At 48.5% G+C, this 142,957-nt stretch overlaps 6 protein-coding genes across 12 annotated transcripts in view; 3 read left to right on the top strand and 3 right to left on the bottom strand.

The window, feature by feature from the left end:
- LOC144947323 (transmembrane reductase CYB561D2-like) overlaps positions 1 to 8,234 on the top strand; it is a 9,798-nt gene extending 1,564 nt beyond the window's left edge. Inside the window, exons 3-5 of the mRNA XM_078876579.1 lie at positions 3,377 to 3,414; positions 5,772 to 6,008; positions 6,941 to 8,234. Coding sequence (XP_078732705.1) covers positions 3,377 to 3,414; positions 5,772 to 6,008; positions 6,941 to 7,210 — 545 coding nt within the window. The 3' untranslated portion in view covers positions 7,211 to 8,234. The remainder of the gene's footprint in view (positions 1 to 3,376; positions 3,415 to 5,771; positions 6,009 to 6,940) is intronic.
- Positions 8,235 to 11,974: 3,740 nt separating this feature from the next.
- Positions 11,975 to 19,596, bottom strand: LOC144947322 (transmembrane protein 115-like). 3 transcript variants are annotated; one of them, XM_078876577.1, is made up of 3 exons: positions 19,411 to 19,596; positions 16,670 to 18,021; positions 11,975 to 15,331 (listed from the first exon to the last, which is right to left on the bottom strand). In XM_078876577.1, exons 2-3 carry the CDS (start codon positions 17,542 to 17,544, stop codon positions 15,112 to 15,114), a joined length of 1,095 nt encoding a protein of 364 aa, XP_078732703.1. In that variant the 5' UTR covers positions 17,545 to 18,021; positions 19,411 to 19,596; the 3' UTR covers positions 11,975 to 15,111. The 3 variants fall into 3 exon arrangements, with proteins under 3 accessions (XP_078732703.1, XP_078732702.1, XP_078732704.1); XM_078876576.1 differs by having other exon boundaries at positions 19,484 to 19,596; XM_078876578.1 differs by having other exon boundaries at positions 15,181 to 15,331; positions 16,653 to 18,021; positions 19,484 to 19,596.
- Positions 19,597 to 32,838: 13,242 nt separating this feature from the next.
- On the top strand, positions 32,839 to 47,829 carry LOC144947320 (ubiquitin-conjugating enzyme E2 N). Its single transcript, XM_078876575.1, has 4 exons — positions 32,839 to 32,981; positions 43,177 to 43,423; positions 44,286 to 44,426; positions 44,898 to 47,829. Exons 1-4 carry the CDS (start codon positions 32,952 to 32,954, stop codon positions 44,936 to 44,938), a joined length of 459 nt encoding a protein of 152 aa, XP_078732701.1. The 5' UTR covers positions 32,839 to 32,951; the 3' UTR covers positions 44,939 to 47,829.
- A 1,025-nt stretch (positions 47,830 to 48,854) lies between these two features.
- On the bottom strand, positions 48,855 to 55,398 carry LOC144947319 (lamina-associated polypeptide 2, isoforms beta/gamma-like). 3 transcript variants are annotated; one of them, XM_078876574.1, is made up of 4 exons: positions 55,080 to 55,398; positions 53,907 to 54,018; positions 51,658 to 51,780; positions 48,855 to 51,178 (listed from the first exon to the last, which is right to left on the bottom strand). In XM_078876574.1, exons 2-4 carry the CDS (start codon positions 53,986 to 53,988, stop codon positions 50,904 to 50,906), a joined length of 480 nt encoding a protein of 159 aa, XP_078732700.1. In that variant the 5' UTR covers positions 53,989 to 54,018; positions 55,080 to 55,398; the 3' UTR covers positions 48,855 to 50,903. The 3 variants fall into 3 exon arrangements, with proteins under 3 accessions (XP_078732700.1, XP_078732699.1, XP_078732698.1); XM_078876573.1 differs by having other exon boundaries at positions 53,907 to 54,015; positions 55,072 to 55,392; XM_078876572.1 differs by having other exon boundaries at positions 55,072 to 55,391.
- A 4,853-nt stretch (positions 55,399 to 60,251) lies between these two features.
- Positions 60,252 to 136,300, top strand: LOC144947317 (transmembrane and coiled-coil domains protein 2-like). 2 transcript variants are annotated; one of them, XM_078876568.1, is made up of 8 exons: positions 60,252 to 60,269; positions 62,806 to 63,122; positions 126,215 to 126,514; positions 127,585 to 127,911; positions 128,886 to 129,024; positions 129,577 to 129,964; positions 130,556 to 130,691; positions 130,811 to 136,300. In XM_078876568.1, the coding sequence occupies exons 2-8, from the start codon at positions 62,889 to 62,891 to the stop codon at positions 131,135 to 131,137; spliced, it is 1,851 nt and encodes a 616-aa protein (XP_078732694.1). In that variant the 5' UTR covers positions 60,252 to 60,269; positions 62,806 to 62,888; the 3' UTR covers positions 131,138 to 136,300. The 2 variants fall into 2 exon arrangements, with proteins under 2 accessions (XP_078732694.1, XP_078732695.1); XM_078876569.1 differs by lacking the exons at positions 60,252 to 60,269; positions 62,806 to 63,122 and adding an exon at positions 113,141 to 113,961.
- A 54-nt stretch (positions 136,301 to 136,354) lies between these two features.
- Positions 136,355 to 142,621, bottom strand: HMCES (5-hydroxymethylcytosine binding, ES cell specific). Of its 2 annotated transcripts, XM_078876571.1 has the most exons (7): positions 142,403 to 142,621; positions 141,404 to 141,538; positions 140,853 to 140,981; positions 140,159 to 140,487; positions 138,736 to 138,949; positions 137,614 to 137,812; positions 136,355 to 136,888 (listed from the first exon to the last, which is right to left on the bottom strand). In XM_078876571.1, the coding sequence occupies exons 1-6, from the start codon at positions 142,589 to 142,591 to the stop codon at positions 137,654 to 137,656; spliced, it is 1,155 nt and encodes a 384-aa protein (XP_078732697.1). In that variant the 5' UTR covers positions 142,592 to 142,621; the 3' UTR covers positions 136,355 to 136,888; positions 137,614 to 137,653. The 2 variants fall into 2 exon arrangements, with proteins under 2 accessions (XP_078732697.1, XP_078732696.1); XM_078876570.1 differs by lacking the exon at positions 136,355 to 136,888 and having other exon boundaries at positions 137,456 to 137,812.
- Positions 142,622 to 142,957: the final 336 nt, after the last annotated feature.

Here is a 142,957-nt window from a genome sequence, read left to right as displayed (position 1 = left end):
TGGGAAGCAAGCTTCGTGTCTGACATCAAACGAAGACCAGCGTATAAAGGAACCCTCAGTGCGATTGATCGGCCCTGACTGATGCTCAAGGAGAGATGATTTTATTTATTTCACCTTAACTTAACCAGGTTAAAACTTCCTTGAGGTTAAAATCTCTTTCGCGAAGGGGGCCTGGCAAGAAGTCGGCAAAAATAAAATGATGTGAGCAGACGGAGACTGGCAGGATCACGGCTTCAATTAAGTGGTGCCTCACCACACCATTCCAGGCCAACTTACGTCTGTACCAAAAGCCCCAGAGTCTGCCTTAACTTTAGATTCGTGTGTTCATCATGAGACTCACTATAAATAACTTATCATCAAACTACAGTAGACTCTCGATTATTCGCGCTAATGACGTGGAGGACGGCCGCAGATCATTTACGTTCGCGGATAATCCAAAATTCTAACCATTTTCCGCGGATCTCCGTGTGAAAAACCATGAATATTGGTATAAATTACCGATCGATGCGTGTGCTCACTGATAACGCTTTCCTGCTCCCACGCAGTAGACTCTGCCCACGAAGTGGATGATAGCAGAGCCACGCCAATCAAAATCACTCGAACTCCGCCCCCTGTATGGCAACTACTGTACTGTAGAGGCAATCACGTGGATTTCGGATTAACCAAGACACATATTTGTTCGGGTTAAGCATGTGACTTCCAAGAATAACAATGTATAGCTGTTTTTAGATTATTAATTTGGGCTTAAAAGAACATCCATGAGTTATTAATTTATGTCAAACCTCAGGTGCGCGGTTAATCCGCAAATCGGATAAACCACACGCGGATAATGAAGAGTCGAGTGTTTTTTTTTTAATTTTACCAGGTAAGGGTACCTGAGCTATATAGCTCTTTTTCAGAACCGACCTGGCTATCACAAATTAAATTTGATAGCCACATACTCTAAATGCGTGATGTTGATTCTAAATCTGGAGCGAAAAAACCAGAGGACCCGGAGAAAATTCCACGCGACCACGGGGAGAGAGACGCAAACTCCAAATATACAGCAGGCATCAGTGTCGGGTTCGAACCCACGACCTCCTTCAAACCAGGCGAGGTAATTAACATCTCCTAGCCACCGTGATGATGATGAGAGAGAGACACGCAAACTCCAAATATACAGCAGCAGGGGTCGGGATCGAACCTACGACCCCCTGTATACCAGGCGAGGCAGTTAACATCTCCTAGCCTACGTGGTGATGATGAGTGAGACACGCAAACTCCACATATACGGCAGCAGGCATCAGGGTCGGGATCGAACCCACGACCTCCTGTATACTAGGCGAGGCAGTTAACATCTCCTAGCCTACGTGGTGATGATGAGTGAGAGACACGCAAACTCCAAATATACAGCAGCAGGCGTCAGGGTCGGGATCGAACCCACGACCTCCTTCATACCAGCCGAGGTAGTTAACATCTCGCCACCGGTGTGACCTGACGTGCAAGCAGTGGGAATGTGATAGAATTACCCACAAGCCAGGCAAGCGGTAGGCCATAACCAATTTGCCGAATGACCTTAAGTAAACCTCCAAACCTTACTGGTAACTTTATCTCTCCGGCATCTCTGTTTGTGTGCTCTGAAGAAGGGTTATTACCTGAAACGTCGCTGATTACATATTGTTTAAGGCCACTCAATGTTGTTATTGACAAACGTTTTGGGTGTTTTGTTTGTGCTTGTGTACCACTGCCAACGCCACCGCATCACCAAATAATTAACGTAAACCAACCGACCCCGTTTTTGGTGGTGGGATGACCGATTGACCTAATGACCTGTCCAGTGTTATTCCGTTAACTCTCTGGCAGCAATGATAACCTGTTCCGAATTCTATTTTTGCTTTTGGCAATACGTTCAATATCTATATGCCAATGTCGAGGTCTGCTAGCCACTGCGGAGAGTTCTTGTAGTTTTACTGTTCCTCCTCTGTCGAAGGAGTGCAGACCACAATGGTTTGAGATACAGTCCATATTTTTCGATTTAAAGCTTTCGTGACTGCAGGGATTCATCTTCTTGGTTCTTTCGGTAAAGTCACGTAGAAGGGAAATAATAAAATAATAAAAATGAAACATAATACAATATTTCATCATGGGATCTCCTTTGCCAGTACCAAAATATACTAATAGGGTTTTTCCCCTTTTTTCTGGCAACAAAACTGACACTTTGGTATTGCGTTGTCTTTGAACTGTGCGCCTTTTGGCGTCATCTGGTCGAACACCATATGAGACTAGGCTCCAAAGAAAGCTGTCTCTGGTGTGGACCAATCAGTTTCAAAGACAATGCATAAATTATCAGAGTATTGTTTTTTGTTTGCATTTGACTGCAAGTATTGTGGTTAATGTAAGCATGATTCCTTGCAAAAGGTGTCAGTTTTGTTGCCAGAAAAAAGGGGAAAAACCTTATTAGTAATAATACAATATTATTATTTTATAATGTTTTATTTTTATTATAATAAAAATAAAACATAATAAAATAATATAATAATATTATTTTATTATGTTAGATTTTATTATTTCCCTTCTACGTGACTTTACCGAAGGAACCAAGAAGATACAGTCCATAGTTTCATCATTATCATCATCACAATCCATGGGCAGATAGCCCGTAGGTGTCCACTGGCAATTTCATCATTAGTTTACCGGTCCTAATTACCCAGTGACAAGCCCGTCACCTTATGACCCTGACGCAAAATATTCGGCAGTAGATGGGGATACTTGACACAATGGCATAGTCAGACATAGCGACCTAGTGATCTCATAAGCAGCAGATCAGCCACGTGTTCCGCCCTAGCTCACGTTCTTGAGCAGCCTGTGTAACGTGCCTCGTGTGAGTTCATTTCCTTGTCCCTCTTCCTGTCGCTTAAGTGTCACGGTGGATACGCTTACAGCATAAGTAGTGAAGTTGTATGTACTGTATGTATGTTGCACTTGTTTCTCAGCGTACGTAGCCAACCCTGCTCATCGGAGGTGCGGAGGAAAGACGACAAACTAAACACAAACATAATTATAATTTTATGATGTTTTAATTTTATTATTTTATTATTTACATTCTACGTGACTTTACCGAAAGAACCAAGAAGATGAATCCCTGCAGTCACGAAAGCTTTAAATCGAAATTTAAACACAAACAGCAGTGTTTAAAGAAATTCGTTTTCAATGTTGATTTTAAAGTTGCATAGCTCCCGTTGGCTTCCTAATATCGAAAGCAAGAGCGTTCCAGACGGCCGCAAAAGCGCATCCGAAAGCGCCGCACGATGCGGTGGCCGTCTTTGTTTGATGGCTAGCCAAAAGCTGCTCCCGCAAGGATGACCGGAGTTCACGTGATGATGTCTCCCCCTTGTAGGTGTGTTCTCCTGGCACCCGTTCCTCATGTCACTCGGGGTAAGACGCTTCTACTGCCAAGCCATCATGAGAATCTCACCCGCGATTTCACAAAATCCAGCACTTGTGACTCAGAAGCATCTATTATTGTCAGCCTCGTATACATATTTCCGTTGCCTGATGATTGTTAAACATGATACGTAGAGAACTCTGATTCAAACTAAGATGTAGATGTTGCGTGCCCCACGTGACTCACAGAGTGCTGATTCTCATTAAGATGGACTTGTTGTCTGTGTGCAGCTGTCGGAATGTAATTGTAGAAGTGCCGCTATGAAACGGATACGTCGCTGACGTATAAATCCTCCATGTAGCCTATGCGGCACTTGTGAATGCTGAAATGGCACACACTCACACTCGCAGTCTTAACATACTTTTGGGGCAAGTGCTGTTCGCGAGCACCTATGAAGGCCAGAATGGCATACGAGGGGGTGGGTGGTCAGTGGCGATGATCACACATCACACCTGGGTAACTCATCTGAGGCATGTAACAACTTGATTTGTAGTATTTGAATGGAGAAGACCGGTAAACGTGGATAGTTGTATTGTGGTGGGTTGGGAGGACTGGAGTTTGGGACACTCAACTTTAAACCACACTCCCCACCGCATTTTGATACGTGCACTCTCACCCTAAACACTCTCACCCACTCAGTCTCGACACGGTGCCATCACTCTCTCACCGCATGTTTTCACCAATCTCACCCACTCTAACACCCTCACCCTCTCACCGCCTTGGCCCCTCGTCACAGTCGCACCATTTTCTTCTCTCCCACTCACTGGACATCTGTGAAAAAGAGCTGCGTAGCTCATCGGATTCCTCCAGTATAAATACATTTTCTGATTCTCATCTCACTCTCACACCCACTCATCCTTCCCACCCTCTCGCCCATCTCGGCCGCTGGTCCTGCCCACCCTCGTTCATTCCCGCCCCCCTTCTCCCTCTCACCCCCGCGCACTCTCTCACCCGCTCTCTCACCCGCTCACCGTTCTCTCTCTCACCCGCTCACCATTCTCTCTCTCACCCGCTCACCCCCGCCCGCCCTCTCACCCGCTCATCCCCACGCGCTCTCTCACCCGCTCACCGTTCTCTCTCTATCACCCGCTCACCCCCACGCACTCTCTCTCCCGCTCACCGTTCTCTCTCTCTCACCCGCTCATCCCCGCGCACTCTCTCACCCGCTCACCGTTCTCTCTCTCACCCGCTCACCGTTCTCTCTCTCACCCGCTCACCCCCGCGCACTCTCTCACCCGCTCACCGTTCTCTCTCTCTCACCCGCTCATCCCCGCGCACTCTCTCACCCGCTCTCTCACCCGCTCTCACCCGCTCACCGTTCTCTCTCTCTCACCCGCTCACCATTCTCTCTCTCTCACCCGCTCACCATTCTCTCCCTCACCCGCTCACCATTCTCTCCCTCACCCGCTCACCCCCGCCCGCCCTCTCACCCGCTCATCCCCGCGCACTCTCTCACCCGCTCACCGTTCTCTCTCTCTCACCCGCTCACCCCCGCGCGCTCTCTCACCCGCTCACTCACCCGCTCTCTCACCCGCTCACCGTTCTCTCTCTCTCACCCGCTCACCCCCGCGCGCTCTCTCACCCGCGCTCTCACCCGCTCTCTCACCCGCTCTCCGTTCTCTCACCCGCTCTCTCACCCGCTCACCGTTCTGTCTCTCTCACCCTGTCACCCCCGCGCGCTCTCTCACCTGCTCACCGTTCTCTCTCTCACCCGCTCACCCCCACGCACTCTCTCACCCGCTCTCTCACCCGCTCACCATTCTCTCTCTCACCCGCTCACCCCCACGCACTCTCTCACCCACTCTCTCACCCGCTCACCATTCTCTCTCTCTCACCCGCTCACCCCCACGCACTCTCTCACCCGCTCTCTCACCCGCTCATCCCCGCGCTCTCTCACCCGCTCACCGTTCTCTCTCTCACCCTGTCACCCCCGCGCGCTCTCTCACCCGTGCTCTCACCCGCTCTCTCACCCGCTCACCGTTCTCTCTCTCTCACCCGCTCACCCCCGCGCGTTCTCTCACCCGCTCTCCGTTCTCTCACCCGCTCTCACCCGCTCACCGTTCTCTCTCTCTCACCCGCTCACCCCCGCGCGTTCTCTCACCCGCTCACCGTTCTCTCTCTCACCCGCTCTCTCACCCGCTCTCTCACCCGCTCTCTCACCCGCTCACCATTCTCTCTCTCTCACCCGCTCATCCCCGCGCTCTCTCACCCGCTCACCGTTCTCTCTCTCACCCGCCCTCTCACCCGCTCACCGTTCTCTCTCTCACCCGCTCTCTCACCCGCTCACCCCCGCGCGCTCTCTCACCCGCTCACCGTTCTCTCTCTCTCACCCGCTCACCCCCTGCAGTTCTGCCTGTTCATGACGGAGGCGGTGCTGCTGTTCTCCCCGGACTGCTCGCCGCTGCGCTCGTGGCCGCGTGCCGCGCGGGTGCGCTGGCACTGGGTGCTGCAGGCGCTCGCCGTGACCTGCGCCGCCGCCGGCCTCGGCGCCATCTGCTGGGAGAAGCAGCGCAATGGGCGGCCGCATTTCTCATCGTGGCACGGCCTCCTCGGCCTCATCACCTGCATCTACGTGTTCGTGCAGGTCGGAGGTCACGCACGCGCGCCAGAGATCGACCGCTCGCTCGAACACTCACCTGCTCACTCGCTCACTCGCTCGCACGCACTCCCTATTGCCAGCTGATGCACCTACACCCCCCCCCCTCGCACACTCACTTATTCTGTCACTCTCGTGCCAACTCGTTCAGCCACTTGCCCATTCATCTGCTCACCAACACGCCTTCTTATACCCACCCTGATCACTCACCCATCCACCCACTCGTTCAATAATTCCACCGCTTGCACACTCATTCAACAATTTGCCAACTTACTCAACCACTTGCCCACTTACCCACTCGCCCATTCATCTGTTGACCCGCTCACCCACGCACCTACAGGTTCACTCGCCTACCCGCTCACCAATTCATTCGCAATTCACTTGCCCACTAAAATACCCATCTGATCGCCCGCTTCTTTATCACTCTCTTGACCGCTAATCAATCCCTCCACCTGCCTTGCCTACTGCCCACTTGCTCATTTAACTAGGTGAGAACGCCAGAGACGAATAGAGGCTCAGATTTTCTGGTTTGACCTGCGTCACCACAATAACAAAAGCAATAATAGAAAACAAAGTACAGCGATAATGAAAATATCAATCGGAGCAAAAGCAACCGAATAGAAATCTGAGCGAACAAAAAACTGCGTTGCAAAAGATATTGCAAACGGTGCACAAACATTCATCGATATTTATACGTACGTGATGAAATGAGCGATTTGTTTCGTACATAATTCGTCGTAACAGTAATTTACAGATGAAGTTACTTAATATGCGTCGGGTCACTCCCGCGAATGAGACTCCTCCCGGTCCCCGTAGTTGTCACACGGTGACAAAGCCAAACGCGTGGCTGCGTAAGTTCCTCGTGGAAACCCGCGTGCCCTGTGCCCCACGCTCCCCCGCACCGTGCGACCGCACGCCAGGCTTGCTGCGGCCCGGCTCTGCTCTACCCGAAGCTGCTGTTCAAGAAGGTGTCTCTGGCCAAGGTGAAGCTGTACCACGCCACCTACGGCCTGCTGGGCTACGTGCTCGCCTGCACCAGCGTGTTGCTCGGGCTGTGCTCGGCGTGGTTCGCGGCCCGCGTCGCCGGCCCCGCGTGGCTCGCCTGCGCCGCCTGCCCGGTGCTCGCCGCGCTGGTCGCCATGAACCAGGTCACCAACGCCTACCTCTTCCAGAAGCGCGTGCAGCTGTGACGGCGCCGGACGATGCCGCCGGTCGCTCGCTGGCGCGGTCGTCATCTTCGGCGAGACCGTCAAGACCGTCCGTCGGTCGGCGGTGGCGTCGTCGTCATCGGCGTCATTGCGACCGGGATTTTAATTGGCTGAGATTAAATTTGGGGGGGGGGGGTGGTAAAATCGTCATCGAGGTCATCGTTGGGTGCCGTTGTCGCAATCGGTGGCAGTGTCGTCGTCGTCGTCATCGTCTTCCTTTTCAGAGTTTTTATTCAAAGGAAATTAAGAGACTGTTGGCAGTGTCGCGTGCACAAGATGTGGCCGCCAGCTCGTGACATCATCATCTTCGTCGTCGTCATTGAACGGCGGCGGCTTCTATTGCCCCCGCTGCCTTCGCCGCCCCACACTGACTAGCGTGGTGAAGTACGCTCAGATAACGTATGGTATCTGGAGGTCCTCATCCAAAGGACTGTCCATGTACATTACTATTATAACCAGGTGAGAGCCTCATGAGATTACTTAGCTCTTGCAATGAAGGGTTTTTACAGGTGCAGTTAGGTCATGATTTGGCCTTTTTGCGATTCAGTTATGGTTTATGATTGCAAATGGATTCAATAATTAATTCTTTATTTTATTCACGTAAGTCCTTAACGTACGATATTTATGATTTGACCGAACGTGCGCGTGCACGTGGTTTGGTATGGTGTACCCTGTGCTTACGAATCTCTGTTAATTATATTACTTAAGTAATAACCGGTTGCTCTACCGGTTATCGGTTCTATTACTCGACCGACAAGATGGCACGCAAATAGTTGGGGAAAAGAGTCTCGCCTCCGTTGCAGCGTGTGCCGCTGTACTGGAGGTGATGGGAGCAATTTGGCGGCCTTCGTTGCAGCGTGTGCCGCTGTACTGGAGGTGATGGGAGCAATTTGGCGGCCTTCGTTGCAGCGTGTGCCGCTGTACTGGAGGTGATGGGAGCAATTTGGTGGCATCTTCGGCTGCGTCGCGCTGGCCGCGGCTTGGTGGGGGGGGGGGGGGTTTCCCACCTTCGGGCGGCAGGATGTAGGGGCGGCCGCCATTTTTAAAGGGGGGGGGCCCACAGCGATCGACCATAAAAAAGTAGTGGATGAATCAACGTAATTGGCTCACCGTCACAGCTTTACAATTAAAACGAACGTCGATTACCGCGCTTAAAATCGCCCACCCCAAGCTTTAAAATATCAATCGGTGCATCGTTACTTTCCACGGTTATCGCCACTGCACCGGCCTCCTTTATTTAACCGTCTTGGAGAGCGTCGACAGAGATTCGTCATCACTTGCAGAAGCGGGGGCGAAACAGTCGGGTGTCTTGATGTCGGAGCCACGCGTCCATCGTTCCTTTGTTTCACTGTCTTGAGAGCTCGTTGAGATTTATTTTCTGTCGCATGCGGCGCAATGTGATGTCCACGGGCAGCGGTAACGGATGGCGATGATAACAACAATGTCATCGATAAAGAATGGATGTGGTCGGTGGTGTGGACTAAGAGTTCACCAAATCTAAACTAACACTATTTTTTTTATTTTAGCAGGTAAGGCCCACTGAGCTCTATAGCTGTTTTTCAGAAGTGACCTGGCCACAAACGATAGCTCAACAAAGTGGCTCGTGATGTGGAAAGTTCACAGCCAAATCCGCACTTTGATTCAACAAAATCTACACGACCTTGGGTAGAACATGCAAACTCCAAATATATATATGGCCTCAGGGTCGGGCTCAAACCCACGACCTGTATAGCAGGTGAGGTAGTTCACATCTCACCACCGCAGCAGTGCAAGATCACAAAATCACCTGCTACACACCCCGATCTCATCAGGATCTCAGAAGCCAAGCAAGCTTGAGCCTCAATAGTACCTGCTCAAACAGGTTGGTACCAGGCTGCTTCGGGACCACGAGCAGGGCAGTACAGCAACAGCCCGTTGTTGTACCGTACTTATATGATGCCGCTCGTGTGCTTCCCACCTTAGCCAATCCACACCGACCGGCGTGAAGTTCCGAGTGACCATGGCTTCCCCAGCCAGCGTGGGGAGGCCGTCATCCAGCAGTGGATTGGCAAAAGGGCTGTACGCGCAAGACGTGTGGAATGAGAACAATCGAATGATTTGATACATCTTCTTGGTTCTTTCGGTAAAGTCACGTAGAATGGAAATAATAAAATAATAAAATAAAAACATAATAAAATGATTCTCACGACGCTTCGGCCACAACGCAAGCAGCCGTCCTCAGGTGGAGAACAGGTCTGTTTCAGACTGTCTTCTCGACAGACCTGTTCTCCACCTGAGGACGGCTGCTGGCGTTGTGGCCGAAACATCGTGAGAATCATTTTATTATGTTTTATTTTTATTATTTCCATTCTACGTGACTTTACCGAAAGAACCAAGAAGATGAATCCCTGCAGTCACGAAAGCTTTAAATCGTGATTTGATACAGCCGGGATGTATCGTTAGTGGGAGATGTTGATTATGGTTATTTAACTGGCTCCTTTGGAGCACGTGAAGACAGAGAAATGTGACTGTTTTTTCGCGGTTGTGCTGCTGTGGAGCTCTCTGGCGCGTTTTATGGTTATGCTTATTACCGCGTGTCGTTCCGCACCATGTCCGACGTTTCACTCCACAACCCTAAAGAAGCGGCTCCCAGCATGTAGAGCAAAACGTTGATTGATGATCCAGCGCTCACTGATTCACTTCAGTCATTCGTTCACCCGGTTTGGCAGTCGCCCCCCTTTGTCACTCATCTATCGATCGCTTCGACCATTTTGAGTGTTCCCGTTCATTTCACTCATTGACGACTCTGCCCATGTTGAGGACTCTGTCTATGACGAGGCGCGGCTTGTTTCATGTCATCTCGTCCACACTCTTCAACCACCACGCTGCAAGTCACAACCGCTCGCTCAGCCGCTTGCTCAACCGCTCGCTCAGCCGCCCGCTCAGCCGCCCGCTCAACCGCCCGCTCAACCGCCCGCTCAACCGCCCGCTCAACCGCCCGCTCAACCGCCCGCTCAACCGCCCGCTCAACCGCCCGCTCAACCGCCCGCTCAACCGCTCGCTCAACCGCTCGCTCATTCACGCACACGACGCATCCACTCATTCGCTCACAAACTCACCAACTCACCCACTCTCCACATTGCAGGTCACAATGCTTTCTACTGCTTTCCTCGCAACTTCTCTGCTATGCAATCCCATCCCATCACCCCCCCCCCCGCCTTGTTCCATTCAAGAAGAATTTGAACTTTAAAAAAATCTATGTTCTAATCACATCAGCAAGTTTGTTGCTGGCCATTTGGCGTTTTTGGGCCTGTACCCGGCACCATGCAGTACAACTCTAAAGCACGCGGGAGAGCTACACAGGATGCGTCGGTGTCGTGTCGTGTGATTTTGAAGTCTCTTATTGTTTAGTTTTCTTGTGTACCTTGTGTTGTCACCAGGGCTTAATTTCAGCCGGGGTCTGGCCAGGTCTGCGACAGAGGAGAAAATTATATTCTTGGTTCTTTCGGTAAAGTCACGTAGAAGGGAAACAATAAAATAATAAAAATATAAAACAATAAACTTCTCACGACGTTTCGACTGCAACACAATCATCATCAGGTGTGAAAAACAGCAAGAAATGTGCATTTTCTTGCTGTTTTTAAAAAAACAATTATTTTCTTTCTGTTTTTCACACCTGGTGATGATTGCTTGTGTTGCAGTCGAAACATCGTGAGAAGTTGATTGTTTTATTTTTATTGTTTCCCTTCTACGTGACTTTACCGAAAGAACCAAAAATATTAATCCCTGCAGTCACGAAACCTTTAAATCGAGAGGAGAAAATGTTTTGTGCATCGCACACCACATCCGGTGTACCTCATGCTGGCGGGCTGTGGCTAATTAGTCGCATGCCAACTTATCGACCAGCGACCTGCAAACATATTCTGAGAGAAATGAAGCCCTGGACATTGTGTTTGGGTTTTTCTATCCGTAACGACGGTTGCAAGAAACCCCGGAGGGCAGTTTTCTACATTCCAGAGTTTTATACATCTGGGTGGGCAGATGAAGTCAACATTGAATGGTTGTTGGAACTGATACGTGTGATTTGTGATTGATTTTCGTTATGGAGGTGGGAGACTTGATCGGTTTTGGTATTGAACCCAAGAATTCTGGTTACGACCAGGATATTCTGCTGCCTTTCAACTCGCCCTCCATGTTTGCTCAGCTCCTTACCTTCCCACTAACCCAGAAACTTTTACCCATGGACGAGCCTACTCACCCCCCAGAGCTATTCCCAACTCGCTGAACCAAGTGCTCCCTCACACACCCACTCATCTGCGCAGGCACTCGCCTGCATGCTCAAACTCGCCCATCCACTCATTCAACAGATCTATTTATCCATTCACCCACTCGCATATTTCTTTACCCCACTGCTCTCCCATAATGGGCCATCATCCATCAACCTGCTCTCCATCCCACGAACATATTTAAAGCGCTCACATCTACTCACTTTCCAAATATCCCACTAGCACAGTCATCCAGCGGTCTGCTCTCTCATTCAGGCACCTTATCAACCATCTGCTCACTAAGTCACCCGCCCAAACCAGTCACTCATCCACCAACTATCCCAACTACCCACCCATGAACGGACTCACTTCCTCACTCACTGACTTACCGCCCACCCATTCTGTTCTCTCACCTACCGAATTTCCTGCTCACGCATTGACGGACGGGCCGCTCCCCTACAGCTCCACTCGCTCACAACCCAGGCACAAAAAGTGACACCTATAGCTGTTTATTTAAATCCATGTTAAACGATGCCCATCGCTCTTCACGCACACGCAAACACAACTGACTGTAATTTGTAGCTTAACAAAAACCGAGTACACGCACCGTTTCGGCACGCAGTGATCTGGTATCCACGCTAAATTCTTCCACTTCACCCACTCCACATGGCCGGCTACTGGTGGTCAGCTATTGGCAATTATCTGCCATTCCGATGTGCAGCAGGGGGACAGTATTTGTCAAACTCCACCGACGCACATCACCACAAGCCACAAGTACTATCACCAGATTCCGCACAGCTGTGGTTTGAATGAAGGTCAGCACATGTGGGAAGGGCGGCTGGAGTGGGGTTTAAGAACCCCCTTTACTGCAGACCAGACTGGTGTGTCGGTTCGGTAGAATGGTGTGGGTAGAATGCCACGAAAGCGAATTTAAAGTCTTTCCGTTTTTTTGCATGTGCGGTGGTTAAACTTACAGTCGCAGCAATTGTCCTGGTTGGGCTGGTCTCGGGAGTAGATGCATATGCACAAATAGTTATCTATTTTACCTTCACGTTCGGTGACACTTTTGACTCACAACCTGGTTTAGTCTTGCAGTGGGGCCACTGTCAAGAGTTAAAGCTAGTGCCCGAACTGAATTCATCATCAGTGTTGGGCTGGTGTTCACCGAGGGCTCGATTAATACCTAGCTCAACCCACCCAGACAGCCCTAACCTGGTTTAACAGGCTGGTGTCATAGTAAGGGTATGTACCAGCCTCGCATGTCGCCGAACCTAGTTTATCGTGCTGGGATGATTGTCAGCGTTAGGGCTGGACCAAGACATAGCCCACACCCAACCGTGTATAGCCCTAACCTCATTTGGCTCGGTTGGGGCTGTTGCAATTCGGGTATGTGTCAGACAAGGCTCAACCCAGTTTATTATCAGGTTTGAACGGATCATCAGGGTTGGGGTCAGGGACCAAACCAGACAGACCTAACCCAGTTTGTGCTAAATAGGCTAAAGCTAAATCTGGTTTAAGGGCTATACCCCAAACATGGCCCAAGCCTGGTTTAGCATTCATGCCTGCGTTGGACTGGTCGACAGACAGCCCCAGCCTCATGTTTTTGTGTTGGGCAGGTATCGGTGTCAAAGCCAGGGTCGACAGCAGAGGTCGCAACCGGGTACCCGATACCCGGCTACCCGTACCCGGCCGGGTACGGGTAGCCGTTTGCGACCCTGGTGCGGCCGGGTACGGGTAGGCCGTGAGTCACTGGTGAGCAGCCATTTGTCACTCATTTCGGTTAGGGTACGGGTAGGGAACGGCTACCCGGCCGGGTACGGGTACCCGGCCGGGTACGGGGTAAGGAATCAAAACCCGTTTGCGACCTCTGGTCGACAGTGCCACTCTGCTCCACTTGGTCACCACAAGAAGCCTTCCTCGGTGCCTCTGATCACAGAATGAGAATCGTGGTGAACGTTGGCTGGCCGAATTCAATGTCGTCAGCACCCACCCCACTTCACCAAGCCCCAGCTGGTTTGCTAATCACCGCGAGATCCTTCAACGCCAGTCCAGGGTCTCTCGCATGGGCGGACGCCACCATGTTTGGCGGTGAACAATCGTCGACTTGGACCACCTTGCCATGGTGCACTCTCACACACCGGCTTCCCGAATCGGCTGAAACGGGATGTGGTTTATTTTCAGCGTGAGATTTACCAGTAAAGGATGCAGCAGTTGCAGTGATCGCATGATTAACAAAAACCAAGTGCCGCCCCCACCTGCCACCCCTTGTGCGGCATCGCCAGCTCAAGAACGGCTGTGTGAACGCCACTCGCCCGGTCAGTGCCAGACGTGAAAACCTGGTTTAACCACGTTCGGGCAGCTGATGCTCGAGATTCGAACCCAGGATATCTCAGAGGTGCAGGCTCACCGCCGCATCACCACGAAACTATGTCAGGATTCTGTCCCGGCCCGCAAGGGGCTGGAATGTTCGCCGTGGCGAGTGGCTGGGTGAGATTTTCACGACGACAATATTTTAGTTCTTGCACCATTCATTTAAGCTTCACACATTGTCTGATTCCTCCTGTCTAAAGCTTCTGAAGCTCCCAAGCCGATAGCCCTCCGCCACGTCAGCCATGACCAAATGCGGCACAACGGCCAACAACGAGTGCTCGTGCGGTCTCCTCGCGAGCAAAGATGAACGCTTTAAACCCGCGACTGTGCTGGCGCGTGTGGAGAGACCAAATTTAAGATGCAAGCCAAAAATCAAACAAACCGTCCGTTTAGATACACACCTCGCCTGTGTGTGTGTCTGTGCACCCAAGGGCTGCCCGACACGTCTGAAGCTTCAATAATAATAATGGCCTTTGCCTATGAAAGCTCAAGGTGTCTGACCAAAATAGAAAAGTAGGCCAAAATACCCTCCAGAGGGGCTGTCTAGAGCACCCTCTAGTGGAGGCCCTTCCGGCCTGCAGTGTCGCGCGCGCAAACAATTGCAGGGTTCCACCTTTACTCAGGAAGGCCCGTGTCTCAAGACACATTTTCTGAACGGTCCAGCTACATTGGCATAATTTCTGCCAATGCCAAAAGGAATTGATGTTTGAGAAAGTGAATGTTAAAGTTGTGAATGGGCGTGACATTATGGCACTCCGGCGATGTCACTCCCCTCGATTTCAATACGTCAGTGTCATGAAACATTGCTAGTGCTACGACAGACCACGTGAATGTGACTTTAAAATATATTTTTCTCACCTAAACAAAGTGCCAAGTTTGTGTCAGACAGCCTGGGACACAGCCTAAGCTTCGTTATCTTAAATCCATTTTGTATGCGTGCGACGTCCTTTAATTTTCAGTTTCATTTCCATTCTTGTGGCGGTTTTTCTTCATATTTCGGAACGTTCTTCCGAAACCGCCTCCAATCCGCATGGGGCCAGTGTCGTCACTGTCTCACCGGCGCCAGCGCTACCACTACGACCGCCGACAAATCTTTCACACGACGAACATGGCTGGACACGCAGGGTCGAGTTTTTACGGGTCGTCTCTTCTCTAAATAAAATTCTCCCGCTAATCAACGCCGGCGCTGCAAACCGCAGCTTTCGCGATCTTCCGCTGGCGCTGCTGGCGCTACTGGCGCTGCCGGTGCCGCTTCTGCCACTGCGGCTTTTACGCCTTCACGGTGAGCGCAGGTTGCCCGGCCTGCCCGACGATGTCGGGGGAGTCGGAGAAACCGGCTCCCGTGCCGCCAGCGCCACCACCACCCGATGCCGGCGCCATCGTCCGCTCGTCGTCACTGCTCTGGTCGCCATCGTCGTCCATGTCGGGCCAGTTGGCGTGCTCGTCTCCGCGTTTCAGCCGCTCGTTCAGGGCCTTGAGCGCCAGCTGCCTGTGGTGGGGGTTGGGGGATGTAGGTAAAGGTGCAGCCCTGCAAATGCCTGCTCACACCACTGCTGGCACGAAAGGCCTGCGAGGGCTCTAGAGAGCCCCTTTATTAGCGGATATTTTTGGCCTACTCTTCCATGCTGGCCAGACATCTCGCGAGAGACACGGACAGAGGCGCATAGTGGTTAAATATTGGTTGAATTAAATGAGCAGCTGGTGCAGGGGGTCGGATACGATGAGGTCGCACTACTGAGATGCTATAGGTTGGAAGCCGAGGTTTGCTCAACCACGTTTAAATTGGGTTGTCAAGTAAAGCGAGCCGATGGTCGCGGCCCACTCATCACAATGTACATAAGACACTCACAGACTCGCGCGGAGACCCACAGACTCGCGAGGAGACCCACAGACTCGCGAGGAGACCCACAGACTCGCGAGGAGACCCACAGACTCGCGCGGAGACCCACAGACTCGCGCGGAGACCCACAGACTCGCGCGGAGACCCACAGACTCGCGCGGAGACCCACAGACTCGCGCGGAGACCCACAGACTCGCGCGGAGACCCACAGACTCGCGCGGAGACCCAGACTCGCGAGGAGACCCACAGACTCGCGAGGAGACCCACAGACTCGCGCGGAGACCCACAGACTCGCGCGGAGACCCACAGACTCGCGCGGAGACCCACAGACTCGCGCGGAGACCCACAGACTCGCGCGGAGACCCACAGACTCGCGCGGAGACCCACAGACTCGCGCGGAGACCCACAGACTCGCGCGGAGACCCACAGACTCGCGCGGAGACCCACAGACTCGCGCGGAGACCCAGACTCGCGAGGAGACCCACAGACTCGCGAGGAGACCCACAGACTCGCGAGGAGACCCACAGACTCGCGCGGACACCCACAGACTCGCGAGGAGACCCACAGACTCGCGCGGACACCCACAGACTCGCGAGGAGACCCACAGACTCGCGAGGAGACCCACAGACTCGAGCGGAGACCCACAGACTCGCGCGGAGACCCACAGACTCGCGCGGAGACCCACAGACTCGCGCGGAGACCCACAGACTCGCGCGGAGACCCACAGACTCGCGAGGAGACCCACAGACTCGCGAGGAGACCCACAGACTCGCGAGGAGACCCACAGACTCGCGAGGAGACCCACAGACTCGCGAGGAGACCCACAGACTCGCGAGGAGACCCACAGACTCGCGAGGAGACCCACAGACTCGCGCGGAGACCCACAGACTCGCGAGGAGACCCACAGACTCGCGCGGAGACCCACAGACTCGAGCGGAGACCCACAGACTCGCGCGGAGACCCATATTACATAGAGCGTGGCCTGACCTCCTCCTCTCGGCGTCGTGCGGGTCGGCACCGTGCAGGCTGATGGTGATGGCGGACGGCGCCCCCACGTCGTACCTCTTGACGGCGCGGCCGCACAGCCCCAGTCGCACCATGGCACCATGCGCCAACCGCGCCAGCAGCGCCACGGCGGGCCGTGCCGGGCCCGGGAAGAAAACCGCCAGCTCAAAGTGCTCCGACATGTCACCCCGCCCACGCGCGTGGCTCTGGCAAAAGCGCAGGTAAGCCCAGCCAGAGAGCAGGCCGCAGGCAAAACACAGCGCCGGCCGGCCGCTCACCAGCGAAGGCGCCAGCAGCGCCGCCAACCCCAGCGCCGCGAGCACCGCGGCCGGGGCGTGACGCAGGCGGAGGAGCAGACGTGGCGGCGAGCGCAGCGGCAGCAGCGCCGCCGCGTCGGGCCGCGTCTGCACGAGCGCCGCCAGCACGCCGCCGGCCAAACCGGCGCAGCCGCGCACCTGCACGCTGAAGAGGTAGTCGAGGTTGAAGGTGGCGACGTACAGGGCCAGGTAGGCGGCGCAGGCCAGCACGCCGGTCCCGGTGCCCACCACGGCGAGGAACGTGAGCAGCTCGAGCGCGCCCCACAGCGGCTCCAGCAGCCGGCCCGCAAGCGCCACGGTGGCCACGCTGGCGGCCGCCTCCCACGCGTGCAGCTCGACGAGGGAGCAGGTGAGCGGCGTCCACACCCATAGCATCGGTGGGATGAGGTAGCCGGGCGTGACGGCCAGCGCGTACGCCGTGTGCGTGGCGTACGACAGCAGGTAGAGCAGCACGACGGTGGCGCACAGCGCCTTCACCACCACGCTGCTGCCCGCCGCCAGCTCCAGGCAGTGCTGGCGTGCGCTTGGCACGTGTCGCATGGTGGCGCCGGTGGGTGACGGTGAAGGTTGTGACAGTGGAGGGTGTGTTGGGGGTGGCAGTGATTATTTTAGCGGAGGCAACGGTAGGTGCTATGGCGAAGGTTCTTGTGATGATGACGGTTGTGCCTGTGGTGGTAATGCCTCCCTAATGAAGTGTTCACCGGCACCGCCCTTCCAGCGACCGGCACTCAACCACACCCCTCGGTTACGGCTGCCAGTCGCGTTCTGATTGCAGTGCGACACCGGTGCAGCGCCGCAGCGTTCGGTGTCGGGTATCGGCCGGTGGGGTCGACTCAAAAAGAGCAAGTGGGAGCGAGTGCGGGACGAGCATAGAGGGGGCGAGTAAATGGTGAGCAGCAGTCGATTTCCCACCGGCACCGATCCGACCCGTAGCTTCACCACAACCGGTGTCGAACTTGACCTGAAGAAGCTTCGGTGGCGGCGGCAGTCGCAGAGCAAAAGTTGAATCCTGGTTGCCTGAAACGGAGAGACACTCATTCAATGTCTGGATCCCACTCTCGCACCAGCCCAACGGGAGGCTTAACTGGGTTAAAAAGACTGTGGCTAATCCTAACTCTGGGCCCCCGAAGCAAAGCCGAGTTCGGACTGTGCCTGGCTCTGGCCCCTAACACCATTGTCTCCATGAGCCACAGATGTCACGTCCGTGGGAGGAAGCAGGGGTGAAAACTCAAGTCGATCCGAGCTTGACTGCGCATGCAAACGATGGAAATCATTTTGAGTGTGGCAGCCAAGATAAAAGCCAATTTGGGTATAGCTCTGCAACACAAAACGCTTGCAAACCTATTAAATATGTACGACTCCCTGTAGTTGAGTGTAAATACTCGTGATTTTTTTTTTAATAAACTACGACTATTACCACTCGTAGTTCATTTATATTTGCGGCCTCATCCAAAGCTGGATGATAGCCCTCCTGCCCCTCCCCCCCAAGGCCGTGAGGGTTGTTTGACCATACTTCACCACGCTGGTCACTGCGGGTTGGTGGTGAAGCCGTTATATGTCGTAATCATCAACGTTATTATAAACATTATTACTTTGGCAAGACACCCGAGGTCACAAGCGTAAAGTAAAAATGTCGCTTCAGGGGTCAACTAAACCCAATGATCACGGAACGGTCGTTAAAGCAAAGTACCACTTTGTAAAGTCCCAACGCTGGCTTCTTCTAAGTTTAAGCCGGACTCGTTGGCGCCATGGTAACGTCCAATTTCCACATCGGGCTAAACAACACAGAGGCATGTTGACGGTCGTTAAAGCAAAGTACCACTTTGTAAAACTCCAAAGCTGGCTTCTTCAAAGTTAAGCCGGACGCGTTGGGGCCATGGTAACGCCCAATTTCCACATCGGGCTAAACAACACAGAGGCATGTTGACGGTCGTTAAAGCAAAGTACCACTTTGTAAAACTCCAAAGCTGGCTTCTTCTAAGTTTAAGCGGGCGCGTTGGGGCCATGGTAACGTCCAATTTCCACATCGGGCTAAACAACACAGAGGCATGTTGACCAAGACAAAACATCCGTTGTTCTGTACCCCTATCCTCCCACGTCTACACCGTGCCCCCCCCAGCCCCCCAAACCAAGATTAACCAGCGTGGTGAAGTATGGTCAAATCAACCCCCCCACATTCTCACGACCCGCACGGAGGCCTTCATCCAGCAGTGGATTAACAATTAAATTGTACAGTGCGACCGGATAAGCCTCTCCCGATGCTAATCAGCAGCAATTCGCGTCCTTACATATCATCACGTCGTTACGAATATCGCGAAGAATCATAAACATCGTGATACAATTTACATTAATTAATGAAACGAGCTCCAATCTTTCGCCATCATCGCCGCCGCCGTCGCCACCGACCTCTGGACCTCTCTCCCGGGGCGAGTTCGCGTCTCGGCGAAGGCGACGAGAAGCCACGGGAAGGAAAACAAACCTCGGCGCCTTCTCCTCAGCAGCCTCCGCCTCGTCAGCCGCCTCCTCGGCCGCCGCCTTCTTCTTCGCGGGACCGACTCAGGGCCGCGGCCATCGAACGACGTCCTGCTGACGTCTACCGCGCTGACGTCATTTTACTTGTTAGTTTGCCACGGGCGTGACGTCATCACGCCTCAGAATTGTCACTTGCCTCCTGCGGGTGACGTCATTCCGCGGCCAACGACGTAATTAGCCTTGTATTTTGCCACGGGCGTGACGTCAACACGCCTCAGAATTGTTGCTTGCCTCCTGCGGGTGACGTCATTCCGCGGTCAACGACGTAATTTTGACTTGTATTTTGCCACGGGCGTGACGTCATCACGCCTCAGAAATTTCGCTAGCCTGCTGGTGACGTCATTCCGCGGTCAACGACGTCAATTTTACTTGTTATTTTGCCATGAGCGTGACTTCTTCACGCCCCCGAATTTATCGCTCGCATCCTGTGAGTGACGTCATTCCGCGGCCAACAACGTCATTTGCCTTGTATTTTGCCACGGGCGTGACATCATCACGCCCCCGAATTTATCGCTCGCATCCTGTGAGTGACGTCTTTCCGCGGCCATCGACGTAATTTTTTTACGCAATGTGTGTGCGTTTGTGGCTTTAAAATATAAAATACACTTACAGTAAAACTATAATAAAAATGTTTTTGTCTTACGAAGTAAGGCCCGCTGAGCTATGTAGCTCTGTTTCAAAAGCGACCTGAACACAAATGATATCTCAACCAATGTGGCTTATCACGTGTAAATGTATAGCAGCCAAATACAGCACTGCTCTCTGAACGCGTGATGTTGATTCTAAATGTGGAGGGGAAACTCGGAGGACCAGGAGATTTAAAAAAAATCCACGCAACCACGGGAAGAGAGAGAGACACGCAAACTCCAATTATACAGCAGGAAGGCGTCAGGGTCGGGATCGATCCCACGACCTCATGTATACCAGGCGAGGTAGTTAACATCTTATGCACCGTGGTGGCTTTATAATAGGTGACGTTTCGGACAATGGTCCTCCTTCATAGAACATACATATATTTCCTCTTAGGAACTCACCCTCCTGAAACACTCCGTCGTGGCCAGCAGCCGTCGTTCGACATTGGCATCTGCGTGTAGGGCTGTTACGGGAGGGCTGTAAGTGCATACGATCCAATGGGTAACAAACACAGTGGGCGGAGTTACGGGAGTACACGGGGGGGGTGCCCGCAGCGACGTCCGCATCAGGCAGCCTGGGGGGTTGTGATCCTGATGGGGGGTATAAAGGGGGAGGACAAAGAGAGCTCGGGGCTCAGTCTGGGAACGAAGGAGGAAGAGTGAAGATCCTCTAGCTAGAGCCCTGGACTCCCCTCGACGCCGCCCTTGTCAGGGCTGCAGAGGAGCGAGCCAGAGGCGTGGTTCCGTGAACCAGGGTTAGACCCTGGGACTCCGGAGACCGTAGCCCGACTCACCAGTGTCGGGCCAGTTAGCCTCCCCTAGCTCGTTAGAGGAGGACTTGGGGATAGGTGAGATTAGCTAGGGGGTATCCCCAGTTATCCGGGTGAGGGGGCCGCTACCCCCTCTAGTGTTGTCCTGTACCGATAAGCTGAAATAAATATACGTGTGCCTCAACCTGGGTGTCCAGCGTCTTCACCGGTACTTCATCTGGTGTCAGAAGTACTACGGACATGGAAACACGTCAGACAGCTCGAGCCAGAGTACCGGAGGAGGACACTGCTGAAGTCGTTGAGCCCGAGGCGGCTCACCAAGACATGGCGCAGCCGGGGGCCGACGCGTTCCTACCGGGGCATCGGCATGAAGAGGGGCCGCAGCCAGACGCGCTACGGCTGGCTCACGAGAGACTGGCGGAGCTACTGTACGCCGCTGCCGCCACGCTGGAAAACATCACGCGGCTGGGGGCTGGTGGTCCACCACGGGGCGAGGGGAGTCGTCAACCTGAGCGCCTTCCCGCCATTTCTGAAAACTCAAACTTTGAATTTCCCGCCATCGTCACGGCAGCTGCGGAGGGCGTGGCCGGGCTCAACCTTGGGTCCGACACCGCTCTCGCTGGGACAGCTGCGTCATCTCCAGCGGAGGGAGCGTCATCACATCCGCGACAGGCGATTCCATCTGCCATTCGCGCCGACGCACAGCCGAGTCCCGGGGATAGCAGCCTACAGACGTCCAAGGCGAACGCTGCGCTACAACAACGGCTGCCTCCGCTGAAAGAATTTGTTGGTGCAGAGGGCGACTGGGGCGGCTTCCAGCGACGCTTCATCGCCCACCAAGAAATGGCAAGGTGGTCCGACGATGAAGCCCTCTGCGCGCTGCCGGCGCTCCTCGACGCAGACGCGCTCGCCGCCCTCACATCGGCGCCGAAAGAGAAGCGGTCTACTCTGCCGAAGGCACTACAGCTGCTGGCCGGGGTCTATGGACCTTCAGCGGAATGCAGAGAGCGGTTCTACGAGCGCAAGCGGGGTGAGAAGGAGTCGCCCCTGGCATACAGGACGAGCCTCCTAGCGCTGGCTAAGACGGCTTTTCCCCGTATGGACGACGATGGCGTGGACGCGATGGTCACGGAGAAAATACTCCTCCTGGCAGACGACCTGGACATCGCTGTCGTCGCACAGGAGGACGCCGAGATGACCTCTCTTCAGGCGGCGCGCCTCCTTCACGCCAACCTTCTGTCCCTGCGGCGGAAAGCCAGCAGGGCATCGGCAGGGCGTGCGGTGGCTGCAGCCACCCTTCCGACGGAGGAGCTCTTCGCCGTCGACCATCGACGGCAACAGGCGCAAGAAGTACGGTCGGCCCGGGACGGGTCAAGCCGTTTCAACCGCCCGTCGTCTCCACCGGGGCTCCCGCGGTGTTTCAACTGCGGCGTCCGGGGCCACGTCGCCTCGGGGTGCCGCTCTCCTCGACAGCGCGGGACGACGGCTCGACGGGACGCCGGGCCTCCTCCTCCCAAGCTCCAGCAACATGACCCGGCGAGTCGCGGCACCACACATGTTTGGCCAAAGCACCTACCCGTTGCACGCTCTCGCACCACAACAAACGGGGGGCCGATGTCGCGTTGCGAGGGGCCAACGCGGATCACTGCGGGGACTCAAATCGAGCCCAAACAGTGGTCCGTGTTGGCCCATCGCGTGGTAGCCGCGTCGTCAGGGTCGTCGGCCGTAGTCGGACACATTGACGGGGTAGAAGTACGCATCTTGGTCGATACGGGGGCATCGGCGACAATCATTTCGGAATTAATTTACAATATTCTGCCCGTACAAAGCCGGCCTTTACTGCCGGTTAACGTCCCATTCTATGCCGCTAACGGGGGCTCTCTCGGCATCATGGGACAGATTCGAGCGCAAATTTCTATTGGGGACATCAAATTGTCGGGGCCGATTTTCGTTTCCTCCTCGCTGGCGGTTCCGTGCCTGCTGGGGACGGATTTCTTAGGTAAAATGCCCATTCGTATTTTGATCGACCAAGGATGCATTGAGCTTCCATCGGGGCGGCGCATGGCGTTCCTGCCATCCCCTGCGGCGGCTCGGTCGGCGTTCGCGACGGTACCGGCGTTCGTCGTTGAAACTGTTCGTGTGCCGCCGGGAGCTCAAATGCTAGTGCCTCTGAAACTTCGTAAGCCCTTCGCTAAGGGCATAGGGGATCAGGGTGTTTTGCTGGGACCGTCTAGGGCCGGGGTTAATGGGCCTCATTTGATTCCGGCCCAGACCGTCGTAAGAGGGGACGGGGACCCTTTCATCGCGGTCCTAAATGTGGGATCGCAGACGGTGGTGGTTCCTCAAGGGACGGTGCTCGCTCACGCGACGCCAATGCCCTGCGAGGAACCTGTCGCGAACCACGTTGGCACTGCTTCCCGGATGCTCCCACATTCGGACAGCGATGAAGGGTGGATCGACGCGCTTTGTGCGGGATCGACGGACCTGACAAATTCAGAGCGCCAACAGCTTAGAACGCTACTGAGGGAATTTTCCGACGTTTTCAGTCGTGATAAATATGATTTGGGTTGCACTCACCTGCTGCGTCACCATATTGACACGGGTGACAGCGCGCCAATTCGCCAAAATCCGTTTCGGTTAAGTCCCGCCGAAAAGGACCATGTCAAATCGGCTGTTGATGACATGTTAGCCGCCGACATCATTTCTCCCTCCACCAGCCCGTGGGGAGCGCCGATCGTCCTGGTTAAAAAGCAGGACGGCTCGTTGCGGTTTTGCGTGGATTTTCGGCGCCTTAATAAAATTTCGGTTGCCGACGCATACCCGCTCCCACGGATGGACGAATCGCTGGACGCTTTGGCGGGAGCGCGATTCTTCTCCACACTAGATTTACTTTCGGGATTCTGGCAGCTTCCTCTGGACGATGATTCTAAGCCTAAAACTGCTTTCCGTACACCGCACGGCCTGTTCCAATTCAACCGGTTGCCGATGGGCTTACACTCAGCGCCGGCAACTTTCCAGCGATTGATGGAATTGGTTTTGGCTGGATTGCAATGGGAATCGTGCCTGATTTATTTGGATGACGTTATTGTCTTTGGTAAAACTTTTGATGAACATCTCCAGAGGTTGCGGGCGGTTTTCCTAAAGATGCGGGCTGCTAATTTGAAATTTAAGCCCCAAAAATGCCATTTGTTACGCGAGTCGGTGCGTTATTTGGGGCACATCGTAGGGCGCTCGGGTATTGCTACCGATCCCGCCAAAACGCAGTGTGTCAGCTCCTGGCCGACTCCCACCTCGGTGGGAGAGGTCAGGAGTTTTATTGGCTTCGCATCATATTACCGACGCTTCGTCGCTAATTTTGCAACAATTGCCAAACCCCTACACGCGTTAACATCTAAAGGGGTTCGGTTCCACTGGGGTCAGGATGAGGAAGCTGCTTTCTGCTCCCTTCGGGACGCGCTGGTGAAGGCTCCTCCCTTGATTTACCCAGATTTTTCGAGGCCGTTTTTGCTCGATACCGACGCGAGCAACACGGGTATTGGAGGCGTGCTTTCCCAGGTGGTTGACGGCGTGGAACGGGTGGTCGCGTACGGCAGTCGGGTGTTGTCTCCAACGGAGCAAAGATATTGTGTCACCCGTAGGGAACTGTTGGCAATTGTCTATTTCATCCAACAGTATCGCCCATATCTGTACGGTCGGCATTTCACCGTCCGCACAGATCATGCGGCACTGCAGTACGCCCTGAAGGTTCAACAGCCATCGGGACAATTGTCCCGATGGCTGGAGGTCCTCCAGGATTTCAGTTTTGAAACCACTTATCGTAAGGGCGTTCGCCACACCAACGCTGACGCTCTGTCACGGATGCCAACCGCCTCCGAATGCGCATGTCTCCTGGGGTCGGGGCGTTGCAAGCCAGTGGGGGACGTGATGGTTCCGGTCCTGGCGGCGGCCGCCGACGATGAAACGGTAGTCCCCATTGATATCGCCGAACAGGGGAGAGATTCCCTGCTTGGATTGCCCGTTGATGAATGGGGGCGCCTCCAGTTGGAGGATGCCTCCCTCCTCGCGTTGCGTCGTCGCGCCGGGGAGAGGGGGCGTGTGACGGGTCATGCCGACGCATGGGAAACCCATGCGGGCTTGCTTATGCATTGGGACGGGAAATCCCAGCGTCACCGGCTGGTGGTCCCTTCTGGCCTACGAGGTAAGGTGGTGTGGGCTGCTCATGAGCGCCTCCTCCACCTAGGTACCCAGAAAACACTCGCCTTGCTTCAGCTGAATTTTTTTTGGCCGGGTATGACAAGGGATGTTGCTGATCTGTTGGCGGCATGCCCTCAGTGTGCGCAGCGCAAACCACCGGCACGGGAGTCGAACCCGCCCTTACAATCCATCCAGGTCTCCAGAATAAATGAACTGGTCGCACTGGATATTCTGGGGCCATTCCCCGCCACCTCCAGGGGAAATAAATATTTGCTTACTGGGGTCGAATATTTTACGCGCTGGCCTATGGCCTGGCCCCTGGCGAATCAGTCGGCAGCAGCCATCGTCGACGCCTTTGTCCAAGGTTATGTCATGGACAAAGGTGCCCCGGAGCGGTTGTTGACCGACCAGGGTAGAAATTTTTCGGGGAAACTCCTAAAACAAGTCTGTGATCTCCTGGGAACGAAAAAAATTCGAACCTCCCCCTATCACCCGCAAACGGACGGGATGGTCGAGCGTCTGCATCGCACCATCACGTCTATGTTGTCGCAGCAAGTTTCGGACTCACAGGCTGATTGGGACTTACAAATTCAAGGGGTTCTAGCGGCATACAGATTGGCTCCCCATGCTGCGACGGGGTTTTCACCTTTCTTTCTTATGTATGGCCGCGAACCCGACCCACCTGTTCGGGCACAGTTGCAGATCCACGTGCCGCTGGGCAAATCTAAATTGGACGATCACGTTAAATTTAACCTTGACAAACTGACTGAGGCGCGGGATGCGGCGAGGCTAAATTCTGACAGGCGTCAGAAGGCGAACGAGCGCCTCAGACTGGCTCGCGCGCACGTGCTGCAGTGGAAGCCGGGGGACAGGGCATGGCTGCACTGTCCCCAGGTACCACTCGCGACCTCCTCTAAACTCGTACGCCCGTGGCGGGGCCCCGTCGAGGTTATTGAGGTTTTGAGGCCTCAGTGCGTTCGAATCCAATGGGGGAGGCGCCGGTGGTTTGTACACCCCTCTAGGCTGAAGCCGTTTGTTGCGGTGCGGGGGCCCACGCCACGCACGCGAGGCCAAGCATGTGGGGGGTCGACCGACTCGGAGGGTCCGTCGCTGCTCTCGCCTGATGTGTTGCCGGCTGTCCCACCCACAGGTGTACCGGGAATGACGGGCTCACGCCCTGGAACCCCCACAGGTGATGCCGACAGTCGCGCGACTTCAATCGCGACCTCACCTCGAATGGGACAGCCGCCACCGGATGGTCCGCCGTCCGGGGTTGCCCCGTGTGACGGGCCTGCGGCAAGGACGCGCGCTAAAATGCGCAGACTCTTATAATATACAGCAGGAAGAAAAAGAAAAAAAAAACTTTTCTTATTTATTTTCCTTCACGTGTCATGGTTACTGTATGCTGCGTCGGTGGTGTGCTCCTTGCACACTGAGTGTGTTGTGTTGTGTGGGCGCGGTGTGTGTGTTGTGGGTGCGTTGTGTGGCGTGGGTGTGCTGTGTGTGATGGGGGAGTTCCTGGCTAGTTGTACATACGTGCTTACGGATTTCGTATTTATGCGGGGGGGGGGGGTGCGTCGGACATTCCCTTCGGGGGTATGGTTGTTGTTCTTGTTGTTGTTCTGCTATTTGCATTTTGTTGAAAAAAATGAGGCACACACGGGGTCGAGGGGTAATTGTTCCTTTATTTGGAATTGTTGCAGCCGGGACGGCTGCGAGCTGTAATGGGGGGGGTGATGTAGGGCTGTTACGGGAGGGCTGTAAGTGCATACGATCCAATGGGTAACAAACACAGTGGGCGGAGTTACGGGAGTACACGGGGGGGGTGCCCGCAGCGACGTCCGCATCAGGCAGCCTGGGGGGTTGTGATCCTGATGGGGGGTATAAAGGGGGAGGACAAAGAGAGCTCGGGGCTCAGTCTGGGAACGAAGGAGGAAGAGTGAAGATCCTCTAGCTAGAGCCCTGGACTCCCCTCGACGCCGCCCTTGTCAGGGCTGCAGAGGAGCGAGCCAGAGGCGTGGTTCCGTGAACCAGGGTTAGACCCTGGGACTCCGGAGACCGTAGCCCGACTCACCAGTGTCGGGCCAGTTAGCCTCCCCTAGCTCGTTAGAGGAGGACTTGGGGATAGGTGAGATTAGCTAGGGGGTATCCCCAGTTATCCGGGTGAGGGGGCCGCTACCCCCTCTAGTGTTGTCCTGTACCGATAAGCTGAAATAAATATACGTGTGCCTCAACCTGGGTGTCCAGCGTCTTCACCGGTACTTCATGCGTAACAAATACAAATAATTATATTCTCAGGTTTTTTCGGTAAAGTCACGTAGGTAAAACATTAAAAGTAATGAAAGTAAAATAAAACAAAACAAAAATAAAAATAAAATTCACGACGTTTCGGAGGCAACACAAGTCTCCGTCATCAGGTGGGACCGTCACAGCCAGATTAGCTGCATCAAGTGAAGCAATGATTCAAAATGTAATCCCTTATAAGCAAGTTGAAGGGGGGGAGGAGAGGGGGGGGGGAGTTCATCAGAATGTGGTAGCCAATGAATGGAACGTATCGGGAGGGAGGGGGGTGGGAGGGGGAGGGAGCCAACAAAACATTTGGCGACGGCTTGGACGCGGCTGCTGCGCACGCCAACACAATGGGCAGAAAGGGGGGAGGGGAGGTCTGATACACATGATAGAACAAAGGAACGAAAATGCCCATGTTTATACCAATGCAGGCTGAAAAATGAAGAGAGTACTGTTAAAAATAACTGGGGATGTTAACACTCGGTGAAGTAAATTAAAATAGTGCCTGTCAGATAAGATGGTCCAAAAAGTGTAATTAAGTCTTTTTTGCGTGGTTAATAACATCTTTCCAGTGATTACTGAGTTTGTACCCATCATCACGGTTGAAATTATGTCTGTGTTTGTATATTTGTATGGCTTCGTGTACAAACCTTTGATGGTAGCCAGGAGGCTTGCAGAGAACCTTGGTCTCGGAAAAGACAATATCATGAGAGCCCGCCGAGTTGTAGCAATGATCGGCAACGGCCGAAGAATCAGTTCTGCCGTGTTTCAGATCTGACTTGTGCTCGCGGACACGATCAGCAACATGACGTTTTGTTTCTCCAATGTAGCAATCACCACAAATGCAACTCAATTTGTAGACTCCAGGATACTGTAAGTCAGGAACGACATCCTTCACAGATGGAATCAGATCACGGATTTTATGCACTGTGCTGAATCGGACTTGGATCTTATGTTTGTTTAGAATTTTGGAGATCTTTTTGGTCACGCCTGCTATGTATGGTAACGTGATAGTTTTGGTCGGAGTTTCATGTGGTTGTTTCTGTGTGGTGGGAGAGACAGCTTGGCGGATAGTACGGTCAGAGTATCCGTTCATCCTGAGGGCCCGATGTACATGTCTTAATTCATCAGTCAGGTGGTGTTGGTCAGAAATGCCATGGGCTCTGTGGTATAGCGTTTTGATGAGAGAATTCTTTTGAGATGGGTGGTGGTGGGAATCCGGTTTCAGGTAGGAATCTGTGTGGGTGGCTTTCCTGTAGACAGAATGTCCCAAGGATCCGTCAAGCCTCCTCTTAAACAGAATATCCAAGAATGGTAGTTTACCGTCTTTCTCCACTTCCATGGTGAATCTGATAGATGGGTGTCTAGAATTGATGTGGTCCAAGAAGTGGTTCAATGCTGGGAGGCCATGTGGCCAGATGACGAAAGTGTCATCCACATATCTCTTCCACAGGGAAGGACGCAGGGTGGATGTCTGGATGGCGTCTGATTCAAACTTTTCCATGAAAATGTTGGCTATAACTGGTGACAAGGGGGAGCCCATAGGGGTACCCTCATTCTGTTTGTAGAAGGTGCCATTCCAGGTAAAATAGGTGTTGGTGAGGCAATGCCTAACCAGCGCAGGTACATCAGAATTCAATCCCTGTTGGACTAAGTCCTCAATTATTGTTAGAGTGTCCGGTACTGGGACTTTGGTAAACAAAGATACTACATCAAAGCTGACGAGAATGTCATCAGGAGATAGTACCATGTCCTTAACCATAGAGACTAATTGGGTTGAGTTGAGTACTGCCGAAGAGGTCTTGCCTGTGAAGGGGAGCAGAGTATCTGATAGAAAACGGGCTAGTTTGTACGTCGGAGAGTTTATCGTCGACACGATGGGTCGTAGCGGGGTGCCTTCTTTATGGATTTTAGGAAGACCATAGAGTCTGGGAGGTCTTGCCGCCGATGGTTTTAGAGAGGGACGTTTGCTTGGTTCGATTAGGGAAGTCGAACTCATGATGATACTGTTGGTTTTTGTCGTTAGGCTTTTAGTGGGATCGTTTTTAATTTTGGAGTAACTCCCATCATTAAGAAGGTCCAGGATTTTGTTGTTGTATGAATCTTTATCCATGATGACCGTGGCATTGCCCTTGTCTGCCGAGAGGATGACTATATCATCTCTCTTTTTTAAATTCGCGAGTTCAGAGCGTTCGTTTTTGCTGATGTTACTAGTGGGTTTCTTAGCATTCTTGAGAATAGTAGCTATTTCAGCTCTTGCTACATCAGCATGGATGTGTCCTATGCCTCTGAGGGCTACATCAATCTGAGAAATCATATCCTCTACTGGTATATATTTAGGGGTGACGGCGAAATTTAGTCCTTTGGCCAGTACCGTTTTTAGATTGTCAGAGATTGGAATGTTACTCTGATTAATCACGGTCTTGTTAACATCCAGCTTTGCGATGTGTGGCTCTGGTTTCTTTTTAGATAGGAGGTTGAATTTAGAAATCAGGTTAGCTTTGCATTTGGCTGACATTGAGTCAGCAGAAGCAGAAGTCATGTTATCAACGTGGTTCCAATCAGAAGGTGACATTTTTTGTGTTAACATTAGATGTGTTTGTAAGAGAGTCTTGTCTAAATTATCGAGTTCAGATCGGAGTAACCTTATTCTCTCCGAGATTAGTGATAGGCTAGCTTTAAATAAGATCTGTTTGGAGTTCGGTGAGGACACAGCAGCGGATGTGAGTGTGAAAGCGATGGGTATTACCTTGTTATCGCGGCATCTCTTGAGGAAGGCCAGCGTCTCGAGAAGCTGTGACTTCTTGTCTCGTTGTCTGTTAAAAACTCTAACAGATAGGTGGAATTCCTCCCCGTAGAGGGCATTAATTCTAGATTTGAAGCTTTCGTGACTGCAATGATTCATATTCTCAGGTTTTTTCTCGTCAGCTTTGATGTAGTATCTTTGTTTACCAAAGTCCCAGTACCGGACACTCTAACAATAATTGAGGACTTAGTCCAACAGGGATTGAATTCTGATGTACCTGCGCTGGTTAGGCATTGCCTCACCAACACCTATTTTACCTGGAATGGCACCTTCTAGAAACAGAATGAGGGTACCCCTATGGGCTCCCCCTTGTCACCAGTTATAGCCAACATTTTCATGGAAAAGTTTGAATCAGACGCCATCCAGACATCCACCCTGCGTCCTTCCCTGTGGAAGAGATATGTGGATGACACTTTCGTCATCTGGCCACATGGCCTCCCAGCATTGAACCACTTCTTGGACCACATCAATTCTAGACACCCATCTATCAGATTCACCATGGAAGTGGAGAAAGACGGTAAACTACCATTCTTGGATATTCTGTTTAAGAGGAGGCTTGACGGATCCTTGGGACATTCTGTCTACAGGAAAGCCACCCACACAGATTCCTACCTGAAACCGGATTCCCACCACCACCCATCTCAAAAGAATTCTCTCATCAAAACGCTATACCACAGAGCCCATGGCATTTCTGACCAACACCACCTGACTGATGAATTAAGACATGTACATCGGGCCCTCAGGATGAACGGATACTCTGACCGTACTATCCGCCAAGCTGTCTCTCCCACCACACAGAAACAACCACATGAAACTCCGACCAAAACTATCACGTTACCATACATAGCAGGCGTGACCAAAAAGATCTCCAAAATTCTAAACAAACATAAGATCCAAGTCCGATTCAGCACAGTGCATAAAATCCGTGATCTGATTCCATCTGTGAAGGATGTCGTTCCTGACTTACAGTATCCTGGAGTCTACAAATTGAGTTGCATTTGTGGTGATTGCTACATTGGAGAAACAAAACGTCATGTTGCTGATCGTGTCCGCGAGCACAAGTCAGATCTGAAACACGGCAGAACTGATTCTTCGGCCGTTGCCGATCATTGCTACAACTCGGCGGGCTCTCATGATATTGTCTTTTCCGAGACCAAGGTTCTCTGCAAGCCTCCTGGCTACCATCAAAGGTTTGTACACGAAGCCATACAAATATACAAACACAGACATAATTTCAACCGTGATGATGGGTACAAACTCAGTAATCACTGGAAAGATGTTATTAACCACGCAAAAAAGACTTAATTACACTTTTTGGACCATCTTATCTGACAGGCACTATTTTAATTTACTTCACCGAGTGTTAACATCCCCAGTTATTTTTAACAGTACTCTCTTCATTTTTCAGCCTGCATTGGTATAAACATGGGCATTTTCGTTCCTTTGTTCTATCATGTGTATCAGACCTCCCCTCCCCCCTTTCTGCCCATTGTGTTGGCGTGCGCAGCAGCCGCGTCCAAGCCGTCGCCAAATGTTTTGTTGGCTCCCTCCCCCTCCCACCCCCCTCCCTCCCGATACGTTCCATTCATTGGCTACCACATTCTGATGAACTCCCCCCCCCCTCTCCTCCCCCCCTTCAACTTGCTTATAAGGGATTACATTTTGAATCATTGCTTCACTTGATGCAGCTAATCTGGCTGTGACGGTCCCACCTGATGACGGAGACTTGTGTTGCCTCCGAAACGTCGTGAATTTTATTTTTATTTTTGTTTTGTTTTATTTTACTTTCATTACTTTTAATGTTTTACCTACGTGACTTTACCGAAAAAACCTGAGAATATGAATCATTGCAGTCACGAAAGCTTCAAATCTAGAAATACAAATAAACTCAGAAATGTGTTGAGTGTTTGTGTTAAGTGCTGACTCGCCCGTGCCGTGCATCTGTGAAAAAAAGAGCATCATAGCTCATGGGATTCCTCCTCCAGTCTAAATAAAGATTCTCAATCGCCTGACGCCTGCCCTATGCACTCACCCATTCATTCACCACGACAGGAGGGGGGGGAGGGGCTGGGTGGGGGGAGGGGCTGGATGGGGGGAGGGGCTGAATGGGGGTTGCTGGGGGAGGGGGTCTGGACTGGGCGAGGGGGCTGGATGAGCGGGTCTCGATGGAGAGGGGGTTGGGGGAGCTGGGGGGAGGGGGCTTGGGGGAGGGGGGCTGGATGGGGGGAGGGGCTGGATGGAGGGGGATGGGGGGGGCTGTCGGTGGAGGGGGGCTGGATGGGGGGAGGGGCTGGATGGAGGGGGATAGATGGAGGGGGTTGGGGGGGGCTAGCGGGGGAGAGGGGTTGGATGGGGGAAGGGGCTGTCGGGGGGGGAGGGGCTTGATGGAGTGGAATGGGGGGTGAGGGAGGCTTGGCGGGGGGGAGGGGCTATAGGGGGGAGGGGCTACAACGAACGGACGTTTCGCGAAGCCGGCGTTTTCACGACACCGGCCGCTGCCGTAAAGGTGTCGGGTGGGAGTGGAGGTGGGGTGGGCGGGGGGTGGGGTGTGGGGGCGGGGTTGGGGGGGTTAGTGGGGGGGGATGGGGGTGGGGGCTAGGGGCGTGTTCAGGTTGACGGCGCGTCGATGATGCCGCGGAAACGAGGCGCCGCCATATTGTAGCTGCGCCCTCGCCTCCTCCTCCTCTCGCTCCTCCTCTTCTCGTCCTCCGCCTCCTCGCCAAGATGACCGGCCTGCCTCGGCGCATCATCAAGGTGGGCCTCGGCTGCTGCTGCTGCTTTGCTGCGAGAGACGACGATGATGATGGTGGTGGTGGTTGTCGTGGTTGGTGGTGGCCGTGATGATGGCAGAAGCTTCCAGTCCACCTCGGCCTTGCGCCTCCTCATGTTGCCTCTTACTTCAAAGTCTTCACCACCATCATCATCATCTTTGTCATCGTCTTGGTCGTTATAGTCCTCGTAAAATGCATAATTACGGGGTTCGGAATCGTTACGTTAAGAGGTATCAAAGTGGTGATCGGGCATCGGTCTTCAAAATCTTGGCAGTGTTCGTGATCCAAGGCGTCGGAATCGGCATCTTCAGAGGTATCATCATCAGCACCGTCATTGTCGACATCACCGTCAGTCATAAATGTTGTGGTTTCACGCTTAAACACTGCACCGGTGGGCTAAAGCAGTGAACTATTTTGTCTTTTGTCAACGTGACACATTTTTGCTGATTTGGCCGTGTCGGGTGGTGGAGGGTTACGACACATCTTCTTGGTTCTTTCGGTAAAGTCACGTAGAAGGGTGAGAATTATATTATTTTGTTATGTTTTGTTTTTATTATTTTATTACTTCCCTTCTACGTGACTTTACCGAAAGAACCAAGAAGATGAATCCCTGCAGTCACGAAAGCTTTAAATCGAAAGGTTACGACACATTTATAAATAACGCGATCTAAACCCAAACACGTTGATTATGAATCATTGTCACGGTTATAATCGCAGGCCTCTTCAGTCTACTTCGTCGCCATAGACGTATCGTTATATACTTCATCATCATCATCACAGCATCATCACGACTGCAGGCTTAGCTATGTTTAATGGTCATCGTAGTTATCATAACTCATCCTTGTCATCATGAGAAAGTCATCGTTAGCACCATCTTCTCATCGTCTCCTTAGTCCTCTGCACCTCGTTACCATCAACCCATCCTCGTCATTCCACGTCTCGACCCTTCCTCACAGCCTCTCCATCATCCCCTCTCTCCTCGCCACCTCATCTACCCCTCCACCCACACTCGTGGTTGACTTCTGACGAGGTTCAGAAGAAGGAGACGTGAGACCAATTTTCCTTTCTCTGCACCCCTCTACAATACCGGGTCCACGTGTTAAAGAGAGGGCCCCCACCCCGATGCTCGTGTAGCAAAGCTCAGTGGCCGAGCTTCGTCTGCAAGATTCATCTACGCCAGAGGTTGGTGGGGGGGGGAAACCGATAAGACATCATCAGTTGTGAGTGCCGCCACAACATTTGAAACCATTGGGGGGGGGGGCAGGGTGGTGTTTGACAGCAGCACGATGATGATGGGGGGTGGTGGTGGGGTTTACTTGTGTGTTGTTGTGGTGGGGGGGGGGGTCACTTGTGTTGTTGTGGGGGGGGGGGTGACAGCAGCACGATGTTGATGGTGGTGGGGGGGGGGGGTCACTTGTGTGTTGTGGGGGGGGTGTGACAGTAGCACGATGATGATGGGGGTGGTGGTGGTGGGGGGGTCACGTGTGTGTTGTCGTGGGGGGGGGGGGGGTGACAGCACGATGATGGTGGGGGGGGGTCACTTGTGTGTTGTCGTGGGGGGGGGTGGTCGTACGTCTGGGGCCGCTGTAAAGGCCACCGGGGGCCATCAGTGGCCTTCGCGGGCCTTGCAATGACCAAGTGCACTCGTAGCAGCAGGCCTTGTGTCAATGAGCTGCTGGATGACGCGCTCCGAACCCGGCGAACCAAGTTCGATTGCCGCTCACGGCCAACGCCAGCGATGAGTTAATGATCTGGACCGATCGAATTGCCTGTTCCCACCCGAGGTCGATTCGCCTTCAGATGAGTAGTACCTGGCGTGTGAGGGTGTGCAAACATCGCCAGATCGATGCGGTAGTGCTGGGCTACCCACGCCCTCGAGTGCCGTGCCGTCCTTAATAGGTGCTAGTCGCTAACAGCACTTGCCCCAAAAGTATGTTAAGGCTATACGGGGGATCTTTGTCTCTCCCCCCCCCCCACCGTCCCCTTAGTTTGCTCAGGTTCCAATACATATAGATCGCATGTCCACGCCTCGAGTCAACGTTAGTAAGGCATGTGTTTAATGTTGCGTGTCAATTTCCCCTTTTGTATTAGTAAGGCGTTTGCTTCGCGTGTGCGTGTTTCGTGTCATTCACTGCGCACCTTTCGAAAGTCGTCAGGCTCCTGCACGGTATCCGTGCCGCAGTCTGTCCTCTCGCCACGCCAAGAGTCGCGGTGACTCTTGGGTTGAAACAGATTTGCCTCGACGCGTGAGAAGCACAAACTCTCTGTCACCAAATGTACACACACTATTTTTAGCATTTCATGGCAACGAATTGGGTTTGATTTTTTTTTACATTTGGACAATTACTATCCATATTTTCACGTCTTCCATCTGCGCTGTGTTTTCTGGAGATGCAATGATGGGTTGGGTTAATCGATGACCAATATCGATTCGTGTGTCAGGATCGATGTTGGGTGTTTAACTCGGTGAGAGACACGGGGGTGGTGTCGGTGCAGCGGTAAGCGCACTGCCACTACGAACCCATAAACCCGAGTTCGTTTTTGGTCACACGACTCATCTCAATGGTGAGTGACGTCTAAACCAGTTGCTTGGGTCTATCCCCCACCGCATTCATCTACCCGCACTAACCAACGTGGTGAAGTATGGTCAAACATCTCCCGTGGCTGAGATGGTGTGGGGAGGCCTTAATCCAGCAGTGGATTGACAGTGGACACGTAATTATGTTGTTACTTATTAAATCCTTTATATTAAGTTCGCTTGCTTGCGCGCTTACGACCGTGCAAATCTTTCGGTCGTTTTTTAACCCACTTCCCGTGATCCAATCGAGCTGACATTTTGCACACAGACTCGTGCGTGACAATTTATTTTCGTGAAAATTTTTTTCCAAAATTTTCCACTTTTTAGGAAGAAAAACATTTTCATATTTAATTTTAAATACCAATGTGATAAAAATGAAACTCTTACTCAAGAAAACAGAAATGAATAATAAAATAAAACCGATGCCACGCATATAAAGGATTTATAGTGAAAAACTTTGTTTTTACGGGTTAATTTTTTGCGTTTCCTGCAATAAATTCACGTGACCCCTGCAGCCGCTCGAAACCCTGCATTCACCGTACGTAATTTAAAATCATCGATACTTGAGTCTATTGTTGAGTACAGGAGCCTGCAACTTGCGGAGCTTTAAGAACTGCGTCGTAATGCTATTTACTAAGCACCGTCTCGCGTTCACATTACATGGCGGCTCTTGATATATCGATAAAAAAAAACTTTTTCTTTTACCGAATTCGAAATAAAAATATCTGCTTTTGTTATTTTGGTTTGCCGAGCCCTGGCCTCGTAAGGTGTATTCCGACTCACACTCCTGGTCGTGTGATGAATGAAAGCCGACTGCAGTGCAGTACTACTTTGTAGTAACCTGCACAGCCCCGTTTTCCGCATTCATTTTTGTATGCGGGCCTTCCCGCATGCCATGTGGGGGGTTGTTAAGCGACCGTATTTCAACATTCTGGTCCGAGCAAGTTGATGATCGTGAGGAGCATGCCCGCCTGTGTGGTTGAAAGCGTAAAAGTAGGGAGGGCCTCGCCGCTGCTGCTGCTACCCACGACTTTTTGAGCGTGAAGTCCCCTTGCACAGAAAAGCCTCGCTCATTGGGAACACTCTTTCAGCAGGGTCCTGTTGCTGCTATATTGGGATGTTTGGCCAACTCCATATATAGGGGTGTTTGGCATCGTATCATGAAGGGGAGAAACCGCAAAACCCGGAGAAAACCAACCACGTATATGAAGGGGTAACACGCAATGCTGTTGACGGATAGATCCCATTTGCTGTACCACCATGTGCTACCATGGCGTGCTGGCACCTGGTAGTGCCAGTGCATATACTACTGTGTGTGTAAGCCACCAAGCCTTTCCTTCAAGGCCATGGGTTACCGGCAGCGGCACTTTGCCCTGTCATTAACCCAACTTTGGGATAACCCGACTTGGAACAAACCATAATCATGACTCACCCTGATGTTAGCCTTGACGCTAATCCCAACTCGAAGCCTGATACTAACACTGACAATAAGCCCTGGTTCTAACCCTGACGCTAACCCAGCTTGAGTCTAAGCCAGTTTAGGACTGTGAATGATTCTAACCCTGTCACCGACCTCAACTCTATCCCAGACTGTATCCCTGACACTAGCCCTTGGTGCTAGCGTACACGCCGAGAGACGCATCCTGGCGTGCTGTTGATGGGATTGCGTCGCTTGGTTGCCATAGAGACGTCGCCGTGGGCGATTGATCCATTGACGATTTGGCAAGCCATTTGACGCACTTTACCACAACCCACTGACAGTTACATCATGAGACCTCCTTTGCCAGTACCAAAATATACTAATCGGGTTTTTCCCCTTTTTTTTCTGGCAACAAAACTGACACCTTTTGCAAGGAATCATGTTTACATTAACCACAATACTTGCAGTCAAATGCAAACAAAAAACAATACTCTGATAATTTATGCATTGTCCTTGAAACTGTCAGTTTTGTTGCCAGAAAAAAGGGGAAAAACCCTATTAGTATATGTTGGTACTGGCAAAGGAGGTCTCGTGATGTAGCTGCTCACCCCGAGCTCTCATTACTCTGGTAGTTGCGTTGTCTTTGAACTGTGCGCCTTTTGGCGTCATCTGGTCGAACACCATATGAGACTAGGCTCTAAAGAAAGCTGTCTCTGGTGTGGACCAATCAGTTTCAAGGACAATGCATAAATTATCAGAGTATTGTTTTTTGTTTGAATTTGACTGCAAGTATTGTGGTTAATGTAAACATGATTCCTTGCAAAAGGTGTCAGTTTTGTTGCCAGAAAAAAGGGGAAAACCCCTATTACCACTGACAGTGATCTCGGTTTCCTGGACAGGGCTAACATCGGTGCGTAGTGAATCTGAACTGGCTGGTGCTGGACCCCCCTGCCCCGCAACCCTCCAGGGCTCACCCTTCTCCAGCTCGCTTTTCTGACCAGCGTGGTGAAGTATGGTCAATGCATGGAGAGACATCCAACAGTGGCTTGCCCAAACGGTTAATTCAATAATTGGAAATGTAATTTCAGTATCAAACCTTCAATCTTTAAACCTTACCTTGTATAGTCCATCTATACACACACATTACTTGAATGTAAGTTTTGCTGAAATCGCGTGATTACTCGCGTCATCGGCTCTATATCGCACGTGCGATCCAAACTTAGCACGCTGTGGAAACACGATAATGAAAATAAAATCAAGTGGCCAGGGTTTCTTTTTTTTTAAAGAGGACTCCACCTTTAGAACGTTTTCCCGCTACACTGGACTTGCAATGAAGGAGACAACATAAGAACTTCCGGAAGAGTTCTTAAAATGTTTTGTAAAAGATACGTCGCATAAACAAGGAAGTCCTGGGAGGAACAGACACGGACAGTGACTTAAGATGCCTTACAAATTTTTGGGTTCGACCCTATCGGAATGATCCAGCTGAATTATTATTTTTAACAATTTTTATAAGGCGCAGTAGACCCTACAAAGGGCTTCAGAGCGCTGTACAGTAAAAACAATCTCCAGTTTATCTAACGTAGCATAGGAAACAAGTAGGTTTTTAGTTTAATTCTAAATGGCAAAAGCAGCGGTCATGTTTATGCTGTGAGATTTGACATCACCAAATTCATTGAAACGCAGTGCGCAAGCGTTTAATGCGCCAATTATTGTTTTTTGTTTATCTGTAAGTTGATGAGTAATTCTCATAACAATCAATCGTACCATGTGAGTGCAAGTAAAGGAGAAGGCTTATTTTTCAAGGTTTTCTGAGCAAAGGCCCAAATCACCAAGCGGCTAGCAACAAACCGCACTATTGAAGTTCTAAATGATGAGTTACCACGTTTTTTTTTACTGAGCGAGATTATGGAATTCCAGAGGGAGCAGTGCGAGGAGAGAAGCAGAATGAGAAGTGCTGCGACCTGTAGTGTGGTGAGTGGCTGAGTGAGTGGCATAGTCAGTGGGTGAGTGATTAGGTGGGTGGGTAAGTGACTGGTTGAGAGTCTGTGGGTGAATGTATTGCTGTCACCTGTGGTGTTGTGGTCAAACACAGTGTTGATGAGACAGCACAGTCAGTCTGGCAGACAGAGTCCTCAACGTGGATGGAGGAAACAATAAGTGCAGTTCACGGGAACAGTAACCGTGGTGGTAGCAATAAAAGAGTGAAAAAGAGGCAACTGACCCCTTGTGAGCGAGTGACTATAGAGAATCGGTGTGCGCTGAATCGTTATCTACGATACTTCGAAACTACCAGGGGAAGGGGACATTGACGACCTGACCCGCACGTCAAGCATCGAACACTCCACTGTCTCCCGTTGAAATGTGCAGTGATGGCCATAAAGGGTTGGAGGAGAGTCCACTGTAAGCAGATATCGGTGAAGGGAAACGGTCAGGGCCCGAATGGCCCACAAGGCAAAGGAACTGGAAGAACACCCGCGGCTCGAAGCGCTAATGCCGTCAACTCCGCCCGTCCATCTGTCGGTAACGAGGGGGCACGATCACCCCCTGCCAAGATCGGCCAATATGAGTTCTACAAAATGGGACCTTTTTGCCAGTATCAACGATCTATAAATGATCTGATAGTACCTTGTATTTGTGCTGTCTATCTTTGTGCTTACTCTTTGGTTCTTTCGGTAAAGTCACGTAGGTATAAAATAAAATAAATAACGGCGTTTCGGGCGCAAGACAAGCGTCCGTCATCAGGTGGGAAAGCATGGTCTGCTGCTGAGGCAGACTGTTTTAAAAGGTTTGAAATGGGTGTAGCCCAAGGGTCATAAAGAAGTGGGCGGAGCTAGTGATGTTAATGTGAGAAATTAGCATGTTAGTGTAAGATAGGAGAGCGGCCTCCTCGACGAGGGCACGGAAGTGGCTATGTTAATGTGAGAGATGAGCATGTTAATGTAAGATCGGAGAGTGGCCTTCACGAGGCAAGAGCGTCACCGCAAGAGAACCACCGCAACAGTGGCCATACCAGTGAGACAAACAGCCCATAACACAGTAAGAATCAACGATACATCGAGGCTAAGGGAGCAGAAGTGGCCATGTTAGTGAGACCCCAGCCCGTTAATGCAAAGGCATCCCACAAGGCAATGCAACTCAGAGAATCAAGATTGTCTTTGTGCTGTTCTCTGGTCTGACACTGGTGGTGAGACGAGGTCCGAAAGAAGACTGTCTCTGGTGTAGACCAATCAGTTTAAAAGACAATGCATATATTATCTGAGCATGTTTGCATTTTCACCAAGTACGTGTGGTTAATGCAGATATGATTCCTCGCAAAAGGTTTCTATTTGGTGTTTAAAATCTAAACACCTGTTTTATTGCCAGATAGGATAAAACCCTCTTCTCATATTTTCAATTTGAGTTGTGTTGCTTTTCATGGAGTTGCCTTATTGGAAAAAAGGCCAAAGTGATTTCAAGCATCGTCCAAAGCTATGGCGACACAGCCCAGAGCAAAAGGACTCTTTGCAAATACGCAAACGCATTTTTTTGCCCTGACTAATACCCATTGGTGTCTTGTCAGGGCAGACGCGTGTTTGGAAAGCGTTTGCGGTATCCAGCTGAGCAGGTTTTGGGAGTTTCACAACTCCCTCTGCCAGAGCCTTTATTCGGAGTGGGAGTTACTGCTCAATTGAACATTTAGGAATTTGGGTTTCAGTTCCTGTTCACAGCCCCGCGGAGCAAGTGATGGAATTTCCACATTCCTATGACGAGAGCTCGTCCGCCCAAAGGTGGACACCCGTCGTTTAACTTCCCAATCTAGAGTGGTGCTCATTTTATCGACAGGATGGATGATGAATGTGTTTTGAGATATTAGCTGTTTGCGCTTGTGCACCTCTGCCAGCGCAGCATCACAAATTCATTGGTTCACCATTAATATGTCGCGTCGCATTGCCCATGCATTTGCAGCTAAGCGCCTAGACTCTTTGTTCCCGCTGCTCGTAGTCCCTACGCGAGTGAGGCAGTGAGGCCCAATCTTCCCTTCCCAGAACCCAGGAGCACTGAGTTCACTGTAGCCCCCCCCCCCTACCTTGGGGGCGCCGCAGCGGTGTGAGGGGCGCTGTGGTGGCAAGATGTTAACTCCCTCGCCTGGTATGCAGGCGATTGTGTGTTCGATCCCGACCCTAACGCCTGCTGTATATTTGGAGTTTGCATGTCTCTCGCCCTGTGGTCGTGTGGATTTTTTCTCCAGGTCCTGTGGTTTTTTCCCTCCACATTTAGAAACTTGCATTTTAAGAGTATTTGGCTGCTATCAATTTCCACGTGATAAGCCACTTCATTGAGCTATTATTTGTGGTCAGGTCGCTTCTGAAAAAGAGCTATATAGTTCAGTGGGCCTCACCTGGTATAATAAAATAGTGTTTAGTTTAGTTTTAGTACTTTATGGTTCATGCCTTAAGATTTGCCTGACATAATTCACAAGAGTCGGCCGATATGGGCCAGGGTCGGCATTCAAATTTTCCAAATTCGAAAAATTTCACGACAAATTATTGAATTGGAATAGCAACAATCGTGCCCCCCCCCCACCTTATTGTCTTGGGTCACTTGTAAGTAATACTCTATCTTGTTCTCTTGAGTTCTCACCCGGCTAAATGAAATCAACTTAAAACTTCCAGCTCCTATCTTGTAGATAAGATATAACAGCCTTTATCAGCTTCATAACATTGGAAGATTTAAAAGCCATGTGGCGATGTGGCTTAAGAACTCCAGAGGACAAAGTTGCGTGGCAAGGGGAGAACCTAATGTCGGATGACGGAGGGATAATATTTTAAGAACGGGTCACCTGCATAACAAGAAGGCGGATTGGGGGTGGTGATGTATTTATTTATTATAAATAGATCGCTCGTTTGCCCAGGAAAGCCTCACCGATTCTCAAGACTCTTTTTCAGGAAGGTCCTGCCGAGTTTTTGTGGTAGGCGGCGATGTTCCTGCTGTGGGTAATCCAAATTGAGTGATTTGTAGGTCAAGTTTTCAGCATTGGGATGTTTGGCCAATGCCACCAGTCGTATTGTGTGTTGATTTAGCTACTTTTTTTTAGTGATTAGGCCATGATGCCGGGAACACCTCCAGCCAGACGGTGGATGTGATGAGATTGTAAGAACGCTGCTGGAAGGCCGTGTCAATATTGTAACGAGGTGCGCTCCTGAAAGCAGGCGGTAGCGATGTTAAGACTGTAAGATTCGACCTCGGCAAGCATCAGTCACCTTTGCAACAGCTGTAGGATCTGGCAGAGGGCAGGACACGTTGGGGAGTTGCAGCAGAAATAATATCAAGAGGGTCACCCCACGACAACTTCATGACCTTGACCTCCTTGCACAGCGCGTTTCCCGGCGACGTGAATTTTTACGCGCTCCCCCATCGCGGTTTAGGGTTTAGCGGGAGTCCCTGTGCCGGCTGTCTTGCCAGTTGGGGTGAGATCATGACCACCTTTGCCAGGCTGCTGCCGCTGCCTCCACCAATCTGGTGGGGGGGGCGCTCGGTCATTGCTTGTGATAGGTCGCCCGGTCACGCACATGGCTGCGGTGGGAGCGGCCTTGTCAGGGCTGGACGGTGTTAATTATTAGGAAAGGTACAGGCGCAGCCCTTGAAATTGCTCACTCACACCACTGCTGCTGAAGGGGCGTCCACTCGAGGGTTCTGTAATGTCGACCTACTCTGACATGCTAGCCAGGCGTCTTGGAAGAGATAGGAGTAACCACAGTTTACCCCACCACACGTGACGTAACAATCCAAATTTTACCGTTATATTTTGTTATGACGGATATAACCTGTGTGCATGCGGGTGTGTGTGCCCGTGTGTGTGTGCATGTGTTGTGCAGTAGTGTAGTGGTTAGCACACTGTGCTACTAACCCGGCGACCCGAGTTCGATTCCCGCTCATCGCCAATACCGGTGACGATTATCTGAACCGGTCCTGGGCCTCCCCTTGGTCGACTCAGCCTCAAATGAGTACCTGGGTGTGGTGTGTAAACATCGCCACTGGGGAGACCAAGGGGGCCGGGCATGGTGTTGGCCACCCACCCCCTCACGTGCCGTGCCAGCTGGCCTTCACAGGTGCTCGTGACCAGCACTAATCTCTGAAGCCTATAACCTGTGGATCTTTGTCTTTGTGTCACGCACCCCGATCTCCCCGCCCCGGCAGGAGACGCAGCGGTTGCTGGCGGAGCCAGTGCCGGGCATCAAGGCGGAACCGGACGAGAGCAACGCTCGGTATTTCCACGTGGTGATCGCGGGCCCCGCCGATTCACCCTTCGAGGGCGGAACGTTCAAGCTGGAGCTCTTCCTGCCGGAGGAGTACCCGATGGCGCCGCCCAAAGTTCGCTTCATGACGAAGATCTACCACCCCAACGTGGATAAGCTGGGGCGCATCTGTCTGGACATCTTAAAAGGTTAGCGTGCCTGCCTGCTATCGCCTGCCCCTCGCTGTTGCATGGTATTTTTCGTTTGTTTGGTTTGTTCTCAAACAGGGCTGATGAGCACAGGCCCAGAAGGCCCAATACGTTAAGCGGCGGCGGCGACGGCCAGCATCACAAACAGCACGATCGAAGTTGTTCTTTTATGGCGTTGAGCGAGGTTGTGTTTGTTGTAAGAACGTGGGGGGTGGGGGGGGGGGTTTCAGGGGCCGGTCTGGAACGAGCATGTGTGCGGAGGGAAGGAATATATTGTATAATTGCGTGGAAGGTTTTTGTGGTTGTGCTGCTGTACATCTCTCTCTCTGCTGTGTTTTTGGGGTTGCCACGTGTTGTGTGGCACGATGTCCGACATCGCTTCTTCAGGAACTAAATGCAGTGCTGGGAGCGGAACATCACGCGCGGTCCAACCTGGGATCCTCGGTTTGACTTGTTAGTGCAGTCTCTGCGTCTTGTTTCTCTCACTTGCGCTGCGAGGATAACTGTGTCCAGTCTTTTGCGCTGTCTTGTCCGTGTACAGTCTGTCTCATTTTCTTCGGTCTCGTTCAACCTCTCAAAGCAACCATTTTTGTACAGTTGTCGTTATTGAAAGGCAATCTTCACTGCACCATTCAACAGCTCGGTCATGGAGAGCCTTGCGTTTCGTGTGAATCGACGACTCGTTACGTTGCTGCTTACTGCTTTAGGTTACGAGTGAGCGTTTTCTTTTTGGTGTGGGTTGTTCGGGGGTCGTAGCAGCTGCGGAGGAAGTAACCCACCATAAAACAATCACTCTTATTCGTCATCGTCATTATATCCGTCCGACCTCGCTCTCCATCCCCCCCCGACTCCTCCCCTGTAGACAAGTGGTCACCGGCGCTGCAGATCCGCACGGTGCTGCTGTCGATCCAAGCACTGCTGAGCGCACCCAATCCAGACGATCCCCTCGCTAATGACGTCGCAGAGCAGTGGAAGGTGAACGAGGCGCAGGCCATCGAAACGGGTGAGAGGGGGTGGGTGGTTGGGTGGTTGGGTGGGTGGGTAGTTTTATGAGTTCTGGTGAGGTGGGTGCGTGGTTGGGTGGTCTGGTTAGTGAGTGAGTGGTCTGGTGAGTGGGTGGCTGGCTTCTCACTAAAGAGGAATGGACATGAGAGAGGGTACTGTGTCAGTGACTGAGTGAATGAGTGGGTGGTAGGTGTGTGAGTGAGAGGAGTTGGGTAAGTGGGTAAAGTATGTGATGGTGGATGAGTGCGTAAACGAGTGAGTGGTTGGGTGGGTGAATTGGGTAGGTGAGTGAATGAGTATGTATGTGTGGGTGGGTGGATGAACAGGCAAATACCCTGCAGAACTGTGGGCAAGTTGACTCGAGCATGCTGTGAATTAATTGTGTACGTGTGTGTGCGTGTCTGTTTGGCTGTGCGTGTCATCTGTGCGTGTGCCCATCTGTGCATCCATGTGCGTGTGCACTCCACAGCCCGGGCATGGACTAGACTATACGCCATGAACAATATCTAAGTCACCAAAACATCGTCTTCGCCAGCGTCACCACACTTGAAGAAGCAGATTGCGGTTTAACAGGAAAGAAAAAAATATTAAATAAGCACGTCGAGGAAATCTTAACAGCAGCAACAGCAGAATATATTACAAAAACAAACGACGGCGACTGCTAAACACGAGAGAGGAGTATTCGCAGCGCATCGGTGTTTTCTTAAGTTTGCGCTAAAAATCTTCGTTTGCGGGGCGAACCTTGGCGCGGCATCGCGCCGATCGCTCGTCCGTCTGTAACTTCTCGCCGGCCCTCGTGAGCCTGCCGAGGAGCTTCCGTGAGTAGTTCCGTGAGACTGCACGATAACGTGTCCTTGTTATCATCCATTTATTTTTTTTGTTTGCGTTTTATTAAAATTTATTTGTCTAGTTTTTTTCCTCTCCGTCTCTAGCCCTTCCCGGTTCCTTGAGGTCCACCTGGCCCACACGTCCTCCCGTATTCTCCACTGATGTCTAACTCTGACCTTCTGGTCCAACCGCACACAATGACGTAATAGCTACACACAAGCATACACAACTGCGTACAATTACACATACATCTACACGTAGCCATACACATACCGAACGCAATCATGCGCAATCGCACATGGCCGTGCATAGCATACACAACCATACACGGCTACACGCAGCTTCTCATGTAGCTACAGAAAGCCACTTTGAAACCATTACGCCTACACACAACTACAGGGCCGTACTAAAAAACACACAATTACATGCATACAGCCATACATGACGACAAACAACTATACACAACCACTCGCAATCACTTGGAACCACACACAGCCATGCACACACCAGCACACTCCGCATAACTACACAACAATAATATACAGCTGCAGACAACCACCTCTCAATACAGAAACACGCACGCATTCCCAACGATTTATTGTAAAACCTCTGTCGTGACTCACAACCGCACAAAGCTACGCCTGAACCACTTACGCCCACCCACACAAACAATACGGTGGATCGCCTATTCATCTATACAGACCATAGGGGGAAATGTGGTTGGCGAGCACCTATTAAAGCCAGCACGATGCACGAACATCACGGTGTGGCCAGAACCACGGCCGGCCACCTCTTCGTCCCCAGTGCTGATATGTTCACGACTGCACTCCATCACACCCTGTATTCATTTAAGGCTGAGTCGACCTTGGTCTGGAGGGGGGCCGTGCATTCCCACAGGTTCCCTAGAACTGACGTGCATCTTGGCCAGGGGTTGAACCAGTTTTGTGGTGTTTGGAGGGCAGTGTCCTTTGAAGCCACTGTGCCACCGATAGCACGGAAGGCTAAGATGGGGGCTTCATTTTCGGCCAGGGTCTGTCTGGGTCGGTGACCGGGAAAATATGTACTCGCCTCGCCCACCACATCCAGTATGCCTCTCGCTACGGCTACTCCTGGTCGAGTCACGTGCCACCTACTTCAGTCTGACCAGCGACCCGGCAAATAATCATTGAGAAATTAAGGTCCGTAAGACATCTTTTTCAAAATCGTTGGCTTGAGTCGAGTGACCCCCCAAATCTCTCGGCATCTTCACCGCTGTCCTCACACCTCACACCACCCTAGTTAGACTCCCTCTGTTTCTGGCGCCAGCTCCACCGGAACAAAAGCCGTGTTTGCTAACAATGGCGCTGACCAAACGGGGAAGGTCACGAGCGCGTTTTTTTGCGGTTTATCATTGGGCATATTTTTGCAATCGTCGGCAGCAAGCGGCGTCGGCGGCGTTATTAATGTGACGAGTCATATTTTGTTTGTTTTTAAACATTTAGACCGGCTGATGTAGCGCGTGTCGGCGGCGGAGGTGGCGCTTGTACGAGCGGTCGACGCGTGCGTGCGTGCGTGCGTGCGTGATCGACGTTTCGTTTTCCGAGTTGGGCCCAGAGGGCCATCGCATCCTGTTTTTGTGTAGCGGAAAGAGAAGCGGGAAGTCTGGGTGTTTGGACGTTGGGGCCGGGTGGCAGGCCATTGGGGCTGGTGAAGAACAGGCGTGCATGTGGAGAGAAGAAATGTCGGTTTTCACAGTTGTGCTGCGTAAGGCTACGATGAGTTCCCAGTTTGTACCGCGTGTTGTTCGGCCACGACGTCCGACGTTTCGCTCCACGTGCCGGGAGCGTTCTTCAGGAACCGAATTGTTCAAAACGGCGCACGGCACAACCCAAAAACATCGGAGGGTGGGGAATACCGCCACGGGGAGAGAAGGGGGAGGCACGTGGAGGGGGCAGCAGTGAATAGGAAGCTTTGAGCCGGCCTGGTCCAGTGACCCAGCGACCTTCCTGCCCATCAATACTGCTTGTGTTCCAAAAACCCGGGGGCGGGGTAGAGCTGGGGGGGGGGGGGTTCATCGCTCGCCCTCATCCCCTCCTCGTGCCATGCCCGGCGACTTGTTCGCAAATACGCCAAGAATAAAACATTTCCCGTGGCTATGGTGAAATTTGTGCTGTCACCAAGCGAGCGAGTGGAGGGAAAGGGGCTTTGCGGCCGTGGGTTCGTGGGGAAGTTACCATTTCACAAAAAAGAATTGGGGTCATCGGCAAAATTTAATTCGAGTTTTAGTTTAATTTGCCTGCCTGCCTCGCACACACCCTGAAGTGCAGACGGGAATGCCAGCGAGTGGCTGCGCCCCGTGGTGGAGTTTGGCGACGTTGGGAAAGAGTGGTGGGGGGGGAGGGGGGGGTGGCTGGGTGGCACGTAAAAAAATTTCGGCCATTAAATAGCCGCACATTTGGTCGTTCGAGGTCTTCGGTCGAATTCACCGTAGGTCCAAGAAGCCCCCCCCCCCCGTCCCTGCCTACTCCTGCTGCCCCCCCCCCCACCCACATCATGTCCTGTACAGTAAAAACCAGATGCCGTTCAAGGATTAAACGAAAAACACAAAAAAAAGATAAAATAGGAAAACAATAAAAAATCAAAACAAAAGAAATAAGCGGCTACTCGTCTATGTTCGGGCGGTACGCGCGAGGCGACGGCGCGGATTGTCTCGTTAATGCGTGCATCGTTTACATTTTTTCAGGGCTAGGGAGGGGTGGTGTTGGCAATGTGGCTTTAGAGGTAAGGGTTGGTGGATCACCTAGTTATCATGTTCGGGTCAATGTTGGAATCGGGGCTCGGGTTGGTCACAGCAGTAAGCTGGTTTATCATTAAACGGGGAAAGTGGCGGGGTTATTCTGATATTTGGGTCTAAATCTGGGCACGTGGGCTGGTCTTAGTAACAGTCCTAAGCTGGTTTATCCCCTAGCTGGGCAAGTGACAGCTAAGATTTGCCATCTAACCCTAAGGCTTTGGAGGTGGCCAGATTATACAGGAAGGAACAATGTTCCACACTGCCCACCAGGGATGTTTTGTCTGTCTGTCGTGCATAAATATATATAATACAAACAGCTCTTTGATTGGTGGAGACCTACTGCCGGCCTGAGGGGGGGGGGGGGGGATCAGAGGAGGGGCCTAAGGGAGGGGGGGTAAGGGCCTAAGCAAGGGGGAGGGGCCGATAATTAAGGCGGCTGGCTGCCTGGCTGGCTGCCTGGCTACCTCAAGTCAAGTTATCTTTTATACAGGTAGGAACAACAGGTTCCACACTGCCCACCAGGGATTGTCTGTCGTGCAGGAATGCGCTGTCCAACCAAGTTCCTACCTGCCCACTCCGAAGGAACGTGTTGCAAGTTGTGTTTGTGAACCTGTCTGTGCGGATCTTTGAGCATTTCCTCCAACACAAAAGCACCTCCTTCACGATCAAAACACCCATCGCAAGCAACATCGGAATCACAACCACACCGTATGGATGATGATGGAGATGCAGACCAACAACTACAATTTCACACTGAGGTGGTCAAGCCAGATAACCGCGTCAGCATAAGCGGAGTGTATCACCACTGCCACAATACGGGTTCTTGGTGTCATCTTTATTAAAAACAGTATCAAATGGTACAAAGTCGACCGTAACATCCAATTAAGTACAATTTTAACTGCAAACGTGTATTGTAATACGACTTCCTTACAAAGACTACATTTTAAAAAGAATGTTACAATACTTTAGCGCTTAAAGAGCGAGTCTAGTTAATTCCCAAAACCAAACGGCACAATGTTAGACACCCGATTCAATGGGGGCTAAGCGAAAGATGCATATGTGAAGAGGTCAAATATGTGAACATCTGTAAATGATGAGTTACACCTCCATGCACAAGCACGGGGTGTGGGTGGTTAATTGGTTAGGGAGGATATGTGGTCATGTGTATTAAAAATTATTGTGCACTCATTGATCACTTGGCTGATAGCATACACTTCTGACATAGTAGCATATTTGTGTCAAAGCATTTGGATGGAGCACGGATTTGAACCCAGGACCTCAGTGGTATTGCGATCCACCCAAGTTACTTAACGCGTTGATCGCCACAGCCAGTGCTGAAACCTGCTAAACAGTGAATGTTGCAAAAGCAGACGGCAATATTTAATAACAAACAAGAAATATGAAATTGGTGACCTTTGAAAGATTTACTTGCAGGTTTAGTATATTTTACAAATCCGACGACATCGGAACTATCAAACCCTGTAAAAACAGCTTTGGTGTCTTTGATAAATAAAGTTAATCATGGCCAAACCTTTGGGGATGTAACGATTACCAAACTTATTTGGCTATTTTCCATTAAACAGTGAAATTTACATAAGTACCTCCATTTCAATTTTGTCCCATAAGATGGAATCCATTGGGGAATCTTGCAGAGCATTGCCTACCCCCCAGTGTGCTCGAGAATAGCCCGTGGAAGGAGATATCAGAGAACTGCTTCTGAGAGCTCTTTGGAGTGACCTCTTACGAGTGCTCTGTGTGCTGCACTTTCCCATACGCCCTGCTGCATGGAAACGCCCGTCGCACACAAAACAAACCCATAGATTATCTTTATTTTCAAATGTGGAATGTAGCCAATTTAAGACGACTACATTTAATGCCGTGAGATTTTTTGTGTGCACTCATCGGTGACCGGGTCGTGACAATCGACTCATTGCACACGAGGACTTAGTTTCAGCAAAACTCATTCTCTGCGGGTCTAAGGGTCTCTCTGCGAGTCGTTGGGTGACCGGGGGCGAGTCCACCAACTCGCACAATTTGAGAACCCGGTCTAATCACGGGTGGCTGAAACCCAGATTCGAACCTGGATCTCAGTGGTGTGGTATATCGAAGTCACCTCACATGAATCCGTTTAAACATAACACATTGCCAGAATGGAACTTATTTTATATATAGCTTGTTCTTTTTAATACAATGTTTTATTGCTCATTTACAGTAATCCAATACTGATCACAAACCATTACAATTCATTCAATTATGATGGGGGGAGGGAGTGAATTGTTACAGGTTTGGTTGATAACCGAGGAAAACTGTTCCTTCGGGGAGGAGTGTTTCAAGTGACTCCTGCAGCTACGAGAGGCTGCGATGTTTACCGGAGAGGGGGAAAAACACGATTCATGAATCGACACAACTGAAAATCATAACAAACCTTTGCAAATTTAGTCTCCAATAAAAATATAATGGTAAGCATTTGCATGTACCGAGCTCTTGCTTAAATGCCTTGGCAAGTCCCCAAGTGCCTTACATCTCATATCAACCGTTCCAACGTCCTACTAGTGTCTTAACCAGGGGGACCCCTAGTGCCAGCTGTCCCTATGCGATGCAAGGTGTACAAAGCATTGGCCTCCAAGCGAGCTTTAGTCTGCCAGTAGTGGGCAAATTAAGTCATTTGGGAGAAATGTATCAAGTGTAGCTTATCTTAACGATTACAACTACTGCTAATCAACTAATCAGGGACTGGATAATATTTCTGACAGTCAAAAAATAACCAAACCGCTCGTCATTTAGAAATGGCCCACAAGCGATATTTATCCATCGCTCCGAGCATCTTGGCTGCGGGAATATTTTTTTATCTTCGGTAAACTTGCAAACCGCTGATCACACGGCCTCGCCGTGCGCGCCGTGATCGGCGTGAGCGCCGTGCTCCTCCAGCAGGTGAGGTTCAACCTCCTCCCCGCCCAGGAACATCAGCGCCAAGACTGCCACTCCGGTCACCAGCACGAGCGCCAGTATCACTGCCAGGCAGGACAGCACTGCACTGCCGCCACGGCCTCCCTCCTCCACGGCGTGCACCGGTGCTGCCTTCCGCTGCACGGCGCTCTGGGGCCGGGCTCGCGATCGTAGCGGCTCCTGGTGCCACGGCACTGCCGATTCTGCGCAGGCGATGGGTGTGAAGATCACGGCGTAGTTTATCACGTGGACAAACAAATTCCACCTCTAGTAATTTTATTCATAATGGTTATCTTTATATCAAAAACAGCTCGAGCCTCCCCGCACATCACGTGACATCGGTGTGGCCACCCCCACTCTGAATCCCTCGACCCTCCCCGAGCCTTACTTGCTGATGAGACACTGTTTGTCGAAGCCAGTCCATAAACCAGTGTTGTTGGAATTATACAGCCTCACAAGGGCGTGTGGAGGGACAGATATGAAGGAGATATGTTGCCTGCTTATTTATTTTATCTTGGACATTGGCTCTGCGATGTATTTTCAGGTTGTCCCGCATGTTATTGGCTGGCCGATGTTGTTCATCAGCTTTGCCGCCCATGCACGCAAGCTCGTCAGACAAGCGTCGTCGTAATTTTCTGTGAGCGATTGAGGTGATGGCGCTTGGCGGTGTTGAGATGCTCACCCTCCTCCTCGGGGTCGGAGTCATCGGTATCGTGGGTCTTGGGGTAGCGCTGATCCTGCTGCTCCTCATTCTCCTGCCCGAGTAGACGCAGCAGCTTCCGCTCATACACGGTGCGCGTCGTGCCTAGGGAGCGGTGGTGCAGTGATTAGCGCACTGCGCTCCAAACCCAGCGACCTCGGTTCGATTCCTGCTCATGGACAACATCATTGACGAATATCTGAATAACTTTGGGGCCTCCCCTAAATCGACTCAGTCTTAAATGAGAAACTGGTGCTGTGTGTAAACAGCAATGGGGGACAAATGTGGTCGAGCATGGTGCTGGGCACTCCACCCATCGTGCGTTTTAGAGTGTTTGGCTGCTATAAATTTCCACGTGACAAGCCACTTCGTTGAGCTATCATTTGTGGCCAGGTCGCTTCTGAAATAGAGCTATATTGCACAGTGGGCCTTACCTGGTAAAATATTAGTTTAGTTTTGTGTACCATACTGGCCTTCAGAGGTGCTTGCGAAACAGCACTTAGCCCAACTGCCTGTGTAGATCCAATGTTTCACGAGTCTCAATGGGTTCATTTCATCTCCTGGTTATGAAGGAAAGGTGATACTGTGCGTTGAAGGGAGGTAAGGCGACGTCTGCCTATAACATGGCGGGGGGTGCACGGAGGAGAGGGCGGGGAGTAGGTGAGGACTGGAGGTGAGTAGGTGAGGACTGGAGGTGAGGAGAGAGAGTGAGGGGGAGGTGAGGACTGGAGGTGGGGAGAGAGAGTGAGGAGTTGGTGAGGACTGGAGGTGAGGAGAGAGAGTGAGGAGTAGGTGAGGAGAGAGTGAGGAGTAGGTGAGGACTGGAGGTGAGGAGGGAGTGAGAAGTAGGTGAGGACTGGAGGTGAGGAGAGAGAGTGAGGAGTTGGTGAGGACTGGAGGTGAGGAGAGAGAGTGAGGAGTAGGTGAGGACTGGAGGTGAGGAGGGAGAGTGAGGAGTTGGTGAGGGCTGGAGGTGAGGAGAGAGAGTGAGGAGTTGGTGAGGACTGGAGGTGAGGAGAGTGAGGAGTTGGTGAGGACTGGAGGTGAGGAGAGAGAGTGAGGAGTTGGTGAGGGCTGGAGGTGAGGAGAGAGAGTGAGGAGTTGGTGAGGACTGGAGGTGAGGAGAGAGAGTGAGGAGTGGGTGAGGAATGGAGGTGAGGAGAGAGAGTGAGGAATGGGTGAGGACTGGAGGTGAGGAGAGAGTGAGGGGTGGGTGAGGACTGGAGGTGAGGAGAGAGAGTGAGGAGTTGGTGAGGACTGGAGGTGAGGAGAGAGAGTGAGGAGTTGGTGAGGACTGGAGGTGAGGAGGGAGAGAGAGAGTGAGGAGTGGGTGAGGACTGGAGGTGAGGAGGGAGAGAGAGAGAGAGTGAGGAGTGGGTGAGGACTGGAGGTGAGGAGGGAGAGAGAGAGTGAGGAGTGGGTGAGGACTGGAGGTGAGGAGAGAGAGTGAGGAGTTGGTGAGGACTGGAGGTGAGGAGGGAGAGAGAGAGTGAGGAGTGGGTGAGGACTGGAGGTGAGGAGAGAGAGTGAGGGGTGGGTGAGGACTGGAGGTGAGGAGGGAGAGAGAGAGAGAGAGAGTGAGGAGTGGGTGAGGACTGGAGGTGAGGAGAGAGAGTGAGGGGTGGGTGAGGACTGGAGGTGAGGAGGGAGAGAGAGAGTGAGGAGTGGGTGAGGACTGGAGGTGAGGAGAGAGAGTGAGGGGTGGGTGAGGACTGGAGGTGAGGAGGGAGAGTGAGGAGTGGGTGAGGACTGGAGGTGAGGAGAGAGAGTGAGGAGTGGGTGAGGACTGGAGGTGAGGAGAGAGAGTGAGGAGTAGGTGAGGACTGGAGGTGAGGAGAGATAGTGAGGGGGAGGTGAGGACTGGAGGTGAGGAGAGTGAGTGAGGGGGAGGTGAGGACTGGAGGTGAGGAGAGAGAGTGAGGAGTAGGTGAGGACTGGAGGTGAGGAGTAGGTGAGGGCTGTAGTTGAGAGAGTGAGGGGTAGGTGAGGACTGGAGGTGAGGAGAGAGAGTGAGGAGTTGATGAGGAGAGAGAGTAGTAGGTGAGGACTGGAGGTGAGGAGATTGAGGAGTTGGTGAGGACTGGAGGTGAGGAGTTGGTGAGGGCTGGAAGATGAAGGAGAGAGAGTGAAGAGTTGGTGAGGAGAGAGAGTGAGGAGTTGGTGAGGACTGGAGGTGAGGAGTAGGTGAGGGCTGGCTGTGAGCTCTGTGAGCCCTGGCTTGGTGTGCGCACCACATGTGATGGGTCCTGGGCTCTCTCCCAAATCCAGGAGCTTCTCCCTCAGCTCCTGGTTGCTCAGCGCCGAGACATCCATTGGTGCCGCTCGCCCTCAAGCTGACTTCTGCTGCACAACAAGAAACCATATACGGCGATTATTCATCAGAGAAAGCCTCACAGAGACTCTAAATCATCAGACATGGTCTATCTACTGCTGAATGGTAAAAACATTTTTTTAACAAAAAGAAGCAATGGAAATGCCATCAGGAACAATGTTAATTGGGTCTCACTTGGTGGAATAAAGATTATTAATTATAAATCTCAATGGCTATTTCATCTGGTTAAATGAAGGGCGTGCATTGCACTTTAGGGAACTGCACATATTGAGCTTCATGTCCATAAATATAAATTACTGCTCGTCGACAACATCGATTTAAATCACAACGGTGTGGTAATTATGTACAAGCTGAAATTATTGAGTCATAATAGCAACGCAGAAAAATATAATTTGCTTTATATCAATGCTAAATTACCTCACACGTGAATAAGCTTAACTCAATGCATTTTCAATAACACCAAACGTTTTGATTTAAAGCTTTCGTGACTGCAGGGATTCATATTCTTGGTTCTTTCGGTAAAGTCACGTAGAAGGGAAATAATAAAATAATATAAAGAAAAGCCAATATTATTTTATTATTTCCCTTTTACGTGACTTTACCGAAAGAACCAATAACATCAAACGTTTTGATCGTATACCACAGCGTGCCATAACGCCCTCCCACGTTACAGCCTGCCAACAGGTCCACTCCACTGCTGGATGAGTGAGGGCCTCCACGTCGTTGCTGGCCCACGTGCGTTTTAAATAACTCGGCCATAATTCACCACGCCGCTGCAGGCATGAGGGGGGGGGGGACAACATAGCCCGTGGGAGCATAGAAGTACAGCAAACACAGCGACGCTTGCACCGTACGCGTGAACACAAGACGATGATGATGCTGCTGCCACGCACGATGCAGGCCCATCCACGAAACTTGTCCCAGACTGTCGGCCTAACACTCCCCCCCCCTCCCTGCTCAGGATCGTAGCTGAAGCTGCTGTGGTGGGGAGTATGTATAGGTGACAAAGCGTCGTGGGAAGGCATGAAGTCAAAAGCCGCGTGAACATAACCCGGCCGACGTACTGACTGACTGGGTCCACAAAGTCGATCGGTCCCCGGTTCGGTCGGGCGAGTCGAGCGCCGTTGGGTTCAAGTTGTTGGCGATGTTTGCGGGGTTTGTCCTATTTCTGCCCCGAAGCTATTCCCCCCTCCTCCTCCCCCACCACCACCACCTCTGGTGGGTTGGAGGAGTTCGCCTCCACTGGCAAGTGGCGTGAGGGTGTCCGCGAAAAACCAAAATAAACTCGCGCGATATCGCTCCGTTAGCGCCTCTTGCGAAGCCCAGGCCTGCTGCGTTGACCTATTAATGGTATCATTTACAACGCCGCCGCCGCCGCTCTCCGCCGTCCACCGGCGGCGTAGCGGCGGAGCGTGTTTAGAATTCACACAGCGGGTAAGGGGCCGTCTATAAATGACGTCACGCGATTTTGGACGCTTTTGACCCCCCCTCGTCACATGGCGTCACAAAAGTCAGACCCCCCCCTCAAATATGACGTCACAAAGCTCTGCCCCCCCCCCAAAAAAAAAACATTTCCATTTTGAAAATAAAACATGCTTCAAATCGCTTTAAACTATTATCATTGTAGTGCGTATTTAAAGTGGCGCTGCACTAATGTTGTAGGAGTGTTATAACAATTAGTGTTGTTATAACAATTCTATATTTATATTCTTGGTTCGTTCGGTAAAGTCACGTAGAAAGGAAATAATACAATAATAAAAATACAACAAAAAAAATCTAAAATATTATTTTATTAATTCCCTTCTACGTGACTTTACCGAAAGAACCAAGAATACGAATCCCTCAATTTAACACGTAGGCTTTAAATAAAAATGTAATTCCATATTTATTTAAAGTTGTGCATTTTTATGTGACGTCACATTTCTCACCCCCCCCCGTCACACATCGTCACAAATATCTGACCCCTCCCCCCCCCTAGGGGGGAGGGGTCAGATATTTTTCGAGCTCCAAGGGCGTTTCCTCAATAGCGCTGTGGATGTCTTAAAAGGAGTTTTTTTGGGGGGGGGGGGCGGATAAATATACCTCCTATAATCACCTAGGAATGTCCTTAACGCTCGTGACGTCACTCCACATCGACCAGCCCCCCTCATTAATATTCATGAGCAAGTGACGTCCTCCAAATGGTCACTCCCCCACCCCTCATTAATAATCATGAAAGGGTGACGTCACTGAACATCCAACAGCCCCCCTCATTAATAATCATGAGCAGGTGACGTCCTCAAAATGGACACCCCCCCCTTATTATTACCTACTATAATGAGCCAATAATGTCTGTGTACAACGCTCGTGACGTCACTCCACGTCGACGAACACCCCTCATTAATAATAATGACCAGGTGACGTCCTCCACATTGGCAACACCCCCCTCATTAATAATCATGAGCATGTGACGTCACTCCACATCGAACAGCCCCCCTCATTAATAATCATGAACAGGTGACAGCCTCCAAATGGACCCCCCCGGTCATTCATAATAATTAGCGGGTGACGTCACTCCACATGGGGGGGGGCGAGGCGCATCCTCCCCCCTCCTCGGCGTCAACTCACAACCCTCACTACAAAGGCAGAACCCTCACATCACGCGATCTCCGTAGCGCGTTCGAGATATGGAATGATGAACAAGGGATTATATCCTTTAAATAAAATGTCTGTGTCACCGCGCCCTTACAAATTGCACACGAATGCATGCAATTAATACCACGTCGCGGTCTGCTTTTCGTTTGCAAGTTTCAGATTTACTGCAATACACCCGTCCTTGGACGAGCAAAAGGCTAGTAGTATATAATACTGGTAGGAACCTCCTGGTTACACCAGCCCACAGGGGATTATTGTGTCCGTCCGTCCGTCGTGCAACCAAAAATGGGAGGGGTGGGGCTGGGTGGAGAGGGGAGGGTGGGGAGCGGCTGGGTGGGAGGGTGGGGAGGGGCCTGGTGTGGAGGGGAGGGTGGGGAGGGGCTGGATGGGGAGGGGCTGGGTGGGGCTGGGTGGGGGTGGGAAGGGTGGGGCTGTGTGAGGAGGGGCTGGTCACCCCGTGGTGCCCTTATAAAACTCAACGTTTAACCTACTCACGCCGGCTTGTGCCCGCCCTCACAGTCGGGCATATTTGCGGAATACACCACGCCGCCGTTGACCCTGCAGGCCATTGACCGAGCAACCCAACGTTCCTACCAGCTCCCTCCGCAGGAATGTGTTATGCGACGTTTCGGTAAAATTGCCCTCCTCCATAGCTCCTCGATAAATAATTGCTCGTTCGTTCGCGTTGCTTCCGATATCGCCCAGCGGACCCGTCTCGACCAATCACGTGGTGCGCAAATCCGATATGCAATTAACGTGGTCGACGGTGTGTAAATTAAGCGTACAAATATTAAGTATTCATACGCTTAATTGATTTATATTGTATACTATGTTACCTGCACTTTTGGATCCGGGTATTCGACATCGTCGGAATGATTAATTGAGCGACCGCACGGCGGGCGTGCCCAAGTTACCTGCTCTCCAAATCTGGCTGTCGCTTGATGATGCTGGTTGTAATTACTGGCGAAACGTCGTACTCGAATTGTCAATGTTCGTGGGTTTACTCTCCCAACACACCGCCGGCGTGCTGTACTAAGTAACGCATTCACTGTTGTTACAAGAGGATCACAATGCATCCAGATCTTAAGGCTTTAAAAAAATGCTTTTTGCATAATGCACATTCAAAGCTAACTCACACCTGTCAACCCCTTATCAGTGCCCCTACCTTATTACATACCAATTCAGGCCGTATCGGTCACCCCGTGCCCTAATAAATCTCAACGTTCATCCTACAAAGTCCCACCACAAGGGACAAACACAAACAAATAGGTAAAAGTTATGTTACAAAACAAAAACTGTTTTATGTATTAATTTTGATAGTTGGTGTCACTGATGCTACTTATGCTACTGTCTGTGATCTTGCATGCTGATGCTTGCTTAATATGTGGATGCCCACACTCATGTTGTAAATGCACACCAATAAACACAGACAATTATGAAGGATTTAACAATACATTCATGTACATTTCGATTTAAAGCTTTCGTGACTGCAGGGATTCATCTTCTTGGTTATTTCGGTAAAGTCACGTAGAAGGGAAATAATAAAATAATAAAAATAACACATAATAATCCTTCAGTGCATTTTTTTATCATTTTATTAAATAATTTCTCTTCTACGTGACTTTACCGTAAGAACCAAGAAGATTAATGTACATCCCAGTCCTGTTTGTACGCATTTCATCTGTCCCACGACTTTATTTATTTGGCTGTATGATTTTTGTGTGCACGTATTGAAACGGCTGTACGCCGTATGGACCTGAAAACTCAACTTCCCTGTACAATATTACGGGGAAACCGTATGGGTTGACACAATATTTTAAAAACTTCGGACACGTTTCGACATTCAGTGTCCCAACAACAACAACAACAACCGCCGTACGCCACGAAGTTGCGGTGACGTCATAAGGGGGCTCTTGTGCCAGGCTAGGTGCACCTTGAACCATATAAGGGTCGCCAACAGAGCCCAGCAATGGCTGAAGGAACTTCTAGTTGCTTCTAAGAGACCCTAACTATTTACGATATTGGTCCTGTAGTTTAGACGCAAGTTAAATACCGTACATAACAACAACAACAAAATTAACAACCATTCACGTTGTTGTGAATACAAATTAACAAAATAAATGTAAAATACGAAATTGCATAGACGTGAATATAATTATGCAAGTACGAAAAGATAAAAATAGATTTAACCTTTTCTGGCAATAAAACAGGTGTTAAGATGTTAAACACCAAACCTTTTTCCAGGAATCAAATCAAACACACATGCTCTCATATTTGATATGCATTGTCGTTTAAATTGATTGGCCTACACCATAGACAGCCTTATGGTTTGCGTGTTCACCACAAGTATCGTTTGTGGTTAAGGGGACGTCCATAAATGACGTCACGCACCTAGTGGGGGGGGGGGGGTCAGACATTTGTGACGATGTGTGACGAGGGGGGGAGAAATGTGACGTCACATCAAAATGCGCAACTTTAAATAAATATAGAATTGTTATAACAACACTAATTGCTATAACAACACTCCTACAACATCAGAGTGCAGCGCCACATTAAATACGCACTACAATGACAATAGTTTAAAGCGATTTGAAGCATGTTTTATTTTCAAAATGGAAATATGGTTTGGGGGGGGGGCAGAGCTTTGTGACGTCATATTTGAGGGGGGGGGTCTGACTTTTTGTAACGCTGTGTGACGAGGGGGGGGGGGTCAAAAATCGTCCAAAATTGCGTGACGACATTTATGGACGGCCCCTAATACAGTAACTTGATTCCTTGCAAAAAGATTCCTCATTTGGTGTTCGAACATATTAACACAAACTCCTATTTTATTTGCCAGAAAAGGGACAGAACACCTCTTCTTATTTTTGTTGTTGCCATACTCTGACACTGGCGGCAGCAACACCAACAACACCAACAACTCTTAGGTTTTTTCGGTAAAGTCAACATAATAATAAAATAATAATAAATGAAAAATAACTACATTTTATTATTATTTTACCTACGTGATTTTACCGAAAAAACTTAAGAGTATGAATCCTTGCAGTCACGAAAGCTTCAAATCTGGAATTAACACCAACAACAGCAACATCAAAAGGTTTCCCATAATGACATGCAAATTAACCGGTTTAAAGATTTTGATTTAAAGCTTTCGTGACTGCAGGGATTCATATTCTTGGTTGTTTCGGTAAAGTCACGTAGAAGGGAAATAATAAAATAAGAAAAATATAAAACAATAAAAAAATCAAATTTTCTTGCTGTGGATTTCACACCTGATGATGATTGCTTGTGCTGCAGTCGAAACGTCGTGAGAATTTTTTATTGTTTTATATTAATATTATTTTATTATTTGACCAGTTTACTATTTGACTATTTAATGATTTTAATTAAATTAAATTGTATGTTATTATTTTGTTGTTTTATTATTTTATTACTTCCCTTCCACGTTACTTTACCCGAAAGAACCAAGAATACGGTTTAAAGATCTTCAAAGAGACGGCCGCTCATTGGTTGGCGCCTAAACGGGCGCGCGACCAATGGGCGTCGAGTAACGGGGCCCCGCGCGCCGGGCGCGCGCGCGCGCTTCCCTCCCCCCCCTCAGTCGACGTGAGGGGCGCCCGCCGAGGAGGTGAATTTCTCCCGTCGACGATTTAAAATTTACCGCCGGCGAATTGTTTATAACCTTTTTTTTTGCTAAGGGGGGGTAAATGTACTTGCCTCGTCGTCTCGTGCTGAGTTCGCCGCGTGTGCGAGCGTCGTCGTGATAGTTTATTCGCGTTAACGCTGCCGTTGCTGCGTTGGCTAATAGTGTCACTGTACTATCTTACAGTGCTGTTCTAATTAATCCGCAGTTAATCGTGTAGTGTGGGTTAATTGTAGCGGTAATGTTATTTTTTAAATTTACTATTGGCACGGCTATTGTTGTTACTGCGTGTGTTGTTGTAAGTACAATTTTTGCAATGTTAGAATGATCTTTTAAAACATTAACTTTGCCTCACGTTTGAAGTTAACTTGACTATTCACACACACTGTTTAGTTTTAAACCGCGTGTGTTAATGTTAGTGCTCGCAGTGTTTATGTGTAACTGTTCCTGTGTTTAATCTTGGCGGCAGTTTACGTAAATTAAATCTCTGTGACGTGGGCAAGAGTTTGACATTATGTGTCGCTTTGCGTTGACACGCGTAAACTTTAAGTGGATAACAAATGTCTTAACAATATCTGGTGTTGTTACTGTCAAGATAATTCAATGGATAACAAGTATCTTAACAATATCTGGTGTTTTTACTGTCAAGAACATTCAGTGAATAACAAATGTCTTAACAATATCTGGTGTTTTTACTGTCAAGATCATTCAGTGGATAAAAATTATCTTAACAGTATCAGGTGTTTTTACTGTCAAGAACATTCAATGGATAACATGTCTTAACAATATCTGTTTTTTTTCCTGTCAACATTCAGTGAATAACAAATGTCTTAACAAAATCTGGTGTTTTTACTGTCAAGATCTCAAGGCTTTAGTTTAACAAAAAACCATTGCGGTCTTTATGCACGTTTTGATTTAAGCTGTTCTTATCTGTTAATTCTAGATTTGAAGTTTTCGTGACTGCAAGGGTCCATCATACTCTTTGTTTTTTTTTCTCGGTAAAGTCACGTAGGTAAAAAAATAAGCTTGTGTTGCCTCCGAAACGTCGTGATTTAATTTATTTTAATTTTATTTTTTATCTACGTGACTTTACCGAAAAATCAAAGAGTTTATTCTTATCTGTTCGTCATTCCATTAATCCGCCAGTCTGTTAATCTCTAAGTCTATTTATCTCTCCATTCGTATATTTCAGTCCGTCTGTCAGTTTGTCCGAATATACTTATCAATGTTTCTGTATCGCAGTCAGCCTATCTACTTATTTCATAATTATCAACCGCTGCTAGATGAAGGCATCCTCAGCCCGTTACCATAATCGCCGTGGTGGCTAGGAGATGTTAACTACCTCGCCTGGTGTACAGGAGGTCGGAGGTTCGATCCCGACCCTGACACCTGCTGTATATTATCATCACCACGGTGGCTAGGAGATGTTAACTACTTCACCTGGTGTACAGGAGGTCGTGGGTTTGGTCCTGACCCTGACACCTGCTGTATATCATCATCACCACGGTGGCTAGGAAATGTTAACTACCTCGCCTGGTATACAGGAGGTCGTGGGTTTGATCCCGACCCTGACGCCTGCTGCTGTATATTTGGAGTTTGCGTGTCTCTCTCATCATCATCATCATCACGGTGGCTATGAGATGTTAACTTCCTCGCCTGGTATACAGGAGGTCGTGGATTCGATTCCGACCCTGACGCCTGCTGCTGCTGTATATTTGGAGTTTGCGTGTCCCTCTCTCTCCCCGTGGACGCGTGGATTTTTCTGCGGGCCCTCTGGTTTTCCCCTCCACATTTAGAATCCACGTGCTTTTAGAGTATTTGGCTGCTATAAATGTCCACGTAATAAGCCACTTGGTTGAGCTACCATCTGTGGCCAAGTCGCTTCTGAACAAGAGCGATATAGGTCAGTGGGCCTTACCTGGTGAAATAAAAAGTTTAGTCGTCTAGAGCGTGTTTTCCTTCCTTTGCCAGTGGAGTTAGTCTTGACCTCTGGAACAATATTCCTTTTAGTGCTGACGTGTCTCGTCCAAGCCCACTTATTATTCCTAACAGTCAATGGATATCTTTAACTTGCGTATGTGTTCTCTGATCATATTCCAACGTCTTGACAATGCAGTGAAAAATTAAATAGAAAGTACGTTGAAAAGTATGTAAGAACCGTGGAGATGTGCTTGCTTGGAATCCACACTGTTGCATTATAATGATATTGCATATGCAAGGGCATTGTGAAATACTTAACAGGAACATTCGACACACAGCAAAAGTGGCTCTCGACTTTTAACGGGTGCTTATCTTGCATATGTTTCCTCGTACATGTGTACTGCTGTCTTCCTCTCAAGTGTAATTCCAAGCATGCGCATTTCCACACATCTTTGCACACTCTTCAGCTATTCCAATTTTCTTCATCAATGTCCCATATTTCTCATCCATATGTTTTCGCAGGTAGTGTGCACTGAGTAAACGTCTGCACATCCGTTTTACCATTTTATCTCGTGGCACTGGCGCCTCTGTCCACATGCAGGGAGGAGCGGCTTCGGCTGAGTGAGTGAGCTCCAATCGGCGACGGTGGCGGCGACGGCGGCAGCGGCGTTGCCACGGGCGGGCATGCGTCGCGGCACCAGCCTCCCCGGCCACGGGCGGCAGGCACGGGCAGGCAAGGGGAGCCTCACGGACTCACCGGTGACGTGGCACCTGCCGAGCCCGCAGGGCTTCCGCCGATCACTGCAGCAGTTGCCGGACACGCCCGGGGCAGAGGTGCTGGCTGGCGCTGGCATGAGTGGCACGGTGTGGGGGACTGAGGCGGTGGTGGCAAGTGGTCTCTATGACGAGCCAGAGTGGGTGAGTGAGCGTGTTATTTTTTACCCTAATTGTCTTTGCATCGGCTGCGTAATGCTGTATGGAAGCTGCCTTCACGAAAGCCCAAGGTCTACTCAATCGCAATGATGCCCTCTCATTCCTTCGCTCTCAAAACGTGGACTTCTTTACATGAACACCTGCCATGGCTTGAAGCATTCACTCTGGCCTGCCATCGATTTAGCCTGGATTTAACCAGGCTGGAGTTAACCAGGCTGGGGTTGGTGAGCAGCTCACCAATGCTTGAAAGATTTGGACGTGGCCCCAACTGTGAACCCCTGTGGCGGGTGTGGTGGCATTGGTCGGGTCATGTAGACCAGATTACCAATCACCATCTGCCCAAGCAGCTTCCGCTTAGCTGGGTAGAGGGGACCACAGACTGGAGAAGAGATGGGCTGATGGGATATGGGAATATTTGGAGCTGATTGGACTTGCCGATGACCGGTATCAGCGCTGTCAAGTTGGCCTCTGTGGAGAAGGCTTGTGAAGGACGCTGTTGGCCAGTTGGAGACAGCCGCCCTCCAACAATAACGAAATGCGGAAACGCGACACAACAACAAGCAGAGTGCTGGGTGGCTGAAACACAGCAAGCTGGCAAAGCGGCGAGCACCGGTGGTGTATGTGCCAGTTATCTCAGTCAACCCATAATACCTGAGTCTGTCCTGTGGCTTTCTGGCAGCAGGGAGCTTTCCACACTCAACGTGCTTTAGTGACATCTCCGTCACTTAGTGACAAATAGTTACTTATAGTCCCAGTTGTAAGGGGTTGGTGGACCCTATACGCATTGTATGTATGCGTGTTCCATACCTGCAAGTGGATTGCAGTTCAATGAGTGGGTTGCTGCGTTCCTCTATATTGGATTGTTGAGTATTATCCCACATGGATGCATGGATTTTTCTCCAAGTAAAGTATCCTTCCACATACAAAAACAAAAACACATGCTGAATTTGTAAAACTTCGCAAGCAAGACCATACCGAAAATTAACCCTGAGACTCAGACACACTTTCCTGGGTGAACAAGTTATGGATCAGTTGTAATTTGTAGCTCGATAGACCACACTCTTTGTGTTTTAAGCACTGCATTTGCATATGCCAGGTGTATGTGTATAAATGATTCCAGATATGATCACCCTTTTTTTGTTCAGTATTCAAACGTTACTCATGCAACCACACCTGCCGCTTTCGATAATCGTATTACTGAGAGGTTCACTTCCAGGAAGATGGAACCCAACGACCAGCTCGTCAGACCGAGACTGAAACTAGTTGTTATAGCTTTGTTATCATGTGCACAGTCTGAAGCCAGCGTTTATATTTTACTGCACTTGTAGATAAATGCTAAGTCTGTGTATCCTGGACTGGTCCAACACAAGCTTAAAGATTTGTTCATGTGGAAAGGAGATTTTCTCAAGGTCAAGCACGGCATTATGGCACTCTGGCGAAGTCTCAGTGAGGCCGTTCCATTACGTTTAAATGCATTGAAGTAGTGATGCCACTAGAGTGCTATGACGGAGTGCCTAACGGTGGATTTAAAAGTCTTTGCGTTTCAACTAAGATTACGCCCGAATTTTGCCGTGTGCCCGTTAATGCTATGATGCCGTGTACATAACCGCTAGGTGGCAGCACGGCCACATAAATGTAATGTCTTGCCGTTGCAAATAAGTTGCATTTGTGAAAAGAGACCAAAAAAACGTGTTACTCCAATCTAAGTGGCATCAAATTATGACAATTAAATTGTTTGGAAGGCGGTGAATAATTAACCACCTACTCGTGAACCAATAATCTTACCAGTCAAACGAAATTTGGAAGAAACAACTATATCAACATTTTAGTTTTTAATGAATGCACACCATAGTGGGAAATATGTAAATCACGAAGCATTATGCGAACAACCCCGAATGCCTTGCTTGCATATTTATTTTTGTATCTGCTGTATTAGCTGTTGGTGCAAGTATGCCTTACAGTATGCGCCATTTTCTGAAATTTCTGTATTTGTTTTCTGTCGCCCCCTACCCCCTTTGCCCCGTAAATTACAAAGCTCCCAGGTTAGGTCCTTGACTGACCCCAACTCCTAAATCACTGGGCCGACTCGCTCGCCATAGCTCATTTTTAAAGCTGTGAGTAAAATCAGGGGTTTGACCTCCAAGTCTTGACCTTCGCCGCTTACCTCATTCTTTCCCGTCATTTAAAACCGGTCGTGCGTCCATCGCGTCGCTGTATGCGCTTTGTCAGGGAGACCGGTGTCATGACAAAATGTAGGTGGGGGGGGGGTATACAAATGTACTGGAGTCATTTTATAAACATTTCCTGGGGCTCTATTAATGTCTTGGATTAGACTGTGTGTGTGTTAGGGAGCAATAGTGCGTTGTGCAACGAACCTGGTGACCAAGAGTTTGAGTCTTGCTCACAGCCACCATCAGTGACGATTATCTGAACCGGTTCTGGGTCTCTCCTAGGTCGACTCAGCCTCAAATGAGTACCTGGTGAGGTCTGTAAACATCGCCACTAGGGAGACAAAGGCAGCCGGGCAAGATGCTGGCCATCCACCCCCTTGTGTGCTGTCCCGACCTTCATAGGCGCTCGCTAACAGCACTTGCTCCTACAGTCTGTTTTATACAGGGGATTGTTGCCTTTGTGTTTTGAGAATTAATATACAGGAAATGTTTTAGTTGTTAGTAAACAATACTTGTCGAATTTCCATTATTCAAGATCATGATTCGATTTAAGAAACCAGTGCTTCTCTTGGTTGTTCTGTTTTGTTTATATTAATTTGGTACATTTGGTATTCACGGCATTTTTATAACGCAATGCTATCACAAAGGATCTATATTTCAAAGACACAGTCTGCATTGGTTGGCAATATTGAGCGATATTGCCATGTGTAACCTAAATGGAGTAAATTTCGAATAATATTTAGAATTGGTAGACTATGGCCTACTTGTTTAGAATGACATCAGGCGATCTTTCACGTCCACTTCACAGCTAATGGCACGTGATAGTTTATGATAATACACCAACGGTAATATCCAGGGAAGCCTGCTGTGTTCAAACCGTGTACCTGCCAAACAAGCAGCAAATGCACCACTGATGGGCCATGTCACCTGTCACCGGCCCAGATCTGATTCATCTTATTGTTTGTTCTATTTAATAATTTGATTATAATTTGCAGAGATTGAAAACTATCGTTTGTTTACGTGCACAATGCAACGCCTGTAATTTGAGCGTACAAATCTATTTCAACAGATGAATCATTACATGCCTAAGTTATGAGCACACTAATAATTAATCTGAGCAGGTGCCGCAATATACAGTACATTCACGTGGGTTGCGCTTAATATAAAATCACTTGGCCTCAAGTTAGTACAGTTAGTGTTGCGTGCCAGCAAATACTTGCACTTGGAGAGACAAAGGTGAGCAGGCATGTGTGTGCACCACCAGCTCATTTGATAGCCTCAATAGGTGCTCACTGAGCGCATGTGCCCTATTAGCAAACGTGCGTATGACATTGTGTGTGTGTCTTGTCTTTGAGTGTGTATGTATCTGGTTGCGTATGTGTATTCTGGTGTGTGACTACATGTGCGTTTTGCTCGCCAACAGCACTTGCCCCAACAGCCTGTTAAGGCTATACAGGGAATATTTGTCTTTGTAGGTATGCTGCGTCGGCTTTTATTGGTGTCCACTAACATGCACTTGCCCCAATAGTCTGTGTAGCCTCTCAGGGTAATCTGTGTCTTTGAATGCATGTCTGTATGTTCGTTGTGTATGAAGATGTGTGAGTGCATGTGCCTTTGTGTGTGAGACTACATGGGTGTCTGCGTGTGTATGAGAAACTGTATGTGTGAACCTGTGTATGTGTGCGAGACTGTGTATGCGGGTATGTGCATGTGAGAATATATTTACGTAGGAGAATAGGTTTTCCCCTTTTTTCTGGCAACCAAACAGGTGTTAAGATGTTAAAACACCAAACTGGAACCTTTTACGAGGAATCATGTCTCCATTAACCACAATACCTATGGTCAGAATGCAAACAAAAAACATACTCTGATAATATATGCATTGTCTATGAAACTGATGGTCCACACCAGAGACAGCTATGTAATGTGTCTGTATGGGGCGATGTGTGCTGGTGTACATGTGTATGTGACCATGTATGTCTGTGTGTGCATGTGAGTATTGGTGTGTGTAGGAAGTGTTGGCACAGTAGTTCACGTAGTGTGCTACAAACCCGGCGACCTGAGTTCCATACCTACTCACGACCAATAACAGTAGTGAATATTTGAACTGGTTCTAGGCCTCCTCTAGGTTATCTCAGCCTTCAATAATGACCTGGTGCAGTGTGTAAACATCAACACTGGAGAGACAAAGGTGGAAGGGCATGGTGTTAGCCAACCTCCTCCCCCCCACCCCATCAGCATGGCCTTCATAATTGCCTGCTAACAGCACTTGCTCCAACAGCCTGATAAAGGCTACACGGGGGATCTTTGTATTTGTATGTGTGTGCCGGTGTGTACAAGCACTCTTATAGTTGTGTACTGGCCTGGAACAAATGGACTCTCATAAATTTGGCCAGACGCATCATGCAGAGGGCGATGGGAATTTTTATTGTGCCTGCCAAGCAGTGGGACGGTGATTTATGTTACTCAGGCTGCGCTTTGTACTAATTTTTTTCACATATTTTGTTCGGGTCAAACCTCAGAAACCAATTACTGGGAATTGGTGGTAAATGCGTTTTCATGGTAAATTATTCGTTTCTTTTATCAGTCCTGCTTTTGGGCCGAATGCGGCTCCCATTCGTAATAATAACCGTACAAAATAATAACAGCAATTATATACCCAGGAAAGCCTCACTGAGTGCTTTATTTTGCCCTTGTATCATGATGACTTGCAGCCTGACTTATTACGCCTTAGTGTGTTAATTGGAAATTCTAGCTCTGAGTATAAATGTTGGTTTGATCGTGATGTGATGAACATTCCTCTCGAAAGTATAGTGAGTGAGGAAATTGTGCCCCGACCATGTTGAATAGAGGTCACTTGAAGCTATTTCTGTGATATTTGATTTACGTTCTCTAACACAGTTGCACTTCATCTCATAGTTTGTTGTATTTGCCCTGCAAGGAATTTTATCACATGTCAATCATACCATACAATATAATTCATGGACCTGAAATAAGCTAAATTAGGTTATACACAATTTAACTTAATTTTTGTGCAGTTATTAGTAACTAGGCTGGAAACATCAACTAACTAGACTTAACCGATTTTTATCACTGGTGTGCAATTGTAATCATGACAGTGTTTTCTGGTGCTAAGATCAGTGCTAGTCAGAAGGATTTGGCTCGGACTAGATTTGGAGATGGACACGTTTAGGTTTAAGTTAGAGTTCGGGCTACAGATATTTGTAGGGTTACGTTTTCGGTGATGGTTGTGGCTGGTTTATTGTTTAGGAGGAACAGAATTCAAACGTGTCACCCGTTTACGTTATCTTGTCGCTCTCCATATCATTACCACGTCGTCTGTGATTGTGCAAATGCATGTGGCTGTTTGCATAAAACACTTAAAATGGAATTTCCACTTTAGTTTTGCGATATAATGCAGCACAAGGTAATGGGGGGGAAATAAATAAAGTTTTTCTTTTTACACGGTCGGCCGCTGGCAATTTTCTTTAACATTTTATTCATGATACGCTTCTCCGTGTATCCTCGGAAATTCTTTGCCAGCAAATGGCGGGGGGGGGGTGCCCCCTTGTGAGCTTTTGTTTGCCCTGTGACCTTTCTGTGGTTAACCCAATTAAGCAGAAGTTAATTCGGTGGCTCGCGTTTGTTCGTCAAGAGACGGGCATCAAATGATAGTGTTTGGATTGCAATAACTGCAGGGATAATGCGGCACTATCAATCACTGTTGACAGCAGATAGGCAAGGGCAGCTTTAGATGATCCTTGACCTGTGTGAAATTGCTGGAGAGTTTTGGTGTGATCTATTTATATTTTTTTGTTTTTACACACATGCAGAAAGCACTGGCTGGATATGTGACTGATCTATGATACGTCTGTTAATGTTTAACCACAAAAAAATTGTTCACTGAATTCTGTACAGTACTTAGTTTAAATACAATTTTCGGCTGTCCTGTGCATGGCACATCCAATAGAATTGTATTCTTGTCAGTTCATCCGTATTGAACTGGTAGCAGTTACTGTAATAAATGTGGGTTTTAAGTCAAATATACTTCATTCATATAAACCACATCTCGTAAACCCCCCAGTGGCTCTTCCAATCAGCAGAAGTGCCAACCATTTAGAATTCTAGGTATGGCAATAGAATTATGAGCTTCAGCAAAGCCTAAATTACATTGCCTTCTGTCTATGTCTCTCTCGATGAGGTGTCTTCATTCGCACGTTTATCTTCATCTTGTCTTGTTCCCCTGTCTTGTTTGTCGAATTCTATCCCTCATTCCCTACTCTATGAAGACCTACAATCCCGTGTATACATTTTGTAGTGTCGTGGGATGCAGTCATATTTATACACACTATAAGTCTAAATTAATTTGGACGAAATCACACGGAATGCACCCGATCTCATTAGATCTCAGAAACTAAGCAGGGTTGAGCTAGGCTCGTGCTTCGATGGGTGTCTACGATAAATTAGCAGGTTGTTATTTATAGGCTGTGGGGATAGAGAGTAAGGTGTGCTTAGCGTAAACCATCTGTCGTCCAAGTGGTCCGGTGTTCCTGAGGCTTGATGTTCAACGAGTCAACCTTAACCAGGCCATCTTGGGCAAGTGATAATCAACGAGGTTTAATCCGGCCGCACACTCATACTCTACGGTGAGATCATCAGCAGCTGCACACCTTCTGATTCCAATGCGTGAGCTTGTGGGAAGCCTTTTACCAAGGGCCAGGCTGACGGTGTCTGATGATGATGTCACTGCAAGGGATGATGAAGATTGATCATGGCTCTTTATAGGCTGTTCTCGTTTTCATACAGCCTGCTGGCCTGCGTTAGCAGGGACATTTTGTTTGTGGCATTTATTTTCTATGTTGATATTTCACGATAATTATTTTTTTACCCTTCCATCTGGCAACAAAACTGACACCTTTTTTACAAGGAGTCATGTTTGCATAGACCACAATACCTGCAGTCATAATGCAAACAAAAACATAATTCTGATAATGTGCACTGTCCTTGAAGTTGATTGGTCCACACCCGAGACAGCTTTCCTTAGAGCCTAGTCTCACATGGGTTGGACCAGATGACGCCAAAAGGCGCATTATGACTGCAGGTATTGTGGTCTATGCAAACATGACTCCTTGTAAAAAAAGGTGTCAGTTTTGCTGTCAGATGGGAGGTTAAAAAACCAATTATCATATTTTTTACTGCCAAATGAGGTTCCAATGGTGTTGATATTTCACGTGCGATTGCACTCAATTAGTCAAAGTCGTCTCCTTTGCATGACTGGTCATGGGTAAGGTTGGACAACTGGAAAAGCAGTTAAAGTTTCGGAACACATTTAAACAACAGTTAAAATAAGTACAATTAAAATGTATTATTGACGTGACAATATAATAATTGCATATTATTAAATCACCCGGAATGTGCCAGATCTTGTCATATCTCAGAAGCTAAGCAGGATTGAGTGTGAATAGTTCGTGGATGGGTAACTGCTGTGCTACGTGTTGAGCAGCAAAATCATTTGTTATACTGTTCTTCTATACTCCAACATCTATGCTTCCTGTGTTTACCAACCCGCACTCACCATCATGATAAAGGATGGTCAAATAACCCCCACGAGTTTGGTGAGGGCCTTATACAGCAGTGGTTTGAGGAGGTGCCCCTACACATTGTTTACACGAATTATCTGTCACACGATAATTCGTGCAAACATTCTGAAGGGTAGGTGCTAAGCAGGCATTGAATGATAATTTTTTGCACCCCATTCTCACGACACTACCAAACGAAGCACTTAAGCCCCATCGTCATTTACGCTGGAGAAGTGAAACGCACACGTGTGCGTGAACGCAAAGTTTGTGGTGGAAATATAGTAATCGGTGCAGCGGTGGTGAAGCGATCTATGGAAATCACATCTGTGAGTTAGTGGCCTCTCCTGTCACATTGACTTCCTACGGAGTGCAAAGTCAAGGCCGCGACGGAGCGATTGATGTATAGTGCTGCATGCGGTGATGCACGGCGTAATTACTTTTTGCCTCGGCACAACGGTTTTATTTCTAAGAATGTACATGCATACTTGGCAACCCTATTGATTTATAAGTACTGTCTTCATATCCTTTATTTAACCAGCAATGAAAATTCAACCCCACTGAGAAGGACGAAACTCTGTCCCTTTTGCAAGGTCGATCTATGTTACGTAAAGTCAATTAGAATACAATAAAACAAATGTAACCAGAAGGCTTGCGGATATTTATATATATTTTTTAATGTGACTGGATGCTGCCTTGGTGTAAATTCTTAGCACACTGGACTTGCAACCCCAGAGGTCACCGGTGCGAATTGATCTCTCTGTATGTGGCAGTTGAAACAATGAGCAGGTTTATTAAACCCCCCCCTTCCTACCTCTGTCCACCCAGCATTATTGATTTTCACACCACGGTTAGTCAATCGGCAGGTCAAGTGTGATGGGGTAGATTGTGGGTTGATAGGCTGAGATGGTAGGCTGAGTCAACCCTGGCCAGGGTCTGAACTCTCAGTCTCGTGAACAGGGAGCTCCACTTCTCTGCTGAATGAGTTGTACCCCATCATCATCACGATCCATGGGTACAAAGCCCGTAGGTGTCCACTGCACATGTTGTCATTTCTTTACACTTCTGTCTTGAGCCAATGTGCTCAAGCAGTGCCACATCTTTCTAGCATCAATCTCTTATGTCATCAAGCCATTCTCTGTTAGGTCTCCCTTTCATTCCGGTTCCTTCCACTTTTCTGAACAACACACTTTTAATTTTCCTGTTGTTGTCCATCCTACATATGTGTGTACCCCATACGCGTAACTAAATAGAGGGTGGTTTTGTTCCGGGAATAAGGGCTTATTTTTAACTTACTGCAGGTCAGGGTTAGCCATTATGCCCGATTGCCTGACTCTTAACCAAGATGATGAGGATGAACCCCTGGCCGGGTAAGACAATAGTCAGCCCTGTCTACCAAGACCCTGCAATATGGCTGCCAGATAATGCACGCGAAAAAATGGGAATCCAGGCATGACTGGATTTATGTACAGGTATGCCTCGATTTACAAATGTTCGGTTTACAAAATTTCGCATTTCAGCAATTAACATATCGTAGAAACCTTTCAATTAATGAAATCGAATTTCTGTGTGAACGAAATGAGATAAAACAAGAAGCACCCGGGAGGCTGCGTCATCCATCTGCGACAGCGTGATGGTAACCCTACAGTGCAACAGTAATGCCTCCAATTGAACCTTATGGCAGTACCCTGGGGTACCATAGTACCCCGGCTCTCGTATAATGTCATGTCTGTTGATGGTCGGCGATGCGGCAATCGACTCATCTCGACGAGCTGTACACGATGCGCTATGGTGCATACGAGCGTTCAGGGTTTCAGCACAATCGTCCTCGCTGCATTTCGACATCGCGGGGTAGCACTGATTTCGGATTGATTGGTACCCCAGCCGCGGCGTTAAGTACACCCCTGGAAAAAATAGTGTCCCAGAAATAAAATATTAAATTTCCTCGGCCATTTTGTATTATTTGGTACCCCGGGGTACCGCCATAAGGATCAATTCACCTCTCCAGGCATTCCAAAATGCTGATTTTTTTTTGGGTGGGTTCCCTGAAAAGGATTTTGATTATTAATTACTATTCAATCGTTTTAATATTCATGTTCTTTATTATTATTTCTGTACTGTATTGTGAGGAGTAGAGTTGGAAATGAAACATCCCTAATTTTTTGTGTTAAATTAATGGGGGGAAAACATTTTCCGATTTACGTAATTTCGTATCGACGCATGTTTTTTGAAGAACGCATCCCTTTCGTAAATCGAAGGATACCCGTGTCTCTGGTCCCAAGAGAGCAGAAAAGAATCCCCTTCTCCTTGCACGTGAGCACATGTACAAAATAAAACAGTGGGTAATATAATACACAAATATGCATTTTATAAATGTACTGCCTTTTTGGAGTTTTGAGCCCTGGGCAAATGTGAATTAGGGCTATTGGGTAGAGAGACCCATGGTATTGTTATGACTAAGGGCCCAATTTGCCAAAATCCTGAGGTTCCGTGGGGTTCTGTGGCCAGTTGCATACAATTGAGGGTGTAATGTCCATGTATTTACACTGACTTACATTGCAAACAAAGAGAACATTTAATTCGAGATATTGTATGGAACTGGTCACGGTTGTAACACCCCTTATAAATTGCATCTTTCCCGACGATGTCGGCACACTCCCCCGCCAATTTGTGCAAAAGTGGCTCAGTCCAATTTAAAATTCAGCCATGTGCGCTTCCATGCGTGTGTACATGTGAGGCGTTCCTCTTTCCTTCCCCACCCCCCTTCCCCACACTCCTCCTTTCCCAGCGTCGACCTTTCACACGTGACATGTGAATTGCGTGTGCATCCGGCGCACACTCGCTCGCTCTCCCACTCTCACTCACTCGAGGATTCCCCCGATTTACACGCGTGTTCACGCACGCCTGCTCACCCGCTCGCTCGCTTGCCTGCCCGCCCGCCTGCCCGCCCGCTCACTCCTCTGTTCATGCAGGACTGCTCATTCATTGTCAAACACCGAGATCCATCCAGGGACAGAGCAATTGTTCGAGAGAGGGGGAGAGAGAACAACGAGCAGCAATGTAATTACAATAATTGTAGCAAGAAGTGTGATTTGTAACAAACGAAAAATATTTGTAATGAATCGAGGGAAAAATTACGTTGCCACTAAAGCAATTCCACGCCAAGCTTAATTAGATGCCGGCTGCAGTTGGCGGTTGCGGCGGTGCCGGTGCTGCTGCTGCTGCCGCTACGCTTGTTAGGTCGGCCGAGCGCATCCGAACGGATCAGAGGCAGCGGGCAGCGGACGCCCAGGGCTCGTGCGGCAGGGGTAGTGAGGGCAAGGCTGGGCTCGGGCGGCGTAGGCGGCTGCGCGAGGAGCCATGCCTGGCGTAGAAGCGGCGGCGACGTCGGCAGCGGCGGTGGCAGCCGAGTCGGCGCTTCACCACGCCGCCTTCTGCAGCAGCAGCAGCAGCAGCACTATTCGGTACCATTGTTGTCTCTGGTGTCCCCGTGTCCCCTTGTATCTGTGTCCCCGTGTCCTTCCACTCCACTCTCATCTCACTCTACTCCCATCCACGCATAATTTTATTTTCTGATTCTCATATGTCGCCCAGCTTCCTCTACAAGCACTCTCCTACATCTCCCATTTCATCTCGCTCTACTCCCCTCCACGCACTCTCTGACCTCTCTCCTCTCATCTCATTCTACTCTCCTCCAAGCACTCTCCTACCTCACATTGCTATAATCCCCTCCATGCACTCTCTCGCCTCTATCCCTTCATCTCATTCTACTCTATCGGTTGTCGGAGGCATTTAATTTCCCCACTTAGCATCTCAGGAAGCCTCTGAGTGGATCGCTTAATGAGACATCCCATTATAAGGTTTTCCCATCATAAGGAAAGAAAAAAATGTTTACTCCTCTCCATGCACTGTCCACTCCAGCAACAAAGACTGTTGAAAACGGCAATCAACCTTTTGCTCAGTGGGATGTTGCTCATTCTCCTCTGCAGTCGCCATAGGCTGGATCTCCCTTTCCCCTGCCATTTGTACATTTGACTCCCTGTCGCTGTAGAAGTCTACCCTCATGACATTCCCTTTTTCCCTACACAACACATATATATAACCACTATATAAGGTACAGATATTTTGCTGTGACGGTTTCACCTGAAGACGGAAGCTTGTGTTGCCTCCGAAACGTCGTGATTTTTATTGTTTTATTTTTATTAATTTTACCTACGTGACTTTACCGAAAGAACTAAGAGTATGAATCCTTGCAGTCACGAAAGCTTCAAATCTAGAATATGACCAACTGTTTATGTACAGCATCTTGAGATGAGGTTGCATTTAGGTGCTACATAAATCCACTTGTATGTCTTCTTTTGTGTGGGGGGGGGAAGGTGAGTTGACAGCTGATGTGATGACGTAAGAAATATGTTTACTGGGTATGTTGAGTTGACCATAAAGGTATGTTGACAAGGGAGATGTGTTGACAGGGGTCATTAAGTTGACTGGATTGATGTGTTGACAGAGCTGATGACATTCGGGAGATGTTTTGAAGAGAATGTGATGAATGGGGTGATTTGTTGTAAAAGGTTGAGTTGAAAGAGGATATGAGTTGACCAAGATCATCAGTTGACTTGGGATGAGAATTGTTGGACTGATGTGTTGACTGGGAAAATATTAAAACAGGGAAGTCTCAATTTCCACTATACATGTAAAATATAACCAATTTTGTTTGATTTTCAATCATTGGATACCATATTAATGGGGAAAAGTAATGTTTATATTTTCAACAAAACCGTTTAAAAGCATACCCTTTAACCTACAGTGGTACCTCGGTATACCTCATTAATTCAGAAGGTAGGACTTATACCGAAAATGACGTATACCAAACGAATTTTTCCCATAAGAAATAAAGGGAAAGGAAATAATCCATTCCAGAGTATAAGAAGTTATATTTTATATGGTATATTATACATTAATGGGATTGTATAAAATAATTTAGACACTACTTATTACTAAAATGAATACATAAATTAAAATAAATGCATAAATAAATACAAATAAATTGAAATAAAAATAAAATTTAACGTCACTTTACCTTGCTGAGAGGAGTTGATAGCCTGCGAGAATGGTGGTGAGGAAGGAGAGTCCCTTTCCATTAAAACTTCAGGAAGCTGAAATTGTGGGGTTTTTTCTTTCTTTTTCGTCTTTTTTCTTGACTTGGACCTGGTTGAGGCTCACCAGGTTTGAGTTTTACTAAAAACCTGTCCATTGAGGTTTGTTTTTGCCTTCTTCTAAGAATGTTCCTGAAGTGTGACATTGTCTGGTCATTCCACACAATACTGTTACGGCTTGTCAGAGCCGTAACAGTATTGTGTACGCGCGTACTGTACGCGGTGACTCATGCCGACCCATACAAGTTCTAGCAAGCTCGTCGTATCCCAAGCAAAACGTCGTATCCCAAGACATTTTTTCTCGTCAAAACACGACGTATACCAAATTCGACGTATTCCAAAGCGGTCGTATACCGAGGTATGACTGTATTACAATACAATATTACCCATGACTTAATTGTAAACCATCATATATATCTGCAACTGTTATTACTTCATGCCATCATCCTCATCATCAGCCACGTTCAATCCACTGCTGGATGGATGCCTCCCCATGCCGTCGTCGCTACCTCAAGATCTTGTGATGTAACGATCCATCCGGCACCTGCACACGAGGAGATGATTTCTAACCTCGTGTGAACTACCCCTGATTCTCCATTTTCAAAAGAACTAGTATATTCTGGGCTGACACCGTCTCGTAACATAACATTTGACAATATACAATATTAATAATATTAATGCTTTATTTTACATGTAATCTTTTTATTATCAGGCGATGTCTGTGGATGTTATGTATAAAAAAACATTTAAAATATATTGTTAAAATAATAATACTTTTAAAGCACCTTGAGATTTTATGAAAGGTGTTATATAAGCTGTAATTATTATTCATACCTAAACAAAATATTACAGACGCGCAATATAAATGAGAATTTTTACGCAAGGTACAGTAATTAAAAGTGCAGTTTCATTTAAAGCTTGCGGTGCAATCAGCGAGTGTTTTTGCAGTCAGTAATAAATGCCCGTGGATGCACTTGGACCACATTAAATCACATGGTCGTAAACTGTCGTTCCAGTTTTCTGTATTCCCACGTTACCACCAAACGCGGTCATGTGAAAGTGAACACATACGCCATGTCCTGATGCTCACAAGTGGCGAGCTGTAAGTTTCACCCCCTCCCAGCTACTCTCTTTCTGGCTGATTAGAGGCACAGCCTGAAAGCTTCATCATTAACTATAAACTATTTTGTATTTTACCATGTAAGGCCCACTGAGCTATATACAGTAAAACCTTGGATTGCGAGCATTATTCGTTCCGGAAACGTGTTTGTAATCCAAAGCACTCGTATATCAGTTGTGATCACGTGACGCTCGGCAGACAAAGCGTATACGTACTACTCGTATTGCAAGACCTCGCTCGTTTATCAAATTAATATTTATTTTAAAAATTTGCTCGTCTTGCAAAACACTCGCAGACCAAGTTACTCGCAATCCAAGGTTTTACTGTAGCTCTTTTTCAGAAGTGACCTGGCTATCACAAATGCTAGCACAGCATCTGGAAATGTATATCAGGCAAATAATCTAAACGCATGTTTTGAAATGTGGAGGGAAAAACCAGAGGACTCTGAGAAAACTCCACCCGACCACAGGGAGAACATGCAAACTTGAAATATACAGCAGGCGTCAGGGTCGGGATTGAACCCACTAACTCCTGCGTACCAGGCGAGGGAGTTAACATCTCGCCATTGTGGCGCCACAATCCCCCGCCCACTCCTTTCCCCCCACCACCACAGAATTTTGTACGTGAACGACCAATCAGTGACTCTTATTTAGAACCGGGTACGAGCCCATTGGGACAACAAGGGCGTAATTCACTTGTTGATGATGTAAAGAGGGTTCTGCTGAAGTTTGGGGGGAAAATTGCAAATCTGAAAAATACATCAATTTGGCCATATTTCTGCGAGTGTAAGAGCAAGCATCGTGCAACAGGAAGGTTGCAAGTTCAGATCCTGGCTGGAGGTTGACAAAGTCCATCATTCATCCGGGGTCAATACAATGAATATCACTTTGTATGTATGTTGAACTTCTTTCGCAACAAACGCAGCCAACCGTGATTATCGGGCGTGCGGGGATAATCGGAGGTGCGATTTGTTGGGAAGCCAACAGCGGTTGTCCTCTGGGTAGACTCTGCTCCAACCATAGGAATGTGGAATCTCCACCACTGCCTCAGGGCTATAAACAGTGGATGACCACCACCTCAATGCTTATTTGAACAAGAAATTGCTTTCAAGTGTTTGTTCTCCTTCCAGACGTTTGCAGAAACTGCTTTCAAGCCACCTTACAAATTACCCCAAACAGCTCTTGCATCGTTCCCCTGGTTTTTTTGTACAGCATCTTGTATTGCGATCTCAACTGTTCTTGGGGCATTCTCCAACCTGTCATGACCAGTGTGGTGAAGTATTATCAAACAACTCCTCATGACTGGAACGATATGGGGAGGCCTTAATCTAGCAGTGGCTTGACAAAGGTCAGAACATTTTTGTTATTACTGTATATAAATTATATTGTAAGATAGGTCTGGGGTCAAGGCACATGGAAAATGGAATGTTATGCGCAATAGCTGTTTTTTTCAGCGGAAAGGCACAGGCTGATCGGATATGCTGGTAGAGTTGCCACCTCTTGAGGTACAAAAAACTGGACCATTTCACGTGATGAAGAATGTCACAGTGCATGCAGATAGAATTAAATGTAAATGGATTTTCTTGAACGGGTCTTTTTGCTCAAGTGACAAAAACCGGGGCTTTTAATGTCCCCTGGAAGACTTACAGATTAACCAGGATGGCTACCTTAACAAGAGGATGATCCGAGGAAAACCAGGACAGGGTCGTACGGGCTACGTGATCTGTCTGCTGTTCTTACCGCACCACCCCGTTTGGCCCTCCAAATAATAACATCCTGATAATAAAGGTTTTTGGGTTAGATCGCTTAATTTATAAATATGTCGCAACCTTCCACTACCCGACACGGCCAATCAGTAAAAAATGTGTCACGTTGACAAAGACAAATAGTTCACTACTTTAGCCCACCGTTGTATTGAAGAGTGAATCCACAACATTTACAATTTTTGAGTATGACGTACTTTATAAATAACTCGATCTAACCCAAAAACCTTTATTATGAATAATATTGGCCGCTAAATCCTACGTGTTAAATAACATCCTTATAAGGATGCCAGGATGTTGCCTTGGTTGTAATGGGCAGCACAATGGACTTGCAATCAGAGTTCTGTTTGATCAATCGGCTTGGCAGTTGAAACAATGGGGCAGGTTTCTTAAATCCTCCAACTCTCCCACGACTGTCCACCCATGAGCATGAATGGGATCACCACAGTCAATTGTGAGGTCGCATGTGGCCGGATACAATGTGGAAACTCCCACCTCTTCCACGATGTCTCACCAGCATGGAAGAGCAGACCAAAATACTCTCGAAGGGGAGTTCTCTTGAGATCAAGTTTCAAGTTTAGTTTTATCCTGGTGAGAACTCAAGAGACCAAGATGAGTCATTTTGAAGAGTGATTTCGGGTCACCAAAGAACTAAAGCAATAACGTAAAAACAAGTCCTGTATAACAATGAAGCAAATACGTAGCTGCGTAACAGACACAATCCAAAACGTTACACTAATATAATCAATATAATATTATAAACATTTCAACCGACAAAAGTTGATTTCAGACAAATTCACAAGTTAAAATAATTTAACAAAAAAACATCCCTGCAGTGGCATGAGCAAGTAATTTCAGGGCTGCACCTTTTACCCTTCTTTTTCTCTAAGTGTGCAGGTGTTTGGAACGTGCACAAAGAAAAAAAATCGCAGACGCGGAGAAGGCCACTACTGTGTAACGTTGAGTGAAGGCGCCATTCATCACACTGGTTACAATGCTTTGTACAGTGGCTTTCATGAGTACCACTGTTGCCATCTTTCACAACAGCATAATGGGCCCACACCTGTCAACCCTTTATCAGTGCCTACCGTATTACGGCCCAATTCAGACCTTATTGGTCACCCAGTGCCCTTATAAATCTCAACATTCATCCTACAAAATCCCATCACAAGGGAGAAACACAAACAAATAAACAAAAATATAATTTTGGCCGTATTAAAACGGCTGCACGCCGTATGGACCTGAAAACTTAATTTCTATGTACAGAATACGGGTAAACTATATGGTTGACAGATATGTGGGTCTGACATTGGCATATCTTTTTAGCCCGGATTTGTTTTGTGTTTACGTGTGTGTACAAAAGGACACATCGCCTTGTTTAACACAGATTACAAATTCCTATCATCGTGTTAAACAAATGCTGATATATAACACTACACATACAGGAGTGGGCTCATGTTTTGGGTTGTGGCCCTCCAGGGCAGAGAAGAGATGGAAAAAAGGCTTGCCATTGTGTGTGAGAATAGTATACCTTAAACTTATCAGTGCCTACCTTATTACAGACCGAGCCAGACCTTATTGGTCACCCCGTACCCATATAAATCTCAACGTTGATCCTACAGAGTCCCATCACAAGGGAGAAATACAAACAGACAAAAATATATTTTTTTGCCCGTAATGAAACGGCTGTAGCCGTATGGACCTGAAAACTCAATTTCCCTGTACAAGAAAACGGGGTGAACCGTATGGGTTGACAGCTATGGAATAGTAGCTCAGAATAGTAAACCCAAAGTCCACAAAGTACAAATTACTTTGGAATATATGTTACACAAAAAAGAATATTTCCTAATACGATTGTCCTGGTCTCTCTGGAAAATACGCGTCAAAGTGCTGAGGAGCTGATTACAGTGACGCTAAATAGTGAGCTAAAATGTGGATTAATGTTCCAGATTATTAATATGGTATACAGTAATAGCAAATCTTGATTTGAAGCTTTCGTGACTGCAGGAATCCATACTCTTTGGTTCTTTCGGTAAAGTCACGTAAGGTATAAAATAAAATAGATCACAACACAAGCGACCTGGGCTCCATTCTGATGACGGACGCTTGTGTTGTGCCGGAAACATCGTGATTTATTTTATTTTCTACCTACGTGACTTTACTGAAGGAACCAAAGAGTATAGTAATAGCCAAGTCGGTTTGTTGGCACGGTAACTTTAGCCTCGTTTTAAGTACAGTCTTAAATACATACAAGGCGAGTTATAAATGACCGCGGCGTATGCCGCAAACACACCGGTGCACGCGCAAGATGCAATTGATTTTCTTAAAACTGTGAAAAGTATAGCTGCCTGGAAACATCAACGCCTTGCGACTGACACTCAAGTCCCCCCCCAACCTCCACTGTCAACCGCGTGCGTCCACTTCGCAGCAGACACCCGCTGAATAGTCATATAACCACTGGCACTGTACAGCGTTGCTCCGTTTCAGCCGGGTCACGTGGAACCGCTAATCTCGAATGGATGAAATAATTAAAGTGCCAAACTTAAATCCGGACTAATTCCCCCAGCTGTGGTTGGTTCTCGTGTGTGTGTGTAGCCGGCAACTGGATGCCGCCAGTGGCCCATTTTTGTCGTTCCAGTGTCCCGTTAAAAACCATAAAGTGTTTTGTTTCGTATCTCAAGTTTGTTGTCGTTTGTTCGGTCGGCATGGAATTCACCGTTTTCTCCAGAGTATTAAAAGATGCCCCGGAAAGTAAGACATAACACAAACTCCTTGTGCCTGGCAGTGGCAGATCGATGGAGAAGGGGCAATACAAGTGATTGCCCTCCACCCACCTTAAAGTTCCCAAATAATATATTTTATTGGTATTTACCAGAGAAAATGGAAAAAATGCATTGAATATTCTTTTTTCATGAATGTAGGACCCTATTTAAATAAGCCTGACATTTTGGGACTGCCCTCCCCATGGAAATGTTCGAGATATTTCTCTGACGTGCGTTGTCAATAAAGTTATAAAGATGTGGTCACACACATGCACCTACCTACTGGATTATAAGACGCACTCCAATTGTTTTCTTTTATATATGGGGGAAAAAAGCGTGCCTTGTAATCCAGAGAATACAGGAGGGGAAAAGAGTTTACCAATCTTCCCTTGTATCGAACATTTCTAATAATTCGCAATCCCAAAAACAAACAGCTCTTATGTTCTAGCTACACTCCCAAGCCTTGTGCCCTGTGCTGCCCAACTTGGTGTGAAGATTCATGAATGAGAAAAATGCTTTAACATCTCAGATAGGAGTACCACCATAGCAGACCAGTGGGTGATTGCTGTACAGCGTGGTCCAGATGTCTTGTAACCCCCAATTGATTGACCTCTAACTTTTTTTTTGCCTTTTGCATATTAATTTCTGTTTAAAAGAAACCTTACTTAACAAAAAAGTGTTAGATAATTTAATTGGGGTCACATGACATCTGGGTTACCCTGGACAGCACTTAATGCATGACCAATTTGACATCAATGGATCGCTGCAGTTCAACGTGTGAAAGTCACTTAAAAGTATTTTCCCCCCTCATGTCAAAAAGATAAGCAGCGATGATCCTGTTTAATACTTGGATGGGTGACCACCGGAGCTTGCTAGGTGTTGTAGACGTGCGGCTGCGAGGCGTGGTCAGGAGATGGCCGTGCTGAGTTGGAACGCGTTACAGATTGCGTTCATATGCACGATTTTGCTTCCTTAGGGGGGGGGGGGTGGTTATATCTTTAGTCGGCGGGATCATACAGATATATATCTATCTCTTTATCCCGATCTCCATCATCCACACGTTATCTTCAAATATGAGGGCTGTATCGCATGGAAACTTGTTTGCCGTGCTGTAATTGTGGAATTGCGTTGGACCTCAACGGAACTGGTCACCGCAGGTCCATTTCCCAGGCAGTTTTCAAATCTGCCAAATGTGGGTCGTGACTCTGGAAAATGTCTTCTCTTATTCCACATCAGAGCACTGTCTGACACGTGCATCCTTCCTGCTGTTATATTATCCTCTGGCATATTATCTTCTGTTTCTGCAGATAATGAGGTCATGGGATCTCCATCATCCACTTTAAGAAATAATAGGGCAAAGTATAGCAGCCCAGACGTCATCTATTGTCACATCGACTATTTTCACCCATGATGATTCATATTATTTTGTGTCGCTGTGCGGAAGCAGCGTGCTATGGTGGAGCAGTGGCACAGTGGTTAGCGCACTGTGCCATGAACCCAGCCAACCTGAGTTTGGATTCCCGGTCATGGCTAACACGATTGCGTGAGTGGTATCTCAACTAGTACTTCACCAATCTGCACTGAGCAGTCTGGTGAGATAAGGTCAAACAATCCCCATAACTGACATGGCATAGGGAGACCTTCAACAGTGGATTGGCAAACGGCTGCCAAAAGTGTTATTACAGTAGTGATATACATTTGTGTTATGTTTGCATAAATATTGGAATACAGAATATAACATTAAGAAATCACAAGTTTGGCTATGTACACATTGCATTTACAAATGGCATGTTACACGTGGTAATAAAAATACGAAATGCCCACAAACGTTAATGTTACATTAACGTTTTTTTATTTTACAGCCTGGATGTGTGTTCACCTGTGTGTTTCTTTTTATGGGGAGCAGTAGTGGAGCGGTTAGCGCGCTGCACTATGAACCCGGTGTCCCGGGTTCGATTTCCGCTTACAGCCAATACCAGTGACGATTATCTGAACGGGTCCTGTGCCTCCCCTAGATCGACTCAGCCTGAAATGAGTACATAGTGTGGTGTGTAAACATCGCCACTGAGGAGATAAAGGCGGTCGGGCGTGGTGCTGGCCACCCACCCCCTCGTGTATCGTTGCGGCCTTCATAGGTGCTCGCTAACAGCACTTGCCCCAACAGTCTGTTAAGGCTACATGGGGATCTTTGTTTTTTTTTGTGTGGGGAGCAGTGGCTAGCGCACGGCGCTAGGAACTCGGTTCCCTGGGTTCGGTTCCTGCTCCCGGCCAACATCAGTGACGTTTATCTGTACCGGTCCTGGGCCTCATCTAGGTCGACTCAGCCTTAAATGAATACCTGGTGTGATGTGTACATATTGCCACTAGGGAGACAAAATCCGCGTGGGTGGTGCTTGGCACCCACCCCCAGGGGCGCCGTACGGGGAATTCATAGGTGCTCGCTAACAGCACTTGCTTCAACAGCCTGTTAAGGCTAAAATGGGGGGTCTTTGTGTAAACGAACTACCTGATGCTTTGTGCAAACAGCACTGGGGCGGTGAACGTAGTGGAGAATAGTCCCGGCCAACCCCCCCCCCCACATACGCTATTCTGGCCTTAATAGATGCTTAGAGCAGCACATGCCCCAGATAACCTGTTGAGACTACATGGGGTAACATTGTATTTGTATAACAGCGCACAATAAACTGTCAGCTATTCATGAAAAGGGGTCATCTCGCCACTATTCACACAGGGGGGCCTCTGGCGTTCGTGCATCTACAATGAGGTAGGCCTGCATCAATATAAAGGCGTGCCTCGCCGGATTACGGTAAAAGGATGTGAATGGGATTCCCTTCTCTCTGGAGAGAATGCTAATCTTGTTTCAACATCCGCCCTGCAGCAGGCACGGGTGAAGATACACTCGCTCACTGTACCTTTAATTTAAAACGAAAAAAAACACACAAAAATAAATGTAACATGACGGTTGTTTATTTGGCCAGAAAATAATCTCCCTGAGTTTGAAGACGTTAGTTAAAGGCTTCTGGACTGGGACAATAATAATGAGTACTGTTGATATATTTGTACCATTCTTATTGCACAAAGGCCACCGTGATGTTGATACATGTGTGTGGACTGCGAGTAAAGTGTGATGTTCCTACGTGGTTTTACCCATTTAAGTAATTCTCCAAATTCGGCCCGTAACGCTGGCACACATGACCAACTAAATTTTTTTTTTAGTTTCATTGGTTCTTTAAAATCCAAAAGGTAAGTAGACGGTGCATTGTATTTTATGGTTATACTAAACACCCACAGTATTAACCAGGACGGTCACTGGGCTTGAAACGTGAACCTCTTCAACAAATGGAAAATGCGTTACCACTCGACTGCACCGCCGCCCGTTTTCATTTTTTTTTATGTAATAGTTGAAAAGCACATGGTGGTGCACTACCAGCTACAAGAATGGAAAACATGAATGTTTTCGCCCTCGTAAAATTACGTCAACACAATTGAAATAAAATTGGGAGTTTTTTTTTTACGATGAATATATTTTTGGTAATCTTGAAAGCAGAATTTTAAGGTTGCCAAAAGCACACATGCAATATTTGAACAATTTAACAGCAAACTTAGTTGCCATGTCTCCGTCAGCCACCTCATTGTACATTCATATGACTCGGTTGCATTTGTGACCAGAAAGTCAACAGTAAGTGGAACATCACACCTCAGCAACTTCCGCCATATATTGCAGTCATAGTTTATTATCGCTTGTTTAATGTTTATACTTGAGACATAAACCACGACAGTATATATGTCCTTTTCTTCCACATGCTTGTTTTATATTATCGTCCTGGGCTCACAAGAGTCAGCTCCAAGACACCTTTAGGATGTTTAGGGGAAGTTTTGGTGGCCAAAAATGCAGTCAGCCACTGTCAAGTGCGGAATAGCTTGGGAAAGCAACGTCTTGTCCAAGAGAAAACCAGCCAATTTGATCGAAAATCTTCCAATATCGGCGCACGAAAACCAGTGCTAAAAGGATTGAAAGGTTTAAATTTCGATTTAAAGCTTTCGTGACTGCAGGGATTCATCTTCTTGGTTATTTCGGTAAAGTCACGTAGAATGGAAATAATAAAATAATAAAAATAAAACTTTATCAAATAATTCTCACGACGTTTCGGCCACAACGCAAGCAGCCGTCCTCAGGTGGAGAGCAGGTCTGTCGAGTATTATTTCCATTCTACGTGACTTTACCGAAAGAACCAAGAAGATTGGAAGGTTTGTGAAGTGGTGGGGTGGGGTGCAGGACTAGTCGAGATGCCATTATGCAGATAAACGAGCATGGTGTACACAACGGTAGTTTTAGGAACAGTAGATTACTTCTGTGTTGCATTTATGAGATGCCTTGTCTTGGAGCAATCGGGTTCGGGCATAAAGATAACCGAGTCTTGGGGAGGTTAGGAGCGGCACACCCTTCAACGATAACGATCTTGCAATGATAACGATCTTGGACGGTGGCGGTATGTGGAGTTGGGAGGGGGAGGGTGAATGGCCAGTGTGTGTGTTCGCGCGCGTGTGTGTTGTGTGTTTTTGTCATTGTGTGGGTTAATTGTTCTGCTCGGCAGATCGGAGTGTACCAGGCGGTGCTAGTTTGAGTTTGTGACGTTGGCGGTTTAACCTTTTGCTTTTGGAAGTTGGCGCCTATCACAGAGCAAGCAATGAAGTATGTTCATAGGTGTACACCATCATCATCAACCATGAATCTTCGTTATCATCACTGACCCAGGTCACTCTTTCAAACGAGACTATTTATTTTGTTTTATTTCTACCTACGTGACTTTACCGAAAGAACCAAAGAGTATAGACTATCCTTGTCTCTTGGGTTTTAATCTGGTTAAAGAAAATAAACTTGAACTTAACATTATTGAAGATTGAATTTATGCACGTGCAGGGCAGTGTATGACGTTCCATTGTCGCACTGTGCGTCCATGCTCCCACAGCTGTGCTCCCCGCGTTCACCAACCTGCACTGACCAGCGTAGTACGGTCACGTGACCCCCAAATGACCGACACTGCGCGAGGAGGCCCTCATCCTCCAGCAGTGGATTGACAAAAGGGTGTTGATGTCCACGTAACCGTGTCTTGGAAGCACGCACGAAACACTCTGCCTGCGTGCAAATCAGTAGCCGCAATCTCAAACGATGCACAAAAAACGCAGCAAAGGACCTAATTATCAACACACGTAAACCGTGTTTGGTATTCACCTATTGAACAATGCCTCACGACAAGTCCACTGCTTAAGAACTATGATAACAATAACAGACATCTACAATGTAATAATACTAAGTTGCAATTACCTAGCTTAATTTCACACGGATGGAATATGCAGCGTGATAAACGGGATGTTACACGTCTTGAGTTTATGGCACTGTTACCACAATGATGTATAAAATGTATGTATGTTGAACTTCTTTCGCACCGCACGTGGCCAACTGTGCTAATCGGAGGCACAATATTTCGCTAGTCATTACCACTCATTGAGCGCATTTGCGGTAACTTAAGTATCCGTAATATAGTTTTTTTTTAGGTTAGGTTGCGTAAATATAAATGTGTCGTTAAACCCGCCACTACCCAACACAGCCAATTAGTAAGGTTTGTCACGTAAACAGAACATGCCAATTCGTTACTAGTACAGCACACCGGTGTGTTGGAGAGCAAATCCACAACATTTACAATCTGAGTAAGACGTTTTTTCCAGTAATTACAACTAGCGTCATCAGGCGGACGGTTTAACGACACCATTATATTTACGTGATCTAACCCAAAAAAAACCTATATTATGGATGATATTGGTCGCGAAAGCCTACGTGTTAAACTAACTTCAGTATGTTGAGCAAGGCTCGTGTTGGAGGGTACCCTTGACCAGAAAATGTAGGGGTGTACACCCACATAGATTAATCGATTAACATTTATTCTTAACTGGACGACACGTCAAATCGTGTGCGTTAGAATCAATATCTCCCTGAAGTGTTTTCAGGTTGTACTGCTGCGTGTTGTTCGGAATGATGTCTGACGTTTTGCATCACGTGCTGTGGAACTCTTTCAGGAACTGAGTAAAAATCAATTCACGTGTCGGATGTACAATAATAGGTTTACGTGACCCCTGCAGCCACTTGAGGCCACTACATTGATTATAATTTTACACTACATTATCTTTATTGGAAAAAAAACATTACAAGCAAGACCTTTGTTTGTAAACTGAGTATTGAAGCTCATTTCCATGAGGTTCCTGCTGGGTATGTTTGGGAAGTTTCTTTGAGTAATGTTTGCATATGGTAGGAAACTAGAGTGCTTCTGAAAAAGAGCTATACTTCTCTCAGTGGGCCTTACCTGGTAAAATAAAAAAAATAGTTACGTTTATTGTTTAATAGTTTGGCAAGTTGTCCGATGTTTGCCAAACAGCGTGCGGGGTCAAAGACGAAAACGTATCGGAAGGCGACACAGGACGACTGCGACAATAATGACACGAGGGAGAGTGGTCGTGTAAATTTAGCTGTGGGATTATAAACGCGTTTGAGGGCTTTCCCCCACGAACCGGCCAGACTGGTTACGACAAAAGCACCACCCGGTACCAAGTGTCCCCTTGAACCAGGCGCCGGTGTAAAGGTCGCGACGGCACGATAGTGCGAGATTGTGTGCGGAGCGGGGTGGGGGTTGGCTGGCCGCGAGATTACAAACTTGCCGAACAGTGAAGCTCGAATTTCCCTTTAACAAGTTGGGAAACGTAAGGCATCAGCACGGACGATGAAACGTTTTCCAATGGTGTGTTTGTCTTACGAAGTATTTTATTAGCGGCTTTCAGGGAGAAATGTGTTTGCGTATTTGCAAATTATCATTTTGGCTTTGGTTTTAATCCCCAAGTTTTGGGCAACCGTTTGATTCATTTTTCCAGATTTCAATAGAGTAAGTCCCTAATGGCAACACAGCGTTGTACTACATTTTGGTTCATATTGGATCTTCTTTACAAAGTTATAGTGCCCCCCCCATCCCTTGTTACAGACAAACTGAAGGAATGATGGAAACACGGTGGACAGAGCCATTGCGTAAACGCTTTCAACCTTAGTTGGAAGGCGTAAACAAAGATGAAATCGTAACGCAAGATCTCCATAACTCCAAACAGACAATTTGTCTTGCTGCTCCAACACAGTGTGTGGTGGCGCTGCTTTCCATTGGTAGAAATTCCAGTAGTAGAAATTCCACAGTTCTGTGGCAAGGGGACGAAGTAAAATGATAAAATAATTCACAGCCCCTTGGCCAATCACCAAGTGGATGAAGGCCTGCTCATCCCGTGTCAGTCATATAGGTTGTTTGACCGTGCTTCGTGCGATGCACTACACGAAACTTTATTTATGCCGTAATATCATACCATAGTTAATCATCCAGGTTTACGTGAACAGCCGGTGTTTATTGATGGTCAATGAAATACACTATTTAGTTATGTAAATACAATCCAATTGAACTTACATATTAGTCAGGAGATGTATTCCAAACTTTATATGAGAATCAAATCCAACACATTTCTAAGATGTAAATTATATCTATTTTAAGAATACAACCTATTGTCAGTCACACCACTGCTGAATGGCCTCCAACGTCCGCCGTAATCTCTCACAGTCCTGCGATATGAGCAGGACCCATAGGGGGGGGGGGCCTGGGCAAATCACACCGTGTGCCCCCCCCCACGCCTTTAAACTGAACCGGAAGTATTACATCGTGACACGTGGCGTCGAAGCGTGGGGGGGGGATAGGGCAAAGCACGGGGCCCGGGGCAGTCGCCCCAATTTGCCGTGTACCCTAGGGACGGCTCCGGGTGTGATAGTGCTTATACCTTCAAGTGAGCTGATTTCATCACTCAATCTTCACGATGGGCATACTGCAGAGGGTGTGCCTTTCTTTGGTTGCCACTGTCGTTAGTCTCCGACCATCGGGCATCATCCCTTCTTGCAATAAATCCTGTCCCAAGTCCAATTACTTTGTTAAAATGAATGTTCAAAATGTTGCGTCAAATATGCCGAAATGTTCTAACCCACTTGATCTTCTCTCAGTGTAATTCAAAGCATGCATCTATGCATGTGTTTTTTTTTGTCAATTTTCATGTTTCTGATAATTGTGCCATCACGGGCAACATACTTGAATGCAATGATAAGAAAAGGAACGTTGTTTTATCCCAGAAAGCCTCGTGGAATTAAGATTTGTTTTTATCCCCCAAGAGGTACCAGAATTTGGATGTTTAGAAAAACATTTTTCTATTGAGTTGTTGCACGTGGGAGGGATATGGAGTACCCGGAGAAACCTCACAGAAAATAAGGGCATACCAAATGCAGGTCTGCACACTAGGGAGAAAGATCCAAATAGCTCTTTTTTAATCCTTTATTAAATCCTTTATATTAAGTTCGCTTGCTTGCTTGCTTGCGTGCTTGCGTGCTTGCTTGCGTGCTTGCTTGCTTAGGACCATGCAAATCTTTCGCTCGTTTTTTAACCCACTTCCCGTGATCCAATCGAGCTGACATTTTCCACACAGACTCGTTGTGACAGACAATTAATGTTCGTGAAAAAAAATTCCCAAAATTGTACGCTTTTTAGGCAAAAAAATATATATTTTACATATATTCAAATAGAACTCATTCATCGCTTTGGCTGAACGTCACAGTATAAGAGCCCAGAGCGTAGCCCCTCCACAGGCCGTGGCGGAGTAGCGCAGTTGGTAGCGCCCTCGCTTCCCATGCCAAAGGTCGCGGGATCGATCCCCGCGTCCTCCACAGGCGAATATATTTTTAAATCCTTTATATTAAGTTCGCTGCCACGCATACAAAAGGATTTATAGTGAAAAACTTTGTTTTTACGGGTTATACTTATTTGATCTCCTGACCACCTCACTACCCAGCAGGATTTGGGATTCTCACAGATCTATTCGCAATCCACCAACCCTTCTCTCCAAAGCGCTGGATCGCAGGCGTGCATTGCTACTGCACGCAACTTGATGATTTGAGTTCATGTGGACTAAGCACATTCGTCGATAACACTGTGCCCTCAATGAAAAACTTATCTAGAAATAGCAGGTGCTGATAAACAATTGTAGGGTCCCATAGATATAACAGGTGATGTTTCAGGCAATAGCCCTTCTTCCACTGCCCGAAGCGTCGCCTATTATTTGTTGCGTTTCCTTTCTGGGCAAGCGTTAATGACGAGCCGTGTTGATTCGTTTTTTACACGCTTTCTTTTAACTCACTGTCTGTTGTTGTATCCTCAAATCTTGTAATTCAATTTTAACCCACTTCCCAATGTGTTATCGACTGCAAATTTGGTATACTTATGTCATACTGATGACAATACTATATTCTATCATAAAAAATATGAAATATTTTTAAACATTATTTTTACACGCTTTCTTTTAACTCACTGTCTGTTGTTGTATCCTCAAATCTTGTAACTCAATTTTAACCCACTTCCCAATGTGGTATCGACTGAAAACTTGGTATACTTATGTCATACTGATGACAATACTATATTCTATCATAAAAAAACAATCTTTTAAAACATTATTTTTTACATGTATTGTTTCGGCTTGGGTCTAATTGTCCACGCTCAACTGACGTTGGCTCTAAATGACCAGGGTCCCTACGTTATGGCAAGCTTCGGGGCCACTTCCTGGAGTCGTGGAGATCTGCCATTACTAGTACATTTCATAAAAGCGTGTTTAAAAAAAAAAACATATCGTGCTCAAGCACGACTGCCAACAGTAGCACAATGTGTGTGTTTTCTTGTACCTAATGTATATAGAGCTGGAGTGGTGGCTTTTGGCCAAGCCCAGGTCTGGTTATGTGTGTGCCTACTCCAAGACTGGGCAGACACTGCTTTGCACAACGTCGCTGTGGAAACATTTGTATTTTGAAAATTCGGGTCATGGAAACGAGAGTTCCTTTTCAACAGACGCCCTTCCGCTCTCTCTCTCTCCCCACTTAGTTGCCTGACTGTGTACACCTTGTATATGTTGTGTACACACTGTGTGTGTGTGATAAAGCACCTCCCATATATAGTTTGCACTGTGTGGTGATTACTGCACAGTGAAAACCATTTACTCCTTGATTCCTCCACCTCCGTTAAAATCTCAGTCTACGAGACTTACTGCCTCGTCTCATCACCACTGTGTTCAACCATCACACTGGAGATCACGATAACTCAATCACGCACCAACTCACTCACCCACCCACCCGCTAGAGGTCGCAACCGGGTACCCGATACCCGTACCCTACCCGATACCCGGCTACCCGGGGGTAGGCCGTGAGTCACTGGTGAGTAACCGTTTGTCACTCATTTCGGGTAGGGTACGGGTAGAGAACGGGTACCTGTACCCGGCCGGGTACGGGTACCCATTTGCGACCCTGGTGCGGCCGGGTACGGGTACGGGTAAGGAATCAAAACCCGCTTGCGACCTCTGCCACCCGCTCACCACCACTGCAGCAGGTCACAACACCTTTCTTTGGCCTTCTTACCTCGCACCGCTACACTTTGGAATTCCCTCCGCCCATTGTCGTCTCTATTTCGAAGCTCTTATAACCTTGCTCAATTGAAGAAAACGTGTCGTCTCTTATCTCTTACCACTTTGATAGTGCTGCTTGTTGCTGGGCACTTGACGTTGTTGAGCCTGTGGGTCTGAGCTCAGTAACTATTTTTTAAATGTGATATGCACTTTGTGGTAATTTAGTGCGTGGTGTGCACTGCGTCACAGCGTGCCTTGTATACTTGGTGTTCACTTTGAACGCTACGTATACTCTACAATGGGGCGTTCGTTGTGTAGTCATTACTAGAAATCCACCTCTCGTGTGCTCTGTGGAGGTTATTGGTAAGCCTCACAGAGTATGCGTTTTGTGCAGCGTGGCAAAAAATCTTGCGGGCGGTGTGCAGTGTGTGGTAATCACTCGTAAACCACCTGCAGGAAGTATTATGAATGGTGTGCACTGTGATAATTATTAAGCAATCTCACCATATAAAACTAAACTAAAATTAAACCATTTTTATTTTACCGCATAAGGCCCACTGAGCTATTTAGCTCTTTGTCAGAGGCAACCTGGCCACAAATGATCACTCAACAAAGTGGCTTATCACGTGGAAATGTATCGCAGCCAAATACTTTAAACGCATGTTGGTTCTAAATGTGGAGGGGAAAACCGGGGGACCCAGATTAAAAAATCCACACGACCATGGGGAGAACACGCAAACTCCACATATACAGGTGTCAGGGTCGGGATCGAACCCACGACCTATTTACCAAGCGAGGTAGTTAACGTCTCGCCACCGTGGCACCCCATATATGTGCGTGTGACGTGCTCTGTGTAGAAAACTGCCGTGTAAAGTGATGATGATGATATGGTATTGTAGTTACGAAATGTGAAAAGCACACAGTGTGACTATAAACCTGAGATGCCTCATTGTCGATGAGCAGTCGGCGAGACAGATGAGTAAACAACGTTGATGAATGGTCAACATCCCCCTCCACCCACATCCACGAGCTCGGGATGCGCAGAGCTGACTCGTGCCTTACATAAACCCCCAAAAATAACCAGCCCGGGCTAGAGAGTGCATCATGACTAGCATGTGAGTCATGGCTAGCATGTGAGTCATGGCTAGAATGTGACTCGACGAACTCCATGCTTGGCTTGTGGAATTGCATCCTCTGTGCATTCTCTGTGCACAACTTGGTAGACAAACACCTGTGGGGTTTGTTTGGCCTGACCATGTTTGGTGCATTGTGAGCTGACCAAAACACTGCCGCGTAGTACTCTTTACTTACCCAGGAGAACTTAACTTGAGTTTGGAGGCTCCTTTTTTGGAGGGTTCTGCATGTCGAGATATTTTGGCAATTTCCTATCGAGTATGTTTTTTTGTAGACTGTATAGCTTTCTTCTGCTTGTTTCAGATAGCATTTTCCATTCCATGTTTGTATGGGACAGAATGTAACCGCTGGACATCATATTGCGATGGTGTCACATTAGATTAGTCAGTCCATCCAGAAAAACGCGGAGTTTTTTGGTGATTTTTGCGGGCAAAAATCGTTGATTATGCGGCACGTTTTCTTAAAAAATGCGATGGAATATGCGGGATATTTATGCAATTTTATGCGATTAAATTGCGGGAACTTGCAAAAATTGCGGGAACTTGCAAAAACTGCGGGAACTTGCAAAAACTGTGGTTTGATGAAAAAGAGAAAAAAAAGTGATTCCCCCAACACCCTATTCACTAGGCTACTACTTTAATGTAAAGAGTCATTTCTTATTACTTCCTATGATAAGCAAGCATACTACATCACAGAAAGTGCTGGGAATATTTAATTTCTCATCTTGTTTTATTTCAGACCTTAACAAACAGATGGCTCAAACTTACAAAACATTGAGTCGAACAAGTTCTGTAGCTTTACAAAATGAATATGCTACAACTTCTGTAAAAATGAATAAATAAAATATTAAAAAATAAAATGTGTGCTTCCTGTTTTACAGAGGTAGCTATACAAAACAGACATCTTCTGTTAAAATAAGTGTTTTCAGTGCACAGTAACGTAAGCAATACAGTAACAGTACAGTCTTACAGTAATGTAAATTTACATACTACTAACAAAAAAGTGCAATCTTACAACTGCTTTGCGCGGTCTTTTGCGCTTATGTTTCTTGGCAAATGAGAAAGATTTGCGGGCTTCATCATGGTTTCATTGGCATCGCGGGGTTTGCAGCTTTTCAATAATGTCGCGTAATGAGTGACGTCACTTCATAACGTTCCCATGGCAACAGGGGAAATGGCTGCGCTTGTGTGAAGTAAACGCAACATTTTTCAACTTTCTGCTAAGATATATGTGACTTTTTGCAACGAAAATGCGGGGATTATGAAATCATGCAAGCCCGCATATTTTGCGCGCGGAAATCTGCAATTTATGCGGCGAAAGTGCGGCGTATTTGAAAAAACGCGCCCCCCGCATAAATATGCGGACTTTGGCTGATTTTGCGTGGAATCATGCGATCGCATAATCGCGTTTTTCTGGAGGGACTGATTAGTATGCATGTATGTTGAACTTCTTTTGCATCGTACATAGCCAACCGTGCCAATCGTGACAACTGTGCGCTTGGCAGTACTCTACGTGTTTATGATTATGCCTACTGCCCTTTGTCAGTTCACAACTGGGTGAAGGCTTCACCACATTGTATTTCCTGGGCATTCATGACCATAATTCACCACGATGGTCAGTGCAGGTTGGTGAAGGCGAGCGTGGATGGGGGGATGCCCGGACTGGTTTGGATATCACTTGCCGCCACTAATTTTGAGCCAAGACCAGGAATTAAACTTAGGTCGCAAGGTTCACAGCGCAGTGCACGAACCACTGCGCCACCGCTCTCCCGCCCCCACTTTATTACTTCTACTGTAATACACAGCACTGTAGTATTCAATCACAGTGGATAGCACAGCAGATTAGAACTGTCAAGTTCCTCGAATTGAGGGTGTTCTAAAGTCGAGCGGTGTGGGGAAAGAAGGAGGAAGGGAAATGCTTCGTGCCGCATTATCGTAGTTGCGCACCGCGTACGTTCACCACTCCAAGCTCGAACGAGTAGCGAGACGCTTTTTAGTTTGACAGTCTTCTAAATTTGTTAACTTTTGTTTATCCAATCAGTACGCAAGAGTCCATCGTCGTGCAAGCATTGAACTGGGCACGGGCTGCCTGAGCATGGACTGCGTGCGACTCGCGGCTCTACCGCATACCTGTCAACCCGTACGGTTTAGCCGTATTCTTGTACAGGGAAATCGAGTTTTCAGGTCCATACGGCGTTTCAATACGGGCAAAAAAAATGTTTCTTTGTCTATTTGTTGTGTTTCTCCCTTGTGATGGGACTTTGTAGACTGAACGTTGAGATTTCTAAGGGCACGGGGTGACCAATAAGGTCTGAATTGGTCTTTAATAAGGTATGCGCACTGATGAGGGGTTGACATGTATGCTGCTGCACCATCGCTTGAATGGTTCATTTTTGTCACTCTTGTCATGGCCATCAGAGATCTACCTCCCGGCCATGGCGAGTTGGTATCCCGACCGCTACTCGGCTCCCTTCTTCACCAACCTCCCTTCTTCACCAACCTCGCCTGGACAGGGTGGTGTGACGCGTGGTTGAACAGCCAACCTGAATCCCCGTGACCGACAAGGCCTGGGCGATCTTCATTCATCAGTGGATTAATAGAGGACTCCACAATATTAATATTATTATGCAGTTGTGTTTATTTGACAGCGTGCAAGTCACACACTTTTTATGGGTAAACCTGTTTGGCTCGGTCACCCCACCCGTAGAATGGGAGTGACTTAGACCCTTCACGCGCGTGCATTTACAATCGTTGCATCACCACCCGCTTATTCAGGGCCCAGTTAAGCGAGCCGTGACTGTGGAAGTTGTTTAGATGAGCAATAAATAGCAGCAGATGGTTTAAGGGCATAAATCTTGTAGGACTAGGGGTGTGTGGATTCCTAAGAATCATATGCAAAATAGAAAACGTCATGGAATTTATGAAAAGTAGATTTCTTTCATTTCTCACACTTTTGGTTTATGAAATATGGAACTTTGCGCATATAGCATGCATTCTTATTTTGAAACTATTAACTTGCCAATAACTGGTAAAGTGGTCAAATGTTTCAATGCAGTCTCTGTGATACGTTCATTATAGAAAGGTTTCAAGTTGAAATACTGTTAAGGGGTCACATCAGCCCTTCTTTCTGGAGTTGATAAACAATTTCGTTTGGAAGTCAACGGTGGCTCTTTAATGCATAGACTGGTCCCTGCCATAAGAATGTGTCATTTTTCACCAATGGCTCGACACCACCAAGAAAGATGAGCTCCGTTCCATATCCGTTTGAGGGCAACATGGTGGCGAGATGTTAACTACTTTGCCTGGTGTACAGGAGGTCATGAGGTTCGCTCCCGACCCTGCATATCTCTCTCTCTCTCCCCGTGGTCGTGTGGATTTTTGTCCAGCTCCTCCAGTTTTTCCCCTCCACATTTAGAGTATTTGGCTAATTTCCACGCGATAAGCCACTTCGTTGAGCTATCATTTGTGGCCAGGTCGCTTCTGAAAAAGAGCGATATAGCTCAGTGGGCCTAACCTGGTAACATACGTAAAAAATTGTTTACTTTAGAGCAGAGGGACACTCTTGATCAGACTCATGCAAGTGTGGGAATTGAGCTGTCATCAGTACGATAGCAGGAATTGAGGAAGGTTAAGGAAAGGTTAATATTAGGCTCTCATGCAACAAACATTGCTCTCAGCGACACATTTTTACATGCAATTAAACATTTTACTGAGCTAGATTTGAAGCTTTCGTGACTGCAAGGATTCATACTCGTAGTTTTTTCGGTAAAGTCACGTAGGTAAAAAATGAAATTTAAATTTATTATTTTATTTTTATTAATTTTAATTTCATTTTTTACCTACGTGACTTTACCTAAAAAACTAAGAGTATTTTACTGAACTTCATTTTGACGTGACTTTTTGATGAATGAAAAAAATCCCAAACCATCCACCCACCATCCATGACCAGTCTAACGACTTGCTTGTTGGGGCACAGTGTTGACAGCTCTGATTGTGATCGTGTTCTCCAGGGTGGTCAAGATTTCTTATGACCCCCATTTCATTCTCTCAAACTTTATATTTTCAAGTAAGGATTATTTAATACAGAAATGAATATGTAATGGAAAACATTTTTGGGGTCAATTAATTGGGGGTCACGAGACATCTGGACCTGTACTTTGCCTGGTCTCACACCGCTCCCGCAGCAGCAGGTTGTGGTATAAACTTTTCGCAGTGTGCAACGTTCAGAATACAAGTCTTCCTGGAGCGTTCTCCTATGTAATTAATCGATTACTGACACATTTACGAGTGATCAAATTATCTGTAACTAAGTACATGAGCAGACTTTGTCCCGTCTTCCCATATTTGGCCCTCCACATAAAAGATGTAAGTTGCGTTTACCCGTACTTTTTTTTTACACAAATGCTTTTATTTATTTACTTGCAGAGACAGATGTGGGGAAGGAGAGATTACGTCTGTTTATTTATTTTGCTTATATTCTTCACAATGGTGCGCAATGATTACCGTAAATTACTTTAACAGTTTTTTTACAGTGCCGTATCATGCAGTGAGGGATTGGTGGCGCAGCGGTTAGCGTGCTGCACCACGAACCCGGCACGTGACCACCAATAGCAGTGAGTGACGATTATCTGAACCGGTCGTGGGGTCGAGACCAGCCTCAAATGAGTACCTGGTGCGCTGTGTAATTGTCGCCACTTGGGAGATCAAGGCAGCCGGTCGTGTTGCTAGCCACCCACTCCCTCATGCGCTTTCATAGGCTCTCATTAACAGCACTTGCCTCAAAAGTATGTTAAGGCTATACGGTGGATCTTTGTCTTTGCGATCTTGAGATTGATGGTCGTGACGAGGAAGTGAGTGTAATCGCAGAAAAGCCCCTTTTGCAGAGGAGCAGGAAGTTCTCACCGCTCAGGAATGTGGTGCTTCGTGACTCACCAGAACGGCGAGGTTACGTCTCGGCTGCAGGTGATGTCACCTTTGTCGACTGAACCGCACCGACGGGTTTGTTGCCATAAGCTCGTCCACCTCGTGGCACCAAGTGCAGGAATGGAGAGGGGGCGGGGTGGCGGAGACTTGCATTGGAGCAACGCCCACGTTTCGTTGACCATGGAAAACGCCTCAAGCAGGGGAGGAGGACCTCTTATTTAATGAGGGCCGAATCGTTTTCAACATCATCATTAACAGCCATGGTCAATCCACTGCTTGGTGAAGGCCTCACCAAGCCACCCAAACCGCCACCACATCTCACGTTCCTTGCGATGTAACAATACACCTAGGGGATTGAATACGACTTTCAAATATCTTTGGCAAGCAACAACATGTCAACACACACCTCAGTTACCTTTGTCACTGCAGGGGGTCCTCTGTTTCCATACTAGACTGTCTTTCAGAAACTCCTATGGTGTCAGATAGCTCAATTTCAAGATCACACCGGCTCATCCATTGACTCACTCATGCCTATTTGTCTTCTCACTCGACTGCCATTGACACACCCTCCTACCTCTCCACTCTCATCTCACTCTACTCCCTTCTATATCCTCTCCCATCTCTCCCTTCTCACCCCACTCTACTCCCCTCCACGCACTCTCCTACCTCTCCCCCCTCATCTCACTCTACTCCCCTCCACCCACTCTCCTACCTCTCCCCTCTCATCTGACTCTACTCCCCTCCACGCACTCTCCTACCTCTCCCCCCTCATCTCACTCTACTCTCCTCCACCCACTCTCCGACCTCTCCCCCCTCATCTCACTCTACTCCCCTCCACCCACTCTCCTACCTCTCCCCCCTCATCTCACTCTACTCCCCTCCACACACCCTCCGACCTCTCCCCCCTCATCTCACTCTACTCCCCTCCACTCACTCTCCTACCTCTCCCCCCTCATCTCACTCTACTCCCCTCCACACACCCTCCGACCTCTCCCCCCTCATCTCACTCTACTCCCCTCCACACACTCTCCTGCCTCTCCCCTCTCATCTCACTCTACTCCGCTTCACACACCCTCCGACCTCTCCCCTCTCATCTCACTCTACTCCCCTCCACGCACTCTCCTACCTCTCCCCTCTCATTTCACTCTACTCACCTGCATGCACTCTCCTACCTCTCCCCTCTCATTTCACTCTACTCCTCTCCACGCACTCCCCACTTCAGCAACCAGGGCTTTCTGTCGAAGCCCCCAGTTAACCTTCGCTCAGTGGGAGGTTGCTCGTTATCTTCTGCTGCCCCTGTGGTCTGGAACTCCCTTCCCCCAGCCGTCCGTGCTGTAGACTTACCTGCCCCGTTCAACAACAGGCTAAAGCCCTACCACACTCAGATGAGCTCCTACCCCCTCCTCCCCCCCTTAACTTGTATTTAAGAACTTGTATCTTGAAATTTTTTGCCTCACTTGATACAGTAAATCTAGCTGTGACGGTCCCACCTGATGACGGAGACTTGTGTTGCCTCCGAAACGTCGTGATTTATGATTTAATTTTATTTATATTATTACTTTTATTAATTTTAATTTAATTTTTTACCTACGTAACTTTACCGAAAAAACCTAAGAGTAGGCTAAAGCCCTCTTTTTTTCCCACAGCCTATAACCGTCTTTTAAATTATATTATTTGAGTCTTCCCATAGTTTATGTACAGCAGCTTGACATGCAATTGCATTTGTAGGCTGCTCCTGTATATGAATATGCACTGTATAGCAGAGGTGTGGACTCGAGTCATGTGACTTGGACTCGAGTCAGACTCGAGTCATGAATTTGATGACTTGCGACTCGACTTGGACTTGCATAACAATGACTTTGTCCCACCTATGAGATGTGGACTCGAGTCATGTGACTTGGACTCGAGTCAGACTCGAGTCATGAATTTGATGACTTGCGACTCGACTTGGACTTGCATAACAATGACTTTGTCCCACCTATGAGATGTGGACTCGAGTCATGTGACTTGGACTCGAGTCAGACTCGAGTCATGAATTTGATGACTTGCGACTCGACTTGGACTTGCATAACAATGACTTTGTCCCACCTCTGCTGTATAGTGCTCTTATAAAAGTATGCGTACTGCAGCAAATTCTAAATTTGGGACATACTGTGAGCCTTGGGAGCACACTGGTTCAGTTCGTGTCAGTCTGACTCGGCATCCAAGACGTTATTTTAAATGTCAAAGCAGGTGACGAACAGCACAGACAGCGTGTCTCTTTAGACAAGGGAGATCTGGGACAAATGGTCCTTGAGGGATGCAATGTACTGTAAATAACCGCTGATATGCGTGCAAAAATAAAATCTAACAATATATATTTGAGATTCTAAGAGTTGAATAAATACTCAAGGCTCAACCCAACTAAGGCATCTTTTGTTAAATGTAATATTAACAATAATACGGCAATTTTTTTCAACGGTTGTATTTAATTTGTTATCACAGGTAACATATCGAACATTTTGCAATTGGAACCCATTGTTCGTAATTGTTTTGATCTATTTTACTGTATTTACCAACCACCTGTAACCAAATCGCCCAGACTGCATGCGATCTCATGAGATCTTGGAAGCTCAGCAGAGTTGCGTTTGAATCGGCTTTGTAACTTGCTGACGCGCCCATACTGGACATTTGTGAAAAAGAGCTTCATGGCTCATCGGATTCCTCCAGTCTAAATAAAGATTCTCATTCTGCTTCTGGATGGCTCACCATGCATAGCATGTTGTATAGGCTGTCAAGCTATGTAGTGTGTTGCAGAGGGCAGTGCAGCAGAATCTCTTGTTGTACCATGCTACTGTGCCTCCACGTCCATGTGCCTCACTTTCCCCAACTCGCTCTGACCAGGGTGGTGAAGTGCGGTCAGAAACCTGCCATGGTGTGGGGAGGCCCTCATCTAGCAGTGATTTGACAAAAAGACTGCACTCTTACGTGTACACAAGTACAACCCAGATCTCTCCCGAAAATAGATACTGTGAGTCTAAAAGTCTCAACGGACAATCACATGGGTTCAATGAAGGCCTTGAGTAATGTGATCCGTTTATAACCGTGAATGAATGTGCGTCCGTTAGCGTTTGAGAAGGATGCACTTGCAAAATTCGTTGAAGTGTTTGTCTTGACTCAAGAAAAAAAGACAATTCTCGGTAGAAAAAAAAATCCCCGTGCCTGGCGCGATGTCAGAAGATACATTTTTTTGCGTTAATTTTCCTGCCCCGGAAATGTCTCGGAAAAAAAGTGGGCCCGGCTGCTTCCTGCGAGATTCCGTGTAACGGGGAGGGGTGGGATGACCGGTCGGCAGTGCTCGACCCTCGACGCGCTCCCACGATACGGACCGTTCAATTCCACTTAACATTTAAAATTAGTATTTTGTATTTTAATGGGTGGTGGTTTCTTCCACTTTCTGTTTTTAGAGAAGGTACCCACTCTCTCTTGCTCGGATGAAGAGCCTTATTTATAATTTAACACTTTCTTTCTCTGTAATTATATAAATACATTTAAGTTATGATTGTAATGGTAATTACGATGCACAATTTGTATTTATATAGAATCAAAATGCAACTTTATATCAGGGCGCCGTATAAAAAATAGTGTGACACACGCGTCATTTAGATGGCTGTATACAAATTCTTGGTTCTTTCGGTAAAGTCATTGTCTACCTATGTGACTTTACCGAAAGAACCAAGAATATGAATTCCTGCAGTCACGAAAGTTTTAAGTCAAACTGTATGGCTGTATCCAATATGCATAATACAGGTTGATCCATTTATCGATACCCCACTAAAATAATAGGGAGAAATTAGAGTGAGAGAAAATTACATTTAATTTCAAAGTCCCTTCCAGTCTCCCAGCAAGCCCACTTATTTCATATGTTAATGCTCTTCTACTTCTGTAAGATATGGAGCCAGCACTTTCACAAGACAGTATTCAATCACCTGCTGAGAAGAGGGTAAAGAGGGTCATGGGAAACGAGTGGAGTTTCTATAAATGAATCACCCCATACTCACTCGATGTTATTATAGGACCGTGAGAAGGGGCGACACGTTTGGGGGGAGGCCTTCATGCAGCAGTGGATTGATGATGGTGGATGATGATCATGATGATCATGATGATAAATACGCATTGACATTGACAGGGGAACAGCTTCGGAACAAGACAGCTGCAGACCTCTCCTCGGTGCCTGCAATCTAATCTCTTAAGTCGCCTGTGGTAAACATGGAGGCCTACGACGATGTATCGATTCTTACGCTCACGGCGCACGCATCGAATCGTGCATGCGAAAATCCATTATTTGAGAATTCTATATTTTCTACGTACTGTATGTATGTTGAACTTCTTTCGCACAGCATGTAGCCAACCGTGCTAATCGATGGTGCTGGTGAAGGACACAATCTAAACACAAAGAGCGGTGGTCATGAAGCAGCCATGACCGACACGGCTTGCGGAGGGCTTTATCTAGCAGTGGCTCATAGAGCTTTGGACAATAAAACAGCACCAATGTCCCCCAAATGACATTGAAAACAAATGTAATATCCTGGCTTTTGTTATCCGTGCAGTCATTGATGAGCGAGCAGGGACCACCAAACCTGCTACACTTGAGGAACCGGCACAAAGTCTGATTTTAACCCAGTTTCATCTCAGCAGTGGCGACCCGGTGCCCCAACTCCACAGCCATTACAGTCCCCCACAGCCACCAGGTCATCTCGACACGAGCGTTTTAAGCACTTGCTCTGTCCTTGTTCTCATAGCCTCAAGGCCGGCAACAACCACGCTTGAAGAGAAAATATAAATTCACAAATTCAGCCGTGCACTCATTTCAAAGGAACCTGTGAGGCCCCCATCATCCGTTTCCTTTGGGAACCCAGTAGCCCTTACCGCTGCTCTCAAAGCGGCATGTTCCATTTCTCACGGGGGGATTAACTGATCTGGTGGCACAGGCCACATTTGTTTGAGTGCTGCAAGCTAAGCAGACATTATGACATGCGCGTGCAATTCGTGTTGAATGTACATTTCGATTCTAACCGTGTATGCACGTGATTTAAGAGCCCTCTTTGGACTTGTGTGGTATTGTGATTTTGTCATCACCGGGGGAAGTTTTTTTCAATCATTGGGTACTATCTGCTAAAACATACGGCTCAAGCTATGTAAATGAATTCCTTAATCGATATATAGGGTAGCTTTTAGGACACAAACAAGAGGAAAAATCTGAAATGAGAGATTTTTTTATTTTAAGGCCCCCAAATCTCGATTTTAAGTGCCGCATAAAAATGTGTGTGTCATTCAGCAACCGTTCAAAATATAAGATTGCGGTTTTATTCATTTGATAGAGCATTAAACAGTAAATATATATTTTTAGATGTTTTAGATTCAAGTGGTTTAGAACGAAAAATTACGTATTGTATGATGTTCAAATCTGATTAATTCTAAAAAGGTAAAAGATAGGAGCTTCCCCTCAAAGAGTATTAAGTTCATTCATTGTTGTAATTTTCAATAAAAAAAGAAAGGACTCTTTAAATTCAGCGGTTTCCGATGGGTACGTCTTTAAATATAAGAAGTTAAATCAAGTTGTCAACAATTTTTGTGTCTTTTTCTAGAAAATTACAAATTTTTGGAGTATTAGTGTCTGATCATAGATTTTAAAAAATCACATCTGCCTAATTATTATATATTGAAAAGTTTTGTGTGGCAAAGACAGGCTTTATGAACTAGTTAACATAAATTTGAACAGACACTGATAAGTACTCAAAGAAGCATGTGGAGATGCATGCCTGGAATTACACCGAGTCACAAAAAGATAAACATTGATTAGAGAACGTGCGCATGTTAAAGACATCATATTGAGTCAAAATGAGGAACTCATGGATTAGAGAACATGCGCATGTTAAAGTCACCGCATTGTCTGTTAATAACAGTGGGCTTGGGCAAAAGACACGGGCACAAAGAGATGATTGATGGCCGATGGACGATCAAGAATATTGATGGAGTAGCAGCCGAGGGATGGAACGCATCTGAGAGTACTTCCATCGAGGAAATGGAGCGATGAAATCAGTTTGTGTGCAGGTGCAAGGAGATTTATTTGCGTCGCACAATCGTGAAAGATGGCGACTGCTTGGGAAGGCCTTCATCCAGGAGTGGATTATGGCTGACGATGATGATTACTCCGCAATATCCGTGCAGTGTGCCCATTGCCACCTCAGTGGGTGCCGTTTGATGTTTTGTCTTGTGTCGTTGGCGCCCGTTTGTTACTTCTCTCGGTCGATGGCAATTGGTTGTGGCAGGGCGACGTGACAGCCCGTGTTATTTGTTCCCATCTCATCTTCACGGCTACTCGCACTGCGGAAAAGTTGGGACGTGGGAGGCTGGGGGGGGGGTTACCAGGGGTCACCGGCCTGGGGCTGTCATAACCAGAGCGCCGGCTGAATGCAATTTGTTTGATGCAATTTTTACGTATCGGAAAATTAAAGTTAAATCGATGGAGCTCATTATGGCTGTAAACGCATTATGCGCGTCTGGCCTGGCTGCACGTTTGCATGGTCATGTAATGTATCTGGATTTTCTCGAGGCTCCTCTGGTTTCCTCCCACGTGAAGCAGAATTACTGAGTGAGGAATAGGACAAACGTCTCCGGCAGGACCCTCCTGAAAATGAGTCTTGGGACTCGGTTATAATTTAGTAAACGAAGGACATTTGTTGGGGTTTTTTCTTATCAACTAGAATAATTACAATATTTATAATAATGTCCCTCTCATCTGTGCTGCTGACTCCTTGTCCCTGTTAAAATATCAGTAAAAAATATCGTCTTGTCTTCTGCTTATCACTGCATGACCCCCCTCTCCGCCATTCCTTATGGTCAGAACGTCCCAATCATCTGTTGGAATTCACATACCGTCGTTGATTCCTCTTCTTCCTTCTCCTCCTTCAGCGGCCACTAATAATAATCGTTTCTGAATACGTGCGGCGATGTTAAAAGACGTACGCCTCGGTATGCGTGAGCAGCCAATCGAGACCCCGGGGGCTGCCAGGCATGCGGGGGTTCGGATAAAAATACCGCCTTTAAAAAGAAGCGCGCGTCTGCAGCCAGCACAACGTCTGTCACTCGCGCGGGTGCACTTCGCAGCTGCTGCCAGTGACAACAATTAAATAATGGGGGTGGCGGGGTGAAGTACTGTTCTGTAACCCCTGAAGGATTGTAATACGAATTGGCCAAAGGCAGGGGTAACGATATGGACAGTCTTGGGCCAATAAGGTTATACGAATCTGGTCACGCGCACACACGTACGCTCCTGTTGGACTTGAAAACACTCACCCAACTTTGGCTTTCAAATAAAGGTGAAATGAAGGGCGTCTTAAAATTCGGACGATACGACACCATTTAAGAGTGTAGGCTCGCCAGGTGAATGGGAAATGTATGATTTACAATGTATGCGTATCATATGCAAATCTTACCTCTGAACAAATCACCTTGCGAGTCGTGAGGGTTATTTGACCATAATTTACCACAGTGTTCAGTGCAGGCGGGAGAAGGCAAGGGTCATAGACGTGGGAGCATAGAAGTCAAGTCCAACAATGGGGTTTGCTGGACTGCCCTCTGCTGCTGCTGCAGTTGCTGCCCCACGTACGAGACCAAAATAAATCATGACCCAGAATTTCTGGAGTATGGTTGTGAATTGTCCTCCACCTGGCACAGACCTATGCAGTTGTGTATCTTCAGGTCAAATTTGAATCATGCAGCCTGCAGTACCGATGCCAACATATATAAATTTATGAGGTGTGTAATACCTATCCACCAAGGGGGTTAGGTGGTTATAAGAAGACCCCCTTCAGTGCTCGGGCCCTCGGCAACAATAACAAACAAAAAACTTGCCAGCACCACATTAGCGACCGCAATGACGGAACGCGGTCTTAGTTTCCCCTTTCACACGCTTCGCTGCGGGCTTGCGGGAAGGCGGCGCGATGGGCTCGTGATATGAGAAAAACAAAAAAAAACGAGAAGCCCACCAACAACGAAACACCAGCCCCCCCACCCCCGCTGTGCGGCATTGCCTCATGCAATCTGAGACGTGAAGATTCTTTCTGCCCTGCCGCTGATGTAGAGGCCGCACATGCGCATCGGTTCCCTCCCCCGTTTTCCCAGAACGGGTCCGCGTGGCCGAGGCGTGACTCCGAGTAACCCCAGGGCCGGGCCCGTCTCAGGTTTTCCAGCCGTGCCTGCCAAACTCGCCTCTCGCGTGCTGGTGGTGGTGGTCGTGGTGGGGGTGGGGTGGGTGGGGCCTCAAGGCCATGGGCCATGGTGTACAGACAAAACAGCGCGGAGCACTTTGTCATGGACGGCGCAGGTGCATTAATGAAAGAAACTGGAATAAAATTACTACAAAAATATATAAAGTAAACTATTTTTTTTATTTTACCAGGTAAAGCCCACTGAGCTATATAGCTCTTTTCTCAAGCGACCTGGCCACAAATGATAGGCCAACGAAGTGGTTCATCATGTGGACATTTATAGCAGCCAAATACTGTAAGCGCATGTTTCTAAACGTGGCGGGAAAAACCGGAGGACCCGGAGAAAAAAAAAACACGCAATCACGGGGAGAAGATGCAAACGTCATGGTCAATCCACTGCTGGATGAAAGCCTCCCCAAGCCGCCGCTACCTCTCGCGATTCTGTGCTGTAGTTATCTGCCCAGCACCTGAGCGCAAACTTATTTTATCGCTGTCTGCTCGGCGGACGTTTTTTCTCTGGGGCACGTTCTGTTCCCTGGTTGCAACTCGGTTATTCCGTAGTTGAGTGGTGTGCGGAGAGAAGCAGAAAGAGAAGTGTTGCGAACTGCATTTGGGTTTCGGTTGAGATGTATTTGCAGACACATGTCTTGTGTTTGCACGCATATTGAGGTGGTCCCCTGTGTGAATAATAGGAAGATAACCATGTTTGTGTGAATAAGGTGAAGGTTTATTCATTCATAGCGTGTAAAGTGGTGAAATGCTTTGTAAGCACACAGGCATACTGACACATCCAGGCTGCAACTGATAAAAGTTTAACGTAACACTGACAATGTGTGTTTTATATTTTTTGGGAATTTTTCCCAAGTTTATCCCAATTGTGCTGTTGGCGTCACGTCATGAGGCAAAGAATCCATTCAGTCCCCTCGCGAAACAGTTTGGACTCTTTGTGTTAGAGAATGGCCCACAGAAGCGGATACTCCAGAGCTACTTCTGAAATAACTTCAAGTCACCTCTGGTCCAAACGGTAGGGAGCAGCACTTTCCCGCTTTATCTAAAGCATTGGAATTTCCACATTTCTATGCCATGGGCCTGTGTGACGAATTGGAGTTTAATTCTCACACGAGTATTGCGATTTGCAAAGCGCACTCTATTCTGGCACTCTGCTCATAATAAAAAAAAATGGTGTGATGTACAAGCGCATGTATAAATACATTTACAACCATCGTGATTCACACATCTTGGTACCATAAATATTTATACTGTACTCATGTTGCGTGCAGTCGGATTGTCTACCCCAATACCTGCTAATTGAAAACTTCTCACATGCCGACATAATTCAACCCTGATAGTGCTTTTAAAGTATCAAGTTGTGAATTGCTGCGTCCAACCATAAATCAGTCAATCTGCTCTGGTAGAGCCATTGCCTGAAATGTTATCCTGCAATATAATTGTCATTTGTCGTTAACGCAATGACTTATGAATCAATCACCGACAATGCGCACTATCTCATCACATCTCGGAAGCTAAGCTGATTTGACCCTGGCTAGTGCTTGCATGGGCGACTGCCAGGCATAGCTGGTGTTAAAGACTCCCCCCAGGGGGACGTGTTGGGCGGCAGAGAGCCGGTGCAGCAAAATCCATTGTTGTACTGTGCTCTGTGCTCCCTTGTCTGTGCTCCACACTTTAACCGACCCTTTGCAACCAGCGTGGTGAAGCGCAAACCTCAACGACCAGCGTGTTCCAGGGAGACCCTCATCCGGAAGTGAATTGAAACAAAGGACTGTGTGTACAGCCGTAAATGTGGCGAGTTGAAATTTGTTACTGACTAAAACCAGGCAGGGTCTGTCTGGGTCGGAAAATATTTCCGCACCCGGCACACCACATCCGGTATACCTCAGCTTTTGGCTGTCGCTGTCACCTGCAACAATAAGAAGAAAGTATTCAGTGAGAAATCTTATAACGGCTGCACTGTGTTCCTTCGAAAACCCGCAATGGATCCGAACACAGGGCAACGCACACATCTCTTGATATCAGGTCGGTTGGCCGGTCCAGGCTTATATTGAGAAGAATATGACACCGTGAACACCAGACAGCTGTCATCTTGTAGATGTAGTGCCACGTGGTAGGGCAGTGCCCCCCAATTTTGATATAGTGTGGTGAAGAGCAATGGACTTCAGACCCCCCCCCCCACTCTCTTCACTGTATGACAAATAGGTCGGGCCAAAATGGCTTAATGTTAACAGCATAAAGTCAAGCCATGGCATATTCAAATTGAAATGCGTTCATGTTTACTTGTTTAAAAACTCACATTCCTAACTAACACTTTGGCCTTGGTCCTTCTTCACAGCAGCACATAGGCCAGAGGGTTGTGTGCTGTGAGGAAGGGCCAATGCCCGTAACGTTGCCGATTGCATAGTTTGCCTTTAAAGACTACGGTGGTACCGACGAATGTGTGGAGTTTTGTTATTTGTGCTTGTGCGCCACTGCCAATGGAGTATTGCAAAATGTGTGTACTGTATGTAAAAACAGAAATGCTGAGTGGAGGAAATATGGTACCCTGTAGCCAAGTGGGTGGCCGCAGTTTGTTTCTCAGACACGGCTAACATTGGGCACCAGCCACGGTGGCTAGGAGATGTTAACTTCCTCGCCTGGTATACAGGAAGTCGTGGGTTCGATCCCGACCCTGACGTTTGGAGTGTGCGGTGTCTCTCTCCCCGTGGTCGCGCGGATCTTCATCCGGGTCCTCCGGGTTTTCCCTTCATATTTAGAAACATGCGTTTAGAGTATTTGGCTGCTATACATTTCCACACGATAAGCCCCTTCGTTGATGTATCATTTGTGACCAGGTTGCTTCTGAAAAAGAGCTATATAGCTCAGTGGGCCGTACCTGCTAAAATATATATATTTTTAATAGTTTACTTTATAACATCAGTGGCGAGGGATATCTCCCCCGCCCCCACTCCACAACGACAGAGTAATTTCGAACCTCCACTTACAAAAGGTGTTTGCACTGTCCACCGTATTCATATCTAAGGCAGAAACGAGTTTGAATTCCAGTTCACAAGAATGAACTACTTGAGGTATATAATTTGCACATAATTCCATTACACTGCTATTCTATTGTTAGCGCACAATTCAGTGAATGTATTGTGAGCGTTGGAGTTTACTTTAATAGATTTATAGTTACCGCGTGCTGTGTCGGTGATGGCGGGTGATGTCAAAAGTAGGGGTTGATACAACTCTTCTGTTCCGTCAGTGACCAAATCACTCAGAATGCACCCGATCTCATCAAGCCTGGGAAGCTAAGCAGGCTTGAGCTTGCACAGTGGATGGGCGACGGCCATGCATAACTGTTGTTATAGGCTGCGTGTTGAACAGGGTCGTGCAGCAAAAGCAATCGTTTCCGTACGGTGCATGTGTTGTCGTATTTTATGGCTTTTCACCTTCACCAAGCCACACTGCCCAGCATGGTAAAGTATGGTCAAGTAACTCTCTCCACGAAGCGCATGGCGTTGGGAGGGCCCCCTCAGTCAGCAGTGGATAAACAAAGGGCTGTACACGTGCATGACCATGCGTGCGTGCACTCTTTCGTGTGGTAGCTAAGTCTTTGTAGTTGTTGGTGTCGTATGGCTTTGGCAAATGTTTGGTTCCGGTTTGTAACTTTGCGTGGTCGGCGATGGAAAGCACCGACCTTGAAGAGACTGTAAGATGAAAAAAACTGATTTGCTGCTGCGTTGGCAGTTGTGCACCAGCACAAATAACCAACGAAACTCATTCGTCAAGAACACTTCGGCCTTAAAAATAAAATAAAAAGTATGTTGTATGCGACATTTTGAGCAATGACCCTTTGTAGGAAATTAATAAAGGGCCATTTCTGGAAACGTCACCTATTATATTGTTCTTCGTTTAAGCACAATGCCCCACGAGTTTCTTTGTAGGATCTAAAAGTCGGCTCGGATTTTTCCTTTAAGCTATCAAATTTCGGCAGCTCGGGGTGAATGGGAACTGACTTCAGACCACCATAAACAGACATCGTCCGAGTTGGTCAGTTGGCAGCATTTACCCGCGTAACAAAGTTTGTCGTACGGAGCGCAGTGAAGCCTCATTTCTCGCCCCAATTAAAACGGGCAACTCCGTGGTTTATGAACACCGTCGGCTTTCGCGACCAATGTCATCCATAATAGAGGTCTTTTGGGTTAGATCGTTGAAAGTTCCGCCGCGCGTCTCGCCGATGGTCGGACCCGAGCTTTGAGGGCTGGCCGAGTGGCTGATGGCGGGAGAGAGGCAGTCGCCGAATGCGTTGGGTCTGATGTCAGGCGACGGGGTCAGGTGAGTGACTCCGTCACCTTGTCTCGACGACGGTGCCGGCCCCCGAGTTGTGTGCGTTGTTTTGGGGCAGTGGAGCAGTGGTGGTGGTGTTGTGCTCGACGAACTACGCTATGAACCCGACGATGGCTGACCATCCGAGTTCAATTCCGGTTACGGCTGATGCGAGTGGCGAGGGATGTCCATTTTCTTAGGTTTTTTCGGTAAAGTCACGTCGGTAAAAAATTTAAATTAATAAAAGTAAAATAAAATCACGACGTTTCGGAGGCAACACAAGCTTCCGTCTTCAGGTGGAACCGTCACAGCACGATAGCTGTATCAAGTGAGAGAAATTCCAAGAAAACAGTCCTCACTTGATACAGCTTGATACAGCTATCGTGCTGTGACGATTGTGACGATGCTGTGACGGTTCCACCTGAAGACGGAAGCTTGTGTTGCCTCCGAAACGTCGTGATTTTATTTTATTTTTATTTTACTTTTATTAATTTTAATTTTTCACCTACGTGAATTTACCGAAAAAACCTAAGAATATGAATCCTTGCAGTCACGAACGCTTCAAATCTAGAGGGATGTCCAATCGGAACTGGTCTTGGTCCCCTGCACCCAACACTCCCTCCCACGCACCACTTCACCAAACCACACTTACCAGCATGGTGAAGTATGATTAAGCAACTCCCCATCAAAATCTTAATTTATCTTGGAGGATACTCTTTGGTTCTTTCGGTAAAGTCACGTAGGTGAAAAATAAAAAATAAGATTAAGAAAAATAAAAATACTAGTTGTAATTTTCACACCTGATGATGAGTGCTTGTGTTGCAATCGAAACATCGTGATTTTATTTAGTTATTTCAATTTTTGTATTCTTATTTATTTTATTTTTTCACCTACGTGACTTTACCGAAAGAACCAACGAGTATGGATCATTGCGGTCACGAAAACTTCAAATCTAGAATCATCTTGGAGGAATCCGACGAGCGATAAAGCGGTTTTTTTTTTACCCCCCATACATGTCCCGTAATCGCGTCCACGCAACGTGGGGAGTGTGACCTCCATCCAGCAGTGGATTGACACAGTTCAGTGCATTCCTATTTCGGAGAACAGTTGCGTGTCCGCCAATCGTTGAAAGACGCACCCTCCTCCACGTGCCTCTGAAACGCTTTGGCGACATAACCTGGCGTCAACATTTTGGCGAACTCGAGTGGCGGGCGTCAGCCTCGAAGTTTTCTCGCGACGCGTCGGTGGCTCTGAAGTGACCCTCGCGACGGTGACAACAAGGGGGGTAGGGGAGCCTTACGATGTCATCACTGCCGGATTATACACTGGTCAACAAAAAAAAAATTCTGGCCTGGAATTTTGCAGCTGTTCTAGACTAATTTCAGGGTGCTGATTCCAAATCTGATCTCGGATTTGCTCTATCGCATCTCATTTTTATGCTATCGGCATACCCCATTTTCATTGATTTTACCCGAAATTAACTCTGTCACTTATGATTGCAAGTTGTTGCGAGTCAGTGACTGCTTTAGTGCTAAAGTATGGTGCTGTATTTTAGGATAGTGTGTTTATAATATCATTTTATGTAGATATCCACATTTATTTAAAATCATTCTTCTGCAGTTTTTATTGAAAATGCAATATTTGATATCTCAAAAACCTGATGTGATAGACAAAAACTGATGCCAGATTTGGAATCAGCACTCCAAAATTACCTTAGAACCGTTGGAATACCTTATGCCAGAACAAGTGTGTTGACCAGTGTTATCCCAGTAGCACAAGTAGCTACACAAGCTACGGGCCCCGCACTTTCAAGGGCCCCGGGCTAAACGCTTTCAAGCTATCCATTCCGGTTCAGTGATTCTGCACTTGCTCTTCAACTTTTATGAACGACCGCGTGTTTAAGGTTAGCGATTTGTCGTATTATCTGACCGTATTGCAAATGAAAAAATACAAGTAAAAAATGTATTTTAATATTTACGTATCTTTTTTAAATGTAGAGTCCCTTTATAACAACATATGCTACAGGCCCCGCACTAGGTTAAATCCGGCACTGGATATCATGTCATCACTCTACAGGCGTTTGTTCTTACAGGAGTTTGTTCTACGACAAACCACCACCATCAGAAGAAGGAGGTTTTAAACAAAAATTATATTAAATATTAACACGACTCATCCGCAGGCAGGGAGGGAGGGGAGGGAGGAGAGGGAGGGGAGGGAGGGGATTGACCCGCCCCGCGCCTCCTATCTCCTCCCCCCTCGTACACAGCCGGCTCGGGGAGATGAAGCCGACAGCCCCGGCAGTCAGATCTGGGACGGAGGGGAGCCCGCACGGCTGCCTCTCTCTCTCTGTCTGTGCAACGTCGCTCGTTAACTCTCATAGAGCAGCCGCGAAGAATAGCGGCCGCGTCGGCGTTGTGTGCAAGCCCGCGCTGTGGTTAACATAGCGCGGCATAGGGAGAGGGGGGGATTGTGAGAGGTGGTGGAGCGAGCGAGAGAGAGAGGCTCAGTCAAAGTTGGCCTTCAACTTTGGAGCGCGCGGCGGCGTTGGGGTGTACGGACTTACTGTACGGGAGGTCACTTTGTATTAGTCGAGCATCATCAAGCACGAGTGTGTTGTCCCCATCTCCTCCGAGGATTATAGCACGGTTGGCTAGCTACGTACGGTGCGAAAGAAGTTCAACACGGTGCAAGCATTCTGGTAGTTGGTGAAAGTGCTGTAGTTTTCATTGGAACATAAGTAGCAGCAGGAGGACCGTCAACATTGGGTCGACAATCAGCGGCAGTACAATTCCATATTTTTGAAAGCCGCTGTGTCATCATCAGCAGTAGCAGCAGCAGCACAGTCGTCGGCAGTACCGTCATCAGCAGCAGTATTTATAGTAGCAGTATCACAAGCAGCATCGGCATACGTTACCGTCGGCTTGCCACCCCAACGTGGGCTTTAAACCGCTTGTAAGCGACTCGAGTGCAAGGCCAGGCAGTGTTCTTACGTTACAGGCTACGTCAGCGATACGGCGTTTACTCTACAGTACATATAGACTGTATTGAAAGCGCGTGCTGCCGAGTGGACATGCCGGGCCGCCTTCGCCATGGTCATGCACTGGAAGAAACGTCGCGAGTCGAAGCAGGAAGACTCCTCGGTGAGTTTGCGTCGGCGCTGGGAGAGACAAAGGCGGCCGGGCGTGGCGCTGCTGTTCACACCAACCCCTCCCCCTCGTGCGCCTTAATGGGTGCTCGCTAACAGTGCAGTGCTTGCCCGAGCAGTTTGCTCAAGGCTGATACGGAGGGGGTGGTGAGTTGGGGGGGGTCCTTTGTGACTGCGCGTGGCACCGTGTTGTGTGTGGCATTTTGTACTCGGTGCTCGCTAACAGCACTTGCCCCCAACATGTTAAGGCTATACGGGGGAGCTTTACCTTTGTAACGTGTATCTGTGCGCATGTTTGTGGTAGTTGTGTGTTACTGAGGCGCTCGCTAACAGCACTTGCCCCAACATGTTAAGGCTATACGGGGGATCTTTACCTTTGTAACGTGTATCTGTGCGTATGTTTGTGCTAGTTGTGTTGCTGTGAGGTGCTCGCTAACAGCACTTGCCCACAAACATGTTAAGGCTATACGGGGGAGCTTTACCTTTGTAACGTGTATCAGTGCGCATGTTTATGCTAGTTGTGTGTTACTGTGAGGCGCTCGCTAACAGCACTTGCCCCAACATGTTAAGGCTATACGGGGGATCTTTACCTTTGTAACGTGTATCTGTGCGTATGTTTGTGCTAGTTGCGTTGCTGTGAGGTGCTCGCTAACAGCACTTGCCCACAAACATGTTAAGGCTATACGGGGGAGCTTTACCTTTGTAACGTGTATCAGTGCGCATGTTTATGCTAGTTGTGTGTTACTGTGAGGCGCTCGCTAACAGCACTTGCCCCAACATGTTAAGGCTATACGGGGGATCTTTACCTTTGTAACGTGTATCAGTGCGCATGTTTGTGGTAGTTGTGTGTTGCTGTTAGGCGCTCGCTAACAGCACTTGCCCCCAACATGTTAAGGCTCTACGGGGGATCTTTACCTTTGTAATGTGTATCTGTGCGTATGTTTCTGGTAGTTGTGTGTTGCTGTGAGGTGCTCGCTAACAGCACTTGCCCCAAACAGTCCGTTCAGGTGAGACGACAGAGAGAGGAACCCTTTGTCTCTCTGATGGGTAGGGCGTAATGGGGCACCGCTTCGGGCACTTCACTACGAACCCGGTAACTCGAGTTCGATCCCTCGCCCTAAGGTGACATCTCTGTGACAAGTTGTATCTGAACCTGTCACAGTGCCCTTTCCCTGTGGGTTGACGGAGCCTTAAAAGAAAACCGCGTTGCGGTGCTGTGTTGGGGGTGGGGGGAGACGGGATGGTAGCCGGGCGTGTTGACTCCGTCGTGGTGCTACACGCCATACCGCCACTCGCCACATGTGCTGTCGTGTCTGCCGTAATAGTATATACCTGTCAACCCCTTATCAGTGCCTTCCTTATTACATACCAATTCAGACCTTATTGGTCACCCCGTGCCTTTATAAATCTCAATGTTCATCCTACAAAGTTCCTTAACAAGAGAGAAACACAAACAAATAGACAAAAACTTTTTTTTGCCCGTATTGAAACGGCGGTACGCAGTAATGGCCCTGAAATCTAAATTTCCCTGAAATCTAAATTTCCCTGTACAAGAATACGGGTAAGTCGTATGTGTTGACAGGTTTTTGCCAACAATACCTGTCCCTTTCGTTTGTTTGTTCTCAATCTGGACCAACGGGTCCTTAATCCGAACAGGGATCCTTGGTATTGATAGGGATAATTTTAGTTCTTGAATGAGGAGAGGGCCTTTTAGTTTTGAAGTGCCAGGGGTTCTTGGTTACAACAGCCGTTGCCAGTTTGAACAGGCGTCCTCACTCTAAAACATGGGCCGCTTGGCCTGCAAGGGGGGTCCTCGAGTGAAGATTATGGTGGGAGGCTTAGGCTAACACAGCGAGTGGCTTAACTCCTAACAGTGAAACACGGTGGGGGGGGAGTCGGAGTGAAGGGCGTGGATTGCGCAGGGTCGCTCCTTCAGCAAGGCTTGGTGACTTACAGCAGCACCTACCTAACAAAGAAGGACAAAGACTCCCCTCCCACCCCGTAGTGCCTTAACAGACTGTTGGGAAAAGTGCTGTTAGCGAGCACCTATGAAGGCCAGAACGGTACACGAGGGGGTCGGTGGTCAGCACCACGCCCGGCCGTGTTTGTCTCCCCAGTGGCGATGTTTACACACCATACCAGGTACTCATTTGAGGCTGAGGCTTGGGGAGGCCCAGGACCGGCTCGGATAATCGTTACTGGTGTTGGCCGTGAGCGGGAATCTAACTCGGGGGGGAGGGCGGGTTTGTAACGCAGTGCGCTAACTGCTACACGACCGCTCCCCACTTCCTAACAGTGAGTGCACACACTGGCACAATAGCAACAGTGCCTCCTCATCCTGTGGTCTCTGGCCATAAGAGCAGTCATCCCGTCATGCCTCGCAAGTGAAGTGACATCACCACACCGCGCGTGTAATCCATTGTCCACCAACAGCTCAGGAAGAGTCGTAAACATTGATGCCATTTTATCTCAGACGGCAGCATAGGAACACGGGACGGTTGCACCGTAGAATGGGTTATCAGTGCACTATAGCCCCTAGGCAATGCCAAACTGTCCCTACAGTGATCCGAGAGGGCTTGTCCAATGACTCCCCAGAGGTACGAGGCAGTAGCCTTGTTAGGCGATAATTCCTGGACCGCACTGGTGAGTCCCAAAAACAGTGAAACTGGTATTGTGCAATGGTCCCGCTGGTCTGCTGCTGTCAACATTAAAATAGCCTCAATTTTGACAACTCCTGAGTTTGTGGTGTGTGTGCATTATACACGCAGTGTGGTCATGTGACATGATAAGCCAGGCATGATGGGGAGGACCGATGCCATGGCCGAACACCACTTGCTGTCGAGAAATCATCTCTGTGTATGCACTGTATTGTTACACTCGTATGTTTCCAGCCCACGCTCACTTTTCGGTCTGATAAGTCCCCTCGTCGTCGTTTGCAGAAAGTGTTTACGATGTGGTTTGATGTGGACTTTGTTAACAGGACAGTGGGGGGGGGGAAATCGCACTAGACTGCTCAGTGATTTAACTCGATAAAGTGACCCAACACCCCCGCCCGTGCCTCGAACCTAATGGGAAAATTCCAAAGCGGAGTAACTTGAGAATGAACATAGCGCAATGTAAACAGCAGTCAGCTGTTGGGCTTCAGTCCGTCCACAGACTGCGCTGTGAATGTTCTTGGGCTGCGTGTGTACGATTGGTATGTGCCTGGTGAACGGATCCACTCAGAGGTTTTCACAACACAGTGCTGGTTCACAGCTGAACTCACTGCACTTGAAACCCCCGTTTAATCACCATAGCCAGTTGAAACCTGGATTCGAACCCAGGGTCTCTCAGTGGTTGGTGGCTCATTGTCTGTGACCTGGCATCAACTTGACCTGGCATCAACTTAACCTGAGACGCTCACCCAGCCTCGCTGTTGAGATGTTGGGGTTGGATCTCGATATCAGCTGCATGCAATTAAACCGGTTACTCACATGTTGCAAGTTAAACTAAAAACTAATTTTTATTTTTTTTTATTTTACCAGGTAAGGCCCACTCAGATCTATAGCTCTTTTTCAAAAGTGACCTGGCCACAAACGAGAGCCCGATGAAGTGTGTTATTGTGTGGAAATGTCTAGTTGCCCAATACTCGAAATGCATGTTTCTAAATGTGGAGGTAAAAATCGGAGGACCCAGAGAAAAATTCCGCGACCAGGGGGAGAGAGACACGCAAAATCCAAATATACAGCAGCGTCAGGGTCGCGATCAAACCCCCGACCTCCGGTATTCCAGGTGAGGGAGTTAACATCTTGCCACCAAGTTGCTGGTCTCAGCTCGGTCACCAATAAACTGCAGAAATGAACCGTTGTTAAAGGTGGCTTGGTTCAACTGTTATTACCACCGATGTGGCGATGCCCGTGGCGGGAAATCGAACTAAAAAAACGCCGGGTTCACAGTGCAGTTTGCTAACCCACGGCTCCATCCCTGCCGATAAGATAATAATACACAGCCCTTTCTCGGTCAACTGTTGGATGGAGGCCTTCACGTGCAGTGTCGGTAGTCGTGGTGGTTAATTTGCCAGTGTTTCACTCATTGCGGGTTGGTGAAGGTGGGGGGCGGGGGGGCCTTAAAAAATACAGTACCACGATGGATTTTGCCAATTTCTTTTTCGCATCTGTGAACTAAAACGCTTCATAGCTCATCGGATTTCTCTGGGATAAATAAAGATTCTGATTTAACACTGGATGTAAGTTCACGTGCGGTGTTTACCTGGAACCTGAGACTGTTTATTGGGTGACTAGGTGACGTGATGTTGTCTGGGAGCTGCTTTAAAGGGGCAGACTTTTGAGGAGTCGGGGGGGGGCTTTGTCCTGGCTCACCATTTATGGGGGGGGTGGGTTACCTGCCTGGCCTCAGGTGCACACACGATCTGCAGACACTCTACTACATTCATACAATTCCTCTCTTAAGCCCCCTTTCACACGCAAGGTGGTTCTGTTAAACCAAAACAAAGCAATGTCCGCTTACATCATCACTGTCGTTGACAGCTCTGCAAATAAGCTGAGCGTTTGACACTGCAACTCTCTTAAGGCTCAGGTGTGACATTGAAGTTTAACGTGTAACGATTGAATGAGATTGCACGACTGAAAAAAAATAAAACAAAAAACCCACTCCCAACTGCTATTAGAATCAGAATCGCTATTTCGACTGGACGAATCCGATGAGCTATGAAGCTCTTTTTCACAGATGTCCAGTATGGCCGGGAAGGGAACTCGGGTTGCCGAGTTAATCGCCCAGTGCGCTAACCATTGCACCATCGCTCTCCACCCTTCGACAAGACAACAGTTGCTTTTTTTACAGATTGTGCCATTACGTTTTGCCATTAAAAGGGTAAATTCTCCCACTGCATTCTAAGAATCCTTGAAATGCTGAGCGGCGTGCGTGTGGCAGTCGCTCTGATGCCGAGCATGGCCCCCAACCAACACTCCTCCTCCGGCCGTAGAGTGCAGCGCAAAGCCGATGCTCGGGGCATGCTAGAGTGGGCCCTACACCACCAAATGTCCCTTTGCCCCCCCCACCACCCACCAAAGTTCAATCTCCTTTGCGGGATATCACTGTTACGGTAAAAAAAAATTGTTATTTTAAATAAATACAAATATTTTACCAGGTAAGGCCCAGTGATCTATGAAGCTCCTTTTCAGAAGCGACCTGGCCGCAGATGATAGCTCAACGAAGTGGCTTATGTTCTCTTCACGCATGTTTCTAAATGTGGAGGTGAAAACCGGAGCACCCGGAGAAAAATCCACACGACCACGGGGAGAGAGACATGCAAACTCGAATTATACAGGCGTCGGGGTTGGGGTCGGGGTTGGGATCGATCCCACGACCTCCTGTATACCAATTGAGGTATTTAACATCTCCTTGCCACCATGGCGCCGCCTTCAACAGCTCTGCTGGAGCCCGGCCTGGTTTAGCGGCCTGTAAAATGTTACAAGCCGGGATAGCCATTCCATTAAAGGAGTCTACATTTTGTTAGGGTATTCGACCGATGTGTTTCTTAATACTCCTTAATATGTGGGCGGAAATGGCCAAATGCACACGAACGCTTTCGCATTGGCATGTGGAAGCTTACACCCACGCGCATGATTACCAGTGACGCTGGTGCTCAGAATAACATTAAGTTGAGTAAAATAACAACCTAAAAACACATTTTAAAAAGTATATCGTTGCCAATCTTGCCCCAAAAATGCAGATTGGGTCACTGCATTGCTCAGCAGTGTGGTAAGTCTGATCGTGATCGTTTTTGTGCGGTATTTTTTTTATCCTTATAATTTGCAGGAAAAAAATAAGTTTTTCGCAGACAGACGTAATATTCTCCAGACGACAATATGCGGTGCGCTTTTGGCGCCTTTAGAGACACCCCTGCAATTGAAAACTCGACTTAACTATTAACACCTCCAGCCAGCCACTCTTACTACTGGGAGCACAGTAGACGTTTTGAGTTCGCGTTTTTATTGAGTTTGCGGCAGAGTTCGCGGGGGGGGGGGGGCAGCAGCGCACGGTTTTGACGGCGGAGCGAGTCGAGCGATTGAAGAATGTGGATGCCGAGCGTTGTATTTGTCATCGGCAGGGCTGAGCCGCGGTTCTTGCCAAACCGGTGAAATGTTCCCGTTAACCCTTCGCCGCTCTCTCAACTCCCCTCCAAGTTTCTCTTTTTCTCACGAGGGCGCTCCCTTAACGTTGTTGCGCCATCTCGACGGGCTTGCGCCCCGTCATAAATAAGTAAACTCGTTTACGCCGACTCCTCTAACTCCCATCCCCGCTTGCCTTGCTCTCCAAAGAATCAAATGTTACCGCTGCGCTTGCCTGTTATTATGGCGTTGTTGTTTTTGTTCTCGTGTAAATATTTTACGGGTTTTTTTCTTTTACTGCGCTTATTCGGCATGGAACGCTGAGCCTGCCTTGCAAGTCGACGATTTCTTTTGATTAATGGTCACGATTCGCAGCCGCATGGAGGTCAATCTAGCACCGCGAGTGGCTGGAGGTATTTGGTGAACCAATTACATCCGAACGATACGAATTGAGTCATGGTTAAATGTGTGTATCCTGAGCAAAATAATTTATTTAAATCAATGCATCATAACGAGAGACATTAACCTTGTCTATATACATCCAGCAACCTTTATCGAGGTTATTTTGAGTTAGATCGCGTAAATATATAAATGCATCGTTAAACCCGCCACCATCCGACACAGCCAACTAGTAAGCGTTGTCACGTAAACAGAACGTGGCCAATTCGTCACCAGTACAACACTAACCGGTTGTGTGTTGGAGAGCCAAGCCACAACATTTACAATCCGAGTACAACGTTTCGCCAGTAATTACAACCAGCTTCATCAGGCAACAGCCAGATTTGTTTAACGGTTTAACGACACATTTATATTTACGCTATCTAACCCAAGTAACATATATTATGGATGATATTGGTCGCGAAAGCCTACGTGTTAAACTGATCCAGCCACCTGTCAACCCATCCCCGGTGCGTGTCTGCGTATGCCAGAGGCTAAGTGGGTATAAAGAGACCACATTGTAGCTTTCTCCCAAGGCTGCATGGTCTGCCATGTTGACGCAAGACTTGGATAGCATTGTGGGGTGTATCGCCTGTCATGCCCTATGGCCCAGATTCCATTATTCATCTTGGCAAGCATCGTTTGATATTTAGTTTCAGGTCGTGCTCATTTATTTTGGTCGATGGGGATTTTCATCGACTGGAGAGAGCGTGGCTTGTCCCGAGCCTCTTCCACCGGTTTGGAGATTTTCGCCGAGCGACGCCGTGCGACACAGAGATTTCCACGCTAAATTGTCACCTGTTAGAAACGCAGGTTCACTACGATGTCCCCCAAAAGTGCCTCTGCTGCAAGGCAGGGAAGCCTCGAGTGATGATGGGGTGAAGTGATGTAACTTCCTGTGATGCCACCTTGATTGAATGAGTAAACGGATAATGATTCACCCCCCCTCCTCCTACCCGGCGATCTTAGGAATTCTCATGACTGGGTCACGATTTCCTGTTGTTTCTGTCTCGTTTGTATTGTTTATTAAAATGTTCTGTCTTTTTTGTGTGATTAACATCAATCTTCTTTCGCACTAATGGATTTCTCTTGCAAAACTGACTCTTAGTGTGAGTTAATTCTCACCTGGTTGAGCAATGACAGTCATCACGAGGATGATAGTCATGGCAATTAAAATTATTATCACAATGTAAGGGATCGGTTCGTAGACTTTGAGACTAAATGTGCCTAAGAATTTTATTTCAACGGATGCAATTTTAACGCAGTGACAGGGACGGAACAGCTGTCTTGGTCACAATCAACTCTATTGTACGAGTGTCTGACTAGCGTGGTGAAGGGGCTGTCGGGATTGGTGGCACAGAGGGGTTGGCTAGAGGGGGATGTGGTTTTTGGGGGGGCCGGTGAGTGACAGGCGAAAGGGGACGTTTCGGCTTCAACTTCTTTGCGAGCCAGGAAGCGAATGCTGCTGGCCGCATGCCGCGCGCGCGTGCGTGCGTCTGCCCTTGTGTGCGTGTAACCTCCGTGTGTCACTGCGTGATAGTGGCATGACAGGCGGGGGTGGTGGCGACAGCGGCGGCGGGAGTGACGTGTGCGAGGGACGCGATGCGTTGCGAGTGGTCTTTGTGCTCGCTGGGGTGGTGTCCGTACGTCAGCGGTGTCTTTCACGGCCGTTGGAATAATTGTGGCGGTGGTAATTGTGAGTCTGGATGACGGACACGGATATATTGCATGATGTAGGTTTTTCTTGTTTAATGTTTCTTACCCGGGAAAGTCTCGCCGAGTCTCAAGACTCGTCTTCAAGAAGGCTGCGATATGTTGGAATGTTTGGCCAATTTCCCTATTGGAGTGCCTGGTGGATACAAACCCATAGCAGTGGAGAACACTCGCGTAGCACACAGATGTCTTTGTCAGAGATATATCCTCCAAGGCACAATTGTGCCTTTTGCTCACATGTCTAACAAGTGTGCCGTTCTGCAGAAGAAAAAACAACTTGTGCCATTTGTTAATAAAAACAAAATTGGTGACTCATCCCTCCTCAGGGTGGCCTCTTGACTGACTCATCCACTCTCTCTCTGTTAGTATAACGATTCATAAACGTTATTCAACACGTTTTAAAATATATATAATTCTCTCACTGAATGGACCACAAGCAAGTTGTTGCACATTTCTCTGGGTACATCTACGCACGGGGTGGGAGAGGTGGTTTTTGTAGGAACCTGGCCACCTGAGTTTGAAGGTTCGGCGAACAAGTGGGCAGCAGTGTTTGAATCGGTTCTGGGTGCCCGCTTCACCAGCCCGCACTGACCACCATGGTGAAGTGTGGTCAAACAAGCCCCTTGTGACTGACACATTATGGGGTGGGGTGCTTCTTCCAGCATGAGACTCACAAAAAGGCTGTTGTACATTTAATACATGTGTCTGATTACATATGGCACCATCGTCAACAACCATGGTCAATCCACTGCTGGACAAAACGCCTCCCCAAGCCAACGCCATCTCTTACGATCCAGCAATGTAATAATCCATTAGCACCTCCACTCCATCTCTCCCGGTGGACGTCCTACCCAGCCACGTTCCATTCCTTGGCCGATTACGTACACAGTGTGTGTACACGAGTATACACTGCGTGCACACTGTACACACACAGGTACACGCACAAAATACACGCGCCATTTGGGATTTTACAAAGCGTATAAATGTGACCGCATCCCATGGCGGACGTGCGTAATGATGTGAAGGGCCCTCGTTAGCGAGTGAGTGATCGGCAAAGCGAAGGCTTGGAGAGCGGCAATGCCAGGTGCCCGTGGTGGCGCAGCGAGCCAGTGCCAAAGGCCCGTGTTCTTCTCGCGCCATTCCTTGCCGCCCCCTTCTCCGCCGACGCAGCCACTCAGATTCGCACCCTAAATTTGGCGATGGCGGCGTTGGCGTCCCGAGGGCGGTCCGGGCACGGTCGATACGATCCCTACCGCTGGTTGGAGCCTTTTGTGTCGGGGTCGGTGAGGCGAGCCAGCGGAATGGCTTCAAGAGTAGTCTGGTGAATATATGACGCGTGTTGCCAGCGAATGATCGGAGTGGACAGTGGCTTGCTATGTGGTCCATGGCTTGAGTTATTATAATAACAATTCTATTCATATAGCGCTTTTCATCAAGGATCTCAAGGCGCTGTTATAGATTGCCATGGAATTCCCACGGAGATTCCTTTAGAGATGCAATGACTCGCATGGATACCCCCATATACTTAAATGTACACTTCATTCGTATGGTGGGGAGTTGATCGGCACGATGCTCGTATCTTGAAATGCTGCTGCTGACTCGATCGTAGGCAGCAGTGGCATTACAATTTTGGGTCACAGTTGAAGATTGGTGGGCTACCCTTTAATTGTCCACTGTATAGGAGGGAGATGGCCACATCTGGCCTGGCATGTTCAGACTGATGCGGTTCAGTATAAACCATTGTCTGACATGGGTTGAATGTTCATCCTCGTCTTTCCTCCACGAAATCAAAACCGGCCACGTCCTTTCAGCGCTGTTGGGAAGGCGCGCTGTAAAACGCTCAGCAGCGCTAGAGGAGTGTTGGATTTCATCAGGGGCTACGTGCAGGCGGGAGCTTTTTTCTGTTTCGACATCAATCCCGTCACTGGCCGATTCTCACGCGTTTTGCCGCGGCTGCACAAGCGAATTGGGCAACAAATTAATAAATAAACGGCTTTATTCTTCCTTTTTTTTGGGCAACAGCAAATTAATGGGGAAATATGAAAGAACGGTCAGAGGGGCAAGCGGGTCAAGTGAGCGTTACATAAAAAAACGAAAATATGGCAAAGGCCAATCAGGCGTTTTTTGGCCGCCCGTCATTGTTTATGCTACAATTCCGTCTGTCCGGCTGTTCCCGCCGTGCTGCGGTTTCACGGGGCCGATATCGCGGACAGGGATCGTGTTTACACGCGGCGTGCAGCAGCGGCTAATCGAGTCAAAACGGAGAACAGGCGCCGCTTGGCCGAGCGACCGACCGACCGAGTGCCCGACCGTCTGGTGGCATTGCTCGCTCGCCCGCCCACCCGCCTATCAACCAGCCTGCTCATTGGTTTTAAAACATTTTGTTTTTCGGTAGCGAAGGGAGTGGTTTTGTGGGCGGCTTGTTTGTCGTCAATGGCGTGTGAGTGCGTGGGTACTGAGCAGTGTGGGGAGTCGTGGGTGTTGGTGGTTAGCCCACTGGGATAAAATAACGGTGGCCCCGGCTAACGTCGGTGTAACGTCGGTGTTGAGTGATGTTAGAGCCCGGTGCCGGGTCTGCCCTTGATAGGCTCGGACGGTGGGCATGGGTCAAGCCACACCAATCCGTTGTGTGCCCTGCCTGCCTTAATCGGTGCTTGCTTACAACCATGGCCTAAACAGTCTGTATTGCTATACAGGGTTTGGTAAGCATGCATGTAACGATGGCTCTATGCACCAATGTAAATTCCATTCTTATGCTCTATGATGCACGTGTCAAGTCGGGTGTGCGAATCGATTATTTACAGTTCCTGCAATGAATTTGCAAATGGTATGATGATGTTGCGTGGAGGCTAATAAGGCAAGCATAACTGTATAAGCGAAATCAAGATTACCGGAGCTAGAGTGAGAACGGAGATGGCAAAATTAATCTATTGTTGATGAAATCGCAATGAATAGAATCACAAGTAGGAAGAGTCGAATTTTTGTAGAGGAAATGCGTTAGTGCCGCATTGGCCCACCAACCCAAACTTCATTGCTTTTATCACAAATCCTCACTTGTAAAATGGTGTCCGATTCTGACGTATATATGTTGAACGTCTTTCGCGCTGTACGTAGCCAACCGTGCTAATCGGAGGTGGGATGCCAGCACCATCGTCACCTCGCCAAGTCCGATGATTCCTCCTATGATGATTGGCTGTTGTGACGACGTGTCTGTGCGGAAACAAACGTACGCCTGCGGAAAGGCAGACGGGCGGGGGTCGGTGTTTGGGCCAATACTCACCGCAGCAACCCGCCATGTGCACTTAAGTGATTCCTAATCGGTTGCTGAAGAAGTTCCCAGCACGTGGAACAAAACGTTGGACATCGTCCATAATAGAGATTTTTGGGTTTTGGGAATTAAAACCGACACGACCCTAAAACGTCGCAGAGCTATTAATCAGTCTCTTTTGCCACTTGTATTACTCTGTGAGAGCCCAATCGGATGACAATATCCCAATGGCAAAGGAGATGCGTGGTAAATACCGTGGCCAAGTCAAGGTCGAGAGGTCATCAGCATTTTAAAATGAGGTCACAAATATTTTTTTTACAAATTACGTAATTTGCGTAGTTTATTCGTCACACTTTCGCTGCTGTTGCCACCCTGCGTCTCTATCACTTATTTCCTTTTGCTAAATCCCAAAACTGTAGCAAAGTTCGACTCCCAGGCCCTCCGAGAGCCGCCCTTGCAGGATTCCACCACGCGCAGTGTAGCTACGAAGGATTGCAGCAACGGCGAGAGTGCATCACATTCGCGGGTGCTCACTATCATGAACAACAGCGCTTCTTTTAACCGTCTACCCGGCTAACAATGGTGCCCTTGGTGTGCGTGTGTGTGTGTTTGCGTGTGTGTATGTGTCTGCGTGTGTGTGTGTGTGTCTGCGTGTGTGTGTGTGTGTCTGCGTGTGTGTGCGTGTCTGCGTGTGTGTGCGTGTGCGTCCACCCTTGTAGTTTGATCGTCCGGACGGTTCCGTCCTGGTTCCTCCCTGCAACCTGGGCCCCGGCTATGGAAGCTCGGAGAGCAACATCAGCCTGGACGGCGTGGCCGATGCCGGCGGGCTCGTTATCATCAGCGGCGGCGGCGGCGGGATTGGGATTGCGGGGGGGCTGGCGAGCGGCCCCGGCGGATCGCCAGACCCCCAGCGAACCAGGGCGGCCATCGAGCACCTGTCGCAGAAGATCCTCAAGACCACGGAGCAGATCAAGGTGGAGCAGGCGGCGCGCGACGAGAACGTCGCCGAGTATCTAAAGGTGACGCGCGCACGACGTTCTGACTATAATTTGGGGGGGGGGGGGGCCGCGGGGTGAGGGAGTTTTTTGGGAGGTAGTCGATTGGGGGTTCGTCATGGCCCCTGCCGAAGCGTTCAGCTGGTCACTGCCAATGAGGATTCTGGGTTTGAGTGGATTTTAACCATCCCAACCGTGAGTTGATGGTCTCAGCCTGGTCACCAATGACTTACGTTGAGACCACAAGACTCGCACATGAGGATGCATCAAGCGCCAAATAATATGGTTCTATAAAAGTCATATGTTTGTTAACCAGTGATGATGGGACATGGCTCTGGTTTAGAAGGGCCAGTCACTCTTCTCCGAGTTTTCCAATTCCTGGAATCCTTGACACTTCGAAAGCGTGGCCTAAACCATATTTTCCAGGGGGCCCACAGCATTGCTGCATTATTTAATGAGTGTGTAACTCTTCGTGGTCACCCACCCGGTTCGATTAACGCTGTGCTGTACCGCCATCTGCTGGCTGGAGGTTGTTATTGAGTCTAGTTTTAGCTCCTGCTCCATTGCTCACAACTCAAAGGGGTCTTTCTCTGTATGCAGGGCAGAGTTGACTTGCTGTAGTCATTTAGTTCTGGACTCGCTAATGTTTTTACCAAATACATTTTGACCTTTGACTATACTTTGCCCTGGACTGAACAACACTTGACATGGACTCACTAACCCGAGACCTGGACTAAATAGAATGTGAGCTTGACTATGGATACCGCAACGAGGTTATGACGAAAACTGATGCAACGGAGTCTGAGTCTGGAAGATAGAGAAGAGGATGAGCTGGGATCAGATTCATGGGCGAGACATTGTCGACAGAGACTTGGCACAATGGAATCTAACAAGAACAGCGTGAGGGAAGGCGGCAAAAGATTGGAGGGGGTGGATGAAACTCGCGTTGACAGCACGTACTGTAACACAACGCTGCCTGACGACGACGACGATGACCTTGACTTGGGACTAACTCAACTTTCACCTCGACAAACCTTCCACGTTGACCAACCAACTCTGGTGACCCCTCCCTGACCTCCGCGCAATCCACACAGCTCGCGAACAACGCCGACCGGCAGCAGGTGGGGCGCATCAAGAACGTTTTCGAGAAGAAGAACCAGAAGTCGGCGGCGGCAATCGCGCAGCTGCAGCGCAAGCTGGAGGGCTACCGGCGGCGCCTGCGCGACGTGGAGCTCAACGGCGCCGGGCCGGGGGGCGCCGGCCTCGGGGGCGCCGGCCTCGGCGGCCGCCCGGCCAAGGGCGTCCTGGGCGGCGTGACGCAGGGCCTGAGGGGCGTCTCGACGAGCGTGCGCGCCGGCATCAGCGGCTTCAGCGAGGGCGTCGTAGACAGCGTCCGCGGGGGCCTCTCGGGTCTCTCCCAGGTGCGTGTGGGGTCGAGGGGGGAGGGGGGGGTCGTTGGGAGGTGGAGGTCACGGGCTGTTGTTGGTGCGGTGTGTACGTGCGTGTATGTGTGTGTACGTGTTTGTATGTGTGTATATGTGTGTGTACGTGCGTGTACGTGCGTGTATGTGTGTGTATGTGTGTGTGTGTATGTGCGTGTACGTGCGTGTATGTGTGTGTACGTGTGTGTATGTGTGTGTACGTGTGTGTATGTGTGTATATGTACGTGCGTGTATGTGTGTGTACGTGCGTGTATGTGTGTGTACGTGCGTGTATGTGTGTGTACGTGCGTGTACGTGTGTATGTGTACGTGCGTGTACGTGCGTGTATGTGTGTGTACGTGCGCATGTGTGTCTGTGTGTTCGGGGCTCGCACTGCCTGGATCAGTGACCAAACATGTGTTAGCTTAGTCGCCATAATTTAGTCTGTTTAGTTCGATTCAAGTGGACTGCATCCTTTAGAATTTTTGCCAAGTCTCAAGTCTGTGAGTTTAATTTAGTCAGCAATTTTTCATAAAAATGTTTATTAAATGCTAAGTTAACACTGGACCGTGTTTATTTAGTCAGATTTTATAAATTTTCATGGCCAAATGAAATCCACATACTTAGGACGTGACGAAAATTTCACAGGTCGTCGTCAAATAGACCAAGACTAAATTAGGACTCCGCTCATCGGATTATTCTAGATTTCTGGGACTACGTTGTGGCTGGTAGAGGGCAGTGCAGAAACATCCATGGTTGTCGTGTACTTCCATGCTCCCACATATATGCTCTCCGCCTTCACCAACCCGCCCTGATCCGTGTGATGAAATTCACTCGAATAACTCCCACGACCCGGGCGGCGTTGGGAAGCCCTCGTCCGGCAGTGGATCGACAACCGGGGCCGTTACGAGCGCGCGTACATCCGTCTGTTCCACTCTTTATCGCTTCGTCCCGCTCGCTCTCCGTCGGTGTAGGTGACGCACAGCGCGGCGGGGGCTGTGGTGTCGAAGCCGCGGGAGTTCGCGACGCTCATCCGCAGCAAGTTCGGCAGCGCCGACAACCTCAACGCCCTGGAAGAGGGTGGCGGTGGTGCAGATGACTCCGCTGTGTCCGGTACGCATGCGTACACACGTCCAAAACACTACGCATGCACTCAGCGCACGTGCGCACACGGCGTACGAACGCGATGCCGGGCACGCGCAACGCACGCAATGGTGAACCGATGTGTCGAGCGGTGAGCGGGGCTAGCAGGAGTGATTCTTGGTTCGAAAAACGATTCGTACGCTCACTTGGTACACCGAATCGTGCGTGTGTGTCTGTGCGTAGAAGTCTATTATTTACAATCTGTGCTAATTATATACAAATGTTATCGTTAGCTTAATGAAACCAACATCAATAAATATATGTACTAGGCAACCTACGGGTCACCGCGGAGAACAATGCAGCACAACAACGATACAGGCACAAAGCGATTCTTGACACAAAATCACGACCCTCCCCCCCGTAATTGCGATGGTTCTTTGACTCGCGAGGCGGTCGGAGTCGACAGATCGTTGACGTAGTGGCGCCGAACGTAGTCAACCGCGCTAATCGGAGGCGCTCCACGAATAACGACGCCATCGCGACGCCATCGCCTCTAACGAGCCCCCTCGCAATCCCTCGCAGGTGACGCCCACCACTCGTCCCCGCGCCTCTTCGGCAGCGACGACGAGGACAGCTCCAGCTCCACGTCCGACTCGGGCGGGGGGGGCAACAGCACGTCGGGTCCCGGGGGACCCGGCAGCCCCCGTCCAGGGGGGCCGTTGTTGTCCGTTGGGGGGGGCGGCGGCTGGGGCCCGTCGGAAGGGACGTTGGCAGCAGCGGTGGTCGGCGGAGGAGGTGGAGCGGCGGCGCAGCTGCAGCTGGGCTCGGCGGGGCTGGAGGCGATTTTGGAGGAACTGCGGGAGATCCGGGACGCGCAGTGCAGGCTGGAGGAGGCGCTGGGCGAGCTGAAGAGCCAGAGGCAGCATGACTACGCGCTCATCAATCAGGCCCTGCACGAGGAGCACTTCAAGTGAGAGACGATGACGCGGCGAGGCCCAGAGATCAATCGCTTGAAATTATAATTTGGGAACGTGCGTTTGTCCGGGAAAGCCTCACGGAGTCTCGAGACTCTCTTGAGAGAGAGAGAGATGTTGTGCATCGAGTCATTTGTTGAGAATTCAGTTTTTGTGTTTGGTCACCATGTTACATTGCAAGTGTGGTGCTGCCACTGATGTTGCATTGTCAGGAGAAAACGAAATGTATATAGCCGAGACGGACATTCGATTCATTAATATAAAATTATAATCGACTACTTTTTGGGGTCAATTACTTGGGGCCCCTTTAACGAAAATGACCGTCGCCCCCTACAGCCCATGGCCAGTAGCGAGGACTGCAGTTGAGAAACACTGGTCTGTTCTGTTTCTCACCTGTGCCATCTGTCTCAAATCTTCCATTAGCCCCAAGGTAAAATGTTCACGGTGTATAAAATTGTAAATTATCTACTGTCGTGCACAAAATTGTGTGCGTGTTACACCGTGATTGTAAGAATCGATTGTAGCTGATAAGACGTTGGGCGGTGTAGTTTTAATCGCGGGACGCATTTTGTCGTGGGCGGCCGCAGGTTTGAGCGTCTGGAAGAGCAGCTCAACGACCTGACGGAGCTCCACCAGAACGAGATGATGAACCTGAGGCAGGAGCTGGTGAGCATGGAAGAGAAGGTGGCGTACCAGGCCTACGAGCGAGCACGAGACACGCAGGTAAGATCCCCATCACCAGCTCGCCCGCTCACTCACTCGACGCCGACCTACGACAGTCGCCCCTCACCCCTCTCCCCTCGCGACTCCCACTCTCCGCCCTCTCCACCCGCGACTCCCAGGAGGTGCTGGAGTCGTGCCAGACGCGCGTGTTGAAGCTGGAGCTGCAGCATCAGCAGCAGCAGGTCGTGCAGCTGGAGGGGCTGGAGAGCGCGGATGCCCGCGCGCTGCTGGGCAAGCTCATCAACGTGCTGCTGGCCGTGGTGGCCGTGGTGCTCGTGTGCGTGTCGGCCGCCACCAGCTGCCTGGCACCGCTTCTGCGCACTCGCGGCGGCGTGCTCTCCACGCTCATGGCGCTCGCCGCCGCCGCGCTCACCTGCCGCCACTGGGACGCAATCGCCAGCATAGTCGATGGCATGCATGGGCAGGGCCACTCGGCGCAAAGCTGACGAGCCGAGTGCGGGCGAGACAGCCGTTGAACCGGCTTCCCTCGCTCCCACCCGTGACCCGTCCACGGCCCTCGTTGTTAACGGACCGGACTGCCTGAAAATTGAGCATTGACAGAGAGGAAGTGTGATTTTATTTTTTACCGCACCAACGACGCACATTGCGCCGCGGATGTCTGCGCTAAAATCTCAGCAATCGATTTATTGATTGATGAAGGGGGCCCCCTTGCAGCCTTTGTGGCATTGGGAAAGACTTTGTGAAGGCCCCAACGTTTAGCTCGCCTGTGTGTGCCCATCGTGGCGATTGTCCGTGGATATGCAGTCCGGCTACTTGCGACAAAAGCCATCGAGGGTGGTGCGAGCGGTCTTAACGACCGTGGCTAGACCGCCGGCTCTCACGCCTGGAGAGTGGAGAAGCTACCCACGATGGGAGTTTCCATCGAGAGCCATCTTTTCCACGTCCCGGGGGGGGGGGGGCGGCAGTGGTGGGCTTCAACGGGGCGTGGGACGGCGGAAAGAGCGACTTTCGCTCGTTTTATTTCACGTTTTTTTTAACCAAAGCACACCTCCCGGGAAGACGCCCGGACCTGTCGCATGACTGTGATGTCCTCGTTCCCCGACATCCCGTGACCTTACCACGACCTTGCCGTGACCTCCCCGGCCGCCATCGATGAAGCACAAGGGTCAAGGCTGACCGCGCGACTCCGCAGCATCCTTGTTTTTGTTTATTTAAAGCAAAATAACAAAAACTGAAACGCAAGCTCTTTCCTTGTTTACACCGAGCCGAGTGTACAACTTATAGTTTCTGTTACTTTGTATTTGTATTCATATTTTCGCTTTTTTAGCAGCTTTTTTCATTATATTTTATCGTGAAGCTTATTTGTTTTATAGAAATCTATTTAAAATGTTTACAAAGGAAGAAATGGCACTGCTAAGGCTTGTGCCGTCTTCCCTAGCCAATCACTTTTTAGACTTTTAAAGAGGACGGGAAGGCGAGAGGGAAGGAAGGAGGGTACTTACAGGTGGTTGGGAGGGAGGTGAAAGTGAAGGAGATGGATTGCCCGGGGGGTTGGGGCGATACAGCAAAACGATTTTTTTTATATATATTTAAGTTTGCAAAAAAAGCGGTGGGAATGACTATGCTAGCAACTGTGAAGCCGCACATTCCAGAGACGGATACGAGTTTGAGCGTCGTGCGTACGTGTGTGTGTGCAGAGGAGTTGGGAAGTTGAATGCTGAAGGGGTTGACAATAAGCCTTGTATGGTAGAGCACGCCCCCCTCGCTTGTTGAAGGAGGAAGCAGTGGTGGGAGGGGTGGGGGGCGTTAAGAAGGCGAGTCTGACGGAGCTGTGAGTGATGGGCGAGAAGACAGGAGGATGAGAAGGCAGTGTTCACATTGCAAGGGCCACCTACCTCCTCCTCGTCGCTTCAAGACGTCCAGCGTCGCGAAAGTTTCAACGGCGGAAAAATCTTTGACGGTGTGGGTTTCCGAAGGACAATTCGGACGAATGAAGCTTCTGGCCAAAGTGGTGGACTGGGGGTGTGTGAAGTTCAGATAGGTCTCTCTAGCATGACCTCCGGAAACTTTAGTAAGAAAAAAACAACAGTGTTTAGTTTTTTTTTGAGAGTTAGCAACAAGTTTTCACAAAGGATGAATCTACAGTAACGAAGCTTGGGCCCTTTTGGGCCCGCGTGATACCCGTTGTGTCAATGCGTTGGGCCCTTTTGCACCTTATGGGTGAAGTTCTTGGCCTCGGTCGGGGTGCAGCATTGAGAATGCGAAGTTGGGAGCTGAACAAAGCGCGGATCTGAGCGCGTGACCAAGGACTGGGATTGTGTGTGTGCTCGCGCGCGCGGACAGAAACGTCTCTCTTAAGATGCGTGTGCAATATAGGGCAGAGGTTGGCAGGCGTAGCACGTCCATGGTTTGTGTCGGTTTAAGATAGAAAGGGGTGTCATTTTTATTGAGGAATTACAGACGGGCAATGTTGGCTACTGTGTGAGGTTGTTGGAATCGGACATGGGTTGAGGCAGTGATATGTGACTACAGAGACGCTACTCAGGAATCAAACGGTTCTCATCACCTTGTAGTTACATGCTCAGGCTATGTGCTCTGGGCTGTTCGACAAGAGTTTGAAGCTTCATTAATGACAAAACATACTTTCAGGTGACTTTCAGGCCACCTCAAGCGATGGAGCTCATCAGACGTGCAACCATTCGCCCTTCAGTGATTCGATTCTCATTATTCTGGGTTTGCGATACAATTAAAGAATTCGTGATTTTTCCTAACAGTGGTGAATGTAGTAGTGCCTCTTGTGGCTGGAGGGTCACGTGAACCAACTTGCACTGAATACGAACTGAAAATAGTCAATTCTCACTCACGACTTGATGCATGTATCGTGTTAGAATCGATTTCAATCGGTGTTTCGTTACACGCCCTGACGTCACATCCAATACAACACTCTTACTTTCAGATGTCACTACTGACATCGCTAGAGTGCACCTTCAAGTCACTTTAATGTCATCTGTTCTCATTAATGAAGCGTTCAACTCTTGTTGAACAGGCTGGACACACAGCCAAGGTACATATCTACCTGGAAATTAGCGCTGTTTGTTTTTGAGTCTTGTCTTCCTCTTTTAAGGTATCGGAACATTATGGCACCGACCAATGTTATTTATAGCAAGAAGTGTGTTTCTCGTGTTGGCTCAGCACGGGAACAAATGGTGGCGAAGCGCACAGCAGCAGTGGGTGACGGTGGGCTGCGGACACAGCAAGCAGCAGCTCGTCAGAGGAGTGCAGTGCAGCTCATTATGCAAATACAATCAACTAAACGAGCGCCGTTCATTCAGGGAGTTGTGAGAAATCCAATTGTGTGACCACAAGCAGCCAGTTGTCGAGGCTCAGATACCTCTTTTTCCACTGCATAAGCGAGCCGTGCCAATCGTGAGATTTTTCCACTGCAGAACCCGAGAGCCGTGCTGTTCACATCACATGCACAGAATGATACGGTGACTTTGTGTCTTTACAGCACAATGACATCACACTCACCTCATTAGCACGGTGGGCTACGTACAGTGCGAAAGAAGTTAAACTTACGTATGTAATGAACATTTTAATAGCCGTGCCCCTGGCCCTGTTTTGCCCCAAGCCAAATTCAGATGTATTCTGAGAGCAGTTTATCACGATTTTCAGTTCTGCCTCAGCACGACAGCCAGTGGGAAACACGATAAGGGCCATCATGCTGGCTCGGCTCGGATGTGGCAGTGGAAAAGGAGTAAATATGAAGCCTGGATTTCAAGCCTGATTCCACAGGTGCTGAATGTGTCTTGGAAGGCGGAATGTGTGCGGTCGGTCGGTCGGTGTTGAGATGTTCTGAGTGCCTTCGTTGTCATCGATCGCCGCCATGTGCCAGCGACACGAACTCCTCGTGGTACTCTGTGAGAATATTTGGTGCGGCGGTGAGAACGTGCGGGGCCAGGTGTATGTGGTTTTTAGAGCCCGCCCGTCTCCGCTCCCCTCCCTGTGCCGCGCTGGGAGCTCAGTTCGGTAGGCTTGTAACGATTCACCAACTTGCAATTGATTCCTACGCTCACGATATAAACATTAGCATCATCGGCCACGATCAATCCACTGCTGGATGGAAGACTCTCCAGGCCTTTGCCATCTCTCGCCATCCTGCAGCGTGTATACACACACACACGTGTTGAATTGTGTACACATTAATTGATTATTTATGATTGAACGCAAAGTAAATGCACGTTACCGTGCGGAATAGTAGAACAAGCGAGATGGCAAAACGATTGAATCAAATTGACCTTTGGTCGTCACGATACATTGAATCTTAGAAATCTGTTAATATTTGTACGAATAAAACAGCGAAACATGCTGTGAACCAAGTTACTTGATTTCCGGCCACAGCTAAACATTGGTGGCAAGTGAAATCTCAACTAGCGACCCACCCCCCCTCCTCTCCTTCACTCGCCAGCATGGTGAGGTCTGGTCAAAGAACCCTCACGACGGACATGGCACTGTAAGGCCTTCCTCCAGTAGTGGATTTGACAAAGAGACGTACTCTATAAAGAACCCATTGAAACCCAGGGTCTTTCGGTGGAGACCTGTGTACAGATGAACAAATGCCATTGTGCAATTTTTACAATGAAGAGTAAATATTAAATAATAAAACTACAAGGTGATTAAATATAAAAAAGTTAAAAAATTACCCAATTCTTCACTTATATCATTGCAAGCCTACTCGTGAGGTGGGGATAAGTAGTGATGTGCCCATGGTCACTGAAGTGTATGAAGTAAAGGCATATACTGTAGTAGGAATTAAGCAATACAAAACATACCCTTCGCTTGGACTTTAAAAGCAAGACAAAAAAACTTGAAAATAAACAGTTTTAAACATGCCGTGCTTTATTTGTACTTTGTGAAGTCCAGAGTTCCGTAGTAACACAAAATAACACCTAAGCGTCGTGGAGAACATTCCAGACCTAAATCAATAACGCCTAACTTCCTACCGTCTCCACGTAAGTGTTTTTCACACATCCCATCAGCCACACGGCCTTCCGGGAGTACAAATTTGCGGTATTGGTTCAATACGGGCACTTTGGAGTGGTTTTGAAATTCGGTCAGCAGACCGAGCCCAATTCTGCCGATGAGACGCTGAATGTCGAAACCAAAATGTTTAAGTGGAGACGTGGGGAAAGGAGAGTTTGAAAAGTCTGTAACCGTGAAGCAGCTCCAAATGCGGCTCTCGGAGAACATCGGAAACTTTGTTAAATTAATGCAGCACAAATCACAACATGAGAACATAACCCTCATCATCATTTACATTGCTCTCAGGGTCTCTTCTATATCACAGGGGCAAGGCTAATCAAAGTGCATTGTCAGAATTTGCATGACGTTTAACTTTACACAGATGCAGTATATTTTGGTGGTCCCACACAACATTGAATGTTTTCTTATCTGGTTTGGTCATTTCCAGTTATGTTTCTTCATAGGCCAGGTGTGAATCTTGACTTAAAGCTTTCTTGACTGCAGGAATGTATATATTTTGGGTGTTTTGGTAAAGTCACGTAGATAGGTTCATAGAAAATAACAAAAAACTACGACGTTTCGATCGCAACACATGACGAACGCTTGTGTTGCGATCGGAACGTAGCTTTTTTGTTATTTTCTTTGAACCTATCTACGTGACTTTACCGAAAGACCAAAAGAAGAGGCCATGTGTGCTGGAGTAAAGTGTGGGTATTCCCACCCCTTCTAAGACATCTGGCCAGTATGAAAGAATAGGCCAAAATACCCTCTTACGGGACTCTCAAGCTCACTGTAGTAGAGACCCTTCTGAGAGAAAGCAAATACACAATGTTTTCTAAACTTGAACCGTTTTCACATTTTCTTCCAAGTGTAGTTACGGAAAAAATACCCCTGAAATGGAGATCAACTCGAAAGCCCCCTCGTCTTCAACAGCATACATCTGCTGAGAAAACTAACATGAACAGTGACGAGGCTCAAACATTCAACAAACATTGCACCGTCAACACACGGGTAGAGGTCCCTCAGTGTGGCCCTCGCTCTCCGTTGCGGCGATTGACGACAACGTCAAGAGGTGGAAGCGAAGATCCGCGCGATCGTCGACTGACGGCCACGAGTAATCGAATGTCATTTTTGGTGAAAGCGACGAATGGCTGCATTGCTTCCAGGGTTTCGTCGCAAAGCTGTGTCGGTGGCTCAACTCGCTCTCCCTGTGCCTGCAACAAAAGTGAAGTATGAACAAAGTAAAAAAAAGGTACCTTGGTGACATGTTTACAGTCTGTAAAAGGGCGAGTTCTAGTGGCTGGTTGTCTGGCTCGTGTTTGCTTCGCTCGTACGGATAGGGTCCAGAGAAAGTGCAGGTTCAAGTAACTGGATGACTGGATTTGTTAGGGGTAGTCTTATTACGCTGGTCAACAACAAAAAAACATTTTTTTCTGGCCTGGACTTTTGCAGTGCTCTATCACATCTCATTTTTATGCTATCGGCATACCCCATTTTCATTGATTTTACCCGAAATTAACTCTGTCACTTATGATTGCAAGTTGTTGCGAGTCAGTGACTGCTTTAGTGTTAAAATATGGTGCTGTATTTTTAGGATAGTGTGTTTATAATATCATTTTATGTAGATATCCACATTTAATATTTTTCTTCTGCAGTTTTTATTGAAAATGCAATATCTGATATATCAAAAACCTGATGTGATAGACAAAAACTGATGCCAGATTTGGAATCGGCACCCCAAATTTACATTAAAACCGTTGGAATACCTTATGCCAGAAAAAGTGTGTTGACCAGTGTTATTATTGGGATGCCTATGCAATAACCTCTTCTTTTCGACATTGCCATATAAAGAAACGGACACCACTAACTCTCTGCCACCTGGGACGAGTGACACTGACTCAACGGTGTTTGCATCTCTTCCACATCACTTCACCCCCACCAGTACATCTCGCCCTCCTCGCTTCTGTACGAGGTGGCAGTCAGGCAAGCCTCATCCTCTTCGTGACGCCTCGCTCCGCTCCCTCCTCGCCATCATTCTCCTGAGGCTCCGACTTCGTGCTCAATGGGGAAGCTCCCTCCTTCTTCTCACTCTTCTTCAGCCAGTTCATCATGAGGAGGCTGCTGCCCTTGGGTTTCTGCTGCCCCGAGGGGCAGGGGAGAGAAGGAAGATGGAAATCGGAGGCACGGTTACGGCGTGGGCGTCTCATCGATTCTCTCCGATGCCATCTTGGGTTGTGCCGCGCGTTGTTTGGCAGTGACGTCCTGACGTTTCACTCCATACGCTGGGGAGCTTCTTCCCAAAGAAGCAAAACGTCGGACATCGCTCCAAACAACGCTCGGTAACAACGCCAAACACCGTCGGCAGCTACACAGCACAAGTGCGAAAACCCAAGCAGTATGAATTGATTCATTTATCCATTCAAATAATATCTCGTGATATGCGCATATAATCATGCGTGTGAAAATTGAATGCGCTTTGTGAAAATGAAGCGTTAGCTTTTGGGTCGTGGAATAAATGAGCCATAACAAGATAGACTATATGTGCATGATACAACGTGCATTTAAATAACCAATTCTAACACTAAAATTATGAGACTTATCAGGCAGAAACAATGTGCACGTAGCCTAGAAACGAGATTAATAATACGTGTGCCACGTGTGTGGGCCATGTGTGCCGGCGTCACAGTGCAAATTTGAAATATTACCCATAAATTACACTGTGGGGAAACGCACGGCAATCACCGCCCTCCGACTGAGAAACTCCTGCAGACTATGTCTGTGAATCGTCATGCCTTCATGCGTGATAGCAGTGCACTGTAATAGTTGTGCGAACACCAAATGATGCCGTGATTTCCCTTCAGCGCCATCCCATTCTAGTTTGGGCCAAAAGACAATGCTCACTCGCCCTTTCTCAATCTGCCTCCAGACGGCCGTGAGACGTTTTTTTTCTGGGTACGCCGTGTCTCGCCAGGCACCACGTGTTTTTTTTCCGGACATGGTGTATTTACCAGGTGCATTGCCGGGTGCAGTACTCTGCCCGATGCCGTGTTGTGCATCGTACCGGCTTCTCGGCGGTGGCAGGGGCATGCGGCCGTGCCTCGAGCACGCACTCGGGCGAGTTGTTGCGCGAGTTGTTGACGAAGGTGGAGACGGCGTGGAAAGCCACGCGCTCGCTCGGCCGCACCAGCTCCTCCAGCGCCGCCTTGCCACCGGGCAGCGTGCCAAAGTCCAGCCAGCGCCGCACGGCTTCGTCATCTTCTAGGATGGCCGGCATGCTACGGCACAAAGACAAAGATCCCCCGTATAGCCTGTAGCAGACTGTTGGGGCAAGAGCTGTTAAAGAGCACCTATGAAGGCCAGCACCACCCCCGATCGCCTTTGTCTCCCCAGTGGTGATGTTTTTACACATCGCTCCAATTCCTCATTTAAAGCTGAGTCAACCTAGGGGAGGCCCAGGACCAGTTCAGATAATCGTCACTGGTGTTAGCCTTCAGCAGGAATCAAACTCATTACTCCCGAGTTTGTAGTAAAGTGCGCTAATTACTACACCACCGCTCCACACCACAGCGCTTGTGCCAGGCCAGGTGCACTCCGAGGCCACATGAAGTGTCGAAGGGTGGCTGAAAGTTCACGGGACAGTCCTAGGTGCCATGGGTTAACTCTCTCAGATGACTGGTGGATGGGACCACCTGTGCCCCCTACTGTGCCAACTTGCTGCATTTTTGCCGCCTAGTGCTTTGCTCATTGTGAGCATTGCTCCTCTGCCCTCCATTGTTGTTGGAGCGCAACTGCAGCGTCCTTCATGAGCCTCCTCTATAGAGGCTGATCTGGACTGGTACTAGTCCATCTCTTCTCTGGCCTATGCCGTGCCAGTTTATCCCCTATCCGTCCAAACAGAAGCTGCTTGGACATGTGGTAACTGGGCATACGGGCTACATGACCCAGCCAACGCAGCCTTGCCCGTCGGAGCTCACTGATGGGAACATGTCCAGATCTATCAAAGATTTGTGAGCTCTTCACACAACTCAGCTTCTACACAGCGTTACGCAGCTGGCAAAAAGATTATGCCACTCGGCTGAATCGGACTGAGAACTCTGCTGCCAGACTGGAGTTGGTCATAAGCACAATACCCAGGTACGGAAACTTCTTCACTCTCTCAGACACAGACAAAAATCCCCCGTATAGCCTTCAACAGTATGTGGGCACAAGTGCTGTTAGTGAGCACCTATGAAGGCCTGCACAGCACACGAGGAGGTGGGTGGCCACCACAGCGCCCGGCTGCGTTTGTCTCCCCAGTGCTGATATTTACACCTCGCACCGGGTACTCATTTGAGACTGAGTCGACCTAGGGGAGGCCCAGGACTGGTTCAGGTGTTGGCCGTGAGCAAGAATCGAACTCGGGTCTCTGCGTTCGTAGCGCAGCGTGCTAACCGCTCACACTACCGCTCACACAAGCATGCTCACACACACACACGCGGGTGTACCGGTGGTGCAGCCAGGCCAGGGTGGGCGACGCGTCTACAGTGATTACGGTGAAGGTGTAGAGGGGCTCCTCTGCCCCTGCACCCTGCCAGCACTCAAAGAGACCCGCCATTGTGAGGGGACGCCAGCCACGCCACTCCTCAACCTCCTCAACCTCCTCCTCCACACCGCAGCGTTCCTCCTCCTTCACCTCCTCCTTCACCTCCTTCACTTCCTCCTTCACCTCCTCCTTCACCTCCTCTTCCTTTTTCACCTTCCCCTCCTTTGTCACCTCTTCCTTCAGCTCCTCCATCTTGATCTTCTCACCGCTGGTGGTCGCTTCAGCCGCCTCCTGTACAAAGACACGAGGAAATATTCCTCACGTAGACTTTAGAGTCTCAGCAGAATAAAGTTTCGTTAGAAAGCTACGATTAATGCCAGCACGGTGTATGAGGGGGCGGTGTGGTGCAATGCCGCACCTGGCCGCCTTTGTCTCCCCGAGTGCTGATGTTACCACACCGCACCAGGTACCTGTTTAAAGCTAAGTTATTATCATTAAGACATCACTGACTGGGTCACACTGGGCATGGCTTGTGGGGGGGGGGGGGGGGGCGGTTCCTGTCTTCAGGAGGCAGGCTGGAATATTTACAGGGACCACGAGTAATCGAGCATAAAATAAGTCGATTGATCGACTTCACTGCACCCGGCTGTACTTACAAGCAGCAGGTGTAGGCGGTCGCGGTTCTCCGGTGCGTAAATGAAGTACGGCTGCTTGGTCTTGCCCCTGTGCCACTCAAAGAAGCCGTCGGCCACCACCACACAGCGCTGGCCCTTGTTGAGGGGCACCTGCGGTAGAGAGATGTGTCAGGCCCAATATCATCATTTTTAGTAGCACTTTACAACCAAGGTTCAAAGTATTTTTGCAATACCTCCCTCCGAATGTCACAGTATGTCAGGGCAGTCACGTCTACGATCATGCGCCGATTGATGATGCACACAGCGATGATGCACAGCGTTGGTGTACGGTGTTTTTTCTGCAATATTTTGCTGTCTTTTCTTGGATTTTCTGTTTGCACTCAGTCACATATTCACTTTAAGATATTTTCTGTTCATGTTTTTGTTTGTTGCGGTTGCACCCGATTCAAGAGCCGAATAGCTCACAGGGCTATACCTAATAAATTAACTTGAACTTGATGATCACACGTAAAGAAAGGGTCACGCATTCATGGTTACGCGCAGATGAACAGACAACGCTGTGGAATCCACACCTGGTAGGACTTCTTCTCTGTCATGGTGTCGCTGCGGCAGTTGTTCATGCTGTAGGTGGAGCTCGGCTCACGGGACCACAGCGGCACAAGGCCCCAGCGCATCGCGGCGAGGACGCGCTCACCGGGCTCCGCGTCCTGCGGCGGTAATAGGGGCATCGTCATGATTTTTTTTATCCTCGTCGACATTGCTGACATTAACACCAACATGATTAAAAAAACATCCGCATCCTGCCTCAACATCAGCAGCCAATTATCTCTGTACTTGTGTAAAAGTCTGCCCACGCCGACGGCATCTTTTATCGTGTTGCGATGGAACCATCCGTCTAGCATATGGACACAACCTCATTGCTCCATCTCCGTGGCGGCCCCTCCTTTGGCTGCCACCACGACGTCATTCGTCTCGACCACCAGCCATCGTCTGCCGTAGCGTCGTGTCCTGCGTGTGTGCGTTTCTCTTCGCGTCTCTCAGTGCAATTTCGTGCATTTCTGTACGCTTTCCTTGTGCTCATTCAATTTATTTGTCAATGTCAAAATAGCAGGGTAACATACACTCATATTCTAAAAACAATATTTGTATTATTTTATTATTTCCCTTCTACGTGACTTCACCGAAAGAACCAAGAATATGAATCCCTGCAGTCACGAAAGCTTCAAATCAAAATTTAACATACACTCGTTAAAAACTTTGGTTATATTTTAATTTATCTTAGTTTTCCAAAAGCACTCCAACCTGCTCTCATCTGCCTTACAAGTTCATCATATACAAATTTTTTAAAACTATGGATCCTCACACAACAAAGATCCCCACATAGCCTTAACAGATTGTTGGGGCAAGTGCTGTGAGCTTAACTATCGGTATACCTACACATTGAATCTACGCATCATTACGTTGCAAATATCCAGAAATTACAGTAACCTCACGCACAGCCATCACAGCTCCTTCCCTGCCCGACCAATCCCTGCTCAGGGACTCCTGAGTCCCCTGTGGTGGCCAAACACCTGGCAGAAGTGTCGCTTGGACACGAGCACGGGGCAGAAAGTGCTGGGGCTCTTGTTGAAGGACGGCCGGTATTTGGTGGCGTCGCCATCCCTCCACGCCGGCACGGTTCGGCGGCCCCTTCTGTCCCGGTACGTGCACGCCCGAGACACCTGGCCCGCCGGCAGTGGGCACGCAGTGCGGCCGCACATGGTCGAGCCTGGTCGAGCCTGGTATGGGCGACCTGGCGCCGCCGGGAGTAGCCGAGGGGACGATCTGTGGGGTAGCGGATCCGAGTCCTGTTTCTGGACCTCCATCCCACACAAAGCAGAAGTTTAGTTCAGTTACTGGATTGCACTTAACCATGCTAGAACAACACACGGGGGAGGTGTTTGAATGAAGGCATCAAGGAGTCGCCTGATTGTGTTGGCCGTGAGCGGGAATCGAACTCGGGTCGCTGGGTTCGTAGCGCAGCGCGCTAACCACTACGCTACCGCTCCACACACACACACACACGCGCGCGCGTCCGCGCGTCCATAGGTACACATACACGCGCTTGCTGTAGACACACAACTTTC

Source organism: Lampetra fluviatilis, chromosome 44, assembly GCF_964198595.1.
Source record: "Lampetra fluviatilis chromosome 44, kcLamFluv1.1, whole genome shotgun sequence".
NCBI classification, from domain to species: Eukaryota; Metazoa; Chordata; class Hyperoartia; order Petromyzontiformes; family Petromyzontidae; genus Lampetra; species Lampetra fluviatilis.
Note: the sequence above shows the minus strand (reverse complement) of the source record. Positions and strands in the feature narration are given on the sequence as shown.

Coding starts and splice junctions, on each gene's coding strand:
- LOC144947319 (XM_078876574.1), bottom strand. CDS start 53,988: ATGGATGTCTCGGCGCTGAGCAACCAGGAGCTGAGGGAGAAGCTCCTG. Junction 51,781..53,906: donor CCCAGGACCCATCACATGTG/GTGCGCACACCA, acceptor ACCGCTCCCTAG/GCACGACGCGCACCGTGTAT. Junction 51,179..51,657: donor CTCCGACCCCGAGGAGGAGG/GTGAGCATCTCA, acceptor TCGCCTGCGCAG/AATCGGCAGTGCCGTGGCAC.
- HMCES (XM_078876571.1), bottom strand. CDS start 142,591: ATGTGCGGCCGCACTGCGTGCCCACTGCCGGCGGGCCAGGTGTCTCGG. Junction 140,488..140,852: donor ACCGCCTACACCTGCTGCTT/GTAAGTACAGCC, acceptor GTCTTTGTACAG/GAGGCGGCTGAAGCGACCAC. Junction 137,813..138,735: donor CTGCCACCGCCGAGAAGCCG/GTACGATGCACA, acceptor CCCTCGGGGCAG/CAGAAACCCAAGGGCAGCAG.
- LOC144947317 (XM_078876568.1), top strand. CDS start 62,889: ATGCGTCGCGGCACCAGCCTCCCCGGCCACGGGCGGCAGGCACGGGCA. Junction 127,912..128,885: donor GCCTCTCGGGTCTCTCCCAG/GTGCGTGTGGGG, acceptor CCGTCGGTGTAG/GTGACGCACAGCGCGGCGGG. Junction 129,965..130,555: donor CTGCACGAGGAGCACTTCAA/GTGAGAGACGAT, acceptor GGGCGGCCGCAG/GTTTGAGCGTCTGGAAGAGC.
- LOC144947322 (XM_078876577.1), bottom strand. CDS start 17,544: ATGCGACACGTGCCAAGCGCACGCCAGCACTGCCTGGAGCTGGCGGCG. Junction 15,332..16,669: donor CACGACGCCGAGAGGAGGAG/GTCAGGCCACGC, acceptor CCCCCACCACAG/GCAGCTGGCGCTCAAGGCCC.
- LOC144947320 (XM_078876575.1), top strand. CDS start 32,952: ATGACCGGCCTGCCTCGGCGCATCATCAAG. Junction 32,982..43,176: donor TGCCTCGGCGCATCATCAAG/GTGGGCCTCGGC, acceptor CCGCCCCGGCAG/GAGACGCAGCGGTTGCTGGC. Junction 43,424..44,285: donor CTGTCTGGACATCTTAAAAG/GTTAGCGTGCCT, acceptor CCTCCCCTGTAG/ACAAGTGGTCACCGGCGCTG.